The 134,007-nt window shown below is 40.4% G+C and overlaps 1 protein-coding gene and 1 long non-coding RNA gene across 2 annotated transcripts; both read right to left on the reverse strand.

Moving 5' to 3' along the window:
* Window positions 1–13,631: 13,631 nt before the first annotated feature.
* On the reverse strand, window positions 13,632–58,965 carry LOC143693731 (uncharacterized). Its single transcript, XR_013181673.1, has 3 exons — window positions 58,514–58,965; window positions 56,334–56,436; window positions 13,632–14,058 (listed from the first exon to the last, which is right to left on the reverse strand). It is a non-coding gene; the product is annotated as an uncharacterized LOC143693731 (long non-coding RNA).
* Window positions 58,966–65,345: 6,380 nt separating this feature from the next.
* On the reverse strand, window positions 65,346–100,623 carry KCNK5 (potassium two pore domain channel subfamily K member 5). Its single transcript, XM_054630584.2, has 5 exons — window positions 100,231–100,623; window positions 74,171–74,282; window positions 72,601–72,767; window positions 71,333–71,501; window positions 65,346–70,515 (listed from the first exon to the last, which is right to left on the reverse strand). Exons 1-5 carry the CDS (start codon window positions 100,414–100,416, stop codon window positions 69,701–69,703), a joined length of 1,449 nt encoding a protein of 482 aa, XP_054486559.1. The 5' UTR covers window positions 100,417–100,623; the 3' UTR covers window positions 65,346–69,700.
* Window positions 100,624–134,007: the final 33,384 nt, after the last annotated feature.

Consider the following 134,007-nt stretch of genomic DNA (forward strand, 5'->3'; position numbering starts at 1 on the left):
CTTCTCTGGGTTGAACAACCTTAGTGACTAATGTTGGCACCAAAAAGAAGAGGGGATGGAGAGAATAAAGCATGGAGTGACCAAAGCCTGGGAAGGAGGAACGAGGTGCTCACAGCTGACCAGTGCCATTTGCGTTGGGTTTTCGAGCAGAGGTTTTAGCAGAGCGCTGAGCAGCTGGGGCAGGGCAGCGAGGAGGAGGAGGAGAGCACCACACTGGGCTTTGCCCCTCACCATGTGGTGCCTGGAGCCAGGGCTCACCCTGTGCCCCTCTCTGATGGCCCTGGAGACAAGCTTGTGGTGGGCTCCCTCCAACATAGGCCCAGGGGCCTTGCCAGCATCCATCCTGCAGTCTCTTTAAGTCAAATAATAACATTGGGAAAACCAGCTCTATCACATCATGTTCCAGCTATCGGCACTGCCAAGAAATAAAAATTTATTTACAGAATCTGTCTCTTAGCCTCAGGAGTAAAATATCTATCACTCTCCAGCAGTAATAGTCAGCAATGAGCCATCATTTCATCCTGCAGTGCTGTTTCCAGTTACTTATAGCCTTCTCAGAAGTGACCTTTGGGGCTGAATGTCTCATGCATGTGTCAGCTCAGAAGTGAATATGAGAAGTCTAATAAAAATCAATTTGGGTGTTCTTAAGTTATCTTAATGTGGAAAAAATTGTGTTTTTCCCAGCTAAATAATTTTTCAAATGCCTATTTTATGCTTGGTTACAAAATTACTTTCTTTTAACCTTCCGACTTTGCAGAGAGTGCCGCAATGAATAAAATTTTTCTCTTTATTTGTGGAAATTTGATTTTGAAATAACAGTCAAAAATGTTTTAAGATACCCTGCACAGGACATTATTTTATTTTATTTTATTTTTATTTATTTTATTTTATTTTACTCCCCCTTTTTTTTTTCCTTCCTCTTCTTCATGGAAAGAGCTCCTTGTTTTATAGACCTCATTAGTCAAAGTAATAGTTTTATGTGAATAATATATAAAATATCAACTTTGCAAGCTGCATCCAGTGATTCCTATGTTGTCAGATTTTACTCAAGATTTACTGGGTTTAGTATGTATTTGCTAGTATGCATCCAAGTAGGTATTTTATGGCTATTTTATAGGGCTGCCTATACTGCCATGTGTTGTTAGGAAACATAGAAGAGTGCCATGAATTATGCCTTTGAAGCTCAAGAGCACTCCAGTAACTTAATCTCTAAATGAGCATTACACTGTGGATAAATACCTAAACAAATTTGTATCCATAAAGTCTTGAATTACTTCAATATATCCTGTTTGAAACAAACAGCTTAATTGTATAGACATTTCATTTTGTTTGTTTAACAAACCATATGAACAATTTGTTCCCTACTCCAGTGCCTACAGAAGATCTTGGCAGTTCACCAAGCTTAATCTTTGGATCCTCAGCCTGTGGTTAGGAGGGCAGAGGGGACATGGACAGGCTGAAGAACACTTCTGTGGGACTTGAATCACTTCATGCCTTCCCCTATTTATGAGAAAAACAGATTGAATATAGTGGGTTTGTAGGTGTGAGACTATGAGTCGAGTATTTCTTCGCTTGTGCCACAGAACAACGATGAATAATGAATCAAAAATGTTGGGTGCTATTGATAGATCTCTAAAGCTGCATTCTTTATGAAGGAAGTTCTGGAACTGCCCAACAACTTCTAGGAGGCAGCATTAAGATCACTTTAAAAACTTAATTTTTTTTAACTTGTTTCATACTAAATCATAATATAAAGCAGTTCACATGCGTATTTCTCTCTGCCAAGAAGAGAACCTTTTTTCTTTATAAATTTCCACTTCAGCGATTTTGAAACCTTTTCTTCTATCCCAGAAATCAACTTTTTGTTATATTTTAATATTTATGACAGAGAAGAATCATTGTATTCTGTTCTCAGCCAAGTATCATAAGCTTAAGGAGCTAAGGTTCCAAGCCATTAGGCACTTTGTCTATGGCACTCTATCAGCAAGTGAACTGAAGGAGGTGAAAAAATTGACAGAACAAGAAAGCTGGCAAAGCCATGCCCAAAATGCCGTTGATTTTATCCTTTTGAGGTGGTGACTGCAGAGTTTTTGCTAATTAATTTTCAAATATGTTCACTCTTTCATGCCCCTTAAGAAAGGAAGAGAAGTGAAAACTAGTTAGATTAGGTATTTTTACATGACAGACAGCATTAGAACGATTTGTGGGAAAATACCAAGCCAGCTGAGTTAACCAAAGCATTGATAGCAACATTTATGTCCTGTGGCACCCTTTGCATGTGCCACATCAGTCTTGGTGTCAGCCACCTCCTTGCTCAATAGTACAGGCTCGGGGCCTTGCCCAGTTGTGTGCAGTGTTGTTGCTTGCTTCCTACAGCTGCAGATACTTGTTTGTGTATGCCAGCTTCTTCAGGTATCAACAGTAATCAAGTCACATTAATTCTCTTGATGGATTAATCTAATTCATTGTCAGGAGCTCTCTCCTTTGTGAGATAAGTGTTCATACTCACACTGACTTGCTAAGTGTCATAAATGCAGACAGAAGGGCAACCCATTATTAATATAATGACCTAGCTTAATTAGTTCAATGGAGCTGAGGGAGCATTAGATCTAGTTTTGTTGAGGTCGTGCAGAACATGTGTAAAATAGATTGAAGCGCACAGATTCATATTTCTCTAATTCCATAGACAGCTTTCTGCATATCCATTTACTAATCAGTTCTAAAGTACAGAGAAGAAGTGCTTCCTTTGTAAAAAATGATAATTAATTTTCTTGCCCAAAATAGCAGCATCAGGGTACTTTGCCATTAGACATAAAGAATTTTTTATGTCTTTTTATTGAACTCCTTTAGCTTCTCAATTGCAAATTTTCATGTCTGTGTGGTTTTGAAACGTGTGCATTTGTATATTCAGCAGTGCATGCTAAAGAGTTCTCCGACACTAGCACTTATGTTCCTGCTTTATATGCTGAAGTGCTCTATATTCAAACATATTTAAAATTGGACAAAGCAGAGTTATTAATATTTCTGTCACAACTCTGAAATGTTCCTCATCATTTCACAAGAAACTTCAATTTGAGGGAAAACAGAGAAAAAAAATCCCTCACTAGTTCAATGTCAGCAGTGAATGTCAGATATTTAGTGAAATCATTGTAACAGAAAACAGACATGAGCTATTTTACTGCTTTTGGAAGATAACACCCAATGAGCACTCTTGGTAGGATTGCTTTGCCATGTTCAGAACTTTGATCTGATTCCAAAGTCAAAGTTTGGAAACTGTTTTAAAACTTCAAAAATTCAGAACACTGTCTTTTGATTTTTATCATATAGCTAGGGTGCGCAAAAAGGGCATTTGCCACTTGATATTCCTCATGACTTAAATGAAAAGAAACCTGTTTTGTCTCTCCTGTCTGCCAACATAATGCTGGGTTTAATCAGTCTCCTCTTCTCAAACCTTTAAAAAGAAAAAAATTGTAACTTAGTTATCAAAGTGCTTTTGTGAAGTTTGAAATACAGCTCTTTGGGCTTCGTATGAATATTTTTTATACTGGTTTTGTATAACACTTAAACATAACAGCACTTAAATGTACCTAGATGCTGTAATAGCATTTCCCCAGACAGGAAATATGAAGTGAAAAGAATGTCAGACAAGATCTTAAAACTAATTGTAGATCTGAATTCTGGTTCCATATCTATTTCCTTTAATCCACTGCAGTTTAAAATATAGAAAATTCTAGATGCTAGATAAATAAAGAGTGAGAAGACAGAAATGGGCTACATTACCTCATTACACACACACACACTCAGTCATCAGAAGCCTTTCATTGAGTGCACTGTAAACTTTAATGCTCACATTGGCTGTCAGTTTTACACACCCACATCTACCAGAAAACCACAAGAGGCAGAAGAACACTGCCTGGTTTCAGTTTTAGAGGAGCAGAATGACCAGAAAGGTGTTGCAGCAACCGTTGCTCATGCCTTCAAGCCTCTGCCCTGTATAGGACAAATCATCACGCAGAAGAGCTGCTCTATCATTGCAGTTGTCAGTGTGCATTCCAGCCAGCTGGTTGGAACCTCAGGCTCTTGCTGATAAATATAATTTCCCTATAAATGTTTCAAGTAGGGTTGAGACTTCAACTGTGCCCCTGCAATAGGTATACAGGGCTTATGTAAGGGCTTGGAGCTATTTCTGAATTAACGCAAATTATTCAGCAGACTACAAGATGAAGGAGGGAGATATCATGGCATTCCTCTTCCTCCTGGGCTCTAAATCAAAGAAATGAACTTATCTAGAATAAAATGGTTGATTATGTATATCTCCATAAAATCTACAGAACAGAAGTCCAAACTATTACTTCTGGCAAGCTGTTAGATTGTATAGAAATATTATCAGTTCGCTCTTTTTGGCAATTTCTCCTCTTCATTATCTCCTTTTTGTCTCAACACCTACACTGGATTTTGGAATATTTATGATGTTATTTAGGAGTGATAGGTGACAAGCTTTAGGGATAAAGCCTTCCCTAATGCTTTCAACAATAGGAATAAACTGGACAGTCCACCAGGAGAATGAGCTATTCAGCATGACTGGGAAAAATGCTTTTCCAGTATTGATACTTGAACATATGATATACCAAGTGCTTCTTTCCAAACAGATACAGAATAGTAAAAAAACCTGATTGTCATTTGTAACAGAGGTTTTGAGCTCCAAGCTCCCTTCAGTAATACACAAAGGTTGTGCTGGGGCTCACCCCTAAAAATTAGTGGATAACACACATAAATAAAAAGTGGGTACACTGCTAATGAACTTAATCCCTAAATTCATCTTCTGGTAATGGAAAGAATTTTTATGGGTTTGAGAATCCTGAGAGACAGGCAGGAGCAGTAAGCTTTATATCACACTCATGTTATAAGGCTGGGGCATCACCAGAATCACCTGTGAAAAACCTGGTGTTCATGGAGGAGGTGCACCTGTGGTGATGCATCACACAGTGTGGGCATCACCTCAAGTACAAAGTTCTCCAAGCACCCATTCATTTTCTAATGGAAGTGGTCATTATTTTTTAATGCTCTGTGCTAAATCCAGAGTTATCAGATATCTCAGCCATGTACCAGAACAATTTAGCACCCCTAGGGATGAGTGGTTTGAGAATCCCTAATGACTTTCATAGAAAATAGGACATGAGGATGCTCTGCTCAGTTAGTATGACAGCACTTCTGTAACACACAGAAGCACCCACAAACAAAGAGTGTCTAATCCCTAGAGCAAAGATTTTGTGTGTGCCTGTCTTGGATTGTAATCTTGCAATCTAAATTCTGTCCCAGTCCCTCACCCCTGTTTAGGTGGCTGCACCTGCTCTATTTATGTCGCATCTAATAGCTGTAATGTTGAATTGGGTCAGACTCCAGACTGCAACTGATCTGTGTCTAATTAAATTCCAGCTCTGCTCTAGGTGATTATATGTGCTATTTTGGATCTTATCCCCAAATGATGACTTTTAATTTATTAAGAAAATACCAACAAATTTATCTTCACGATTGTAAAGAAAACACAGGAATCCAAATGGATAACAACAGTGTAAAAAGTGCAATAGTAGTTCAGATCTCCATGCTAGTAGTTCAGATTTCCATGCTTTTTAAGTTAAATTTAATAGGCTGTAATTCACAAAGAGAGTATTTTTCAGGCCAGTATTTTTTCTAATAAATGGAATAAAGATCTGGAAGAAAAGCCTATGTAAAACAAAATGCAAAGAGAAGAAAGATGTAAGAAAGTCTTGAATCCACAAAGGACTTGCAGAAATACAGCCTTTGCTAACTGCTGAAAGCTATTAAATGGTAACTTGGCCTTTTGGAACAGATTAATAAATCTTTGATTTAAACACACTGCCAGCCCTGACTTGCAAAAAAATCACAAGTTCAATACTCCAAAATCCAATACATATTGCCTTCCTCTGACATCCTCAAAAAGTGGAAAATCCCTAGTCTTCCACTAGTTACCACTTTGTCTTGAACTTACTTTCCTGCCTTGGGTCTGGCTGTGAGACCTGAAAAAACATGTCAAGCACCACGTCAAGCAGAGTGTCAGCAACAGCCTCCTCTCCTTAGAGACCAAGATACAATATCAGGAGTGTGAAGCCCAGTGGGTGGGACTGGAGCAAAAGAGAACTCATGTGAGAATAGCAGAGATGAGGCTGGAGACAATCTGGTGTGTCCAAAAGAAACAGACCCTGAACCAGATCCTCAGTTTTCCTGAAATGATGTGACCCTGTAGGGTTAAAACCTGACCCCACTGAAGTCAGTGAGGACTTTGCCAGGATTATATTGGGGTTGGTATTACATTCGTGATGGATCAAACTGAGCTCATACCTTGCTATCTGCTTGATGAGACCTGTGGGCCTCATATAAAAGATCTTCATGTTATTTCTGACACAGCAACGAAAACTTTGCCACTTTTTTTTTTTTTTTAAACCATGACAAACCTAGCCAATTTATTCCATTTATTATGCTGCAAGCATGCCTCATAAATCTTGTACTTTATGCCTTCTAAAATAATATAAATTGCATGAGGAGGACAATTAATACTTAAGCAGGATAAGATTCTTATATATTAGATTGTAAAGACAACCTGGAATGGGGCTGTCTCTGAATTTATGGCAAGTAAAGCTCACAACTGGGTCTGGCTGTTCCAGCACAGTAAGAAATGTGGAGTGTTCATCCTGCCTCTGGTAGGTTTAGAAACCTTAAACTGTGTTTCAGCATTTTTGTGCTGACCCTGAGGGACACTCAGCATTGCAGCAAGTTCAGCATCAAACCTCCTGCCTGTTCTCTCTGCAGTCAAACTTGACCAGAGTTTCAGTATTTGTATTGACTGTGGCCTCAAAGGCCATGATTTGAGCAACCAAGCTATGAAAGGAAAGGGAAAAAACCAAGAAAAGCATGCTTTGTATGTAGTGGCTAAGTAGAAATTTCAGATGGCAGAAAAGACTGAGGAGCATTTCTAGATCATTTATTTATCTCGGGGGGCAGGAAAGGATGCAGTACATTCTTTTGTCAGCTCTTCCAAAGGATGACTAAGTGGCTTTCATAGGCAGGATATTGCAAACATTTAACAATACTATCCTATAATTTCTGTTTTAGCAGTCCAGTAATGACAACAATATGCAGCAGACAAGGCATGAATTTGTGAGAGAGAAATATTTAAAGATTAAAAGGTCTAAAATTTATGTTTCTAAATTAAATATAAGCAGACAGCAGCAAAAAATTTCCACAGTTTTCTACAATCAAAGTACTTGCAGGACAGCCTTCACATTTTAAAGTTGAATTCTGGCCTTAAATCTGTACCAGTGTATATTTTCTTCCTCTATTCATGGTCTTTAATTCCCTTCTAGAAAAATTCCACTGAATTTCAAAATTTACTAGGTTGTTTGTTTTTGTTTTTTTTTTTTTTGTTTTTTTTTTTTAAGATTCTTTAGAGTAGCAACTCGGAGGGGCAAGAAAGCTGCAGGTTCACTTGACAGCATGAACCGAAGCAGAAATGACAGCACCCTCTGCTGTCATTTTAGATTATTACCTTAAAGATTTTTCTCTTTTAATCTCCTTGGTTTTATCTTTCCTGGGAAAAAGCTGACAGCATCTTTGGTTCATAATTTTTATTTCATTTTAGGAGGACTGTGACTGCCTTGTGCTTTATTTCTATTTTTTTGCTTTGCAAATGTTATATTCTGCAATTCAGACTAATTTGTCCTTTAGGATCTAAAAGGAACTGAAATTTTAAATCTATGACTTCTGCTTATGTGAGATAAGATTCACCTTTCAAAATACACCCTGTCTTTCAATAAACATGGTTTTTATAACATCTACACAGAATTTCAATATATGTCTTCTAAAACCCACTCTCTGACTGATGAGCCAAAGAGCCCAACAGGTTTAATCTCCACTTCATACAGCTGGCACCGGGGAGCTGCACAATTAGGATTACATCTCCCTTTTCCCTGCTGCAGACACGGGTGGTTCTCACAATGAGCTCCCAAGGATGTAGCCATGGATTGACTACAGAGACCTGAAGGGATTTATTTCTATGATTAGGGACTGAAGTAAAATTTGAATTCTATGAAATGAATATATACTCCCTCTCTCTCTAATTCCCACTTCCCTTCTGTGATGGACATATGGTTTTGGTTCTGAGTTAAACAAATTCTAAAATAAATGTAAAATCTCAGGAACTTTATTTATTTATTTATGGGAGTTGACTTATTTGCTATAGACCTGATCTGATAGCTGTTTTTAATTCCTTCACGCGTGTGAGGAGAGTGAAATGTATTGTATTTATAATATTGTGATTTACACAAAAGCATGTGTGTTTCCAGACTATGGAATACTGAAAATGGAGCTCTGGATCAATTCCAAGAAAATCCTTTACTTTAAAACTTCATGTGAGGTATTAAAACAAAAAGGGATTAAGTCTTCCTTTATATGTAAGGTCTGTTTCATTAAATGGACTTCAGAATTCAGTTTCTGATTTTCCAGCTACTGCTTTTTCTTTACAGAGGAAATTTAGTAAGTATTCTGTCCTCTTTCTTTCCTTCTTCTTTTTTTTTAATGCTCAGTATCAATATTTTAAATTGAAGTGCTAGGAAAGATTCTTCTGTATTAATTAAAAGAAACTGTTCTGCTGGCTGTGGTTTTAAAACATTGGGTATTAGTATTCATTCATGTTCTTGAGTAAAAGTGATTTTCAGGAGAGAAATGCAATGTAAATATGGATAATGTACATGAAATGCTAGGATTTTGTTGGGGAGAACAAAGAGATAATTATCCCAGCATTACTTTTGCTTCATGTAATTTTGCAGATATTTTAGCATGCAGTAAACCAACAAAACCAATGGGGATTCAGCAGGACAGAACTGATCGGGTTCTCAGTAGGCATCAGCTGGTACATGAAAATCACTAGTGCTGCATATGCATACATTAGCAAGTACGTGGCCCAGGATTCCTCATGGAAGGTGCAGGCTCAATGCTGTCTCATATGGTTGGCTCAGTTCAGTGTCTATTTCTAGGAAAAATTCCCAGGAGATTGAACAGAGTGGCCTCTGCACTAAAGTTGTATTTACTGTGCATCACTACCTGTAGGATTTACAGCCAAATGAACCCATGCCCTGTCTCCAGACATATCACAATTTGGGTCTGTTTTTAGTTGTCATCTCAGCCTCACTTCACAAGTGAGTTGGTTCCTTTTCCTGTTGTCCTGTGTTTTCTTGTTATCCAGTCTTGGCTGATTGAAGAAAAATGAAATCCACATTCCCTGGCCACAGCCTTGGTCCTCCCGTGCCCTCCTCAGCATTTAGCAGGACCATAAGTCTTCCGAGGCCACCTACATCTGACAGTGCTTGGGTGCTCCATTATAACTTCATCATAACATTAGGTGCTCCATTGTAACTTCATTGTAACTGTGGCTCTTCATGCAGGGCCCTGGAGCTCGAAATCAGGGGGAATGTCTGTCTGTCCGTACGCAGCTCTCCGCGTTCTTTGCCTCTTGGTGCCATCCCGCTCTGTACGAGTCCGTGTTCTCGCAGCTCTCCGTGCCCACTAGGTGGTAGCAAAAAGGCGCTGTCGGGAGCGGCGGGGTTCGCAGGGCTCCTCCATCCTTCTCCCGGGAATCTGCAGGGCACAGCCGGAGTCAGAGCTGCTGCTGCTGCTGCTGCTGGGCAGGTGGGGAAAACCCTGAAGACCTTCGGTTGTATAAGGAGTAAATCCTTCTCGAATTCTAGAAGGTTTACACCTTTGTCGAAAGTTGCTTTGTAGTTGCTTTGTCGAAACCACAAAATGGGTAGTAGGAGTTCTTGGGGATTTTCTCCTCGAAAGCACTTCCAAAACCTGCAAAGGAATGTTCCTGTGCGTTGCTGTTCCCCACACTTGTTGTCAAATATGTGGAGGTTTCCATGTTCAGCTCATTCCCTCAGGATATGCTACATATAGCAAAGGCATCTCTAGGGAAAGTGCTAGAGGTCAAAGAGGGCAGCAAGGTAAAGGCAGTTCGTGTCCTGCTGGTGACATTATTCCTTTATTTAAAAATACCTACATTTAATAAATTAACAGAGCTGTCTGTTGGGATGAAAATTCAGGTAGAAGCTTGAAGACCCAAACATGGGTCTCCTTCTGGTCCACATCTGTAACATAAGTAGCACTAAAACTTAGTAAAAAAGTATGAAACTTCTGATTTCATAGTTTTCCTTTTCTATATGGGGACAAACTCAGTATTTTTTTGAATGGAAGATTATTTTTGGTGAAGGAAAAAAAAAGGAAAAATAAATGGCTTAAAATAATTGGAGCATTTACATGTGGAAGGAAAGAAAATCAACAAAGAAAAATCTCTCATTCAAATCGTAGCTCTGCTTGATTCAAGGCAAGCCTTGATTTCAAAGGGCAGCTTTACCAGAGACTGGGGTCTCTACATTAGTTCATGGGACACGGTGATGCAGTCTGTGCCTACCCAGCCTCTGCCTCTTTGCAGGTCTCTCTCAGCATGTTAATCAAAATTACCACACTACAGGAAACATCTTCTGCTGAAACATTGTTGCAATATATTTGGCTAACAAAAAAAAAGCATCTTTTATTTGGAAAATTGCTCCAGGAACTCCTGACCATCTTTGTTCAATGGAGCAGGAGGGCCATGATTTCAGAGTAAAACCAGCAAGCTCAGCAAACAGCCTGACCTCTTGTGCACATACAACTTCCCAGCTGCTGGAGCCTAATAAAAAGAGTGGCAGAATGACTGTGGAGTCATTTGGTACCAGCCAAGTACCACTGGGAAAGATGCAGTTTGCTTCTCTTCTCCAGCTCCTCAGTGTTTAAGCTGCAACAGTTCAGATTTCTTTGGAGAAATCCTCACCAGAGTGCAATTTAGTTGAGTTCTTATTGCATTGAGTTCTCATTGTTCTGTATGAGAAAAGCTGAGCAAGGAAAGAAAAACAAACAAACAAACAGAACAAAGCCGGTAACTATTAAAAGTGAAATGGTTCAAGAGCAAACATTCAGAAAATGTTCCCTATCAGACAGGATTATTTTTATTAACTTTTCATTCCTGCATTCCTGCAGGTTTGATTCAGAGGTAAAGTAATCAATATTTTGCATATTTTCATCATGTTAACAACATACCAGAGGAAACAATTTCACAGGGATAAACTGTTCAGCAATTTCTGTGGTATATTAACAACAAGGAAGCCTTTCTTGAATGTCAGACCTTTACTTCTGCTCTTGTTTTTGTTGGTTTTTTTTTTTTAAGCAATATTGAAAACAAAACAAAAGAAAACAAAAGCCCTGGTTTATTTGACCATTACTTAACTTCATATCCTTTTCACAAGACAAGTTTGCCCTGGAACCCAATCCCTGTAGCAGTTCCATTTCCTCATATAAATTGTTATTTGTCACAGTTCCTGCATTTAAGTTATAACCCTGTCTTGCTCCATTTTTAGATTTCACTGTAAAAAGAATGATTTAAATCAAGGTGAATACATTTCTGTTACTGTGGTGGACTTCACAAAGGCTTTTCCTGATGTCAGATCTTCTCTAGGCTCTTGACAAATACCATTGCTTTTGTAGATGATTTTTCCCACTAACAGGATATGTAGCCTTTCACCTCTAAGATGCTGTTTTGAATCCTGCCCTTCTCAATTGCCAAACAAGTGTCAAAGAGCAGCAATTTAGATTGCAAGACTTGAAGAATCTTGATGTCATTTCCAGGGAAAAGATGTTCAGAAAGCACAGAAGTCCCTTTCTTCTGAGACTGGCCTTGCTCATGAAGAGTTAATAATCCGAAACTAAAGTTAGACTAGCTCAGTTATGAAATAAAGTGGACATTCTCAGTAAGTCATGAAATTAAGTATCTTACAGATTTAGCAGACTTCAGGGTCAGAGAGAGGGTATCCAGTGAGCAGAAGCTCGTGCTGTACATGCCATGGTAATGGAAGCTTTAATGCCTTTGCTTTACCTGCACCATAAAGAAGGGTCTGGTGACAGCAGCATCCCCAGCACACCTAATGTCTGTTTGGTGCCTACCAGTGCTTTTCCCAAAACAGGGCTTGTGTACAAGCAGAAAAAATACAGGTTTCCTTTTTGCATGCCTGAACCATACCCATCCCATGGTTAAACAGAGTATTCTTTTATCATGTTCTTCACAGATGATGGTCCAGGAGAGGCAGTAGTAATGAACCCTCTTGCCCTGTGCAATTTCATTAACCTTTCTCATTTTGTGTTTATGAGCTTTGCAACCTCAAATGTCACCTTATTTTCTACCATAAGATGCATAAGTTAGTCATGCACAGTTTTATTTATGAATATAATATCACCTTGTTTATTTGAGCCCCAGAGATTTTGGGTAAACACAGAGCCTGAACAAATGGGGATACTGGGGCTGAGCATAAAGCTCAGCATTTTCTGAGCACTCTGTGCTGCCTTAGTAAGAGCAGGTAATCTTCCTAAACATAGGAGAGACCATAAGGAGAGCAAGCAGAAACAGAACTCAAATCTAAAGATTTTAGACACACACACACATACACACACACACACACACACACACACACAAAAAAAAAAAAAAATTAAAATTTCTTAAATTCACTTATATTAAAAATATACAAAACCAAAACTCCAGAACTCATGCACACTATGCATAGAGACAGGGAAGAAAGAGCTGGCCTGACCCATACTGTGCTGGGACAATAAAGATATTGCAGTTGGCTCTTGCCAGTCCTCCTCTTGTTGCTCCCCATCTTTGCCTTTTTGGGAGAGTAAATGAAGATTCCAGCTGCCCTGGCACTGCCCTGGTCAGCCATTATACTTTTCTGTCAGCTGCTCTGAGTAGACACAGTGTTCAGGAATTTTCCATTTTTTTGGGCTACAAAACAGTCCTTTTGCTTCTGGCAGGTCTCTTCCTTTTCTTCCTGGTGCATGCTGAGGTGAAGAAACTGCACTGTTTCCCAGCACTATCTAGGGCATCCATGACAACTTCCCCTTGGCTAAGGCAGTCTCTGACAGATCTTTTGTCCCTGACATAATTATAAATGTCCTACTTTGACTTCACAATCTTCAACCCTTTTTTTCTCACACCTTTTGTTGCCCTTCTGATGTTTCTGGTTTTGTTGACTTTTTTTTTCCAGTATTTTGCTATTTCTTTGGCTCTGGGATGTTGTGTTGATCCTATTGATTTATATTTTTACTGTGTCTTTATTTATTCCACACCCCAACCTTGAGATAGCTCATCATTTTTTGCTCATCAGGTACTTCTTGGTTACAAATTTGTTGAAGTCCCTCATAGTTACTGATCATTCCTAGTCCAAGCCTATGCAATTCTTTTCTATACTCAGTGAAGTCCATAGCCCTCCCTCAAAAGGTGATTGAAAGTCGTGTTTGTGCATAACAGGACAGAATTTGGCAGCAAAAGCTTCAGTTTTTTCATGTGTTACTTTGAAAAAAACCCCTTAAAAATAGAAATATGAAAAGAAGTGAAGGTTTTTCCCAATCCACATTTCTCACTAGAGCAGAGATATTTATTACCTTAGTGATGCAGGTTTTCTTGTTACTACTATCCCAAAAGATCCAGATAGGTGTTTCTCAGGAGCTTAGGAATATGATGTCATGAAGTGTTTTTTTAGGGCTCCCAGGACCCCTACTTTGAGCATTCACCTACCTGCAAACCTCTCCCACCTTCCCTCAGATCACCACATCTGATGTGCCTTTTTAGTTCTACCTGCTCTGCTTTGGTGATATTCCTATCTGCCACATTCCTTCCCTGTAGCTGGGTGGTCAGCCAAAGTCTTCTCTATTCTTGGCTGTCCTTGCAGGATGAAAGGAAAGAATCAGAGCTCCTCCTTCATCCAGGATTTCAAAAGTCGAGTCTGCACTTACCAGATGTCAACAAGAAAAAAGTGTTGTCAAAAGAAAATAGCAATATAGTAGAGGAATAGTATGTAGCCACATAGTATGGATGGCCACATTTGTCCATCAAAGTCTCTGCAGTCCAGATATCTGTCTCTAATTCATCATAGGAGAAGAGTGAAGAAGGGAATTTGCCTAGAAGAAGAAATAGGGCAGAAAATTTTGGCCAGGTCTGCATTCCCCTCTGCAAATCCCTGGAAAGGTAGAAGGGGGTCAGAGCAGTGTATCTCACATCTCCCTCAAGTCTGCCTTACACTTCTGTTCTCCAAGGCATCTGGAAAAACACAGACCAACTGTCCTGTGTGCCTCACATTTGAGTTCCATCTCTGAACAGAAGGAAATGGGGCCCTGGACCCCAAAACCATTGGAAACAGAATCAGGCAAGCCATTGGGGACCTAACTGAGCCAAAAGGGGAAATTTCTGGTTTGGATTTTGAAAAGTTTGCAACACAGGCCATAAAAATTTCCCCAGAGGTAAGTATGAACAACTGCACTGCAGTAGCCTAGTGCTTGTTGTAGGACATTGTAATGGCAACTGGAGAATTCCTGTATGTATATTGTTGCAAAATGGTACTGAGCAATATTTATGAGTATGCTTTTGAACATATTTTCACCCTGGAATTGACTAATCATGTGCAGATTTACCAAAAATTTATCAGAATGTCAGGCAGTGCCAAGGAGCAAAGCAGCCAGACCATTGCACGAACTGCAGTGAAGCTGTTAGCAAGGACACCTGGCACAGGAAAAAAAGATTTAAAAACCCAGTTTCTCTTCTGCTTGAGTAAAATTTCTTGACAATATAAAATTATTTTCTTAGAGAACAAAGGGGCCTTTTCAAGGAAGAAGGGTCATTTCTACTGATAATAGGCTTCCAAATTTTGAATAAGAAAAAAACCAGTCAAATATATTATAAATTATATATTACATATTTACATATATAAAATATATTTTGTATATTTAAATACATAAAGATATTTAAAATATATTGTAAAGAGCACTACACTATCAAACTTAAATGTTTCCAGCAAACTGGACATATTTGAACACTCCAGATTCTTTTCCACAGATGTCACTTGCACATACATTACCCTCCTCATTATTGTACATGAGATTTTTCAATTCTTCTGCTGGAACTACTGAAATATTCATTTTAAAACAACAAACGACATTTCCTCACATGCCAAGGAAAACGAGAATTTTAACATCTTAAAGCCTTCCCTAGAGATGGCAGGATTCCCTTGGTTTGTGTGTTACTCCACAGAACTGCATGTTATGCCAGGGGGAGGGAGGGGCGTCTGCTCTGGTTTTTTCCACTAACTTCACTCTGAGGAGCTCTTTTTCTCCAGATTCCTGACTTTGCTCATCATTCATTTTTGAATCCATCAAGTAGGACAGTTTTGTACAGGGTGGGGAAAAAAGTAATTCCATTTGCCCAGACTCCTGTGGCAAGCAGCAGATTTGGAAGGAGGAAGCATGACAGGTTAAGGCTGGTTGGGTGTCCTTGAATTTTGGTCCCTCTTCAGAAAACCCATTGCTTCCTGAGAGTCAAAAGTTTCTGATCCTCATCTGCTCACCTCTCCATTTAGTGCCTGGTTTCCCTCTGCCACCAAGATCTGTGTGTGGGCTGCCTCTCATGCTCAGCCTGCTGCCCTCTGCAATCAGGGCACTGCTCCTCTGCCTGACCGTGACTCAGAAACAGCTGGGGGCCTTCCACCCTCGGTGCTTGGCTCCTCTTGCCCCAGGTTCATCTCCTATCACACAGTGCCACACTGGGCTGCCAACTATTCCACTTAGGTAACACTTGGCATTTCCAGCCCCAGGGCCTCAGCACTGACGCAATTTCCAAAATTATTTTTCAAAAAGCCACAAATATTTTGAATTCCTAGCAACTGAAAAACCCCAAAAGCAAGAAAGCAGCATTCTTCTGCCAGGAAGGGAAGGGGAAAGGCTGCAGTGGGGAGCAGAATGGTGGATTGAACACTGCTTCATCCCTCCTCTTCTTTTAAAACTTCCTGGTAATTCAAGGTAATGGGAAAGGGAAGAAAGAAAGAGACAAAAACTGAGGTGGGGGAAATAAATTTTGAAATCCTTTCTCCAGGAGTAGAAGTGGAAAAGATCACATAAAGCAATGCTTGCCTCTTTCTGTCTCTCTTCTCAAGCTTCCCACCTCCTTAAAAGCCATGTATCAATACAGGTGAGAGACAGATGCTATTACTTTTTCCACTTCTTCCTTCATTAAAAATAAACAGAGGCATAGTTAATGGTTAATGCTGCTGAGTTCATGGAACAAACAGTTCTCTTTTCCCATCTCGCCTGTAGTTCAATTATGAACTTAGGCTGCCTTCAGGCTACAAAGGGCAAGAAAGCAGGAAATACATATATCCAGAAATGCAGCCAGTGTTTGATGTCTCTGAGCTGAAATTAAATAAAATTGAAGTGGCAAATAAAAGCAATATGCAAACCATGGAGCTTGGAGTCAAATGGAGAAAAAGCAAAAAAAAAACCAGGTCTGAGATAACTGAGCAACATGAAGGACTTCCAAATTCAGCAGTAGTGCTAGAAAGCTGTTTCTGCAAAGCTTGTTAGTAAATGATCTTCGAAGTAGTCCCAGATGAAAAAATAAATGAACAAACTTTGGCTTATATGAGTGTGCCTGCCCTCTGGGTTTGCCAGCACTGAACGAGCAAGGTAGGAGGAGAAAAACCAAGACCCCAGGGTCTGGAGCCAGAACAGTGACTGAGAAACTCAAAACCCCTGTAGGGATAGAGAGGAGCCAGAGAATGGGATTCATCCTCACACTCCTCCAAAACAAATGGGAAACTTCAGAATTGTCTTGGAGTATATGGTGCTCTGAAGATGGAAGGTCAGTAGGTTTCTGTTAGGGAGGTGAAAGCAGAGGTGAAGTATCATGTTGGATAAGGATGCTCATACAAATCTGACACTCAGCAGTGCCATAAACAGGCACTGGACAATGCCACAGACAAAGGCAGCAGGCTTCAACTCCTGATGCTGCAGGAAGGAGAAAGGAGTTTCTGCCTGGCTTATTCCATGGTGAAAGAGGACAGTGCATACAGAAGCCTGCCAGAAAGGGAAGAAGGATTTGGAGCTCTAGCACAAACCAAAACTAGCCCCCCAAATATTTCCTTTAAGCGTGATCCACATTTTTCTGCAGCTCAAAGTGAATCAGAGCTCCTACTCTCAGCATTGCAGTGAAACACATGAGATCAAGGAATCCATCCAAAGTTCACTAAGCATCAGAGAAATGAACCTTGCTTGCCTTTGGATAAAATGAAATACAGGTGCTGTATTAAAGAGATTAATAACTATACACAAACTGGCTGACTTCACTCAACATACAAGGTAACTACTATCTGAAGAAACCATGAAACATGATGAATGGCATAGGTATGCTCAAAATTGTTGTGGATGCAAAATTAATAATTATAAGTACCTGAAAACACATGCAAATCCAGCTTTTCAAAAGTCAGGTAGGCAGGTAGTTACACCAATTTCTAGGAGAAACTCCAGGGAATGTCTAAAAGCACACTGCATATTGAAAGAATAGTGCACCTCAACATCAGGCACATCAAGAGATGTGCAGGATGGAGATTCTGAAGAAACAGCACCTGCATCCTGCAGACTCTGAAAATATCTAGCTAAGGCAGAGTGAAAAGGTACTGCAATTTTAGCCACTGTGTAGATCCCAGAGTGCTGTCTTCCCAATTGGTGCCTTTCCCTGCATCATCTACTGAAATCTTGTCAATCAGCACATGAGTTTTCTAAAACAATTGAGGGCTGAGTGAACACTATAGGAAGGAAATCATTTTAAAAGGGGGAAAAACCCCAGGCAAAAAACCACCCCAAAAACCTAAAAGAAATGAAAATTCCAAATAGCTGCTTTACAGTTTTATGTCTTTAATATATAAAGATAACTTAATTTCGATATTGGCACCCAGATTACAGCTAGTAACATTTACATATGTATCCCAAAACCTAATTATCTTGACAAAAGGAGCCCTTAAGAAAGAACAAAAATAAGGAGCAGCTCTGGCAGAGCACCTCATCAACGTTGATATGTTGATATACACTTAAACGTAAGACTGAAGAAGAGAAAGAAAAAAGCCTTCAGTGATGTTGGAATATTATCCCTTGTTATTAGAATAACCATGGACTTTCAAAGCCAGAGTGGGTTATTCAAGCCCAAATGCACATTTAAGTTTTAGAAAAGAAGAACCCCCCCAGATACTATTGTGAAACAAGACAGAGAGAATACATATTCCTTTCTTTGGTTCTGATGTCACTTGCACAGGTGATCAAATTAGGAGTGGGATGAATTTAGTTTTGAAAAAAAGAAAAGCATAACAGGGTATTAAGACATTGTCCAAGGACAGCATGTCATTAACCTAATGATACACTTGTTATCTTACTAATTGAAATGTCCTATTCAACAAAAATCAATACTTACAGTCTTTTCCTTAGCTGAGTAGTGCGATTGTCACAAAAGCTGTTGTGATTTACATACATTTTTACTATTTTTTTCTTTGCTAGAATACCAAATCTCTTCTCAGTGAGAGATCTGACCACTAGTTGGCATTGTTACTTCACTCAAACAAATAGCCTTTAAACGAGGTGTTGAGCTACAAACCCCGACGTCTACATATTTGAGCTCTAAGTTTCATTTTGCAACATCTGGACATGGTGATGAGGTAAAAGGGAAGGAACAAGTAATATGTGATTGGGAAATTATTTCCCCTTCCCCACCCTGTGTATCTCGTTCAACAAAATTTTAGTTCTACCTTAAATTCTGAATGAGTGAAGCAATATAAAGTGTATCTGTGGAGGGAAAAATCCCCAAACCAAACCACAGCCATAGTCATGCACACTGAACTGGTACAGTCCAGGCTGTGAGTGCAGACCCAGTAGTATCCCTGGGTCAGGAAGCCTAAATAACAGAAACACCACTGTTGAAAGCAAGCATGAAATAAAAGATCTTTATACTCCATGAGCTGCTCTTTCTGCTACACCACAGCTTTTAGTGGTGCCTTGTGCTCTGAGCTGCTGCTAACAAAGCAAGTGCCAGCTTTTTCTGCATGGTGATTCTGTCAGTCATGGAATAAAACAAGGGTGTTTTTCTCATCTTTCCAGAAAAAGTGGGGTGATACCTTTGTGAGTTAGAGTGCAAAGAGGCCTTTAGGGCAGAATCTGCCTGTGCTGCTCAGCCCCTGGTCCATTCATTCTCTTTATCACACACAGGCTGGGATGTAGGATTCCTCCTGGCTGTGCTACCCATAGCTCTGGTAGCTCTGCTGTGTGAGACTGGGGAGCCCCTCCAAGGCTCAGCAGCACAAGCTGGTTCTGGAGGTCCCTGCAGACAGGGAAGTGGGAGAGAGAACAGGCTGTGTCTCTCTGTCCCATCAGTGGGAGAAGGAGAGTGTATTTTCACCTTTTGGAGTCTAACTTCTAGGATTGATATTGAAACAGTTAATGGTTTTTAGCTGCAAATCAAACTTCCTTTCCATTAAACTTAACATTTCTGTGACATAGAAGCAGGAATTTTAAAAATATCCACTTCTCAAAGGAAAATGAGCACAACCTGAAAGAGCTGCTTTAGAACAATAAGAAAGATGTAATCTCTGTAATACTGCAAATCCTGGCTCATACACAAACCCACAGACTGATGCTGCTTGCACATTAACTACAGTGAGTCACAGTAATGTTCTCAAATTAAATCCTCATCTACACTACTGACACACTTTAGGGCCTTAGGTATGTCTCATCAACACTCTTGAGCTCTAAAATACACATAACACTTACCCAGCATTACAGAGATTAATTCATTAGTGACTGCAAAGTGCTAGGTAAATGTTTACAACAATTAACCAGCAGGATGCTTTCATCACTAAAACAGAAAGAAATATAAAATGCAAGCAGCACCAGTGTGAATGGTGGAAAAACCTTCCTTCCATTCTAATGAATGTTTAAAGCCAAAATAACAAAGAGCAGTCAATCAACCAGGCAGTGGTTTTGAGTAACCTAAGTAACTTGACATCAAGTTTTTCAGAAAGCACAGTAGGCTGATATATAAGAAAATTTAAACAGATTTTGCAACTGCTTTGCCTAAAGGACTTTCTAAAATCTCATGATAGAAAGCAGCTGATTCCACAATATCCAAGATATCCTTTTCTGGTCTAGATTTAATTAAATTAAGCCACTCACAAAATTATGCTATGCCACAAGGCAATCCATGAAGGATCACAGAAGCTATAGCAAGCCATCACCAAATTTTCCACTACTGAATATCTTAGCAGCTGTTTTCTTTTGAAGGAGCTGTACATTAGAAATTCTCAATGGGTTGGAGTGAGCAGATGTAATGCTGCTTCAGACACCCATGTTTGTAGTCTAATCTCCCTCCTCTCAGGGAGAAGCAACTGAAGAATGTGTGATGGCTTCTAGTCTGTAACAGAGACTGGAGTCTGATGTCCAATTGTACTCCTTATCAAAATCTATATAAATGCCTTCCACTTTATTTAGCATTAAAAGCTTCTATCCTTTGAAGATAAACAGGTTAACAAGCTTTAAAATCATTATTGAAGTAAGGCTTGAGGAATATCTTTCTGAGCAGCATAAACATTGGCTCAGCTAACATCTCATGCCATCAATGAAGAAAGATCACTAGCAGACCCAGGCCAAGATGCTGTGGGAAATGAGTGGAAGGCAATAACAGCTGGAAATATTTGGCACATACAATAAAGTTTTGAAACCCTTTGGATACTGGGTTTCCAAGCTCTTTTTTCCTTTCTTTTTTTTTTTTTTTAACCACAAAGTATTTCATTAGCACTTGTGTGAGAAAGAAAGTCAGAAACACCCAGGTGTGGTATGAATGACATGGTTACTTGCCATGAAATGATACAAACATCCCTCTCCTTCCTCCCTCTCCCCCTCCAATTATCTATTTGCAGAATGCATGTAACAGCACATCTTCAGAGCTAATGTTCTAGGAGCTGGGTATGAATACATACCTGCCTATATGCATTACAATTGAAAATCCAGTCTTAGGCTACTTTGCTAATTAAATGGGTTTTATACAGTTGTGCTGTAGGTCTGACCAGCAGTTTTGGCCACATTTGACAGATGGGTCGGGGATTGAAATTCCTACTGAGCAAGATTTGCATGGTGATAGAAGACAGCAGGAAATTTCCCTGTGAAGGCAAAGGCTGTGACAGGGACTCAGGAGCTCCTTGCTGAGTTGGGTCTTGGAGGACACAGTGCTCAGAACTGGGCATCCCACACAATGCCTTTTGTCCATGCCCAAGTTTGCAGGAAGATGACAGTGTATGCTGGGCAAATAAAGGCAAGAAACAGCAAAAGGGGAGGAAAAAAAACTACTGGTGGAAGCCTCAGAAAAGATGCAAGTGTTAAATCTGGAGAGGTTTTTTAAAATTTATTTTATTTATTTATTTTTACTAGCAGAAAGTTGGGATGTAGGGTTCAAGATGTGAGTGAATTAGAACTCTTTCTTCAGTTCAGAAGAAATATTTTTTTTCTACAGCAATAGTTACCAAGTGTTTAGACATCTCACTCAATCAGATGGAACCTGTTTATCCACTGATCCACTGGTCAATTGGATGTGGGATGAGAAAGTACACAATAGTCATGTACTGTGGCACAGGAGTCCCAGTTGCTGCATGGACCTGGCTGTGCTCACTCCACAAATGTAAACAGAAAAGATTATTTCTGTCCTAAAAAAAGCCAAACCAAAAACAACAACAAAAAAAATCCGAAACACCCCCCCACCATAAATATATTTCCCGTCTGCCCTAAAATAGTGAAACCCAAAGTAAACATAAACCAACCACCCTCTTTAATGGTGATTATAGCCTTGCTAGATTCTGTGCACAATAACAATGGTTTGAATTTGTTAAAGGTCACAAGGAAAAGTACAGCAACAAGACCTTGTAGCTGGCAGCATGTTTTTATTTCTCAGCTTAAAGCACACACAGTAGCTGGCTACACAGTGAGTGCTTTCAAACAGCAATCTACAGGAAAAAAAAGGAATTAGCTATGCACTGTTGAGCAAGGTAAACTGATAGATAAACGTATGACTGCTACCCTCTGAAATTTCATTGCTATTTTACCTGTGCCAAAGCCATCAGGGAAAAAAGTAAATAGCACTTCTAGACAACCTAAGCAGGAGGATCTCTCCTGCTGTCATGTCTCTTGCATACAGAGCTCTGCCATAACACAGCGGCCAAGGAATATTCAAGGAATCCAGAAAGTGCATGTGTCTCCCATGACATTTTTTATGCACCAGAAAAGGAATAACAGGGAGAAAACAAACTTGGATTCAATCAGTACAGCATGACAAGTACTCAGTTGTACTCCAGGCCTTTGCTTGAGTAAACAGCAATGTGCCTGTGAAATGTTCAAAACAAAAAAATAAATAGCCTTTAAAGACACAAAGTGTCTGTATAAACAGAGGATGGGGGAACACTGCTCCAGTGCTAACACCTTTTGATAGACAAAGAAATCAGCAACTCTCTCCCTGGCAGGAGTGGAGAACTGGGATACAGATCCTGCAGCAAGGCTTCCTGCAGTCCCAGGAGATCACACAACAGATGCCCAGGTGCCCACTTTCCACACAATATCCACCCAATATTGATAACCAAATAAGGAGCTAAGAAACAGCTGTAGACAAAACAGCCTTAGACAGAAGGCAGCAAAAGAGAGACCAAAGGCACTGCTGCTGTCCTAGATCCCTTCAATAACAAGGAAAACTTTTTAACAAAGTTTGTTACATAGTTTAGGGGGACAAATCTCTGCTGATCCCTACAAGAAAGGGGCAGAAGTCTTAGCACAGGATTACCAAAAAATAAATACAGTGCAAGCACTGATCTGGTTTCCTTTTGAACATAGCAGTTACACACGGATTCTTATCATCAGGAATTCTCCAAATTAGTTACACAATCCCTTCCACTGGGCTTATCATGCTCAATCTCCCAACAATTTAAACTCCTCTTTCCTTCCAGTCCTGTTTAGAGCTTCGCTCTATGAGTGCTCAGGAACCTTCCAGTTTCTGGCCTAAATTAACGAGATAATAAACACTCAATCTGGAATTAATATTAGCCTTTTACATAATTTTTTTTTTACACCCTGGTATATAACCCTTCAATCCATTTACAATTCTTGTCCTATCCCCTTATAAGCATTTGCCAACCAGGCTATAGAAATCAAGATACTTTTATCTCTTAGTAAAGAATAACGGGGAAATGTTTAATCCATCCCATTCTTCTAAACAATCTACTAATCCTTGTTGCCACCTGTCTAAATTCAAATTAGGCTTTGTTAAAGCTAGGTGATCTCAGCTGTAAAATACTTTATCATGGTCACTTACAATGTCTTGGGTATCTCTACAAAACCACGTTGCTTAGCATGGCCAAAAAGTACATTATGCTTTTTACTTCTGCTTCACACTGGTTGCTCATAGACACCCACAAATTTGATTAACCATCATATTCTAGGTTTTTGGGGGTTTTTTTGGTTTGTTTTTTTTTTTTTTTTTTTTTTTTTTTTCTTCTATGCTTTTATTTGTTTCAAAGACCCAGCAGCAAGTACGAGGAAGACAGTTCACTTCAGAGATGGCTGCTGTGCTGCTTCTGCCCTGCCACAGGGTTTGTGGAATACATGTTGTATTCTGGGCCACTTTCTTAAATCAGTGGCAGGATTAGCACACAAGGCATACGGATTATTTTGCAAGATTTAGGTATTGCAGAAATATAGTTCTCCTCTGCAATAAGGAATTAACTTTCTCAATATTCCTACATCAACAGATACTTGTGGTTACATATAAACTGAGAAGGAAAAAAACATATAGTTTTTAATGCAGAATAGCCAACAGGGTGTAACTTTTCATACAGGTAAATGAGCCCCCACCTGGAGTTCTGAGTCCGGCTCCAGAGCTCTCGGCATGGCAGAGATGTGCTGGACTGAGTCCAGAGGGGGGCCACAAAGATGTTCAGAGCAATGGAGCACCTGAAAAGCAGGTGACCATAGACCATAACACCAAGTGTCACAGGAATTTACAGAAATGTGAAAGCAAAACTCTAGGAACATTTTCCAAAAAAGATGTTTTCAAGTGCCAAATGCAGCACAAGTGAATGAGCAAGAAAGAGCAAAGCACTCGTATTGCAAATTGGCCTCCCATCAGCACTGCCCTTTTGTGGCTGCTGAATGCCACCAGAAAGAATCTATGAATCTATCATTTCATAGCCATGATCAACACTATGGTTGTAAGAACAAGACCAATTGCACCATTTGTTTTTTAAGTTTCATATAAATGAGATTGAAATTACATGTTTCCTGTAAAACATTTTAATTAGTTAAATAGCTTCAAACACATGCACATGCTCACAGCGGTCTCAGGGAAAAGTACTAGTTTACAAACTTTATATCAACTACTGATTTCCTCTCTTTCTGACATTTGCATTTATTTACAGAATACATAAGCAAAGGGCTACTGAGCATTCAAGGAAGCACTTCCTTTGCTCATGATGCCAAGTCTCCTTCCAGCCAGTAGCTGAGCCCTGAGAGCTCCCTCTTGGCTTTATGCTTCAAGTAAATCTGTGTGATGTTTCTGCAAACTTTCCTTGGCTGCTGCTCTCCCAGACCCACATTTCCATAGGAAGACCATCATGATCTTTGGGTTTTGTTTGGCTGCTTGTAAATCCTGCCTACACAGCTCACAACATCATTGAGATTTCTGTAAGACTTGCACTTTAAACACCGAAGATTATTATTTTATCTGTGCCAGAAGAGAAACAAATAACTGTCGTACACTTGTTGTGAAAGTTTCACCAAACTCTTCTACCACTGCTTTTTGCACAGGCTGCGCATTCCCTGCCCCAGACACTGAGCATTTCTGATGCTCTTGAAGAAAAGGCAAGGACCATCCCTTTTACACCTTTGCTCAGTGCTATATCAATTTCTGCACAGGAGTCAAAGGAACAGTTGTGGTCTTGGGCCTGAATCTAGAGCCAAGACAAGCTCTGTGTTCCTTTTGAAAAGGGAACATCTTTAGAAAAGGGCCATGCACCAGGCACCAGAAATACTGAGAGCAATGGAATTAGGCAAAGCTGAATTAATCCTCTCCCAGGCCTCCCACCCCCTCGCTAAAAACCTTGGGAAAGCTCAAATCCAAGCTTGATCTTTAGGTACAATATGTGTCAAGGCCACAAAGTGCAAGCTTGCAACTAAAGGTGCTTTGAGTACACAACAGATTTCCCAGATGGGAATTTCCTCTATTATTATTTTTAATTTTCCATTTCCTAACATTCAAATACCAAAGAATACGTCCAAGCATACTCAGCTTTGAAGAAAGCATTTAAGCAAGGACTAAACTAGGAAAGAACACTTGGCCTTCTACAACACAGCCATTACATTAACTCCTCTGAGAGCTGGTCTTTTGAATCCAAACATAGTTTGTTTTTTTAAAGTCACTAGTGATTACCAGGGGAAGAAAATAATTGTTGGGAAAAGCTTGGTTAATTTAGTGACCAATATAACATTTAATTCCATCCCAAGCTTTCTGTGGAATAATACACTGTGAGATGATGGCATGCTGTACTCAGAGAGTCAGCCTCAGAAAAAAACCAGTCACCCAGAAGTTCAGATCAATTGGAAAGCATAGTTATTCTTTGGAATAGAATGATTGATGGACACACAGCATTAGGTTTGAACTCCAGCAATATAAAAAGACTAACTTTTATGTATAAACAATTTCTATGTAAAATTTTAAATAAGAAATATCTCTTCAGAATGTTCTGAGGGCTTCAGGACCAAAAGAAACCAACCCAGTTTTTTTAGAGAGAAACTTTTAAAATTAGATCTATTTAAGAAACCCTAAAATATGCAGCTAAAACCCTAGACTATCACAGCATCTTGTATTCTTACTTTCATTACCACTAAACACCACAAAAGATAAAATGCAAAAAGATAAAATCTTTCTTATGACCCTTCCAGACCAAGCTGTATGCATCAGCTTTGGACTCACAGATCTTCTTCTTTTTAGCCAAGGTTGCTCCAGCTGAAAGCTTTTTACAGTCTGCAGTTAGATGAGAAAGGTATAGCAAAGGGCAATGGCCAATATAAGGAGAGCCTAAATGTAATTTGAGGTTTTAATGGTCCAAGCTGGTATTTTCTGAAAGAACAAACACATCAGCATCACTCACTTCAGCTATAATCCTTCCTCACTCAAGATGAGGTATAAGTAATGAGACTGAGTGTAAACCTTGGCAGTACTGCCAAGTACCAGGAGAAGAGGCCAGGCTCTTCCAAACCCATAAATACCAAAAGAAGCCCCACAACCTTTGACAAACACAAAAATGTTACATGGAAATAAAAACTCAGCTGTTTGTCTGAACAAATCACCACACTAAAATGTGCTTACGAGCAGAAAACTTGATCTGCAGTCAGGAGATGTTATAATATTTTCAGTAACTGGACACTTCTGCAATTCCAATGCTACTTTTAATTGGATTTACTGACTGTGTTTTACAAAATGGTCATGGAGAGCCAAAAGGGGCTCTCATCCACCCTGCAGGCCTCTGCCAGCATAACAGCCATTGCTGCCTCATTAGGAATTACAAAACACCATGATTGGAAGAAGCCCTTTCACTCTACATGAAAGCCAGGAAGGAAAACACAGGTGAATTTACCCTGAAATAGTATTAGGGAGGAAAAAGCATTTCCTTCTCTTTTCAAAGTGTTTCTAGTTGTTGTGTTTTTCTTATAGTACATTTTGTTTTAAATAGCAGAAAATGTTATTCCCAGGGTGAAGAGAAACTGGAATACTGAAAAATTCTCTGATCTTGGCCCATCAGTGAAAGTAGTTTGAAATGTCTGCTTCTACTAAATGTTTTGTTTGGGTAACTTCCACTAGGGATTAATCTTTATTTCCATTAGAATGTCCTTTGAACAGGATTTTATAAAAGCTTAAATGAAATGAGAAAACACTTGGGTCAGAACTTGTTCATAGCAGTGTTTCTTCAGGACTTGATTTGCCTGGGATTGAATGAACTGCATTCTATCAGCTGACAATCAGTAAATAAAATTCTGGGCAATTATGTTTTTTTCAATTCAGCAACCCTTTCACAGCAACTCTAGCAAAAAGGAGCTTTGTAAGCAAGAATGTGAAGCCATTCACTGAGAGACATTCACTTTCTCAGAAAAGGACACATTTGCTTGCTGATACAGGCTTGCATACAGGGTACCTCAGAATACAGGCAGCTGAATATAAATGTAGCAGATTTTGCAGTTTATGGGCCAAGTTTTGTTCACATTTAGACAGGCCTGTATCTGGGTCATATCTATTGTTTCACTGAATTTAAATACAAAATTAAACCTCAAACTGGATCAACAAAAGCATTGTCTGGATCTCACAGCAGAGAATCTTTAAGAACACAGCAGAGAATCAAAAGGCATTTAAAAGTGTTGGAAAAGAAAATCCTCCTCCTTTAGGAATTCATTTTATGGATTAATAAATTTAAAAAAAACAAAAATAAAACTGACAGTACGCAAGTATGAGAGAACTTCACCTCTTATCCCACATACTTTAAATCATAATCCAATCTCTATCTTCTAGGGATTGGTATAAATCCTGCAGTATGAAGTGTATTACCTCTCCAAACTTTTGTTCATATTATTTATGATGTCTCTTCTGGTATCACTTTTTCTTTCCACAATGAGCTGTGGTCACAGCAGGCCTTAAAAAAACCCTTATACAGAACATTTTCCTGCAGGATGCTCCAGCTGGTTTTCAGCATATGAATGTGACAGAGAACCAAAGCTGTAATCCCTAAAAGAGGGAATAGTGTCAGGAGAAATACATTGCCAGAGTACAATGTGCTTTCTGACAGCAGTGAAAATTTTAATCATGACAGCACCAGAGCACATGACTCCATGGTTAGCCCTGGAAATTTGTTCTACAATAAAAACGTCTCTGTATTTCTTACATTTTTAGCAGGGGAAAAAAAAGCTACTCCCCTGATTTGCAGTAAATTACAGCTCCAGGCAAAAACTTCAACAGAAGAGAAACATTTCTGACCATCCCCTTTTATCTATACACAAGATACAATCAGTTTCTGTTGCAGAAACTCTCCAGCACATTCAGTTATAATTTCATCCAAGGTCAACTAACATCCCTCACCCCTCCTCACCCCAAACCAGGTCTTGCTCTGGAACATGCTGGTGATTTTCCACTCTCTGTGCTGCACAGTCTCCGATGTTTGGCAGGTGTCTTGGCTACATGGATCAGGATTTTCTAACCAGACAATCCATTTCTCCATGATGCACCATGCTTAAAACTCTGCCCTCCTCAGAGGAAGTCATGTCTGAAAAAAAACCCTACCTGTTTGTTTCATTTGTTTCAAGGAAGCCAGTTATTAATGAGTTATTAAAATAGCACCCTTTCCCCCACTAGTATTTTTTTCATATTCAGCTGAATTCTTCTCAAAAATCACTGCCTTTGATTGCATGTAGGGAACAAAAGAAAAATATTTTATAGAACATGGTGAAATAAGTGAGGGGCAATTGTTGTTAGGCAGAGGCTCTCACCATGCTGCCTTGTCCTCCCCATCCTTGCCTTTCTCTTCCCCCATCAGCCTTTAGCATGCTCTAGAAATGCAACTTGCTCTTAAGAAAGCAAACCAAACCCACCCCATTTCAGGTCTTTCTCCCATCCAATCCTTACATCACGATCTCTTTCCAGCCCCATTTTCCTCTCTCCTTCAGCACAGCTTTTCTGCTGGACCATGGAATGTTACTATCAGCTGCATGACCATAGGCACAGGTGGAAGAAACAAACTCAAAACAGGCCTAACTACTGTCCTCATAGCAAAGATTTGTGGGCATACAGATGACCTTGGGTATCATTGCCATCTACCTGTACTGTTTACATTAATTCCAAACACCTGCAAAGCAACAGCCAGTAGCTCCTGAGGGAGCACCAGTGCCACTGACTGAACCCTGTGCAGAGACACACCTGCCCAGGTTTCCTAGGAATCTCTCCACCTTCCAAAAAGAAACATGTGACATGGACATTGCAACACGTCCTCTGGACAAGGGCAAGAGCTGCACATAAAGATTATTTCAACCTCAAATCCACTCCATTTCCTGCTTTACTTCATTTATCTATATTGGGCGCAACCAGATTCAAAGGGAGACTTGTTGCTGCAACCCCTAGGCAGGGAAAGTGTTTGCCAAGAGCAGAACTCAGAAGTTCTGTTGGAATCTGTCTGGCAAGATTTTTCTCCTCATCCTTGCAGAAGCTTTGTATCCTCCAATACATTTTTCCCTCTGATGTCCCCAAATCTGCTTCGACTACTGCTAAACTTCAGTGTTTTGTTTGAACACCCAGATATGTCTTCTTTAACCATCTGATAAAGCCCAGAGGAGCTAATGAGGAAGATACCTGACCAGCATCCTCATGTTTTCTCAGATTTGACTGAGTGGCTCACAGAACCAGGATATGTACACAGTTAAGATAATTTTAACTGTTCTGACTTCAGAGCCACAATCTTAAGACAGAGTTCATTTGTTTATTAAACAGCGTAATGATGTCCTGGGAAACTTTTTAAGTTGCTTATATCCTATGAAGTGACATCACTAAAATGAAACAGCGGGTCACAGTGTCACAGCTGGAAAACCTTGAATCCATCATAACAAGACCTTCAAGTTTCCAATTCAAAAGCTCTGGAGAACTCAAGTATTTTTCCCCCTAAGGGTATTAGTTGAGGACTCTGCTTTCCATGGTTCATTGTGATTTGGTACTGAGCTATTGATAGGGTATCTCTGGAAACTCTGACTGTGAGAGCACTGTGTTGGAAAAGCACAGAGCCAGAAGCTGAGGTACAGTGCTTCCAGCCCTGAAGGCAGGCTTACATTGCTGTGAGGTGCCTATGAGCTTCAGAACTGTATGAAATACATGTAGCAGCCCAAGTTGGATGAGAGATACATCCAGGCCTAAGTAAGGGAATAGATGCAGGCATTACTTGTGCATGCACAGCAGAATAAGAGAAGACAATCTATGTGAAAAAGATATCCATCAAGGCAGAGGACACAGCCATACACACAAATGCATGGAAGAGGTCCCTTTTGAAGGAATATCCTATGTTCAGCTTTTTCCTGTTTGACCAATGGAATTCAATGTTCTTACATCTCTATGATGTTACAGACAACAGGAGTGGTAGAAGAATAATGCTGAAGTAATTTGGATAGACCTAAGGACTCAAATTTCAAGCCTTCAAATTTATCTGCCAATAATCTTGAACCACAATGCAGACAATTTCTGCAAATGCTGCTGTGTGAAGTCATCTGCAGGGAAGGAAGTTTCTACTGTCTAGCAAGTGTTGTTTAAATAGTCTTGTACCTACTTAGGCTGCTGGTGGGGACCATATTTCTATTAGTAGATTTACTACAAAACTAGCATCTAGCTCATGTGGAAACCCAACTCCAGCAGGATTTTTGGGACCACTCCTTGAAGGTGCAAATTTCCACATTTTTGCACCAAACACAGAATGGTTCCGTTTTTTCTCCCAAGCCCTTTTAGTGACTACATTTCATTTCTAAAATTAATATTTTCTTGAAATTCACTAAGATGCATTTGTAGAGGGGAAAAAATTAAGTTACTAACTTTAATAATCAATCAAACAAAACCATTTAGGAAAATCTTCCAAAGATAAACAGAATTTCCTGTATGGCTTAGAGGCCCAGCTAGGATTAATCAGCCCAATAAGAAAGATTATTAAGCCTTTTTAAATTACAAGAAAGGCCTGAGAAATTTCAACATGATCTGGCAGAAGAAAATTTAAGTAATGATCATTCTTGCCCTCCCATATAAAACACAAAGGATTATTTCTTAAAGATAAAACCCATGAGAATAACTAATTTAGTGTCAATTTTAGTTGCCTGGAGAACAAGACAACCTAACATAACCTTATACAATCTCAAGTAAGTCTGATAGAGTCAGCTATTCATTAGCTGTAGCCACTTGCTATTTTTTTAGCACTACAGGTCATGTCCCAGTTAAAAAAAAAAAGGGATATGGTGGAAATTGAAGGGGTCCTTCAAAGAAGGAAAAGAAGCATGAAACAGTGAGAATTCTTGAACAGAAGGGAAGAATAAAGTCAGATCATTACAGCACTAGCAACTGAGGCAGAAATAGTGATTTCTCCTCTCATCTGTCTGTATCTGAAATACCAGCACTCAGACTCGCTATGGACCAGCAGAAAATTTTGCCAATGGAAAACTCCAGAAAGAAAACCAGGTAAACACTCAATTTCTTACTACATAAGGGTAAAATTAATGGAGAAATATGAATATAATTCCTGAAAAATGGGGAAGATATCTCTGTCCAGTACAGTACTGCGTTGGAAAAAAAAAAAAAAAGAAAAATTCTGAAAGAAATGTTTTTAAAGAAATGCACAGCTTTCTGCACCTCTAAAAGCTATTGAGAGAATGCAAAATAAAATCTCTTCCCAGCATTTCATGCTCTTTCACATAACACATTTAAAGAGAAACAAATAAGTTGTATGGGACAGTGATGAGCCTCTGAACAATCCCTCTTTTCATCAGGATCCAAACTGGGTTTCAAAAGCTGCTTGAGACATGCCTAGCTATTTCTGTTCCACAGCAATACAGTCATGGAAAGTTTTCCCTGTACCACAGCAAGGCCACAGAGCAAACAGTTTATCACTGGAGTGTCTGAGCTTGCACGACAAAAAACAAACAGGGAGTAATATATGACAAAACCTTGAAAGTGGAATTTTGGACTCTAATTACCTGGTCAGAAGCTCTTTTGAATGGGCTGTATGAGATAATAAATTTCTTGTTAGAGAACAAGTCTACTTTGTCTGGACTCTAATCTTGGATTTGTAGCAGATTGTTATCAGTGCTTTCCCCCTGGAATTCAGTTTCTCTGTGCAGATTTAAAAGAATAGGTCTTTTTCTCTTCCTTCAAGGCAATAGCATGTAATATAGCTGCTCCTACTTTTTGCCCATATTTGGGGTGAACAGCAATTGGCTTAATTTTCACTTATGCTTTGGTTTCCTTTGGCTTTCCAGCAAGAAGAGTCTGCAGAACTCCTACAGAGGGCCTCCCACAAAGTATTTTTTCTTCTCTTGTTCTTCTCTGCAGATTTTAGTGGGGAGCCATTAGATGCATGCCCTGTATCTTTGGGAGCTGGTGGAAGGGAGCTCAGGGTAGTTCAGAGGCAGAAGATGATGGGGTTTCCTGGTGGGTCTTGAACAGCTGTGTTCAAGAGCAGATGGGCAAATTCAGGTCCAGTGGTTCTTGCTGAGCCAAACCTCACAGCTGAGGACCTGCAGAGCCTACAGCTCTACAGCCCTCTGGCACCCCTTGGCTGGTCAGGTGCCAGAGCACCGACGTGGGGACACCAACATTACTAAAGAGATGTGGCTTGGCTGCTCCAATGATAAAGTGATTTAAAAACATGGGGGGAAATGAGGATCAGAACACACTTTGTATTTTTATACAAATCCAGAAGAAATCACAGAAAGCAAGGATGACTTGCCCACCTTAGGGTGGGGCGAGTGAAGACAACTATAGAGTTTGACAGGACATTTGAAAGTCATCTTGTCCAGCCTCCCTGCAGTGACCAGGGACATCTTCAAGGCCTAACTTTGGATGTTTCCAGGGATGGGGCATCCACCACCTCTCTGGGCAACCTGTGCCAGTGTTTTACCACTCTCACTGTAAAAAACTTCTTTAAAAATACTTAATTTAACAATGGCCTTTGTCTTTATGTGTTCCATTAAAGTCTACCTACATCTTCCCCTTGTTTTGTTATCTAAACCAATCTCACTGAAATACTAAGGGAGGGTCCCCTTGACCCTTCTGTGATCATGTTATCACAAATGTAAGACTTCTCCAAAAGAGCAGATGTGCCAAACCAGCCCAAGGATGCTGAGCTGAATGGAAAGTACACACTGAGCAAATATTTGCTACTGCTGGTGGAGAGGGAGCCGAGAGGTGGCATTTCCGTGACATTTTGTTCTTGTAAAGCCAAGAACTGCTCTGTAACCTTTGAATGTGCCTTGAAATTGTTAATGTCACACCAGAAATAAATTGAGAGATTTGGAAAAGATGAAATTATTTATTCTCAATCCACAGTATCACACATAAATAACTCCTATTAGGAAATACCATTAATAAATAAGTCCTCATGATGACTGGGAGAAATAACTGATCATATCAAAAGAATTTACAGCTTAAGAGCAGAGTGACATAGCAACTCCATGCAAGGTTATCTTGCTCTGTCCTGTTGTAATAGGCACATGTGCTTAGCTGAAAGTTTATTTTAAAAACTCTACTCATATTCCAAAAGTCAGCTAAGAATAGTAGTCTACAAATATGAGGTGTTTCCATACCATCCATTAGCCAGAGCTCCAGGAATAGCACTGTATAAGAATCAGGGAATTAAAACATTTTTACCACTTCTACTCTGCATTGGGTCATTTCTCATTAAATGTGAGGTCTCATGAAAGTTACTAATACTGATGTGGCCTGGAGTAGAGTTTGCTTGGACTTGAATAGAAAGAAAGCAGGAACAAAAAATGCCATGCTCAAGAAGGAAACAGTGAAAAGACTCAAAATACAGCTGAAAAGTTCAGGACAAGAGACGGAAATAATTTCAGCTGCTGATTTTTCTGGCAGAACAGAAGTCCAATTTTCTCTTTTAAAAATGCATGCATACCCTTCTGAAGCAGCTGCCTTCATCCTCCTTTTTGCTACTTTGCAACCCTACTGGGATGCATTTGGTATGTATACACACCACTTTTATCAAGCTTCACAAAGTACCTCAATTCCATCTAGTTATTTTCTTTTGGAAAAGTGCAAGAGCACTACCTATCCTGAGTTTTGTCTAATATACTGTCTGATCTAGTTTGAGAATGTTCCAAGGGATTTAAAACAATAACAAGAGTTGTCATGAGGAGAAATCAGTGCATTTAGTAAACAGTCTTGTTTTTTCTGTTAGGGAAGGAGAGGTACTATGGAGGAGGGGGATAAAGACAAAAAAAAACCCAATTAGGAACAACAGCAAGAACAAGCAGCATCAAAGCCTCCCTGAAAAGCAGAGAAACCCCAGAGGACCATAAAAATAAAATTTAAAAATTAATTCACCACTGACCCAAAGATATTTCACCTGTAGCCTATGGGATCTCCAGGTTGCTTAAAATATGTTTAGGTTTGTGATATATGCAGAATTGTTACCGCACAGAAAAGGAAGTCAGGCTTCTTGGAGTGACTTTGTACAGCTGTCTCACTCCACACTCCTGTGCCTTCATATCTCTGCAGAGACACATAATTTATCACAGTGGGCAAAGCAATGCTAAAATTGCTGTTAAGGAAAGGCAAGTCTTACGTTGTAATTTCCCTGAATCAAAGTCCCTTACAAAATGGGGAATTACATAAAATTGCTTTCATTTTGCAGAATGGGGGAATGACAAGACAGCCACAAGAGAAACATTTTAGATCACAGCTTAATTGCAGATGCTGCATAATTCTCACAGCATCCTAGCCCACCTGCATCAGGTGAACATCAGAGTTTTTTGGAAGAGCTTGTAGCAGTCCATGCACCTCTCACTAGACCATCACAGAATTCCAATAAAAGTAAAAACAAATGAACAAATAACCTGTCATTGATAAATACATTGAAGTAATTCTTCTGTATTAACCCAACCTCATACCACAGAACATCCATTTTTCTTCAACATCTTCCAAACAAGTCTTTACATTCATCCAAGCTCATGCATACAATATTTAGTCATTTCCAATAACATTAGTTTTAAATGTGACCATTAACTTCTGGAGAGTTCTTTAAAATGCAGACTAGAAAATCCCTACTTCTGTCATTTTGTGGTTGCTATGTTTAAAAAATCTTCCCTCTGGGAATTTGTTGTGGTCAGAAAGCTTCATCACAAATGCACTGTACTACATTTGCTGGAAAAACAAGAAATGAATGCCTTCTCCATTTCCTTTTCAAGAACCATGGTTTATGATGGTCTAATTAATGTCTCTTAGCTTGAGAGTTCAAGAATTTAAAAAGTAATTTGAACATGCTTTATTACCACAACTTAAAGCTGTGGTCACTGGTGCAGAGGGCTATGTGCTCATTGCACATGAACCGAGGTGGGTTCATGTCTGTGTCATGTAGCAGCTTCTTTTTCTTCCTTACAATGGTCCCATAAGATGCAGATATTTAGAATTTTAAAATTGCATGAAAAGACCAGAGACTGCGCTACTCTGACCATACGACCCTGGAGGTCTAAGTAAAACAAAGGCCACTTGAGCTGTACCATGAATAAAAGACAGTTGTTCAAAACTAATGGATGAAGCCTATCACTTTTGTAGTCTCCCAAGAATCAGAAGTATTTGGCAGATGCTTGAAACAGGAGAGAAATAAGTTTTATTTAGGCCTCAAACATTATTTACAAAAAGTCAGCTCATAGTAGTCAACCATGAAAACCTTGTACTATCACATCTATAAATGTATATTTTAAGACACAGCTTTAGAGTTTTACAGTTGCCTGAACCATCTACATTCCTGTCTTTCATATATATATATATATATGTTTTTGTCTGTGTGTGTATATATGTATATATGTACAGGTGTGTGGTTAGGTATATGTGTATTTATAAAAATTTGCTTGCCTTTAAAATTTGTTCCCCATAAGTCAAAACACCCTCCTCATTGCACTAAATTGTTTGGTTTAAACACTGATCTTTAGGGCACTGATAAAGAGTATTTTTGTGGGTTTGGGAAAGCTGAAAATATTTTCACTTTAGAAATCCCATAGTGCAGAAAAGCAATGTTCCAGCAATCAAAAACATGGCATGTTCTCCCAGCATGATTCACTGTAGCTAAGCCCCCAAAGAAGCAGCGCTAGTGGATGATTGCCAGTGGTAGTAAGTTCTAGAAAGAGGAAAAACAACCTGTGAAATGTAAACCTGTGAAATGTAAAGGTGCTGTTTAAAACAAGCTGTGCATAGGTACCACTCACAGACAGGCAGCCAGCGTTACATCTTAGTCCAGATGCAGTTTAGGTTTCATCCTGGTGAACAGGAGCTTTCCCTTTAGATATTCCCAGTCTAAAAACCAAAAACCAAATCAGGGCCTGATATAAAAAGTTGTCTGTCCTTGGCTAAGTAAAATCTCTTTTTGGGGACCCCATCCTGAGAGCACCCTGCCCTGCTTACTGCCCCTTGGAGGGATGTGCTTCCAGCTGGGATGGTGTTTGCTGCCTTTGCCAGTCACTGGAAAGGGAGGGAATTTTGACAGCAGTTTTGCAGACCATATCAGGGTTGGCTAGTCAAATGCTTAGCATTTGAATGAATCCCAGCTCCTAGCTCCTTCTGGCCCAGTCTCAGGGCAGCTCGGTGCAGCCTCAGCAATAGCATTTGATATACAGCAGAGCAGGAGCACAGCACCTGAAGCTTCTTACTGTAAACCATATACCAAGAAACACACTACAGACATTCAGTAGCCATATAAGGAACAAGCCTGGCACTGATCTGCCATTCTCAGTTGTCTCCCTCACCTCACACTGCTGCAGCACAGCTTCTGCCTGTGCAGACTCCCACTGACTTTTGGCTTGCACAGCCTTGTGTCTGAAAGCAGGAATAGATGAACTCAGTAACTCAATGACCAATTCTACAGTCAATGACAACTAAAACAACAGCAAGCCCCCACCCATGTGCTTTGTTCTCACCTCTGATACATTTTTGCCACACATCCCCAAAGTCAGAGGGTTCATGGCAAGGGTTATTTTCTAACTGCTCTGCTCCCCAGTTCTCACCAGGGCATGCTTCCTACATCCCCACATCTCCCCATTTTAGCAGAATGGCTCCAGATTGAGACCAGCTCAGCTGAAGATGTCTTTATGCAACTCCTCCCATCCCAGCCTGTCCAAACCAGTCCTGAGGAGCTCGTTCCTCTGCTCAGCTTTTATATGAGAGCAGAGGTAGCTCTGCAAAACAGCCTCAACTAGGATGAATCCTACCTAGCCTGCACAGCATCTGCAGGAAAGCATGGGTCATAGATATGACTGGTACTTCCAAGGAAATATTGCTCCTTTTCATTCCTGAAGGTCCAGACAGGGACAGAGGGACTGTCCTGGCAAGGGGCAGCAGAAGTCCCTGTCATGTTTACAGGGTCTCTTACAAGCAAGTAGGTGCACAATGAGCAGGAGTCAAGGTACAAATCACAACTGAGCCCATGAAGCTTTCAAGCTTCAGGTACCAGATATCCAGCCTTAGGCCAGGCAGTAAAAGACCCTCTGAGCTCTACCATCTCATGATCAATCACTCCTGGAAATGACCAACCCAGCAATGCCAGCACATCTCTAAGAGGCAGCCCAGGAGAGGTTAATGCTGCTCTGAGAGGAAAAGAGCAGTACTCCTATCTTCATCCATTCAGGGTATTTGTGTTGGCACAGACATTGTGTAACTGCCAGGGGAAAGGAGATTGTCCTTCTCAGGAACACTTCACAGTAAGGAGAGCCTCTGTTCTATTCTCAGGGTGAGTGTTACTGAGAAGGACACAAATGAATGAAACCTGGCCATGAACTAAAGAATATAAAAGAATGTTTTTGCCTATTTCAGAGGAAAGGCATATTTGCAGCTTTACTTGCATTTTAAAACAAGCAGACAAAGGATTTTTATCTCCTTATTAGAGACAGACAGGGAAGAATTTGTTTATTTTAACTGCAAAATTTTATAGATGGTCTGAAGTTGGGGGAAGCATTTGAACCAGCTGAAGCTTGAGCTACTTTAGGGCTGGGAAAATACTTTATCTTCCATGTTTGATTTGGATGGCTTTACAAAAGGACAGAAAGGTCCAATTTTGCTTGTTAGTGTCACAGCAGCAGGAAACAATCCTACTTCCCTGAGCTGTCATTCCCATTAACCAGTCTCCACACTCATGTATTTATAAACCTAGTTGCCCATTTTCTCTCCAGAGTCAGATTTTTTCAAGCTATGGTAAAGCTCCTCTATGTTTTTGTGTGCCTCAAAAGATGCTAGTTCTGCTTCCAGATTGCCTTCCCTGGCCATATGCATGTTCTGTTCTGGCTCTAGCAGAGTCACAAGGTGCATGTGAGCTAACCTACATCTTATCTGTTGAGGTGTCTGCTTCTGAGATCTGATATCCTTCAGATGTTTGTGTTAATGAACTATTGCCAGAATTATAGCTGAGAGGTTGTGTTATTTCTTCCTTCCATCATGTTTGCATACTTTTCTTTCAAGTCTCCTTGTCTTCTCAAACTTGACAGCCTTACACACAGAGTGTAACATCATTAATAAAGTAAATCATCAAGTGAAAGCAAACCTCACCCATATTATTCAATTGCAGCAGAGAGCAAAGCAGCACATCTTTTCTTAAGTGTGGTCAATACCTGATAATGCTGGATATTTTAAGTAGTCAAGAGATGGGCACCATATCTTCCTTTGAATTTAACATCAAATACTAAAAACCAAAAGCTGCTCATCTGTACATAGGTGAAGGGATGTTTTTTTAAATTTCCATTCATGTTTTCTTCTTTGGCTCCTCTTGTTTTCTGAACCCTACAATCCAAAAAACCACTGTAGGGTTGGTGAGATAAATATGATTGGGGCATGTATTTAAAATAACTCAGATGTTGCTACCAGTTTATTAAATCAGCTGAAATTAAAGGTGGCTGCCAGGTATCAGTCTTCTATTTTGTTTTGTGTGTTAGTTGTGGCAGAGATATTTCATAAGCCACGTGAACTTGAGACTATATGGCTTTACTAGGTGAAAAGAAACCTGAAGGGGAAAAGCTCCTTACAGCTTTTTGTTGCAGATTCCTTTGTGCATTTGTGCTTCCTTCTAAAAGGTCAAAATCATGGCAATGAAAAAAAGAGAAGTCATTGTTGCCCTGATTTTTTAAGTTTTTCTAAGCCTTCTGATGTTTACATTCTTGTAATGAACTTTCTCACACACTTTATGTAAATAACGTATTGTTTTGCATTTTTTTATGGAGGAGGAGAAATTTGATGGACTGTTGGCTTATCCAGTGCCATTGGAGAGGTGGCACTGTCACCTCCAATCCACTGTCACTTTTGGAAATCTGTAAATGTTGGAGTCAGAAATTAAAAATTCTCTTTTTACCCTTGAGAGAGCTGCGTGTCCGTGTTGTGTTATTTCATGTCCTATAGTGACAAGGCATCTCTTGACAAAGCCTTCACCCTCTCACCTCCAGTTCCCATCTCTTTCAAAGTAGCTAATTCTGAGCTTACATAGGGATATTTTAAGAAGCATTAAAGTGCTGGGAAGGGCCTCCTTTGAAGGAATGTGGGGATAGCTGTGCATGGATTTGATGAAAATTAAAGAACACATGCAATTCTTAGAGCTACCAGAAAAGTTTGGGCCAGAGGATGTGGCTCTGAACTCACATAGGGGAATACAAAGGCAACAAAAATGTTTAGGATGCCAGTATACCAACCTATACATATTTTAGGTCTTTTATTCTTTTCATTATCTCTTCTTTTGACAGCACTTCTGGTCCCTGTTGCTCAGATATCAGCATGTGTGGGGTGAGGATGTTTAAGCTCTCTCCAAAGATGATGTTTATGGCTTTCAGACCAGCCACTCCATCTGCCCAGCCCACACAACTGACCAAAGAGATTGCAACATATCCTAAAACCTTACCCCAAATCCCACACCCACTTATCCAGGAAAAAACTGACACTTACTGGTTTTTAAAGTAGTGCTCCTCCTCTGTCCACACCATAAGGTAAAATTTATGATGCAATCTATATTTGAGTGTAATTAATTCATTAAGCCTCTTCACAACAACTTTTACAAAAATGCAGGGTTGATCAGACTCTAGGTGGGTTTGCTTGGACACAGAAGGCAAATGCAGAGGCAGCACAGTGCTATTGCTACTGTAGAGTTTCCTCTGGAGATAGAAGTAGGAAGCACTGGAAGTTCCAATGCTATTGGAAGTTTTGTACAGTTGATAATACGGAAAGTATTCACGCACTTTTTCTCCTCTTATCACCACATCTTTAAGGTTTTGTGGGAATGGATTGCTTCCTATCATGATTATTATTAAATAATTGGTAATATTTTCCCCAGCTCACTTATAGATCATAGAATACCCTGAGTTGGAAGGGACCCACAAGGATCATTGAAGTCCAACTCCTGGCCCTGCAAAGGACAGACCCACGAGTCACACCATGTGCCTGAGAGCATTGTCCAAATGCTTCTGGAACTCTGTCAGATGTGACCACTTCTCTGTGGATCCTCTTCCAGTGCCCAAACACCCTTTTTTTTGTCTGGTCTTGTTTTGAAAATCCAGCTCTTTTTCTAGCTCAGAACAATCAAATGCACACCATACTTTAGTAACTGTTACCCTTGCCATGATATACAAAGGAATTGGTCCCAAGGAATAGAACAAGTTTTCCCCCTACTTCTCCCACCTCTTACTCTCACTATACCCACACATTTCCAAAACACATAGTTTTGGAACTTTTTTAAATCATTGTTTACTATGGCTGGATGGTGCCATTTCTAAAACTGCAAAATGTCCTGACATATGACCAGCATTCCTAATGCTGCTGCTGCACTGGGGAAAAAAAGATTCCTCACAAACCACCTACACACACAAAAATTCCTGATGGAGAAGCACTGAGTTGGAGAAGGATAAAGGTCAGACCCACAGCACATAAGTGCTCAGAAAACCATTTGTGGTTTTGTGGTGTAAAAGTAACATGACTTTTTTATCAAACAATGGTACTCTGATGCTGTCATAGCTTTAGAGATTATTCCACTTCTTGACTCATAGCTCACAACTGGCCGGAAAAACAACTTCTAAAGGAATAAGCAAGTTCAATGATAACTTCCTTAGTAGTGGATGAAAACTACTTGAGCAATCTGAGACACACTGTGTCCCAACCACAAGACTGTCACCAAATGTTATTTCTTGTCACCCTGTGACTCACTTAAGAGGCAGCTATTAAAACCATGAAGCTCTCATTGCTCTTTTTCCCCATGAAGCTTGGACCCAAGTGCTGAGAACTTGGATGACATAGGAGCTAATGATGAGTGGTTTATAGCATCAGACTACTTAAGAAGTATAAACTAATGCTAACTTCCTCTGTTTAAAGTCTTTACGATAAAAGTTTTAATTTGAGTCTCAGTAAAACTAGAGTTGCTCCATAAGTAGAAGAGACTGAGCACACCAGCCCCACTTCAAGCTTGCTGTATGTGGAACAAGCAATATTAGTGTCCAGTTTCCAAAATATGCTGCATTTCATACCTTGTTCTTCTGCAGTGCAAAGAGGAACAGGTTGGTGATTTTGTTGTTTGGTTGTTTTTTTTTTCTGAAGTCAAGCTGACAGTATTTTAACAGACGAGAAAGCCCCTGCTGAAATGTGAGGATGTACACAATCTCAAGAAATAATATTCAGGCAATTGAATTCTTGAGGGTGGACAGACTGCTAGATGCTGAGCCAACTCATCCAGAGAAACACTGCTCTCACCAAAAGCAGGTATATGAAGAAGCAACTTGCATCACTCTGAGAGGACTTGTTCTTGGAGGTAACAAAATCAGATAAAACTCTTTTCAAAAAAAACCAGCTGTAAATGCTGTCTACGATGAGAACAGGGCAGGAAACTCACTGGACTGGGGGCTGTACTTGCTCTTTTTCAAGTCTGGTAAATTGCACAGAAATGTGCATGAGAAGAGCAGGTAAACACCAAACGAATAAAATGTTCTTTGTGTCTGGTCCAGACAAGAGCTGAGGCCAAAGTCAACAAGAAGAGGTAGCTTTAGTCATAAAACCCCTCAGTCGTCTTGATGGCCTGGGTTTTTTTCCTCCTTCCTTAGGAATGTCGTAATTATGTGCAACAAAGAAAGATTTAATACAGTTTGCTTAAATATTAACTACCTATGATTTGAGGATAAACCACAGACTTAGCATAAATATTCTGCTGTTATATGCCAGTGAATGACACATATCCCCTCTTCTGAAAGGGCATCATACTTACCCCTTCTGAGCAGTATGCAGAGAGTCATGATTACTTGGTTGATGGGAAGAATTGCTTTCCACAGATATCAAGGAGGGAATCAGAAAATTATGGTTGCATGATAGGCTAAATTATAATATAATGGACAAAATCAGTGAGAAAGAAAACACAATATCTGGAACAAGAGCATTTAAGTCTCTGTGGGGAAAAAATGGTTTCAGAAACCTCCATAAAAAGATGTATCTCACATAAACCTCTTTGGGAAAGAAAATCTAATAGATTTAAAATCTTTACTGAAAGTCAGGAGGAGACATTTGAAACAATATCTGTGCTACACAATTATCTCTGTGATTTTCAAACGCTGTAGAAGTTTATTCATTCCTGTTCTTGCCAAACATGAAAGTGTATCATTGAAATAGTCTGGGTTTTTTTATATGACCTGATTTAGAATTGCTTGAGTGCTCATTTAGAGTACCAGTTCAGAGTCCTTTACCCTCCATTCAAATCCAGCTCTGGTGTGTCAGAGGCTGTAATGAACACATAGAATTTGCTCAGCCAAGGACTGACTGGATCAGCTGCTGCCCACCCACACCTCATCATTTTGCTCTCTGACTCTGGGTACACAGGCGAGACCTGAGCATGGGCAGCATCTTCATTACCAACACACTGATGAGCCTCTTACAACCCTTCCAGAGTTACCATTGTTTACACAAGAATGACTGGGTGAGAGAGTCCACAGGGAGCCAAGGGAACAGGTATCACAATACGATTCTGTTCATCATTCCTTGGGCTGCATCTTTTGTGGAGCTTAAAGCTGCCTGAACGTGGAGTAAAGCAGCTTAAAATCTATCACATTATGGTGGCTAGTCATAACTATAGAAATGCCATTAATGAGTGCTATTTAACTGCTGCATTCATAATATAACCACATTATTGCATGCTTGGATTTTCACTTATGTCCTTGCTGTTTCAATACTGTGACTCAGTGGAGAATAATTCTTAGCTTATTTTCCAACTTCTTTGTGGTCTCTTCCATTGATGCATGCAGTACAAGACAGGAAAAAGACAGCAGAAAACAGTTCAGATCCTGCCACTGTATGTAGACCTGAAAGCCAAATCTTCAGGCATTGCTGCATCCAGCATTGCTCACTGATGGGAAGCATTGTGCTAAGTGTTTGGCCCTGGTCTTGCACATTGGAGCTGTGCTAGCAGCTTTGTGATCTATCAGGACTGAAGTGACCTAAACATTCCTCTCCCAGCCTTTGTACTGGTGCTGTAGTGTTTCCAGATGTAAGAGCAATATGAATGCAGGATATGGTGCACTCCTTGCACAGGATTTGACTCAGGCTCCCTTATCCAAACAGCACTCCAAGCAAGTATGACTTCTCCTGAGTAATTAGCCCCTCTCCTAGACCATGGTGCTCATCAGCCGGCATGGCTCCTTGCTCTGTTCTCACCAACTTTATGCAAGTGCTTGCAGTATTCAGAAGGCTGGGCTGGGAGCATGAGGGGCAGAGCACACACAGCTTGGCACAGACATGAGCTTTACCATCTATAGAAGACCTTTGGATGCTCCAGAGGCTGAGAACAGCAGATGTAAAACATTCCTGGATCTCCGATTTTTAATTAAAGATTCAATCCTGTCATTTGACATTTTCTATTCCAAGATTTCTCCAGTGGTGAGCTTCTTCAATTGGTTTAACAGACCTGGTAATCCCACATCTTCAGATCAGCTGTCAGCTGGATCACTGTCTCCTCCACAAACACATGTACTTTGAGATGATGATGCATGTGTGCATGAGATGTACATTCCTGGGAGTCATTGTTGACTGGGAAACAGACCTCAGCTCCTCAGAATTTTGAGAAGAGTTGCCTATTCTTTTAGGTGTGATTTGAAGTAACTTAAAAAACCAGGCAACTAAGGACAGAATGACCACTCCTACCTCCTGTCAGATTTCATCAGCCCTCTCATAGTGCTAGACAGGTACTTCACCTTCAGTAAATTTAACTCTTTTATCACACCCTCCCAATCTTTCAGGTTTTGAAGTCACTCAGACACAGTGCAATTTTGGGGACTGAAAAAGAATTTACTGCAACAATATTATCTGTGGGGCTTAAATCCTACTTGGTTTTAGATTATTACTTGGAGCACGTTTCATTTATGTTGCTTCTACCAGCTGTGATGACTAGACTAAATAAATAACTAATATATGTTAGTTGTACACTGAGAGAGAGGAACTACAGGTGGAGTCCAGAAACAAGAGCAGCTGCTGTGGCTGCTGTTGTTGAGGAGCCATCCCATGGTCTGCAGCCTTCAGCCTGGGGGACAGCAACCATAAATAACCTAAGAGATCTTCCTGATTATGGAAAAGCCTCAAAGAAATATTTTTTGTGCTTCCATCAAGCCAAGACAGCATGAAATAGCCTTTTTAAAATATTTGATTTCTTTTGGAAAAAATTAAAAGGTCAGAAAATGGTAAATGTTCAAAATTGAAACTTCAGAAGAATATTTTGGAATCAGAGAAGTTTAAATCTATCAGGAGCTCAAGATGTCACCTACAGCTTGTTTGGTCCAGATAGAAATATCTGAACTTAGATGTTCCCTGGCACAGGGATCTTTTAAAAACCTCCAAAATCAGAGTCTCCAAAATGGGCTATGTAGCTTATTTCTAGACTTAGAAAGTTCTTTTCAATCCTTCAGATGAGTGCTGATCACTTTTACATCCTGCCTGTACTGGACATGGAGAGCACTTGAGGACATTTTTTTGAAATCTATTATCAGACAAGCTGACGACTTTCATCTGGAATAAGTATTTTCCTTTAAATTTCTTTCACCTTCCACACAGTTCTTATCATACTTCTCGACTGACTGCAACTTGTGATATCAGTTGTGAATTGTGGTGCCTTTGTCAAAAGATTTGGAAGGTCTATGTCACCAGGGATACAATTTTACATTGTCTTACTTTTGGTAAATTTGAGATAGTGAAATTTTGGGATGTTCTGTGCATAGACCAGGAAAGCTCTTTCCCCTTTGAATATTTCAGTTTCACTATAACATTATAGTCACTTGCATTACTTCAAGTTTAAAATACTTTTCTTCCCAATAAGATAGGCAGCTATTTGTGCTGATAGGCTTAGATGAGTTTTCAGTCCAGCAACCTGTGAATTAATCGAACTTCCCTCCAATTCCATTTACTCAACACAATAAAAGTCAATGCAGATCTATCACAGAATAATGTTTCCAATATGTCTGAGCTGTACATCAGTGGACTGGGTGTTTATGTGACATTTATTTGTGGTTGTACTGAATTTCTCTCCACAGCAGGACTGATTCCTTGAATTTGTATACCACTATCTAACAATCACTAAAGCAGGATTAATACTACAGGCATATTTCAAATATTTGCAAATGATTATGATTATTTTTTTGGTCCTTGTTTCTACACAGCATCTGGGCATCTGTCAGTTGAAAATGTTGTGCAAGTGTTTTACAACACTGTTAGTGTCCTCTTCTGCAAAAGGAATACTGGAGTTCTCCGTTGTAGACTTTGTTTGTTTAACATAGTGATCAAAAGGCACATTGCATTGCCACCAAAGCTTGAGTCACCTTCCCCAAGGAACAATCACCCTTTCTTTCCATCTGGGTGGAGATTGTATATTTCTTAGTAAGGCAGTGGTGATCTCAGTCCAAAATTTCTTGATAATACTTACTAAGCAGAAGAGGGCTATTTCATACTGAGGTGGCAGAAGAATGGCTCATTGCATACATGCTCGTAAGCTTTTGTCATTGCAGTGCTGAGACCATGGCAGCAGCCTCATGTCTGGTTTCTTCTCAGCACAGTTAAAGAGGCAGAGGGAAAGAGCATCTGTATAGGTGGTGCTGTGAGCTTTGCAAAAACATCTGGCAGATCCTGGCTGTAGCAAAGGAACAGAAATGTCTCTCAATTTTTTTTTTTTCAGACACGCTGCCTGGTCCGCTTTCTCAGTTTCCAATGGAGACATTCTTCTGTGGAATCACTGGGTTTGGCTTTTTATGGTTAGCAAGATGCAGCAATGTCAGGACACATCAGGATACACCCTGATGGTGACTGTTTGCCTGCTGTGGGCACAGCAAATGGTAGCAGAGGGAAATGGTGGGAGGTGGAGGGTGATGGAGCTGCCTGTCATGTGCTCAAGGAAGGACTGGAGTGTGAGGAAGACTGGTTAATCCTGCCCTAGAGGAGGCAAAACAGAAGACTTTGCAGCCAAAAGCCACTTCCTTTTGCAACAAGATGAAAAGCAGGAGGGAGGGAGGAAGGAAGGGTAGGAAGGGCAGGGTTCAGAGCCAGACATATGAGCAAACCAACCCATCGGGGTCTCTCCATTTCTCTCCCATTACTACCATACCACTCCCAGCAGTGTGGTCGGGGCAGGAGGGAGTAGAACAGCAGATAAAGGGGAGTGCAGGGGATGTAGGGTGGCACATCAGAAAGTTGCTGGAATTGGACATTTGGGCTGGACCATGACGGGGCTCTAGAGAGTTACTCATAATACAAAGTTTCAAAATATGTACGACTCACGCTCAAAAAATGATTCTGTCTGAGGGCGGGGAATGTTTTCCCCAGCCCCTGCTTGTGAGACAAATAGAAAAATGGGAGGGGTGTGTGTGGAGGGGTGAAATTACTGCAGTGAAGTGTTTAAATAAAGACAGTTACACTGAAGTTTGCTCAGGTAATACTTCATCTTGCTGCCTGTTTTCTAGAGACTGTCCACAGCAGGTACCTGATAGCACAGCTGGGTCCTGGTGGGGCACAGAAGCAGCACAGGAGTGTGGCTGGGAGCCTGAGCCTGGGCTCAGCAAGGACTTTGGGGATTTTATGTAAGCTATTTTACGAATTAGGACAACTGATACTGAGCTCCTATGGCTTTTTTAAAGGCTGTCTGCAATCAGAAAGATTATTAATTTCTTTTAGCCTCAAAGAGACAGCAGCTGGTAGATGATAGTTGCCTTTAGCCTATTATTTTTTCTTATATGAATTTTTGCTCTTCTTTCCCAAATGGCTAAAAGTATGAGTCTCCTTATACACAGATACACTTCTGTACTGTCTAACTAAAAAAAAAAAATATTTAGAGCAATGGCAGGAAATTCTTCTAATTTTCACTATCAGATTGCTCTTAAAAATTATTGAATCTTATGGCTGTTCCAAATTTTGAACTGGGTACCAGTGCTACTGCTTTACCTGGGATGATCCTTTCAAAGGCACTTCTGAATAGATACATCTTGACTGCTTCAAATAATTCAGCTGTGACTATCTCTGACAGTGACCAGACACCTGGACTTCTCATAGTTTCAGAAGATGAAGTGACAGAACAATGTTTGAGCCTGATGGGAGGAAAGCTTCTTCCCAGCCTGACTTTAAAAAGATCTTAGCTTGCATCAGCCATGTATCAAGTCACTCTGACCTGCTACAGTCAGGTTTCCATAAATACAATCTACAAAAGGAAATACTTGCTCTAGCTAGTGCTGCAGGAAATTACAGGTCAATTCATTTATCATATGCATCAGTATAATATAGCAGTGGGTGCACACATTATTCCTTTGATTATCCAGAGCATTGCTCTAAATCACTTGGTGCTCAGGACATGTTCCTGCAGATGGCAAGAGCCAGCAAGTTCAGTCTAAATTGGGGAGCCATAATTTGCTGTCTCTGTCAGTTACACTGACAGCTACATGAAGTTTAGCTGTGTTACTGAGGGCTCTGGTGCTCTCTCAGCTTGAAATTAACCTTCAGGTGACGTCCAGGGTAGATGGACGTCAGGAGCCAGTGAAGACTCATCTCCTCTGGAGATGCAAACTGATGGGTGATTTTCCCTGCTTTGTCTCTAGCTCTCCCCCTTCCATTTCCATCTGTCTTTACCTAAAACTGCAGATAAGATATGTGGTACCTGCCTGCCTTTTCCACAGTTGTCACTCTGGGGAGGTGGGGACAAGAAGCAATCAGAAGTTAGCAATACATATGAGGAGTTTGCCAACATAGTAAAGAGATAACATTGATAACATTGCTCTTTGCTTTGAAGCTCTTTTGATCTAGTGGATTTTAAAGCACTTTACAACAGGGCAAAGTTCAAGTGCTCTACTGCTTTTTTTCAGCTGGGACCACTGAAGCACAGAGATGTACTAGAATGTGTTCTAAATTACCCAGTGAGCCAGGACTTGCTTCACCTGGCACTCCAAAGAGCCCTTGCTTTATCTTAATTAAAATAATGTATGGTGGGCAACTGAAGGCTGGTGAGAGATGCAAGGAAGCAAACACAGTCTTTGCAGGAGTCACACATGCCATAGGAAGGACTCAGTAAGAGCTGGTGTCTCCTTTCAATCTCTATTAGAGTCTCTCCCAATATTTCTTCTGTCTGTTGCATTCTCTTCCTGCAGATGTTTTGAAATATATATATTAAGAAATTCCTGATGAGTATCTTCATGATGGAGGCTCAGCAGTTATTACTAGACTCAAAGCCAGGTCCTCACTTCTAAAAGTCTTTTTGAGACCTGAAATTCTTTGTAGGAATAAGGATCTCTCACAATCAAAACCATCTATCCCCAGGAGACTAGAAGGATGATCTAGTGTGAGTTAACATCAACTCTCAGATTATCCTTGTGCTAGGTACAGAAGTAAAGGAAGCCTCTAAGTTTCACTTGGAGGTATTGGGGGCTGTTGGAAGAACAACAGATTCCCTTAAGGAGATCATTCCCTGATGCTGATGTTCCCTTCTTCCCAAAGCATTCCCTAGTATTTTCATTTGTCTTGAGTTTTAAGCATAAAGAAAAATGTTGGATAATAGCATAGCCAGACACATCTTTAAATACTTTTTTATGTTTGCAGGGGTTTACAGGGTGAACATTTTGGTGGAATGAAGTTTCTGGTGTTATCAATATTTTTCACTGTATAGCTTTAAGATTTCCTTACAGGACATTCACTGAGTGGGGTTAAAGAAAAAAGAAAGAAATAGCTTTCAACTTTTGCCAGTGAAATTCAATTTTTGTTTCTCACACCGAGGTCTCAGAGATTTGTTGTCCTTGTCAAATGAAGCACTTCATGACAGGAAAATTATGTTCCATTACCAAAAGTCATCATCAGAAAGATCCTGGCAGGGGAGGCATGCTTGCTGTTTACTTAAATCAGCTATTGTTTTAGCAAATTGGATCCACTTTTACAGCAAGGTGTTTAGATTTGGAAACATATCAAATTGAAAGGGAAAACACAGCTGCTGATCTATTTAAACGTGTATTTATTTACTGAACTAAGCATAAATTTTAGAAAGGTGGCAAAATAATATTTCTATGCAGAAGTGCAATTTGGTTTATCAATTCTCCATACTTTCAAAACTTCAGTGTGCTGCAAAACTAGGTTGAAAAAATATGACAGTATTGCAGACTTATCCAAAGGAGATAGAGCTGGAATGAGGACAGCTGTGAGGGAGGGACAGACAGTGTGGGATGATAAACAAGTTAATTGGTTCTTCTTCCTAAAATTCACTTCTATTTTATTGTCACCAATGAGGCACTAACACTCAGATACCTGCTAAAGTGAGCAGAGTAGCTTAGAGAGCCATTTTTCAGGTAGCAAATACCAGTGCATCAGTCTGTGTTCAGGTTTCCCTTGCAATCACAGTGGCTGGAAACTGACTTTTTGGTAAGTGAAGGCAGATCTGAAGGAATTTCACACCAAAATGAAATGCCATATTCCTGGCTCACAGAAGTCATGCAGCATGCACAGGGCTGACTTAAGAAAGAAGCTTGGCTGATTTGTCTCCAGGTGTTTTGGGGATTACAGCCTTCCCCAGTGTGGAAGCTGAGCTCAGGATGTGGGATGAGAGGAGGATCACAGCAACAGCCACTCAGCCACTGAGCGTGCATCTGTGCATCAGTGGCACCAGGCACTGCAGGTAACGCAGCTCCTCTCAGCCCTGCAGTGAAAGTATCCCTGGTTTTAGGGTGTCTTCAGGGCCTCTTAGAAAAGACATTTCAGATGTGCAGAGTCTCTCTTGGCCTGCCTTCAGTGGTCAGCCTGTGTCCCCAGCCCCAGCTGCAGTCCCCTGTTTTAGGGCTCTTCTCAGACATGGAATATTGTCAGCACCTCCCAGATGAGGCACAACGCTGCAGCTCTTTGGTAACACAGCCCCAGTCAGTCCCCATGCAGTGTAAAGCATACCAGGAGAAAATGCACTTCTTTGCTATTATTTTGCCTGCATCAAGGGTTTTGTAGCTGTAGTTGCTGTGGTTTTCCCTCCTGCATTCTTAATTGAGACACAAAACAATTTGCTTTTTAGATGAAATCGACTCTTGCTTTTAATCTCCATTCTGCTGCTTGTGGGGGTGTTTCCTGGAACATCTAGGGTTTGGTTTTGTTCCCCTAGAGAAGCTCAGGACATTTCAGCCAGATTTGAGTTAAGTCTGACCTGAAATGTGATGTCAGCTCTCATACACTGAAGTTTGTTAAAAATATGAAAACACAGTGTGAATCATAAAGAATGAAATTATTTTGATTCCAGGATTATGATTCTAGCTGGAAAAAATGAGAATCAGTAAACTGAAGACACAAGATGATGCTTTGCCTTTGATGCATTTCCCTTGAAAGGGGAGAAGAAATGACTAAATGCATCTGTTGATCAGAGCATGAAAAGCAGATACCATACAATTTATTGCTATTGATAAAATAGCAATAGTATTGATAACAATAGCACCTAGAGATTATTGCTGAAATAGAGTATTCCTTGTTGAATTTCCTGGTGTGAAAAAGGCATCTTTATTTGGTGAGCTTTAATCTGCAAAAATTCCTGACTACTGCTGTCCACACTGGAGTGGAGCAGAGGCAGGCAAATATGCTGGTTAAGGAGAAGATGAAGGACATCACTTTGTTTAGTCTAACAAAATAAGCACAAAATAGTGAAGTGGGGATACAATTACTGTAAGTAAATACACTGGGCCATAACACTTTGAAAGGAAGAGAATACTTAAGCTGAAGGATAAGGTTAGCTTACTAAAAATAGGTAAGAACACATAAAGAATATGTCTCTACTGGAAAACAGATTTCCAGACCCCAAAGGAATGAGAATTTGGAACAGTCTTCTTCTAGAGCTGAAATCCTTCATTAGTTTTAAAGGGAAGCTGGATGTATTTGTGAAAACAGTACCTGTGATGCCCATGGAATATGCCTGGTTGTGCAGAAGATGACGATACTCTCTGCTCTGGCATTTTTATTTTCAGCCCTTTCTTTTGGATGTAGCATGAGAAAAAATTCAGAAAGTTTTCAGTCCAGACACACACCTTCACTGTACAATTACAGGGCAGTCAGGGTGCACCTCTTGTGCATCTGCCAGTGGGAGTTGAAACATGGCCTTTCTCAAGTGCAGAGCTGTTATCAGTCAAACTAAGCAAAAACAAATTTTCAACAAGTGAAAAAAGTTACTTGTTTCTCCCCACACTGTATTTTAGGTATTTGTTTCTCTCCATGCTGTATTTTGTTCCCAAAAGAAAGAAACAAGGAATGTACTCCCTTGGTAGGAGGGATAAAAGGGAGAAATTTTATTGCTTTGGAAATGACCTTATTGAGTTGATCCAAGCAAATTGATGGTTTGACATCTATCAAGTGCAAAGATTAAATTATTAATACATGTTTACAGCACACATAAGCAAACCTCCCTACTATACCTAGACAGCAACAAGAGAGGGAACAAAATACATAATTTATGGGAGTTGGTGAATCTGAAGAGTCAGTGGGGAATCAGACCTGCCAAACTTTTGCTACATCAGGCTGCTGAGGTAAACTGCCTCTTGTGCTTTGCTGCTGCCAGAAGGATTCCTCAGGCATCAGCTCCAGTGAGATCATTAGCCTGAACAAGGTATCCTTCTCAGCAGAATTAAGTCACAGTCTCCAAACATTTCAGACATTATGACTTGGCCTCACAGAGGCACAAGTTTTATCTTTAAAAGGCCTTTGATTTGTTAAGTATGTGTTTGTCTAATCTGATAAAAATTTAAATGCTGTTTTACCAGTCTTTTGCATAAAAGATCAGGACAGATTAGGATATGCCTGATCCTCAGTGTGATTCTGACAATGCTGCAGGCAGTGGGAGTTCTGCTGCCGACTTCAATAGACCAGACGCCTTTTGCTTTCATCTTGGGAACCCTTGCCACTGGTGAATAAAAGCCTCCTTTGTGGATTACAGAGGAAAATCAGTTCTCTTGCTTTGTAATTGAAGAAATTAGTAACCAAAGGGTCAGTTTGAAAGATATTGTTACCTAATACAAAAACTGGGGGGAAAATGCAGTTTCTCAGCTGTTATTAAAATTAAACTACCTAAGATGTTACTTAGATCTATGAAAGCGGGGTACATTTGGAACCTATTACTGACAAGGAAACAAATAATCCAGGAGATGTTTATTTGATAGATAATATGATATTTTGACTCGTTTTTTATATGTCTTTTGAGCTATGTAATTCATTGGCCAATGGGCTCCCTCTCCCATGAAAGCTCTGGTAATTAATGCAAACTCACCAAAAGCCTCAGATCTTTTCTGTAGTGAACCTTTATGGTAATGTGAATATTCACATCCCAAAACAGTGTTTCTCTACTGCTTCTTCCATGCTGCAGACAAGACAGTAGCAAAGAAACATCTCTGTGCAGCACAGTCTTGAGAGAAACATCTTTAGCTGAAAAGGGTGGGAGACCAGAAGCTGGAGATAAGGATCAACATGAAGAAAATAGTTGAGCACCTGCATTCATTCCCCAGTGATAGTATGGGACATTTCTGAATGTCTTCAGAAGTATGAGGAAGGTCTGGCCTTTCAGGTAACTGGAGTATCTCAGATACTTACACTTGTCCTTTTAGTTCAGAGGAGCAAATGCTTCTACAGGACACAAGGGCACTGTGGTTTGATTTTGGTCATAAATCAGTTCCACGAATTCCTTATAATCCATATGAAAGGAAATGACAGAAAATAAACAGATTTTGAAAGTTATACCAAGGTCTTAATTTCTTTTTGAGGTACATGAGCATATACCAGAGCATCCCAGGACAATGCCACATGGGAATGATGTCTGGGATGAAAAGTTATCATGCTGCTCTGCCAAAACATGTTCCAAAGGACAGTATCTGTTACTGTAAGGACTTATGCAGTTCTAAAGGAGTATGTGGAATGCAAAATGATTTGCATTAGGTGCTGAGAGGATCTGGTGAAGTCCTGGTCACATCTGCTTTAGACATAAATTTGGGTGGCAAGATCATGGGAAGGGTTTGTTACTGTAAAGTTGGATGTTGATAGATCAAATAGTTTCAAGGTAAATGCTTGTATGGCAGTAAGTCATGAGCAGGACAGAGATGGCTTTCCAGGTGGAGCAGAGGAAAAATCAAGTTGATTTAGTGCTGAAGCAGGATCCAACAGCAACATTGAGGCTCCCTCTTTAAGAGTGATATACCACCACAATGGCAGCTTCTTCAGACAAAGACCAAAGCAGAAAGCTCCTCCTGAAGACCTTGCTAACTTTGAGGTGTTGAGAGAGGTTTAGTTGGTTTTGAACTTCTGGGGTTACAAAAAACAGAAGCAGATTCAAAGAGGTGGAGGGGTATTCAATCTTAAATGTGGAGGCTGGAAACTGATCAAAATGTCTTGCAGAAAAGCACATTAGAAGAGAGACTGGGAGTGGCCCAGGAGATTAGAACCCCAATGGCACTGCTGTATGGATTTGGGCAAGGCAAAATGTCTGATCTTGGCATATGGCATGCACATACATTCCCAGTCATGTGCACACTGACACTGTCTCAAAAAATAATCCAAGTTTTCCAATTGCTGTTCTGAGACAAGATCAAAATTTATAAAAATAAGTTATTTTGATAAATTTGATCTAAACATATAAAGTTAAAGAAAACAAATGGCATCACAAGTTTTGAATTGCAGTTGCCATTTGAACATTTCTTCTCCGACAAAAGAATTGTTGCTCTCTATTTGTGCCATTGCTGGAGGTGTACATTGTTATTATGGACAAGCAAACAAAGGGAAGAGAACAATTATTTTCTGAAAATTATTACTTCTATAGAGTTTCATATTTATTTTCAATACTTTGAATTTTAGAAAATTATAGTGACCAACAGTAGGTTATTTAACAAGTTAATGTAAAGCAGTTTGCAGTAGTTATATGGCTGTTGCTAGTTTGTGAGTCTTTGCATAGTGTATTTTACCAGGAGTTGAATCTATTGGATTTTACAGCTGCAGTTGATATGAAAGATCCATCCAAACCTTGCAAGACAGGACTGTGTTGTGAGTGCTTCGTCCCTGATAGTGTTCAAGGCCAGGTTGGATGGGGCATTGAGCAACCTGGTCTAGGGGTAGTTGTCCCTGCCCATGGCAGGGTGGGTTGGAACTAAATAAATCTTTAAGGACCCTTCCAACCCCAGCCATTCTGTGCTTCTGTGATCCTGTGAATAGGTCAGCCTGAACTGAAACTGTGGTCTACATTTCCAGTGGTGTTGGTGTGCTACTCCATTTATCCAGTAATCTCTTGCCAAGCTAACATGTCACACACATGTCCTTCAAGTGAATACAATTATTTTTCTGCTTTGTCCCAGATTTCTACATACTGTTGGTGCAGCCACTGCATCCGACCCCAACACTGGCTTTCCAGTAGGATTCAGTGCAACATTTCAAGCCTACAGTGAGTTCAAGCACTGTGTGACCCTTCAGAGTTGAAAGTGCCACCTAACATTACCAGCCTGCTGGCACACCCATGGTAGCCATTCAAGCAATTCTCTTCGACCCCTCTTGCTCATGTTCCCTGAGCTTGCAAACCAACTGGACTGTGCTTTCCTTGGAAATGAAGGAAAGAAACAGTGTGAACAGCTATTGGCAGAGCTGCTTCTTGTTCTCTATGAACTGGTTTATTCATAAATAACCTGAAATCAGATTCCACTTTAATAAGTGTCAGGTTTTCTCCTTGCAAACATCAGGACAGAGCGAGCAGAAGGGGTTGCCTGCCCTGTCTCACCAGGATGCTGCTGGTACGGGTGCTGTAGGAAGCTGCTCAGAGAGTGTTTGCACAGGTCTGCTCCCCACCCCATGAGGGATTGCAGGGAGTCACTGTATCCTCCCTCTCCTTCTGTCCAGGGATTTGGACTAGCTGAAGACATGGAGCTGTTGCCTGATGTGTTCCTGTGTTTCTACAGGGTGCCAGTAGAGGGCAAGGATGGCTTTAGGCTTGATGTGAGCAGTCACACAGAGCAGAGAAATTGCATGAGCTAAGGGAAAGGCAAAAATGTATGGGAGTCTGGGAAAAGGAGTGCCCCAGGAGCTCTCTCTTAGCTCCTTCTCCCGTCTTGTGAGACAGGCAAGTGCTGTAGACCATGGTGGTGAGCCCACGCTGAGACAGGAGCCTTGCGGGACTCGGGCACAGGAGTCTGTCTGTCCTCAGCGGGACAGACGTGGCCCTGCCTGCCTGAGGTGCTGTCGGTCCCTCCAAGCCTAGGAGAGGGACAGGCCTGGCTGCTGTATCTGTTGTGAACAGAAGCTGCTCTGTTACATTGGTCCAATCCCCACTTCTTCATCAGGTTTCCCTCTGCCTTTCTTGAACTGCTGCTTAACATGAGCTACGAGGAAGGGTCTTCCACTGAAAACACATGGAACCTAATTTCCATTTCTTTGCTAGAAAATTTTAAATACAAGGGTAAAGAAGTTTTTTGGCACTATTCTGGGGAAATGGAATAAGCTGCAGTATAAATAATCTTTAAAGATTTTGTAATCCAAATAACCTAATAAATTAAGAATAAGAAAGCCAGCTCTTACTTAGGTACTTTCTCTGAGTTGAATAAAACATCATTAATGTCAGTAAGTACTTCAGATAGTCTCTAATATACCTTAGTAAAGCATTGTTTTCTCTTTTCACTGCAATTTCAAGTCCTCTGTCCAGTTGATTTATAAGTTCATTATAATATGCTTCCCTTCTCTACAAGCACATTGTAGGTGTCTGAGAAGACTGTTAATTCCTCTGCTCCAGAAACAGAAATAGCATAACATTTTGTAAATTTGTCTGAGTCTCAGGAGCTGATGTAAAATCTTTCAAAGGGAAAAAAAACAAAACAAAGCCAAAAAGAAAACCAAACCAGTGATAAAAATGGAAGTGAATTTTAAACAAGCTTCTTGCTTTTTTTCCTGAAAGAACTTTTTTCATAAGACTTCCCAATAGTCAGAGGTTTTGCCAGTTCTCTCACCCACAAAGGGAGTGATGTTCCTCTGAGACACCAGTTGCTGCTTTTTAGCTATGACTGTGCAAAGCATCTGTGCTACTCCGGAAGGCAAAGCCTTTCACATAATTTCTTACCTCTTTTTCCATCCCTTCAATTAGGCAGTGAGGTAAATGAAGAGGGACTTGTTACACAGCAGTGAAAGGCCACCAAATGTAGAACTGTAGAACTTCTGGAGAACTGTAATCAAGAGATAACCTTTGTAACTTTACATGCATGACAATTGATGTACAGAACAACCACTTCATCCGAGTCACATAAATCCATACATGTGGCTGAAAAGCAATGGAAGATGACTAAGGAGTGGGAGGGAAAGGTAGGCAAGGAGAACATACTGTTCAAGGAGAAGCTGATGGAAAAGAAAAAGAATAATTTCCTTCTTTCAAGTGGAAAAGCAGATGGGATACACTGACGTAGACATAGCAATCTTTGCCTCAACACTATTATATCCAAACACTTGACAGTGGGAAGGAGAGCCAGACAATGAACTAGAAGATTCCACACAGCACCATATTGCAGTGGCCCTGACAACTAAGGAAGTGCAGGAAATAGAAAGGATATGAAGTCTCCTTGTCTTTTTATTATTTACCTTTTAATGTTAGTACATTCCAACCATGTTGGGGGCAGCCAGTCAAGTAAGTAGAAGAGTAATTTCTACAATGCATATGAAATATTGCATCTAATTTACAGCAGAGTCTCATTAGTCTGAGTAACCCTAATACATAAGAGCAATAATTTAGAGAGTGATAAAAACAGATCAGACCTCTTAGAATGGACACAAGCTACAGCTGAAAGGGACCTCAAGAGATAACCAAATATGCCCTTCTGTACTGGGTGTCCCTGCATATAGCAAGACTATCCCTGACAGTTCAGCTGTTTGCCTAAACCATTTGCAAATTCTCCAAGAATTTAAAGTCCATGTCTGCCGAGGAGTTTACTGCTCTTACAGTTGGAAATCACTTTGTTGTAGCACTAGGCTCTGTCATGTTTATTGCAATGTTGACAGATTTCTTTTATTATCTTGCCAAGGCCTACAAAGGAACAGTTTAGCCCCTGCTTAGCAGTCCTCAGCAGTCTTTTACCCATCAGAAAACTTATGTGTACTGGCTCTTTTGTTTTCTTTGTTAGTCTGAATAAACATATTTTCAGCCTTTTCTAATGACTTTCTCAAATGCCATCCTTTCTTAAAACATTTTCTTGTTGCTACAATACAGACTGTTCTCAGTTTACCTACACCTTCCTTAAAATCTGATGATCTGATTCCATGCAAAAGTCTATATTAACCCCACCATCCTAGGGAGTGGAAGAATACTTCTTTCTCCTCTCTCATGTTCTAATTTTGCTCATACATGTCAGGAATTACAGCTTTGGAAGCCATCTGATGTGTTTGGTAGGGGATCTTTGACACTTCCCAGATCCTTTCATACAGTAGTAATTCTGATGCTATTCTAGATATTTTATTTGATTTTAATTGTCTCTAAAGTGTTTGAAATTACTTTCTTGAGGTGGGAGGATGGGATTTTAAGAATTTCTTGATATGGGCTCTATACTCGTGCATGTTGATTTCTTTCTCATTAATTCTGTTTTTAGTTTCTTCCTGTTTTGCTGCCCAGAGGCCTCTGCACCCAGGACAGTGAAAAATTAAAATGAAGATGAGAACAGGAACCAATTATTTCTACTTGCTAATGGGAACATAAAATGATCACAAAATTAAACTTCGGAGAGTTGCACGTTATGCGTAAGAAAAATTACTACATTAGCTGAAAAAAGAACCTGCTGAGGGAGGTGGTGGAAACAGCACCAGTAGATCTTGCCAAAGATACAACCAGACTTGTTGTCAGCACAGTGTCATATGGGTTTGCTCACTGCAAAGAGTCACACATTTGTGAGGAAAGAAGTCTGCTCACACTCTGTGGCCTCCCAAGGCTTTAATACCATTAAAAATGGGCAAGAGCAAACGAACCTTGCATGAGGGATTCTGCAAAGGAGACCCACCTAGGTTCTGGTCTGATCCTGAGGGGAACAGCACCACTGTCTCCCTTGTGAGAAGATGGGTGAATGGAGCAGCAGCAAGACGTGAGACACCTCATGGTCTGTAACAACAGGGAACAAGGTTCTTGCTCCAAGAATTATCAGCTGCCCTCCTGGAGATCTTCTCAACAAGAGAGGGTTGTATGCTTCTCATGAAGCATATGGACATCATTCTTCGTTTAAAGGTCATATAATGGAGACCTTTAGTATGAAGATATTGGTTTACCTCTTTTTAACCCTGAGGATCACTGTGGTGAATCAGTGGGAGGGAGGAAACAACTCTTTCTGGTGAAGTGATGACAATTTTTGCTTCTTCCAAGTCCCTTCCCAGCAGGTGGCATATGGTGGCACATGCCCTGCCCTCCTTGCCTGTGGACTTCTATTAAGGGAACAAGTCCCATCCCAGAGTCCCGGTGCACAGAGATGCTTCAGGGCCTTCAGCTGCAACAAGAAATACAAAATACAGTGTTCTAAAGCTGTTGAATCTACCCAAACTCATGCTCTTATCCTTCCCACTCCAAATACTAGCCCAGCCTAAACATAAGCCCAAGTAAAGGTCGTGGGGATGTAGAAGAATCTTTCTCACCTATAGTTGACATGATTTCTTATTCCCCCTCATGCAGAGTACCTGCTGTACCCTACCTGGGGCGAGGGTTGTTCCATTTTCCTACTCCTTTTAGAAGTTCTAGAAGGTGACTGACAGTCTCCATCTAGTCCTGTTTCTCGTTCCTAGGGCTTCATTTTTGTGTACAAAGGCTTTGGTGCTGCTAGATATCCCTGATACTTGAAGAAAACTCCTCTACCTCAGTTCAAGACTAACCAGCCAAGAGCGATGCAAACTATAAAAATACCTCTGATAATTCTGCCTGGGACCACTGGCAGCTGCTATTCATAGTCTGCCCTTCTGTGCCTGTAATCAGCTGATTGCCCCTGTCTGAAATGGTCCCTTTACACTCCCTGGCACCACCCTAGAATTCATCCATGGCATCTGGGACCAGCAGCATCCATCCTATGAGCTCGTGCCCTCATGCATTATCAGCTTTCTATAGACTCCTTCATAACCCAAGTGGCAAATCTCGTGATGGGTGCTTCTGCACACAGGTGGTGTGAGACCCCATTCCCTCTCCTCCCATCTCCCTGGCATTCTGAGGCTGCTTGGAGTCAAGTGTTACACATAAATGGTTCCTGACATTGATCTATGGTATTTTAAAGTCATAGCTTTGGCCTTTATTTGGAATTACTGTAACTGGGTAAGTAGCACATATGGATTTCTCTACTGCTTAAAAAGATTCCACTGTGGGAGTTTTCTGTACCCTAAAGATTTGATATGTAGGCTGTCTAGATTATTTGGTTGCCATCTGGTTTTCAGTCCCACTCTTTGTTTTCAGTCTCCAGGCCATTATGCCTTTAGTAAATAATCAAACATATTTTGTTCTATTCAATTTCTTTTCTTCTGGTGAATTGTTGATTAGGAGCCAAAGGTTTATTTAAACAGGTGACAGCTTTGCTGCTTACTTGGGACATTGGTAACATGATTTTAGGTCACATCTACAAAGACAAACGTAGTCATGCCAAGAGATCTGAACACACAACAACAAACTAAAGTGTATCTAAGGTGTGGAAGCCTTCTGGAGAATTCCAGACTAGAAAGAGCTAATCTTTATCCTCCCAGTTCAGAGGCTGCAGCAGTAGGGACCACTGTGGTTATGAAGTGGGGTGGAGGAGTGGAGGAGTGGCAGTAAGTGGGAACTGGAGTGGGAAGAAGGGGAGGAGGAACATGCAGGTAGAGAAGGTGCAACTAAAATTCACAATAGGCACAGTCTCTTTCAAAACCTGTTTTGAACTGGAGCCTCACTAACAAATTCCTGTATTTCAATAGGCTTGCCCAGCCCGTTCAATGCCCCCTAGAGAAGTTCTACCCTTGCCTCTTACTGAACTACATCCATGCAAATCCTAATCCCCAGCAGATAAAAATAGCATGTCTGAAAGTGTGCAAAAGCTTGACCTTTTCACTGAAGGAAGCCATGAGCGCTCAGCTGGGTGCCTTGTTTGTTCAGTAGCTGCCTCCTGTAGCTGAAGCAGTTCCGACTGATGTTGTTTGAGGGGAGAAGCCAAGTCTGTCCTCTGGATATTAGCCTAAAGTGCCAAGAGGCTGCTGTGCCCTGCCTCAAATGCCAGGAGGCTGCTGTGCCCTGCCTGCAGGCAGCCGTGGTGCTCCTAGCGGGCATGGGACAGATGCAACACAGCTGAGGGAAGGGGAAATTAGGACACATAAGCAAGAAGACAAGCATTGGGAACCAGAAGATGGAGACCAAAGGGTTGGAAGTGGCATCCTTCCTTAAAAAATTGGTTGGGTCATTACTGCATAGGTCTGACTAGAATGTGTGTTTGAAACCACAGTTCTCCCCACCCCGAGTCTTGTTGATATTACTTTCAAGAATGGTCATTTTACAGTAAATAGACTCTGACAAGCCCAAAGTCTCTTCCTCCCTCTCTGTGCCAAGAGTTTATCCCATGTATTTCCAAAACCACACAGCACTTGAAGGCACAGTAATATCTGGAGGCAGAAGCTTTTAAATAAGAGCCAGTTAGAGCTACAATCCATCTCCCCTTTTTTTTTTCCTATTCTCCTTGAATTCTTTGAAAGAAGACTGTCTCAAACCTACACATTTTAAAAGGCTGCCAGCTCTTTCCTGCAGATTTTGCACCTTTCAGCTGTTAAGCCTCCATAAAATTATACTTTGCATCTACTAACATCATAAACTCCCCCAGAGACTTGGCCAGACAACATGTTCAGAAAACTGCTTGAAATTATTTGCCAGAAAACTAATTTCTTGGTGTTTTAGAGCAATTAACAGATTCCTCAGCTACTGTAGTTCTGATTTCTTCCTGTACTTGATACAAATTTTATATCTTGCCCTAAAAATGATAATTTCTTAATTCAACTCCCCATCCCTTTAACTTTGCCTGACTGACACGCTGGGATTACCAGAGCTGGGGCTAAATGTCAGGCTCTCTCAATTTCTGAAGGATAGAGAACTTACACCACAGAACTACAGATAACTTGAAGGTTAAATTTTAAAAGCAGATATTTTCTTTATCTACTTGCCTTCAGCTGATCTCTATCATATCTCAGAGTCTAGTCTCACAATTTACATCAGTGAATTTTACTTTCTGAAGATAAGTAGCACAGAAAAAACCCTTAAAATTTGAGTCTTCTTCATTGCATGAAAGAAAGCCATCCTTGCAAGCCTTTCTCATTTTAAGCTGCCAATTTTCTACCATTTATTAAAAACTAACAGCCACAAAAACAGCCAAAGAGTTCAGTGTCCCCCTCAGGTGTCCAAGGTGTGTTGCTTACTCCAGCTTTTGTATTAATTTCCCATTCTAATCAGCAATTAAAAAGCAGGCCAATTAGCTTACTATTTTTCCTTCCTTTCCAGCTGTGCCAGAGATGAGCTGGCAAAAGCCCCAGGATGAGAGGAATAGAGTATATCAATAGAGATTGTCTGCATCTGAAGTGTTAATTTGTTCATTTACTTTTTGCTATCTGCCAAAAACCCATAAGCCACAAATATGAAGGTTGCCAGAGAGGGACAACAGAGCTTTATGAATAAACACACTTCAGCTTCAGAAGCTTGTGACTTCTATTTCAATGTGAACACAGATTTATTTCACATTGGTGTGCACATATTTTGCAGTTCTGCCCAGCAACCAGGAGTGTGTAGGAACAAGTGCTCCTCTGCAGAGTTTATTTTGATCAGTATGGATAGCGCCCAGCCCACAAATCAGCACAGAAGAGGATTTTTGTCTCTGATCTTAGCAGCATTAGAAATTAGGATACTTCCTCATACACCCAAAAGCTCAGCTAGATAAACAGAAATGTGATCAACAAGTGTCCAAAGCCAAAAGTCCACAGAACACTGCAAAGCTGTTGACAGGCCTTAAAACAGGAATTTTTTGCTCTTGGTCATTCATACTGAGTGCATTAATTCTCCTTACAATTACAGGCATATTATGGTGCCACACTATACTATTACATCAAATAAGATAAGTGTGTCAAAGTATTTACATTTTACCTGAATTAATAATGCATAGAAGTAATTTGAAAACATGAGTGCTTTTGTTTAGCATATATAGGAGAGTGGCCAAAAGAATGTTATTAAAAGATAGCATGGGAAATTTCAAAGAATTTGAAAAATTCTATAGGAAAAAACCCTGATTGTACTTAAGATATTTTGTGGTTTAACCTCCTCACAGAGGAGAAATGCATAGTTTCAGAGATTTTCAATCTTTCAGAATTCATATTTTCAATTTCTTTTTTCCTCTTTCTTTGTCTTTCACAGCCCCACCCCAGTAAGGAGAAAAGAGGAGACAGGGTATATTTTCTACAGCTTTCTCCATGTAGGAAACAACATAACCACCAAAATATGAAGAGTGAGTTATCACTCTTCTGCTCTTTCCTACGAGCAGCACAGAGTGACAAGATGGAGAGAAATTTTGGCATCCCATAAAAAATATCCTGAAAACAGAAAACCAAAACTCTTTGACTTCACAGTTTTTTCAGTTTAACTTGTAAAATCAAAAATGATAATCAGAATATTTCTCATATGTTAATATATTTTTCATATATTTACTCATTTTTTTATTAACCAGAAGGAGTTCTGGCTTGGAATCTTGGCTTTCAGAGGAAGCCCTCCCAAGTACAACATGATACCTGGCTTTCAGGGAGCCTCTGTGCAGGATAAAGCTTCCAGCAATCCAGTCCACATTAACACTCCCTTTCCAGAGAAGCCATGCTGGTGTGAAAGAGCAAATTCCCTTGGTCAGTTAGATGAGTATTTGTGAGTGTTCTGTTTTGGACCTCTATGCTCCTGTCAGTCGTAGTACCACTCCCTGTGCTGGGCTGGCTGTGTAGTCCAAGATAACCACTGGCTGCTGCTTTGTTCACCCCAGGATGCACAACACCTGCTTACACACCTCTTGCCCACAAAACCCCAACCCCTTATGAGTCTGTTTCCTTGGGAGCTGGGAATAAAATCAAGGCAGTAAAGGGCAGTTTTGCACCCCTTTTTCCCTGAGTCTTTGCCCTCATGCCACGAGTCAGCAGAGTTGCATCAGCTGCATGCAAAAGCAGGTATTTGCCCAAAATAAAGTGAATATCCCTCACCAACCCCTTCAAGTACCCCAAGCTGCACAAGACCTGGTGCTGAACAAGTCTGAGTGGAGAGCTAAGGGCCTGCCAGGAGGAGGCAATGCCATGGCTTTGCTCTCAGTGAGATAGGTGACTCTGGTCAGGGCTGGGTTTACTCCCATTCACCCATCACTTCCCCCTTTTCCTCAGGGATGAAGCCACAGCCCAGAATCAGGCAGTAAAGCCAGGCAGGGTATGTGGAGGAGGCCCAGTCTGGGCAAGGGAATTCTCCAAGAAACAAAAAGAACTAAAAATCGAAGGAATGTTGTACTCAGCACAACCTTTTATTCTTATACTTTTATTCTTATATATCACAGTATTAGTTAACTTACCAAGGGCAGATTGAGGCTAAAAGTGTATTAAAAAAAAAAAAAAGTAAAAATCAACCAACCAAAAAAACGCCAAAAACCAGCCAACCCTTGCTGACAGACACAAGGTACAAGTCATGAATTTAAAAAGAAAACCCTTCCTCTTTAAACTATAGGTAACAGAGCTCCACCACCTCCTTGCATAAGAGTTGAGACAGCTACAGGAAATTGCCCTGAATGGAGTAATATTTCCCAGTTTAAAATGGTCCTGAACTTCAACTCATCCTGATTTCTTATTGTCTTCATCTCTCAGAAATAAAGGTTTGAGTTCTCTGTGCCCATGAGCTGCAGGTTGCTGGTTTCATATTGCACCAGGCACTGGTAAAGGCCTACCATACACATTCAGTGAAAACATTTCAGGCTTTTGAAGTGTCAGCTGCTCTGTGATTTTATCTATCTATTAAGCTATTGTGTTCAGAGAACCTGTAGCCAGGCATGGACCATTAGAACAGGCATGTAACAGATACAGGTTTGTCCTGTTTTCCTACTTCTTGCCACCCTCCCCTCAATAAATTAATGACACTACTAAAATTCCGAGGGCAGAAGGTGAACAATAGTCTCCAACCTGCTGGGAGCTGACAGAAATATTACTGGGTGCTTTCCAGACTCCATGCTATGTGCTGCCCTGGGCTCCATGAGAAGCTGCCACCTTCCTCTTTGGCTGTTTTTGTCATCAGTCACCAATCAGGCACTTCTTCCTTCACTGCTCCTGTTGTGTGGCTGGAGGAAAAGGAGAGATTGGCTACCCTCACTCAAATCCTATAGCATCCACCCTTCACTGCCATGCCCATGCATCTCCCAACTTTCCTAGCTTGTGCTTCAGCAATTCCACTTATTTGCCTAAAAGCCAAGGTTCAGTCTCTGCCCTCTCAGGCGGAGGTTGTCACAATTTCTTCAGGTGGCTCCATCTCTACCATAGGTATCACCAAGTCACACTTTGCTGCCCATTAAGGCAGGTAGTTAGCTATTTTCCAGCATGTTGCCAAGGAAACTGCTGGAGCTGAAGGACTGCAAATAGTTCTAGCCTGAAAAATGGTGAGCACTGCTACTAGAAAAATTGTGAAAATTCATAAACAGCTACTCAGATATTTTAATAGCTCTGGCATGAGATTCAGATACCAGTCATAAATGTCCATTTTATTTTATCACAGTACTGATTAATTCTAACATTTCCCATCTCTGTGCATCTTCTTTAAAAGCAGCCCACTGATAAAACACAGCCCTTAAAATAAACTCCAGTTTATTTTTCAACAGCTGTCCAAAATCCACATTGAATAATACTTTGCTATGCTGTATCTAATTGAAGACCAGATGCCGTTGAACTGAAGTCATCAATACCCTGTACAAGTTAAGGCATCTGCTTGCATAAAACAGCTTGCTTATTTGGCTCTTTACCTTCCAGCTCTTTGGGCCAGGACCAGTCTCATCTGTAAGGTGCATTACAAGTGTAGGTAGTTGTAAAAAGAAATATTGATTGCCATTCTTCTCATGACAGAGAGGATAAATTGTAAATTTTTTATTGCAAAATATTAAAATAAATTACATTTTACAAAGACTTAACAAATATTTACATACAGTGTGATTCCAGTGACAATCAGCAACAAAGAACAGACAGACAGGCATATTATGGAGTGATAAAGAGTCAGAACTGCACAAATGTCAAAAGCCGTATGAAAGACAAGCTAATTTTTAAAAGTTAAATCCATCACAAATGGAATGAATCCCATGAGGCACAAAAAATTACATGTCTACAAAGTTCTTTTGTTTAGTCAACAGACATATTGCTTTTTGCTCTCCTCATCTGTCTCTGCACACTCTCCCAGATCAACTGGAGGAAAAATAAAATCTTCACACATACAGCTGTGTCACCATGGATCTGTTATCAGTCTGGTTTTCATTCTGCGTGCTTTGTGATATCCATTGCCAGCAACAGATTCACGAATCATTAGTTCAGAAAAATTGAACACTCTGATTTTGTATTTCCTCAGTGACTTCGTACCAGTGTATCAGATGTGTCAGGCTGCCTGATGTGAGACAGGTATCTGAAAGTGATGCCCTTCTGGTAAAAACAGGCTTCAGGAACGCAGTACAAACCCAAGAAGCATCACAATGATGTCATGAAGAATGGGGTAACGTAGTCTTATAGGACTTAAAAGGCCTTTTGTAGGAACAGACTTCCATGGTCACATTTCAGGATTTAATTTTTGAAAAAAGAGTAAAAGTGAAAGTACTGGCTCATTTTGGCAAAATTAATAAGTGAATCTATCCATCACATGATGTGATTGGAAATAAAATCTACTTGTAGGCAACAGCTAGAAAGAAGAGTTTTCACTGCTATTCTATCCCTTCCTTATACATGCTTTTAAGCTTTTTTCCTTCCTTAAATATCCCCCTTTCCTCTCTTTCCAGGAAGAGATCTGTCTCACCTATAAAACCAACTCCACAGCTTTAAGAAAACTGCTAACATTATTAGTTAGCGAAATGAAATCAATAGGTATCCAAAGAAAATGTTTCCAGATTGATCAAACAATTGAAATAACTACAAGACATAACCAGGTAGCATTGGGGAATTCACTCAGAGACACTTTTGGAGCTGAATAGAACAAAATCCAGCCTGGACACCCCTCTAAGTAATTACATGTAAATCTGAAGGCAGAAAGATACTAGTTTAGATCCCTCAGGCAGCTTCTTTTCTCAAGATGTGGAAGACAGGCAGGCAAAAAGCTGTCCTGTTTAGCTCTTCGGCACTTCTGAGATGGCACCATAATTTTAAAAGCCCTGGGAATGGTTCAGCTTTTTGGAGAGAGCCATTATGAAAGCTATGCACAACTAAACCCCTCCAAAACTCTGAAACATGTAGGGCTTAACGAGACCAATTCTGTTGGCCCCTGTGTAAAGAGGAATTTTTACCCAGTGTTAAGATTACATTAAGGCACATGGTGGGATATCTTGAGAACAGTTTTGTGAGGTGTGATCATGTTTCCCCGAAAAACAGGGAATATTGTACTTTGTTTTAATAAATTTAAACTATTACTTTAAATCCCATGATACTTATTATGCAGACTTATAGTCTATGCTGACTACACTGGGAAAGGCCAGAGAGCCACATCTAGCTTGATAATATGAAACAGATCCCATCTATTCTCAGCTCTGGCATACAAGTGCACTTTGCTACGCAGAACAGAGTCTGGGTTCCAGTGTGCAACATCCCCTCCCAATCAAAGCAGCCCAGCCAAGTGTCTGGGTTGTATTATTTCAGTATTAAAGAGAATTTTTTCTTTTTTTTTTTCTTGTTTTTTAAATGAAAATTGGACTATGCTTCTCCATTTCACGCACTTGCTGAAAGTCTTTTCTCTACTCCTTGTCCTGTAGCTCTCTAACTGTTACTAAAACTTTGATCTTTGCATCAATAATGGAAGACAAGTTGGAGGACAACAAAAAATATACGGAGTGCTTTCTCATTTTATTTTAACTTAGTGTGGACTTTTTTAAACAAAAAATATTTAAAAAAAAAAGAGAAGGCTAGACTGACTACACAAGCATCCTGCGCATATGCACATAATCCTACCTAACATTTCTTACAGTTATTAAGTACAGCTGTCAACCACAGCCCTTCAGATTCAAAAACTTGAAGGGCCTGGACTAATTTTAGAAGAGTGGAGATTAAGGTATCTTACTAGAAGTAAATAAGAATCATCTTGATATGGCCTCTCCTTCTTTCCTGTAAGATATAAGTCAAAGTCATCCAGCCAGCCCTGCTCCAAATAGCATAAATATAATAAAATTTGATTACAAATGAGAATCTCTCTTCAACAATACTACCATAAATTGCAGATTAAATACAAATCAAATCATGTTGACTACACAGTTGTTTAGTATGACAGGTGGACACGAGTTGGCCACAATTTGGCCATTGTGTTCACATTCTATTTGAAAAAATGTCATATATGTGGAAAATTGTAGGAAAGAAACAGAATAGTAAAGACAGTCCCTTGTTTCACAGTAGATAACTTCAAAATTTCCCATCTAAAGGCTAGCTCCCCATGTATCCTCCTTCTTCTGTGGGACAGGCCAGCAACTGAAGCTGCAGCCTTGATATTTGTAGTTATCAGAAATAGCCAGTAATTTAAGATTAGCATTGCAAAGTTCCAAAAGGAACAGAGCTAGTGTTACAGAGCTAGTGAGTCTGCCAGCATTACACTGAAAATGAGACTGGGACAGCTTTTAACTGTTCACTGAACTTTAGAAACTTTCGGACATACCAGAATGGCTTAAATACTCTAAAACCAAACAGATCAGCAGAACCTGGCATGTTAAGGTTTAAAGGTCTTGGCTATCTTCTGTTCCATGTGTATTGGATAAAACTGAAGTCAATACCTCTTGCCAGCATATAATCAAGAGCCTCATGTGAAAGAGTTGTCAGGGTTAATGCACAGACATAGAAAAAGAAAAAGAAAACCATGGTAAAATTTCTTTGTAGCCAAAACAATTTGGGCATACATGCTATGAACAGACATGCTTCCTTCTAGTGAGTAGCCCATCTCCAAGTCAAAAGATAATACTTTCAGAAGCTTAGAGCCAAAGTTCCTTCTAAAAAAAAGTGCCTTATGGCCTGAAGTCATTTGATCACATCTCAGTTTGCGCAAGGTTTGATATTGCCCAAACTTCTATCGAGTGAGATAGAATAACCATTGTATATGCACATAGGTCAAACTCTAAAAACAAAACAAAACAATATATGAAGTGTAATCAACTGTTTCAAAAATCATCTCCCATTCAAGTCATGTCTGAAGTACCAAGGCAGGGAGGAACATCAAACAACAATACTGACTAACACACTGCCCAGATCCGCAGCAGTGCTACAGGTCCCTTCTGACAGGCATTAGGGCATTTGGAGAATATCTGTGCTTCCCAAGGTGATTTTTTCCTAAGAAGAACAGTGTCAATAAAACTTCACCTGTACACAGATATTGTATACGGTTCATTCAAGTATTTCCTTTAGGAAATGGACAGTGGAAGGACACTTTCAACACTAAAAATGTTCATTGCATCCTGCTTGTGCCCATACATGCTTTGATCAGTAAGTCTTCCAGTCACTTTACTCTTTGACAGTTCTGGGGCTGATATGCAGCTTAGCAGCCCAACTGGTGAGCTTCATCCCGGATTCTTCCTTGTTAGAGGGCTCCTTCTCGATCCATTCCTTTGGAACTCTTAATTTTAATATTTTATTTATGAAATTAGAATTCACTATAATTTGACAAGCACTGATGTATTCTACGGAGATGTTTCAGAGCTTCCTTCTCAGTCTAGCAGCACAGCTCAGCTCAGATCTGTGTGCCCTGGCATTCCGTCCAAAATTTCTCTTTAAGTACAGCGCCATATTTTTGGCAGTAACAACTTAACAATGAGCAACCCCCTTGATCTCATTTGTGATAAATGCCGGATTCAAATCCAGGTTTTCAGAGGTGAAAGGCTAATGGAGTAACCGAACGTATTTGATGCCCAAAACAGTCTTGCAACAGTATAGTTACAATCCCAAACTATTTCCTCAATGAAATGCATGAACTCAGAGCAGATCCAGTGTATTAACTAGTCTTTTCTATTTTGTTCAAGAACCATAAAATCTAAAGGAGTGGGACTCCAAATTCAACTGTTATTTTACAAGTCTTTCAGAAAAGCAAAGCTGACAGGCTCAGAAGCCAACTTAGGATGGGAAAAGGAGATTGGAGTTTCTTAGTCTGGGACTTGCTTCTGTTTTCAAGGAGACAGGAGAAGCTGCAAACATACTTTTCTCCTTGCTCTATGTTCAATATGCACTGATCCCTTTCAGAAAGCCATTGTCCAGCATGCTTCACGTGGCAGCCTTCACATTGCTTACTGTATTATATTCATTCATCAGTTGTTCATAAGGCACAGAAAGTTCTAGCTCATTATTGGTAAAGGTAGATTCATCAGAGGATGGGAATTTTACCAATTTTTTTGCAGTTTCAGATTCCTCTGCAAGATTATCATCCATAGAGGATTTTGACGTTTCCTCATCATCTGAGATATCTTCCTCTTCATCATCATCTTCATTTACAAATGTTATATTGGCATTCTCAAATATTAAGGGCCGATAGTCTCTGGAATCCCACACTTCACCTTCTTCTTCACTAATCCTGTCCAGCTGGTTCACAAACATGGTTCCTTCTAGAGGGCTGTCTCCAATATTTTTGTCATGGAGGGGTCTCAGTACGTGACCATTTTGAATGTCCAGGGAAGACTCATCATACTCAAATGACTCTGTTTTTGTGTAAGTAACCTGAACATCTATACTGGTGTTCATTTGTTTGGCATTTTCCACTATAATCATTTTGTCATTGCTTGTCTTCAGGGCCTTCTTCCCAATTTGCTTTATAAGGTCATTGTAGGTCTCTTCCTTCTTTGAAAGAAAGCTGAAAATGTTGACATCCTTTGAGGTACCCATTTGAAGGGGTTTTTTAGGCCGAGGGTGGTTCTCAAATGACTCTTTTCTTTTTTTCCTCCGTTTCTTGATTGCTTTGTGGACTTCCACAAACATACTGACCTTCCAGTTAACAAAGAGTGAGAGCCAAGCTAGTCCCAGATAGATCCATAACTCCACAAAATATCTGTAAAGCGCATGATAGTTTGCATCTGGATTTACACCTACAGGAAATTAAAAACAAAAACATTACTGTAAGAAGACTCACAGCTGATAAACCTTTGAAGTTGTGACCCTGAGGATTGCTCTCTTCCTCACTAAAAGAGCCTTGTTATTTGAACACCACTAAGAGAGGTAGCAAGTGGGGAAATGAAAGAAAAAGTTGATCTTCCACTTCTTGGCTACACGTATTCTGACCACTGGACAAACCAAACAAAAATGAAGCATATTTATCCTCTCCTTGTAAGATATAAAAGTGAACATTTTCCTGTTTAAAAATTACCAGTCTTCTTCCTGCCACTGAAGTATGCATATATAGGTACCTTCCTTGAGAAAAAGATTCAGAGTTCCAGGTATGAGGACCAAAGTGCTGAACAAAGCAGTGGCTTTTAGAGAAAGAAGAGGTTTAGGAGGAGAGAGGAATATGCTCAGCATTCCCCATTGACTAGTTCTAGGCAGGTGCAGAAAACATTGCCCAATGCCTACACATCCTGCTTAGTATGTTGAATCCCATTCAAAGGTGCACAACTAACATGGTGGGCAGGGTAGTTCCTTGCCTGAAATACAGACATGGGGTACAAGAAGGACTTATGGACTCTAGAACTTGGCTGCAAAATTAACCCAATAAAGGCCTTAGGTGTCTACACCAACACTGAAGTGCCAGATCCAGTCCACTGCATCAGTACCCAGCCTTAACAGAATATTCTATCCTGCAAAATGTGCTGTAAAAGCTTAGAAAGCAAATTTTCAAATTAAGAGTTTGGAAGTAGAATTGTGATGCTGTGCATGTAATAAAATAATACATAAAATGCAATTACTGACCAGCAACAAAATCTCCAAATCCTATGGTGGTGATAGTGATGAATGAGAAATAGAGGCCTTCAATGTAATTCCATCCTTCAGTCATCATGAAGACAAAGGGAGGAATAACCAGATGGACCAAGACACCCCAAACAATGAATATAGCCGTGCATGTAATTTGGGCTTTCCTCTGCAAAGAAAAAGCAAAAGTCAGGGAACAATCTCAGTTTTTTTTTTCCCCACCCCTGGCACCAAGAATCATCTGACAGTAACAGGTCTTTCTGTTTCGTGCTAACAATTTAGCCATCATAATTAAAGGTCCCTAAAAGTGACTGAAGTAAACACACTTTTTTCTTCCTTTAGGCAGAACTCCCTACTCTTGCAACTATTTGCTCAAAAAGGATTATTTGCTCATAGTTTTCTTTCATGCTCTTGGAAGAGTTTAAGGAGTCCCTAGTATTTTATAAATTGGAAGGGGATATGGACCTAGCACTCTAGTCGAAAAAGCCATCAGTACCTCTAACTTTCCTTTTACTTGTTTCAATACAGAAGATCAGAAGCATTTTAAGTTGTTTCTCTCCCATTTCTGTTTCCTTCCCTTTGCCACTCATGTCAACCTCTGTACAAACCTCCACATACACACATATTACCACCATTATTTTCTGTACTTTCTTCTCAGGTGCAAACCCAAGAAATTTCTTGCTCTGATTCTGAAACTAAAGCAGTCCCAGTGCCCTCCAGGCACTATGACCTTGCATTGCCTCCCATTTCTGTGCAGAGTTAGAACTGAGAATTCACTTGCAGTGGGGAAGGCAGGAGAAAGAATCCCAAACAAATCATCACAAAAAAACCAACAAAATGTCACAAACAAAAAAGCAAAAGCCAGTAACTCAGAACAAAATATTGTTTTGCAGTAGGTTCACTGCACAGCAGGAAATATTTGTGCTAGCATGCAGGCAGGAGGGAGCCAAGCAGGACAGCATATTTTCATTCCTGGCCTGAGGAGCTTGAATGAAATGTCTGTGAAATAGAGCCTCCTCACATTAGTTCTAAAGGCCTTTAACATAAGATGTAGTATCAAAGGTTTTTATAAGATCTCATTTTGCTAAACTTCTTGCATAACTAACACATCAAACCCCATCCCTCTTTTAGTTCTTTCAATGCAACAACATTTGGGAAAATTTGTGCAAGTGTTCATTTACTACAAGATAAGCAGGCAAGTTATGAAATGCAAGCTTAATTCATGCATCAAAACTACACAGTTCAAGGGTAAACAAGTAAGGGCTTACCAGGCTTACTCCTCTTTTCGTCAGAAACTGGCCCAGCCTCTTGGCACGTCCTCCAAAGAATTTCCCCAGAGCACTGATCCACGTCAAGCAGAGAGGGACTCCAAAAAGCCCATAAAATATGCAGAAGAGACGCCCAGCGTGTGTCTTTGGGGAAACATTTCCGTAACCTGGAAGAGATAAGCATGTCCTCAGTCTGTTCTGGCTGAAGAGAATTCAAGGCAATTCTAGCTGTGCACAAAACAACACTGTGTGGGCTCCTACTGTGTCGGGCACTCCTTACTTCACCATCTAAAAGGGATTTACTTTACTTCAGCTGCCCATCTTCTGAAACTGGATGCATTCCAAATCTACTCTACTCTAACAAACACATATTCCCCATTACTGCACTTTGTGTTCCCTAGATTTTGTGCATCTTTTTCTGGACAAGATGGGATAAATAGAAAATAAAGCTCATCTCAAAACTTCTAATGTGATATCCCAGTCTTAAGCAGCACTGTTAAAACTTGACTGGTTTAATTTTACAGTGTGAAACTCAAAATTCATCCTGAAGCTAGGTCCCAGGTGAAAGATACACTATACACATTTAACTTGTGACCTGGTACCTTTACAGGGTAAGAGCTTGTGAGTTAAGTGCAAGGCAAGTAAGTGCAAGATATTTCAAATAAATTTAGTTCTTTGCTGGTCATAGAACCCAAGAGGGCATTACAGATTCAGGCTCTAAAATCAGCAGCATATATTCTAAACTTCTGATAGAATCTTCTTATGTAGGTGTTTTATTGACTTAAACATTTTTCTTAAGTTATATTATAAGCTGGGTATTGTGAATTTTAAATAATAAAGAAAACCACAGTACTGCATATGGTGTAACATTAAGACTTCTACATTCGGTCTTCTCTGGTTATTTTGCATTCCCTTTTTTTTTTTTTTTGATTTGTGCAACAAGTGTGTAACAGCATCATGTAGCAAAGATTTTTCTGCAAAAGCAGAGGGCATATGATGTTGAGTTCTGAAAACTTGTATATCACAGGAGAAAGACGTCTTCCAGTGCAGAGGATCTTATAAGGACAAATCAGTAGTGATATTTAAAAAGCAACAGTTGCTCTACTTCATCTTTTTTTAAGAGGTGGATAAAAAATATAGTTAGTTCTGCAAGCCAGGAACACTGATAATTTAGTAGTAGCTCAAGAGAACGTGTGTGTAACAAGACAGCAATCCAAAAACCTCATATGCACTTGCTTTAGGTATTCATTTAATGGAATGCCTTGTTATGCTTTTATTTTGGAATTTTATGATTTGGAAATTTCAAGTGCATAAATCAATGGAACTGGAATGACACCAGCCAACCCCAACAGCACCTTTAGTCCATTACTTATTGGAAAGGCACACTTCTCTCTTCTGTACACACATGGAGAGGGTGCCAAAACCCTTGGTTTTTTCCTCCATGAATCTGCAGGTGAACACACACTTTAGGCAGCTCCAGCCAGGGGACTTTATTCGGTGGCTACCTTGACACAGAAATGGGAGCCTACAGAAAACTACAGATAGGAAGGCTGACATAGTAAATATTTACCGATTGTTGTGATCACAGTAGCAGCAAAGATCACAGCATTGGGCCAATTCCAGTTGTTAAAAGTATTGTTCCCAGTGATGGCAACCCCCTGTCCAGCAGCATCTGACACAATCTGTAAGGAAAAAGTAACAATCAATCTTGTAAAATCCTGGCAGCCTGAAAAAAGAAATGTGTCTGTCCCTCTCAGGTTTTCCCCCTTAGCTCGTACTTTCAAAATAATCTCTTGAGTTTTTTGTGAAGGCTGGCCCAGTAGATTCACTAAAAATAATTTTATGAAATACTAAAAACTTTCTTCACATAAGAAAATCTAATGCAGGTGCTGTGACATTTCAATTGGGAGTTTCAATTAGATAAACTTTTACTGGACTTGCAGGTTTAAACTAAATGGATGTCTTCCCGAGAGCAAACAACACTCCTGCAAACTGAACTAGCATTTAACCTCCAGTGCAGATCTTGAATTTGGTTTAATATTAGGGACATCTTCAGAACTACTATTCATTTCAAAACACTGTTACATGCCTCAGCTTGACTTGGGTATGGATGGCATAGAATCCTTGGCAAAGCTCATGTGATTCATGTTAATTCACCTGCTGTTTCTACCAAACTGAAATCATCTACAAGCAAATGGTAAAACTGTAATTTTCAAAGACAGAGAATTAACATTTTTTTCAAAGCATTTCATGCAGCAGGATTCCAATCATTGCCCCTGAATCAGGCCCTTTTGTTCTCCCACGCTGGAATCTGGTAGCTGTGACAAATGCAAAGCATTTATTCTTATTCAGTGCAAAAGTGCAAGTTTCAGATCAAAACCATGCATCTTGCTGATTCTGGAGTGCATTTCTACCTCCCCAAAGTAAAAGGAGAAAACCAAACAGATATACCATATTCCCTCTGGGAAATCTCAAGTTATTTAAATGTTTGCCCTGTAGCATCATGATGCAGTTAAAGCCTTACCACGTTACTCTGCTTTTTTCCCTTCAGTGTAAACACTGAACAAAACTCTGAGGCTACATCAGTAGACAGAAAAGGTGAAGATATTTCCAGATATTGATTTATAATGTTACCCACTGTCTGTATTTCTCTCTCAATAAGTGATGAACATAGAAACTACCTGCAGCTAAATATCTTAAAAACTGGAAGCAAAATACTTTAGAAATTTTTTTTAGAAATAAACATGACAGGTGATGTTTATCTTAAACTAGCAACAACTTTTAAAGTAACAACCAACTCTTCCTTCTCCCATCACCCTTTCCTTCCTTTCTATTTGATTAAGATCTGATCTTGGACCAAGCAGAGACTCAACACAAAGTTCAATGACTACTGAAAACATACACAAGTTAACACAGGTTTTAATTATTCTTGAGATTTATTACATATCACCACCCTCCTACTGTAATAAAAATGCCCTCAAATGAATGTATTGTACATATACAAGATGCACATAATTTAATTAAAAATGCACTTTCAACACACTGCTGTGTGTTGTTCCAGGCTGTTCCAGAAGATAAAAGGAAAAGCACTGAAAGCGAATGAAGGTAAAGAACTCTTTTTGTTTTTTTCCTCCTGGTAAACCCAAAGTGTGTGTACAACTGGATGCAGTATCTTCCCATAGCCTGCAGGCTCTGGATAGAAAAGGGACAGAGTTCTCACCAAGGCACTCATTTATCATGAGAAAGTGGTGTACAAATGAGAAGCAGCCCTAAAACAGGCAGGTTGAGGGCAGGCAAGTAAAACACACAATGTTTTGAGAGCAGGCAAGTAAAACACACAAACCCTCTTCCAGAAAAATAAATGGGTCACAAGAGCTCATCTGAGAAGAAAGCAATCAAAGTACAATCACTCATTTCTGCCATGGTCTGCAGAGGAACTTCCTGAAAGTCCCAAAGGACATCCACATCACCTGCGATTTGTGAAAAACACAATCTATTATCTATTATTCTTGAAAAGATGCCCTGACTTCTTCCATTGCCATTCCTTCTTCCATTGCCATTCCTTCTTCCATTGCCATGCCTTCTTCCAGTGTAAAATATTACACTAAGCGCCAGTTTTCCATTCATTCTCCATTCCATAATCAGACTTGGATATTTTTTAGTAGTTGTTTCCTCACAAAACAAGTGATCTCCAAGAGACCCAGTGAACTATCCACTCCCATTATCTCATTGCATTAATCCACCTTGGCCTGACCTCATGAGCTCAGTTTCCCAGTACATACAATTATGTCAAGACCTGCCAGGATTTGAGGTCTGGAGGTCTAAAGAGGTCCCAGATCTGAGTGGAAGAAGTTGCTGGACACAGCTGCTGGAAGAAGCTGTGGCACACAGCTGCCCTTTGCAGCCAGGCAGCTAACATTCTGGGGGAGATGGCCAGTTCTACAAGCTATATGAACCCTTGGTATGGTGAACCAGAGATAATTCTCCAGACACAGCTGACACCCTTTTCCTATCCCTATTTGCACACAGCTATTGGCTATTAGCACATAATTACCTAAGATCTACAGTCCAGTCTTCTAAGTTACTTTATGCCTGCAATAAGTCTGAATGTACTATATGAATCCCAGCTGCAGGAACAAAGACAGTCACAAAACATGCTTATATAGCTTTGGTGCTGTGGGAAATACGTAGCTGCTTTCCAAGCAGCTTAACTTTTGCCCATACTGAAATAATTAAAGATTCTGGCTAAAAAAAAAGAAAAAAAAAAGTGAGTGGACACTATACAACTGAACAGCAAACATGGTTGTGGTTTTTTGCTTGGCAAATCTGTTAGGCTAAAATGTCAGAGGTGACTTTGTTTATATGCAAGGATATAGAATGCCCCAGGTTGGCTGTGCTTGATTTCCTAAACTACAGAAAACTTCCACCAAAAAGTCTTTGGATTGTAAAAATCGAGGCAAGGAAGAAGAGGAAGAAGAGGGTAGATGGTGCAAGTGTTAGTATCTTGAAAGATGTAATTTTAATATACTTTTTCAAGTATGCCCAAATGCAAAAGCTGAAAATAACTAATTATAATTTATACATCGTCTTAGGTCTCACCTGAACAAAGTTCATACTGATAAAGGCAGGACTGTTTTAGGCACCTGCCACTTGAATTTCCCCCATATGAGTAAGAGTAGGGCTGGAAAGTTCTCAAAACAGATTTTAAAATAGCAAGAAGAGATCTTGGCCCATATAGGTCACACACCATTACTGATTTTACTCTAAGTCTTAAGAGACTCTAGTAAGGAACAGTTGGGTCTGATGACAATAAGCAATGGGAAGAAAAAAGGGATTCTGGGACTTGTGGCCAGATAGACAGATACACCAGACTGAAGACAGAAGACAATAAACCGACTATATATAAACTAGAGCAACAGATCCTGCCCCACAGGCACCCTATTACATAGAGGAACAGCCAGATATTGCTCAGAGTCAGGTCTCTTTTGAAGAGGCTAAAGCCTCCTGTGTTATTATTCAAAGCATTCCCTGGGGATCTCACTTACAGGTCTAATGGCAGCTTTAAGGTTCTCCCAGTGGTATGAACAATTGTCTTTTGAAATGCTATTTTTCCACAAGAAAGGAGATGTAATTGAACTATTAAGCCTGAAATTAGACCCAATGGCTTTCATTCTACTCCCAAGAATATTACAATGTAATGGACAATCACAGCTTCTGAAAGCTGAACCCATTAAAGCAAGAACTGATGCATCCTTTGAGGACTCCTAGGCTTTGTCCTCACTTCTGACTCCAAAACAACATAGGAGTAATTTTGCTTCTTTCTCAAGTTGTTTTATCAAGGATGTAAAGATTTAGTGCACTGAAAAACACTGAATTTAGAATCTACCAAGTAGAGACTTTCCTACAAGAAATAAAAAAGCTTTAACAGCAATCTTTTTTCACACTGACATCTAAATCTTTTATACAATTTGAAGAAACCAGAGAAGTGCGGTAGTTATCTAATCAGAGGCACGTATAATACTGACAATTAGCCAATCACAATAAAATTGTCCAGGGTAATATATTTTAAATTTAAACTATCAGATGAACAGTATACTGCTGTTCATCTTTAACCAGATTTCAGTTTTTAACCAAATCCAGCAGCAGCAGGGCTAAACAGATAGGTGAAGTGGTACAAGCAACTGTATGAACAAAAAGCCTAAAGGAATTCGTAGTGACTTTAAAACTACATAAACAGTTAAAATCCATGCCATGCAAATCGCACACCCTTTTACTTGTCCCACATGGGTTTTACAGTGATTTAGGTTTTCTGGCTCCAGCTATAAAGTTACAGTAGCAGTCAGCTGTTTATAATAATCTTATTTTTAGATGCAATAAAAACATATTTAATTGTTAATGGATATGTTTCAAATAATAAAAAACCTGAGTCATGTGTTAAGACTCCCAGGTCAGGTATACATTACAAAGTTCTGCTGACCTGGATAATATTGTCACAGGATTGACTACATGTATATAAAGAGAAAAGAAACCCTCTCAGCCAGTAACCCTTTTGAAGGAAAAAGGCCTGTGGGTGGTCACAGCTAAATTGACAGGACAGCATCCTCAAACTCATTATGCAGACAGGCAGCACAGCGGCCACAGGGGGAAGTTTCCTGTCCTGTTGGCATATTGCACTTTGATGTCTGCTTACACATTAAAAGCAGCAGAAGCTATTTCACAGGCACAGTCTGAATTTTGTAAGTACTTTATAGCTAGATCAACTTGTAAGATCACAGTCAAACTAGAATATACTAATCCTGGCTTACAGCTGTCATAGCTCAACTACTGAGTAAGTTTCTGTATTTAGTTGTTAAACAACAAATATATATCTAATGTAATACTAAACACCATAATTTATTGTTTTGAGTTACAGTCACTGGAGAAAGACAAAACAACAAACAAACAAGGTAGATATTGAAGGTGACTGGCTTTCACTCTGCACCCCCAGTGTGCCCCAACTGAACGGAAGATACTGTCCATCAGAGGAAATATTTTCCTCTCTGGAATACCTTGGCAGCTTGGGTTTTGGGTAAGGAAGGGAAAAGTGAAGCCAACTATGCAACTAATGATTTTACCAATGAATAAAAAACTCTTTCTCCCAATTACTTTTCATGTCTAGATATATGAGGTATACACAAGTAATGTTTTATTAGAAATTCCTGTTTGAGTTCTTCAAAGACTTCATATTAACCTATATATTCTTTCACCTCTCTTCCCAACCTCAAAGACAGATGCAGTACTGCTAAGAAAATCTTGCTGTGCCACGCTGCTTACTTTGGTGGCCAGAGACACAACGTGGCAGAGCTGCAGAAAGCCGAGAGAATTCACATACGGTGAAATGATTTCACTGAGGCAGCAGAAAGATCAGCTATTCCCATGTCATCTTTAGAACGGCTGCTATACACGTGTCAGTGCACAGAAATGGAAGCTCATCACTTCTTGGAAAGGAAAAAAAATTCTTTAAGGATTAGAATACAAAAACCTCACACAGCCTAGAATACAAAACAGCAGCACCCTCTCTGGATATGTTTCTGCCACTTGGCACCTGGCACATTTCATACGTGATCTGCTCAAGGCAAGAGTTCTCAGGAAAGCATGGTGGTAACCATCCTCCCGTTTTAAGCAGCTCAAAGCCACCAGAAAAGCACACAATTGTGGTTCCTGCCATCTTTTTTCACTGCCATCTCTAGTGTAATGACAGACTTACCCTAACTGCTCGCTTGGTCTCAAGCGTTCCCATCAGAATCACACTGGCAACATGACCAGGGCCAGCACACGGGGCCAAGTGGACAAGCCCTTGAGGCTGCCTTTGCCACTTGACAGTCTCTGCAGGATTACACAAACCAGCAGGACTTAGGACAGCTGACCTCTCATTTCCCTCTCAGCATTATCTGTGTTTGCAGCATGAATTTCATGTTTGTCAGGACAAGAACCATGCCAGATGTAAAAAGAAGTCTTTTAGCTGAGTCCTGGATTTCCTACTTCTCTTCTGTGGGGAATGGTTTGCGACCTTTTTTGAGAAAGAAAAATAAGACAAATGAACCACATTGTCTCGGTCTGACAGGCAACACCCTTGTGTCTTGCTAACCTGTGAAAGTTTTACTGTCCTTTACTGACCTATGCAGAGAGTTGAGCTGGAAGCAAGAGGTGCAGGATATGAGTCAGCAGCACCTGCAGTATAGGAGGATGGTGGGAATTAATAAGTTCCACATTAAGTGAAGAGGACATCGGTTGACTACACAAGTTTGGTTCCGGATCAGCTAAGCATAAAGGAGTGAATACCCAGCTGGCCTATGTTAAACTAGGTTCTGCAAGACTCTTGATAATCCTAGAACTTGTATAGGCTGCTTTAACAAACAAAATCCAAGGCAGAAATATCTTGTTTCTAACAGGACAATGGGATTGTGGACGGTAGCCGCCTACCACAAGGTCAAAGTTGAAACTGAAACAAAAAATAGGAAGTAATCATTGAGAGAATAATGTTAACTTTCACTTCTAGAAGAAAAGAAACTCTACAAGCTTCATGCTTGATGTTGACAGATGTAAATAACACACATAACCAAAAGAATACATGAAGATTATGCAAAAAACTAGAGATCACTAGGACTATATAGGATTCCTTCTCCTTTATGTATGAATTGAAATAGAAGAAAAAAAAATAAAAGCAAACCCTGGAAAGCAAGTATTGTTCCTCAGGTTTACATTCCATTGTAGATCAACTACAAATAGCAGGGGAAAAGTTTTCCCCTTGCTGTCATAACCAACCACTTTATAAATGCAGTGCAAGTGCTATAGCAAGTGCATACATATTTTGCATTTTTCAATCAACAGTTTAATCTTAAAATATAGTTCTCTTATCAAAAGACAAAGTTTTGAAAATTCCCAGTGGGGGAAAAATCCTGGAAAAACATGGATTAATATACTTCAAGGGAGGAGTTTTTTTCCAACAATAGCAAGATTTAATCCAGAATGAGATGATGTTTTCTCACTTCTATCAATACAGCAAATAGAATATTATCTTCTCACTTTTCCACAGTCTTGGGAAAAAGAAGAACTCAAAGAAGTTTTGCTGTTTTTTTAAAACTGTTTCAACATGTCAGTGGTTTTTGTTTATTTGTGTGCTTTTAATAAGGCAATTATAAAAGTTATTTAAATTTGCTACAAGTGACTTTAAATGATCCACCAGTATCTTACAGCATACAAAACAGAAAGGTATATAAAGAGTTCAAATGTATTGTATATAACACACTTTATCCAAAAGGTTATATAACAAGATTGAACTTGCTCTGTAGAAAGAGTTTGGCTAATCTTGTTGATTCTTCATTTACCCAGCCAACTTCTTAGTGTTTCATTCTGTTCATGCAACAGTGCTTCTCAATGCATAAATTAATTACAGAACCAAGACTCACTATATCCCTTCATTATGCTTTACTTAGGTCTGTCAGGAACTTGTGCCTTCACCTAAGCAGATTTTTTCTTACCTAACTGAGCCTCCAGCACATGCCACTTCACACAAAGCTGTCCCTACATCTAAGCCTGATAGTTAAAAAATGCATGTAAATACATGCCTGGTTTTCACTATGCATAGTTTTGTGATACAACAGACAGCAAATCAGGCATCATTTTTGGCTGTTAGTTTAGAACACAGAATACCCAGATTATTTCTTTACATATCTTGTTCTTGATTTCTTATTTAAGTCATTTTGTCACAATTCGTTATCGATTTAAGTGGGAAACCTCCTGTTCAGAGACTTACATGTGGCTGGCACTTTTTTTTTAAGCAGTCTTGCTAGTTTTATTGCAATATTTTATTATCTCCATTTAGGTGGAGAAAGCATAGAGTGGGATACCTTGTCCTTTACTGGACTTTGAAAGCAGATCCCAGTGAAAGTAATTAAGTACATGCTATGAAGAAAACTGTGGATTAGAGCTCAACATCTCTTTTAATTTACTGATTAACCAGCACAGAACAGGCTGTCCAGTAAGAACACCAAAGACAAGAAACTACCAAACAAGATACTATCAAACACAGAAAAACGGAAATGGTCTTTACCAGAGAGAAAATACTCTTGACTAAGTAACTGCATGTAAAGAAGCCCTGTGTATGTCCTTCAAAGGGTGTAACTGAGTCTTTACCAGAGAGAAAATACTCTTGACTAAGTAACTGCATGTAAAGAAGCCTTGTGTATGTCCTTCAAAGGGTGTAACTGAGTTTGAAGAGGGATTAGAAAACATTGACATCTTAATCCTACACAGATACCTTTACACTTGAGAATATTCATTATTTAGTGTAATTCTGAGGAAGCTTCTGTAAGGTTTATTTACATGCTCAGAACCAAGGAAGAACACTGACATTCCCCAAAGCAAACTGGAACTACTCAACATGAGCTCAAAAATTTCTCTGCAAGAGTTTGTTGGATATGCCAGTGAACTCCTATTTGCATCTGAAGTTCTATCACATTAGCTGTTCTTAAAATTCACACTACCCAATCCCAGAATCACCTGTAAATGCAAAGAGTATTTAAACAACAGCATCCTTGCTACAGGTTAGTGAATCCATTGTGTTTGTGTGGCCACGCTTTGGTAGCTTGGGGGGCTGCAGGGGTGGCTTCTGTGATAATCTGCTTGAAGCTTCCTCCATGTCCAGCAGAGCCAATGCCAGCCAGTTCCAAGATGGATGTGCCACTGGCCAAGGCTGGACCTATTAGAAATGATGGCAACACCTCTATAATAATGCATTTAAAAAGGAAAAAAAAATGTAACTGCAGCCAGAGCAGAGAGGAGTGAGAATGTGGGAGGAACAACTCTGCAGACACCCAGGGCAGTGCAGAGGGCGGGGCAGGAGATGCTCCAGGCTCTGGAGCTGAGATTCCCCTGCAGCCCCTGGTGCAGACCATGGTGGAGCAGCTGTGCCCCTGCAGCCCATGGAGGTCCCTGGGGATGCAGAGATCCACCTGCAGCCTGTGGAGGAGCCCCACAGCAGAGCAGGTGGATGCCTGAGAGGAGGCTGTGACCCATGGGAGGCCTGTGCTGGAGCAGGGTCCTGGCAGGAACGTGCAAACCCGTGGAGAGAGCTCACTCTGGAGCAGGGTCCTGGCAGGAATGTGCAAACCCATGGAGAGAGCTCACTCTGGAGCAGGGTCCTGGCAGGAACGTGCAAACCCATGGAGAGAGCTCACTCTGGAGCAGGGTCCTGGCAGGAACGTGCAAACCCATGGAGAGAGCTCACTCTGGAGCAGGGTCCTGGCAGGAATGTGCAAACCCATGGAGAGAGCTCACTCTGGAGCAGGGTCCTGGCAGGAATGTGCAAACCCATGGAGAGAGCTCACTCTGGAGCAGGGTCCTGGCAGGAACTTGCAAACCCATGGAGAGAGCTCACTCTGGAGCAGGTTTCCTGGTAGGACCTGTGGGGGACCCACGTTGGAGCAGGCTGTGCCTGAAGGACTGAGCCCCATGTGCCTGAAGGACTGGGAAGAGTGACCCACACTGCAGCAGTTCAGAGAGAGCTGCTGTCCATGGGACAGACTGGTGCTGGAGAAGTTCATGGAGAGCTGTCCTCTGTGGGAGGGACTCCATGGCAGAGCAGGGGAACAGCTCCTCTCCCTGAGCAGTGCCAGGAGTGTGATGAGCTGACCATAACACCCCCATTCCCTGTCTCCCTGAGCCACTGAGTGGGAGGAAGTACAGCCTGTGAAAGAGGGAGGAGTAAGGGGAAGGTGTTTTTAAGATTTATTTTACTTTTCATCATCCTGCTCTGATTTTGTTAGTAATAAATTCAATTAATATCCCCAAGTTGAAACTCTTTTGCCTGTGATGGTAATTGGTGAGTGATCTCTTCCTGTCCTTATCTCAACTCACAAACCTTTCCCTGTATTTTCTCTCTTGTCCACTTGCGATGGGGAGTGATAGAGAGACTTTGGTGAGTGCTTGGCATCCAGCCAGTGTCAACCCACCACATTTTACTATTGCATACAGTCTCCAGGACCTTCCAAAAATGTGTAGAGTGAAGTTTTTCAAAAGGATTTGTGTTTAGATACAATGCCATTATAAATAAAACATAAGAGATAATATTGTCACACCTGCCTACCTTTATTAAGGCTATAGTGGCTTAAGATTCTGTCCTGACTTTGCAGAACAGACCTGCATTCTAACTATTCTGCCAAGTGGAAAAGAGTTTTCCCACACCTTTTCCCAGGCACTGATGATAGATAGTATTTTTCCACCCTTTATCTTTAGCACCACTATTTTAACACAGCACCAGTTATACACATGTTAAAGAATGAAGAAAGTTCTTCAGTGGACTGTCTCAAAAGGAACAGAGTGACAAATTTCAATCTGGGCATTTCAGGATTTTTTTTCTTCTGGGTTTTTTGTTTTTGCAAGTGCAGAGTGTCTGTGGGAACAATGCTAAAATGATGAATTTGTAACCGACCAAGCACTTGGCTTAGTTAATCCGTAACTGCTGACAGTGACAACCCAGTGAAGAGAGGAAAAAATTGATTTAACATGCAAAGGGCAGTCTCATTAAAGACAGTAATACAGCACAAGCACCTCTCTTTGTCTCTGTGTCCTCTTACTCTATATGCTTCCTAGTTGGCAAAATGAATGAGGGTAGAGAGTGTACATTTGTCACAGGCAGAAACACTGCTTATTTCAGTCTTTTAAGTGCTCATCTGTTTTTCTTGTTTTTCAATTAAAATTTAATCAGACTAAGTGATCCTTTAGAAAGGCAATCTGTTAATTAACCCATATTAAGACAGCAGAAATCATGCTCTTCAAGTACAATCTCAATTTATTATCCAGAAATAGCTCTCATTAGTCAGAGACAAGAAGGGGGGGAAAGATTTTACATACAAATTTAGAAGATATATGCTCTGCTCTGGTTTTAGCTTGTTATCTGAAGGCCATGCAATAAATCATGAATTTGGAGGAGATGTAAAGAACCATCTCTTTACATGCCTGAACCTGAAAGACACATAAAACTCTAATTGTGGCTTAAATATAATATTTATGAGTCTGGAAACTTCAGGACACAGTCCAGTGGAAACAAGTTGTGAGTTTACGGATAAATTAATTCCACATCATTGTTTGGAAACAGAAAAGGTAAATAATCCTGCCAGCTATTCCGTGCTTGAATGGATGATCAAAGTTAGACAAAGCATGAGCAGCATCAAATAGGATACATACAATATACATTGACGATAAAATTTTTATGCCACTCTATAGTGCCAGTATTTGCTACATTGAATTTTTTTTTCCCCTACTTTCTCCTGCACCCACTCCACTCACCACGTCCTACCTCCCAATTAAAACCAGACATTCACGTGCTGCCCATTTTAGTAATTCATATAGGTGTAAATGCTGATCACTGCAATGAATTCCACTCTATCTACAAAAAGTCCATAGGGTTGCTTCTACTTGGAGAAACAGTCTTAGTATTGTGTAATGTTCTGCAAGATTAGCTGCTCAATCAGTGCTGGTAACTAGCACCACCACCTTTTCCTTCCCTCCAAGGTGGACACAAACATCACAAAGTGTATTGATATGCTTGAGTTTTGCAGGGAAAGTTACAGCTGAGTAATAAACCTAATCAAGAGAGCTTTCCTGAGGATATGATGCTTCCCAAGATGCAAGTGCACATATTTTTGGCGTCACTTGGCACGGAGAACAAAGAGAGAGTTTTAAAGTTAGTGGAAAATATCTTGGTAAACAATCCCCATTGAAATGATGAGAGAATTATCTCCTGTGGGACAAGCAAATGGGTGGAGATCAAACTTAACCCTCCTAGCTTCCCAACTTCTGCAATATCTGAAAATTAATAGAAAAACAGTAGTTCCAGGAAAGGCTCTTGATTTAATAACAGAAAGGGCATGCCTGTAGAAAAGAACCATGGAAAAACCATTTGACTTAGTTCGATTATAGGGACAACAGACTAGCAAAATACAGTTTGAAACTCATCTAGTTTCTTTAATTTCCTACTTCAGTCTAGGCTGTAAACTTAAATTCTCCTTGAATTAACCTGCAGTAAGAGGAGAGTTCCAAAACTTCCGTATCTTGAAACTGGACCTCATTGCCCTTGAGAACAACATAGGTTTTGTCATCAATTTTATTTAGAGAAGATAAGCAAGTTTTACTGCAAAAATAAAGGGTGAGAGGAGATAGCGCTGCTTTCTTTTTACTGTGTCAGAAACTATAATGCAAGACCACAAACAAAAAAACCATTTAAACAAAAATCCAGTTTGGTATAGGAATAAACAACAAAAAAATAAGTCTGAATGAAACTAAGCTGCAAATTAAAACAGGCTCTCAACCAGGCAATAGCTGTTAATCACAGCATTCAGCACGGTAGTGTATAAGAACCTCCCTGCCCAAACCAAGGTCCAGATTAACAGTGATTAGTTCAGCTAATGTAAATATTTCTGCACTGTGGTGTTAGGGGTAAGATTTTGGATCTGGAATCCTTATTACTACTATACTGCACTGTGGAGCATATTTTTGTCCTTAGTAAAATCCTCTTAGTAAGAGAGGAGGAATTCTCCAGAGAGATGCTGGGAGAGTTTTTACTCTTTTACCATTTTCTGTGGCTCCATTTAAAGGTATGCAGGAGCTCTTCCTCAAGGATGGACACAATGCCGAGTGCCCAAGAGATAAATGGTGAAGAGCAAAACAAATTACTTGGAAAGAAACAACTCTACTGATAAATAGAAGACTAATATTTTTGAAGCACGAGCTTGATTTATTTTTTCTCCTGAAAGACTTCTAACAAGAAGAACTTTAAGTAAGGTTTGAGCCATACAGAATACAGATAATTTCCTTTACTGAACATACTAGCAGTTCTACAAAGTGGATGCATTACCCTACTGACTTTGTGAAGCCTTATCTTAAGGCCACATGGAAAAGAAGTACAAGTCAAGATCACTGATTTTGTAATGATAATTTGCACTCCTTATTTGTACCAAGTGCTACTCTACTGAAGGTTTACAGATGGCTATTACATCTACAGCTACAGACATAACACAAGAGATGTCCTCTTCAGATTAAGCACATTTTGCATGGAAATATTCCATCTGACAATGGAAACAGAACACGAATCTCAGCAACATGGTCCAGCGAAAGTTACCCCTGCCCATGGCAAGGGGGTTGGAACTGGAGTATGATTAAGGCTCCTCCCAACACAAACCATTCTATAATTTTGTTCTTTTGTTTTGTAAGAAGCAATGCAAGAGTTACATTTGTCTTTGCAGCTTTCCATCATAAGCATCTATTTTACAAAACAGTGTTTTAAAAATAGGCAGTATAAGAGATTTTCAGTCAAAACACACACATGTGTTTTCTAAAAAGTCCTCACATGGTGGACAGAAGTGTTTGTGGAAACCTGTAGTAGTCTGCCCAGACATGATTTAGATAATACTTATTGATTTCATGGTTTGCAATGAGTTCTGTGTTTTGCCTTTCTCCATCCTCATGGAAACTTCCCATTGCTTTCCCACACTACCTTTACTGAAAGGAATGTCCTAAATCTGAGGCTTCATTTTTCATGCAGTAAAATTCAATAATAAAATCACAGAAGGATGTTCAGCCCAAAAAGGGCTAGACCTAAGCACAGATCCTCTCTAAGGCAAATTGAGGCCAAGCCAGCATTGCTCACGTGAATTGATAGAAAAACAGAGCAGTAAGGCCTTTGAAAATATTTGTTGCTCTTTCCGTACCATGAAATCAAGCATGCAAACAAGCCTTGAAAAGAAAGTGAATGTAACACCACTGATCAGAAACCAAGCAGTTTTAAGATGCTACATGGTGAATTTTGAGGGGTTTTGGCAAATTGAACCACTACAGTTGAATGAATGATCCCTCACTACCAACCTCTGCTGTCCTGCTGCTAAATTTGCTTTGACATAACAACTAGCTAACAACATGCTTGATTAGAGACCTCCTGGCCCAGATGAATAAAATAGACGACTAGGGGTAAATTACTATGATGAGAGAATTAATTAATTCTGCAATAACCCCCCAAGTTCTGGAATAGTTTCTATTTTAGAGTGAAACATGAAGTCATTGAGATTTAGGTGGTATGAGTCCATAAAAAAACAATTTCAACAACTGGAGTTCTATTTCTATTATGCAGTTCAAATAGGTGTTACTGTTTCCTTTGGAAAAAAAGGTCTAATGTGTAGGGAAATTAACCTCTTGGAGGTATGTCAATATTTTTACAGCATACACTGTTTAAGACTTGCTTGTGTATGATGTATAGCATGGACAGTTAATTTTCCCATAAGTCATAATTCATAGGACAAACAATGTGAGGGATATTAATGGAAAAAGATCAACAAGGTTATTTCCTTTTGTGACTTTCTACAGAGTTAAATAATAAGTGAAACTCTTAATTCAGCAAATAAGTTAACTGGAACTATTTTGTCATTGCAAAATTGAATACTGAAGCTTCCCTATTTGTGATACCTGCAGATCCTATGCTTCAGCAAACTAATGTTGCCTAATTTTATTTCCCCTTTTGATTTCCGTGCAATTAATGTAAATACCAACTGTTTTCAAGAGGCATCTGGGTTTTTTGACAGATCATGACTACAGAATTTAGTAGTTTATATTTTTCCCCTATTAATTTCAGGACTAGAGTCCAGTTTTATGAACTACTTAATAAACTATTTTGATGAAAAGCATATTCAGTGCTTTACCAGCATTCCCTTGCTCTTTTGATTAATGCAGTAATAGAAATGTTTCCTTTTCACTTTCCCAAGTTCCACATAGGCATGTTCTGAAGACAAATTAGCTAAAGGTTATTGCTGCATGAGAACTGCAGCTGTTCTGCAGATGCTGAGTGTCCCTACTTTTCATTGACTTACCAACATTCTCATTCAGAAATAAAACCTATCAGACTATGTCATAGCTTTCATTAGTATAGCTTAATTTGGTGGACTTCTGTTCTGAAATGATTATAACACACTTTGCCTTGGATGGAGAAAAGAAAAAAAAAAGTATTTTGACAACTTTTATGTTGCATCAGCTGAAATTAAGACACTGGAATAATCTGTAATACCAGATTAGGCTTCCTTCCTATCTGAATACATACATGGTGACTAATGTAGCCAACTCCCCTTTAGAAGGGCTTTGGAAAATGCTGTTGTCCCCATTTCAGAGATAAGAAAGTGGAAGCAGAAGAGTCAAGAGTTTAATCAAGCCCTCACACCAGCTGGTGACCTGTGTTAGGCAGGGCTAGAACCAGACAGTGTTTGCATGAGACTCTTGCAACAGAGCTGGTACCGATTGCATAAGCAGATGGTAACCCATGGAGCAGTCTGTTTCCAAAATAATACATTTCAGTTCAGTAGCAATTGATTTAAGTAGATTTAAATGAAACCAAAACAGTCCTATTGTCAATAAAAACACAGTTTATTGAGATGAATTTATTAGATGCAGAGGGGCTGGACAGAAAATGTTGATATTACACAGGAGAAGCAGAAGAGGAAACTGAGTTTAAAATGAAGCTTCCCACCACCCCCTCCCCCCAACCTCCCATGCCCTTAGTGCATAAGAACAGGTAGTTAGAACAAGTCAAAACACAAGTGATCTAAACTTGACAGCTTTGCTTACAGAGGCCCAATAAACTTCTCAGCTCAGTGAGTGAATTGAAGCATGAAGTAACACTGAATACTATATTTGTTCCCATTTATAGCCATGCATTAAAACATGCTTCAGGTTAAGAAATTTACAGAAAGCTACTTGTTAAGAACACTCTAAAAACTGTTCCGTTTCTTAGGCACCAGGAGGAAAATGCCATAGACTTTCGGTTTCACAAGCACTTTTGTATTGCATCCCCAAATTTCAACACAACTTTAAAGGTCTTGTTTCTCTGAGGACATGCTAGAGGCTGCTACTGAAGCATGCTAGTAGCATCACACCTCATTTCCTATTTAACAACCTATCCTAACAACTTCCTTGTCTGACAATCCAGTGAGCTTACACATGCTAGAATAAAAATCTTGCTTGTCCCAACAGCATCAAATAAAAAAACTGAAAGTGATCAGACTTGGGCGGAGCAGAGTACTACTTGCAACAACATTTTTAATCAGGTAGACTTTTGAACTACAGAAAAAGACACACTGTTGGCTATTAACGCTTTAGGGTAGTACCTTCATTTAAGCCACCTTGTTAAGCCAAACAAACAACCAGGTTTCCAGGGTCAACCAAAAACTTTTCATAACTTCAACCAGTCTATCTCCCTATATCATTCCTGTATCAGGCAGCAGGAGGAGGAGGCAAGGCAAGGCATGCTTCCTATGTCAACAGGGACAGGATGCTCTGTATGACTAGCAAGGTGATGGGTTTATCTTAAGGGGTCTAACAAGGGCAAAAAGCCTGCCACAGAAAGGCTCTTAGCTTTGAGACTTCTGTTATTATATATTTAGCTTTATCCAGGGCTTAAACCTAAAATAAAATATTTTTATTATAAATCCCTTCAACACTAGGTTAGCTGAAGACTGATCTTTGAGGAGGACTGGGGAAAGAGTGGAGGCTGCTCTGAACAAATGTTTTCAAATACAGAGATCTGCCAGCACAGTTATGGCAGGCTAGAAAAAAGTGTGACCAGTAACTGAGATAACAGACTAGGAAACAGTCTGACCTAGACACTCTCAGACCTGTAATAGCTTGGTTTGCCCAGTTTATTTCTTCTGCTGGGTGAGTGTATTATACTGGCAATACCATCAGTTTGCTGCTAAAAGCTAGCTGTGCATTAGAATATTTCTTAAACACAGTTGTGTCTGCATATATACAACCCCCCCTTTTTTTTTCAGTAATCCAATAACATTAAAAATAACATAAATAACATTAAAAACCATATACACAACATATGCACAGGAACACAATCTTCTGCTTTTTAATATATTTGGCACTACACTAATAAGTACACAGAAGGGGCTTTCTTACCAAGGGAGCTTCCAATCACTAACTGACAGAAAGCAGAACAGATACTGCTTCAATCAATCTCAAGTCATCTTTTCAGTCCTGTACCACATCTAGTTCCTGGTCAAACCCCACAGGTAAACTAGAACTTGCATATATCTTGTAGAAAGGATTTTAACTAAGTGAAAAAGTAAGCTTAGTCAACTGAAAAATCTTTCCACTTTAAAACTACCATGCACACTTTCAGATTCACAAAATTTCCCATTCATTTGCAGGTTTCCCCTGAACAGCTAACACAAGACAAATTGCAGGCAAAGAGCAATGTACAGCATTGATGTGTGGTAGGTAATTAACAGACTCTGTGCTCCATCACTTCTCAACTGTCCCATCCCTGGGAATGCATGAAAGCCAAACCACTTTGTCACCTTCTTGCTATTGTATTGAAGGCAAGAGGGATCAAGTGGCAGAAGTACCATAGTTGTTGCCTTCTGCTACTCTTTTCCTTCCTAGCCCAGATTTCCTGCAACTGACATCTGTGACTGTTCAGCAGCATCTAGAACCTTCTCCAAAGCTGAGACAGAGAAAGCACTCATACACTTCTAAGTAGAGAACACTCAAGCTTAAAAGCTGCTCACATAAAGATGCTAAGGAAGTCAACAAAACCACAGAAAAGCTGCAGTTGCCTCAAATAAGTGAGACAGTTTTTCCAATATGCACAGAATTCAGCTGAAAACACCTAGTCAGTATCTAGCATGAAACTACTTTATGACAGTGTTTCTCCAGCTGTGAGGACATCTGTCCAAATAACCAATTGTCTAATTGTAGCAGAGCTGAACAAGCATTATTAAAACATGCAAATAAAGCCAAGGCGCTCTCAAAGTTTGAACTATATTTTACTTCCCCTAAATATAAGATAAAGACATCTATTCTCATTTCATTAGTCAAGTTGACACCTTTAGGACCTTGCAGAGACCATGTAACAACTTCATGAAAAAGCACTGTTATCCTATAGTCACATCCAATTAAGACACTACCAGAAAATCTAGTATTACTGTAACAAATAATGTAAAGACACAATAAAGATGACTACTGGGTTTGCTGCTAAACAGAAGCAACTTCAAAATTTTTTGGTCTCTCTCCCTTTCCTTGCCTTCCACCTGAAAAGCCGTGAAAAAAGTTGGAAGCAGGCAAGTGGCATTTTAAAAGGGCAATTGATAGTGATACAGGTGAAAAATTTTCAGAGTGCACTGATAAAAATGAGGAGGGAAGCACAAACTCCAGTGCCCTTCAAAAACCCTTGTGCCAACAAGGCAAGCACTGATTGCCCTCTGCCATTCTGCAGTCACGTACACACCACTTAGACAGGCCTGAAGCCTTAACTGGTGGGTTATCATAGATCAACTATTTAACTTGATTTTAACAAATTTGCATTACAGTCTGTAGCTGGTTAACAGCAACTGTAAGAGCTGAGCATGTGGCAGGTTGAGCGTTCCAGCCAGATTAATGCAAGAGAGGCCAAGGGAGAAGTCGGTATCACAGTGAGCTTGATTAAACCCTTCTCTTTGTTCAGCTGCTTGGCTCCAAACACCTCCTCTGTTTCTTTGGTGCCTGGAGGAGACTCATCAACCTCACTTCCATTACAGGCCAGAACCTATCTACTCACAAACTGCAGTTTCTCTAGCGAGGGACCAAACATGATTCTTGAGCAACTGTCCTCCACATCTTTTTTACTCATTTGGAGTAGACTGGGAGTAGCAGAGAAGAGTAGCAATATGTGCATTTGGAGGTCACACAGAGAAGTCATCATGGATAATTTGATATTTTAGCCAGGCCATCAAAAATACTGTATCATATCTGGCTTTGCTTTCTACCTCGGGACCTTCACTAGCCTTTGCAGAATTATTTTCAAGTTCCATCAGCTATTACTCACTCGCTGCCATTATCTGACAATCTTGTGACTTACTTTGCAGTCCAAATGGATGTTAACTGTCACTGTTGTTAGGAAGTATCAGAATACAGAGACCTGTGATAGGTCCAACTGGGAACATTTTTGTACCTCTTGCAAGCTCAAAGAGACATACAGGTCTGAGTTTTGTTTCTCAGCAGTTGGAAACTGCTTACACAGTATTTCCAAGATGCCAACACAGAACAAAGTCAGTTTAGTATTTGCCAGTTTGCTCAATCACAATGTGTGTCTGCCTTTTCATTAAGGCAGAAATACAGTCCTACAGACAGGCTGATCTGCAGCAATCGATCCCACAACAGAGCTTAAAAAACATAAGTCCATCGTAAGAAACACTACAGATACACATATGGTTAGAAAAAGAAACACAACCTATTATTTGTTTCCTACTTCACTTTTATCACTCACATTTCTTTCTCTTAAGAAAATCTGTGTATGAGGTTTGATTTTAAAACATTTCAGAAGCTATTTTGCACCCAAGAGTGCATTTGATCCACTCGAGTTCACACAACACAATGCAAGGGAAAAAAAAAAAAAAAGAAAAATAATCACTTCCCTACTATTTTGACTGTAAATAGAGCTACTAGGGCAATACATGCCTAGGAATAATCTCTCCTGTCTACAATTCAAGAACCTGGTGTTCTAAAGAAAAGATCTACTAATGCAGTGATGGTGAGGGACCTGACAGAATCAAGACAGAAAATAAAGGAAGACAAAGCTCCTTCAAGCCCAAGGCATCCCCTCAGCAGACAGTGCTAGCAAAAATGCAGAGTACATATTACATGCTTATTTTGAAAGTTCAATTGGCCTCAAAGAGTGGCTCTCCTGAGGATGTCAGTAGCACCACAGGTGGTGCTTCAGGATTTTAATTTAACCGAAGAGTGCAACTCTTCCACTTGTCCTGTTACCACATTCTGTTACATACTACAGAGCAGATTCAGTTTGTGATGAGCTCAGTTTGGACTAAACAAAGCCCCAAGACATACTACTATTCCAACCTACTCCAGGAAGAAATTTAACTACATGTTCCTATGCATTCAATCCATAGAATCAAACAAGTGCCAGGACAAAATAAAACCTCTGCAAATCATAGGCACTGAGATCAGCAGATCCACAGCACCAAAGTGCACAAGCATTCTCCTCTGCTCCCCAGATGATCAGATTATTTACTCTCACTTGTAATCCAGCTTGTTTCTGGGTTGTGTATTATTATGTTGACATCTAATTGCACTACCAGCAAGGAAAACAACTGTTCTGAAAGTCAACAGCATTCAGAGAAAAGCAAAACAATTCATTGTGTTTAATTATTAATACATAGCAAAAACAACTATTTGTTTTTAAAAAGGAAATCTGTACAAACTCATCCTTACTCTGTATCTTCACCGGGTACAGAAGGTATCTTGCAAAAACCATATATACAGTATGAACCAAAGGATAGAACAAGCTGTTGGTAACTTGCAAAACTACCTGCATGCCATAGTCTCTGGAGCAGAGCTTGCCAAAAACACACCTAGTAGCAGAAGGTAACATGCAAGGTAACACAAACATTCAGTTCTAAGGTAACAGAAGGACAGCATACTAGGAATACTCAAAGATTAAGTGCATAACAGGAAAAAGGAAAAGCCCATAGCAAAAAAATTATGGCTTCTGATCGATTGCTATTGCTCCATCAGCAGAGTTGCAGTGTATGCACTATCAGCTTTGTTTAACTATGTTCCAAGAAAGTTCAAACAATTTAATGGTTAAACAGGGAAAAGGGAAAAAAAAAAGGAAACACAACAGAAAAGCATGCCTGCTTACATTTGGTTTCCTGTGTAGAAACACACAGAGAAAAGCTGTGGGGTAATGCAGCTGGACAGCAGCAGGAATTTCTTTGCAGAAAGGGCTGTTAAGCATTGGAATGGACTACCCAGGAAGGTGTGGAGTCGCCATCACTAGAGGCATTCAAGAAACAACTGGACATGGCACTCAGTGCCAGAGTCCACTTGACAAGTTGGTGTTTGTTCAAAGGCTGGACTCTATGATCTCAGAGGTTTTCTCCAACACTAATGATTCTGTGCTGCCTGTCCTCAATTCTTTAATGTTGCAGTGGCAGTACCCCTAAGTCACACTCTGAGGCATCTTAGTCGGCCGTGGTCGGCCGGTGGTTGGACAGTGGTCCTACATTTTCATCTCAGTTCATAGCTGCTGAATTTGGACTAGGCATAATGAAGATATAAATTTGAATAATCCAGGAAGACCTTTTTCACATGCATAAGCCTTAATTTACACTGTCGAGTTTTTATATGAAAGATATTAGAAGTAGTTAACAACTTTGTTTCATTGGCAGTCACTTGTCCTTTGAAAGATGCTCAGCTTTACTTTGCTCAGCCTATGAAAAAGGCTTCACCTTGAAAGAGACAAGTCAACTGTGATTCCAGATAATGAATTCAGTCCCCTATTTATCCACCCCACCTTCAATATCCCCAATGGAAGGGATCAGGATGGTAAAGAGCAAACAAACCCAAGTAAGTCTAGAATCTCATTTATCCATTTCCTGAAGAGCACAAAAAAGGGAAAATATTATGAAAAAGATGCTCCTATTAATTTAACACTGAAAAACAAGTCACTCTATAAAGCTTAAGCAAAAGCTTTATCTCTATTAAATGTTGAATAAAGCATTGAAAACCTAGTTCAAGTTTTTAAGAAAACTTTAGTTTTTCTAGTTTGCAGACTCTCTCAAAAGTGTTGCACATAGATTTAAACCCTGAGGTAGCAGCTTGAAATAAAAGCAATGTGGGAAACAATGTTTGGAATGAGAGAATATTCTTAAATTTTCACAATTTAAGATAAATTCCAAGAATATTCAAACAAGCTTCACCATCTTCAAACACAAAACAAAATCCTGGAAATGCACCTGCAGGTACTTTTGAAAAATGAAGACACTTTAAAAACCAGGGGAGAAACTAGTATTAATCCACTTAACTGTTATTTTCTTTAGCATAAACCACGTGCCATGTATATTCTAGCAGCCATCCTTAGAAGTCTTCTAAAATATTTGTTCACAGCACTGGGCTTTAAGTCTAAACATTTCAGTTTCTAAAGTTATATCTCAGGCCTGCTTAGAGTCTTATACGCTTCTCAAATAAAGACTCCAACTATTTGCTCTCATACTCAGTATGTTTGTCTACTTCCCCTAAACACAGGCAGCAGTTTCTCTTTTCATTTTATTGCTGTTTTGAAAGCAACCATTTTCACTCATCTGCAAATGATTCCCTTTCTTTTCACCAGCCTTGATGTTTATCAGTGGGACCCGTATCATTTTTCAATGACTCTGGTGGGCAAGTAGAAGATTTCCTGGTAAATAAGATGTGGCCCAGGGTAGGCAAACCTTTGCTCATGTGAATAGACAAAATTGAAGGTCAAGAGGGCACCTTCTTGCATGAATAGCTCCTTTATCATTAAAGCTGATGTTTCACAACCGGGATGGAGCAATAAAGAGTAAAAGTAAGGAACTGGAGGAGAGGGAAATGACTGAATCACCTTATATTTGGTTCAGTCTTCCAAACTCCTTCCTACAGCAGGGGAGATAAAAGTGTCATCACTGGATCCCTGCTTTGCTGCTCTTCCTGAAGAGTCCCAGAACTCATGGCCACTGAAACAAGTGGCAATGACAAGCCACAGAATTGTATCAAGAGACAAAGCTGTTACACTACTTTAAAGATCCTACAATGATGATAAATATGATTAGTGACATTAATACTAACAATGTTAATTTCTGCACACATTCCAAAGAGTTATGAGACATTTCTCTTCCAAAGTAATTGTACATAGAGATGAGAGATTACACAGCTCCCTGTGTCAATACACAGTTGCGGTTGAGGGTCTTTGGAGGCTTAAATAATGTGAATAATGTGGCATCTCAGCCACATTTATATCTGAGCAATCAGCTCTACCCAGAAGATCGTGGACAAGCAGAAACCAGCCTATACACAGCCTAGGGTGAGCTACCTTTAAAATCAGGGTCTACATAACGTTACTCTGAGAAGTGTTTAAGTACTTTACCTCTTACAGTTTGATAAATAGTATGGTACTCTCAACAATCAAAAGCAAATGGATTCTTCACACAAGAGACTCCTAAAAAGTTGCTTTTAAGCAAGTTTATTTTTAGGCATTTCTCAGGATGGAGGGAAAAGGCTTTCTTTTTAGCATATCCTACAATACTTAGCTTGTAAATTTTTGCAAGTGTGTTAAACACATTTCAAGAAACATTTATTGTGGTGTATTTCTACTGTAATACATTGTGAAATTTTTATTACAGAATATAAACTTTAGACAGTATTTGACCAAATACAGCCCACTTAATAATCAGTCAAACTGTTGGTACAGAGATGCTGGTCTGTACGTGAGCTGAGAATCTGTGCTGATAAACTATTTGTCTTTTTAAGTGCTCAAGATCAACGCTACAGATCTGGCTTTGCAGCCATTCCACACAGTTTCCATTCCACTTACAGCTAGCATTAGGCTCAAAGGAACACACGAGCTAACCTGGGTGGGGAACAAGGGCAGCAGAGAGACCGGTCTCTGAATAAGTCAGTCCTTGTCACCTTTCAGGCTGCTTCTGGAAACAAAATTGGTATTGTTAGTCCAACTTGAACATTTCTTGGCATCCTTTCATTTTACCAACACACATTTAAAATTCTACAGTTGGTGATATTTGCTGAAGAACTTTATCCAGTATGTTTTAAATGGGGGTCTTAAATAGAACATCAGAGAAGCAACAGCAAAGCTCAACATGGCTCTGTAGAGTCACAAGAGTATCAGTTGGGACCAACATCAGAGTGAAAGAAAAGGCTTCAAGATGAAATTACCTATTAAAAAAGAGACAACAGCAGACAAATTAGTTAAACCACACAAAATCCCAAGCACAAGTTTAGGGAGTCCTTGGAAGAAGCTAGAAGAGGAGGCTCAGAGGAACAAGATAGCAGTGGGGATGAGGATGAGTGGGGAGGTGTTAAAAGCCCATTTTTCAAATCAACACATTCTGGTTGTGAATAGAGAATAAATTTGGAGGTTTAATAATAGAAGAGGATGATCAGGTTTTGTGAAAGAGATGCAAGCAATGTTTTAAAGATTCTGCACAACCCAACAGAAGCAGCATTGAGTGGATGAGAAAGGACAACTACAAAGACTATTTCTGATATTCTTTACAGCTTATTTAGGACAGAATCCTGATGTCCTTACATGATTACCCCCCCCCCATCAGTTAGCTTCAGCTAGGTTAGATTTCACCCTACCATTGTCCTCTGTCAGATATGACACACTCCCCTCTTTCCCATCACTTCTTACATAGAAGTTGAATATGAACAGGCACAAAACTACAACTCTAAAAGAGAGCAGGCAGTAAAGTTTGCAGTTACCAATAACTGTGAAATAAAGGCATTTACATTTGAGCTAACCTGAACTTAGGATGACAACGGAATATCTATGTGGGATCATCAGACTAGCAAGACTGGACATGGATAGTAGGATAGGATTGGAAGAAGTGCAGAGGGAAACCTCAAACCACGTATGATAGTATCAGCAGGGGCTAATGCATTGGAGAGGAAAGGCCGTCCACATTTTTTTCATTATCATCTTGTATTTTAAGAAAAAAATAAACCCAAAACCAAAAAAAACCCCAACTTTCTGCCACTTCAGGATTCATTGTGATACTCATAATGGGAAAAAAACAACCAAACATAAAACGCTGTTAATGATTCCCTCATACCAACATAATTTTCATAATAAATTAAGGCAGAATGTAGATCCTGCATTATGTCTGCAGCAAGTTAAGCGTGCCAGGCACATCCCAATCCAAACAATGCTTTTTTCCTTGAGGACATTAAAACAGGTTTGGGATATAATCTAAAGTAAGATTTCATTAAGACTCCAGAACAGCAAAAACCTACTCCAAACACATAGCATGTCTTTCATTTTCCAACGTCTCTCAATAGCTTCAAGCCTCTATCCACCTGTTCCACTAAATACCACAGACACTTAGCAAGGCACTAAGACGGGAACAATAAGGACATTGCCACCAGAACGCTCTGCTATCTGAAGCAGACAGAAGGAAGCCACCAACCGAAGAAAGAGAACTTTAACCACAAACTTTTAGGATAAAGAATCTGTACTCTTCCAAGCTTGCACAGTATCTATTACACCAAGAAAACTAATGAGCCACTTTGCCATTCTTCTGTATTTGAGCATTTTAATCGACTTTTAGTGAATTTGAAAATAAAATAATTTTATAAAAATCCAAACGTAATGAACAGCAAATCTTACACGGTATAAACATTTCTGAAATTAAAAGTCCCAAATGGCTCACTCTCACCACTGGAGCCTCACACATCTGGGCAGTCTGTGTTTCATAGTTCACTACTGCTTACCACGACATTTTAACGGATTCCACATCCATAAGAAGGCACTAAGTTTATATAGCTCTCGGATTTAATACACGCTATCGATTAAGAATTAGGTTTGAAGAGCATTCTGCCGGATGAGCGAGACAGGACGATTATCAACTCCTTATGGCTTGGAAAAAAAGTCAGCCTCCTGGAGTATAACAGCGCAAGAGTTGCGAGCATCCCTCCGTGCGAGCCGTGCACCCTTTCCTCCCGTTACCCCGACTGACCTGCGGGACCCCTAGGCACCTCTCCAGCATTTAGTAAGGGAAGAAATTAAAAAAGAGAAAGGGAAGAAAATCAGACCAAACACAAGAGGATCGGGACACTTGGCTTCACCTTCCCTTCCTCTTAACACAACATCCATTGAGGCAGAAGGAGCACCGTGGGTGCTAAAACAAGAGCCGCATTCACGGCCGCCGGGTTGAGCAGCGGGCGGGAGCACACTCCGGGCGGCACCTCTGGGCCGGCCCGCTGAAAATCAACCCCCAGCTCCTTCAGGACTCAGAGGGAAAGAGAAGGCTCTGTCATTAAGTAGTTAGGAACGATTAAGAGGTTTCCCTACGCTCCCGCTTCAAGGACAGTTTTTCGGCACCGGGCTTTGTGAAGGCACAGACACGGTCGGGCTGTGCCGGGTCCCGGCCGGTTCCTCAGCCCGCTCGCCCACGGGCGCGGGGTTTTCCGCTCCCGGGCCCCCGGCAGCACCTGCTGCTGCTGCCGCCGCTGCTACCGCCGGCACCCCCCGGCCCCAGCCCCGGTTCCCGCCCCGGCGGCGCCCGCTGTACCTACCTGCAGGATCCTGTCCAGACCCTCTTGGCCCAGGCAAGGGAACTGCTTGAGCAGCTCCGTCTTCTGCCGCTTATAGTTGTCGGTAGCCGAGCGCCAGTGGGGCTCCTCCAGCACCTCGAAGATCGCCGCCCCAATGGACAGGTAGAAGATGATGGCTGAGGTCAACAAGGGGCCCCTGTCCACCATGGTGCTGGCGGCGGGCAAGGAGGGCGGGCGGGCGAAGTGCGGCGGGTGGGCGAGCCGGGGCGTGTGCCCCGCGCTGCGGCCGTGGGTGCCCAAAGCCGCCCTGTCCTTCCCTTGATACCTCTGCCTACGCCGGCCGTCTGCGGTGCCTCCTCTCCCGGCTTCTGCCGCGTTCCCTTAGAGTCTTCCACACTCCCCTTCCACACTCCCCTCCCACTCTCTCCTCCTCCCTCCACTCCCCCCGGGCTGTCTCCTTCTCCTAGTTTTCTCCTCCCTCCAGAACAGCGATTTGAATCTGGGGCTCTCCCGCTTCCTCTCTTCCCCCCCCCCGCCCGCGCATGCGGCGCTGCCGCCGCGGAGCGGCCGCCGGGGCGCGGCGGGACCCAGCCCGCGGCCCGGCCGGGGGCGGGCGGTCCCCGCGGCGTGGGAGGGAGGCGGTGGGGTCTGGCCATCGCCATCGCCAGCCCCCGAGGGGCCGCCTGGGGGAAGGGGAGCGGGGCCGCGACCTCCGTTCTTCCCGCCCTGCCTGCCGGGAGCCGGTGAGGGGCCGGGAGGGCAGCCCGGCCCCGGCCTCTTCCCCCCCTGAGCGCGGTTGGTCCCTGCGCCCATAGCCGTCCGTGCGTCCCTCTCTGTGTTTTCCCCAGAGTCAGGGTAAGAAGGGCTAACGTCGCTCAGTTTTATTTTACTTGTTCCCTCATGCCGGCAGGTTCAGTGGAATTTCTCGTTTTCGACGCCGGGAGGCTGCGAAATGAGATCTGTGGCTTTCCTGAATGCCTGGAAGCATGAGGGGAAGCTGAGCAGGAGCTTTGAGGAGAAAAGATGTCCGTCGGCAGATTTCACCCCTTCCTGAGACGTCCACACGTGGGCATTACAGTTCACTAGGAGCAGAAACTGCATCTCCATTTCTTTCATGCCTTTGGTACTGTCAATAAATATCGCTATGTCCCTATGTGTTTGGGAGGGAGGGGAAACACAGGGTAGTGATTTTCCATAAGATGCTCAAAACATCTTCCAAGCTGAAGCTCTCTTGAAGCTCATCCTGTTTGTGAAGCCTTCTCCAGGGACCGCTTACAGCCACGCACAAGCCCTTGCCCTTCTGTGTTCGAATTTAAATGGGTTAAGGAGAGATACAGTGATCTGTTATACACACTGGCAAAGTGCTTCTGGTGTGGACACAGTTCATCTTACAGACATCATTTTTGTGAGGGTAACTTGTTCTGTTTCTCTTTCAGCCCCCACAACAGGAAGTAAACACTCAAAAAGTAGAGTAGTTCATGTCAACTGCATCAACACTAAGAGATTTGGGGTATATAGGTACTCAGTTGGAGTACACAAACTAAAAGGCTGAGATAAGCCCGTGCAGACATAGTTGAAATGGGAAAAGGGGGAATGGACGAGAATGGGAAAGACAAAGGAGAGAGGTAGAAAATATGCAAGAGAGTATGACAAAACAAAAAGGAGAGTACGTATAAGGCAGAGGAACATGCATTGGTTAGAGATACCTATATAAAACAATCAGGCCTAATGTATACTCATGTGATATTGCCCCCAAGAAATCACATGGTCCTTCCACTAAGGTATATAGTGCCCCATAAAAATACATCCGCAAGAGGTTCCTAGCAGCCTAAAAGCAGGACTGGAGAAACTACGAAATCCACAAGCACATCAAGTGATCAGTCTTTGCATGGGATTTTCCAGTTATTTAAAGGAAGCATTAAAAAGGAAAAAGGATTTTCAAATGAAGTAGTTAAAAAAATTAATTTATATGTACTAGAGGGAATAGCAAGAAAAAAGCATCATAATAAACATTTTTTAAATGTCATAAACTAGGCTAATTTTTTTATTAAGGGAAAAATGGGGGATCCCTCATGAAGTTGAAAGGCTGTAATTTCCTTTTAATTAAAAGGAAAAGAAGAATTTAATGATGCACAATTACCACATGAAAATTATTCCCAGGTGTTATCACTTGGCCCAAGACCTTTGCAAAACTTGAAAAGCCATTGGCCACAAATGAATAATGTGAGCATCTGTCATTCTTTCACTCACTGATTTTAAAAAATTGTATATAAGTACTTATGGCAAGTGACTGAAAGAATTGAAGAGCTTTCAGTAGGAAAATTATGATAAAATTTTCCTTTTCGTGCTCTTGCACCTTCTTCTGAGTCACCTGCAAGTGGTTAGGTTACTCCGACAGCAGCAGCAGTAGCCTGACACATTACAGCAATGCTGCGCTTGTGTGTTCCTGACCCTGAACATCTGTGCTTCGTAACTGGAAGGTATTTGATTAAATTTTGAAACTGTACTCTTCTCCATCTGTCTTTAAGTCTCTAAAGGCCCATTTATACATTGAAACAGTATCTTAAAGGCACAAGGAATGACACGAATGACCCTGAACCCACTGCAGTTCCAGAGTGCAGACAAGAGCAAAAACACTTTCAGGCATTTTACAGAAAGTTTGTTTGTGATTTTGATTCAATATTTCTACTTTCCACTCTAAACTCCTAATCACTGATTGCATAATTAGTACTCTCAGTAACTGAGTCAGTCCATATTTAAAAACAAACAAGCCTGTAAATCACATACCATTTTTCCCTGTGTTGAAATGCTATTGCACTTGTTAGACTGTCTCCTTGTGTTTCCCTGGGTTTAAAAGAGGTGAGCCTGGTAAGGAGCAACATCCAGAAGAATAGTTTATTCCCCAGGGAATCATAACCAGCTACTCCTGCAAGCAGAGGTGATCCACTGCATACCAACAAACTTCAGGCACTTAGATATTTCACTTTGATTCCATTGTCTTTGCAGAACAAATTACAAGGTATACTTTCATGCTGCTGGCCAAGTAGTGTGGGAAGAAGGAATGTTTTGTGTAGCTGGCCTCTCTTTGCACCTCCTGATCTAAAATGCTTCTCCTGACCTCAGAAAAGATCCTATATCCTTTTATTCATGGCCCTTTTCTCCTCTTTGTTTCCCTTGGATTAAACAGTACCCCTATTGTCAACCCACAGCACCTGCCACATAGGCCCCACAGCTTTTCATGCTAGCTAAGTTAATCAAAAGGCTGGGGTTATTCACTCACAGGCTTTTAAATCTCATTAAAAATCAAGGGAGAAACAGCAGAAAGCACTGTGGTGAGCAATACCACACGTATCAATCATTTGTATTATTTGCATAGGACATTATTTCAGGCTGTCCAGTCCAAAAGGAAATCTCTTTCATCCAAGCTGTATGTCTAAGACACATTTGCTGTACAGATGTTTCCTAGGACAGCCTGGAATGAATGAATAAATGTCAGAAAATGTTTTAGATGGAGCAAGTAAAAGACATTATTTGGGTAAAAGAAACCTGTCATGTAGTGGCAAAGACTGCATGTTACACCGGGCCTCTCTTCATGCCTCTGCCGTTTTTCACTTAGAAGCCTATTTTTGGCTGGTTGATGACTGTTCTCAATGCCTGTCAACTCTGCATCTTTCATTTATTTTTAACTGTTGAAATTTAGACACCTCCAACGTTTCCTTTAAGTGTTATGCATCCAGCCATGGATGGTTTAACTAAGTTGAGGGTTGCCCTGTTGTGACTATCGTGAGCAGTTTTGCTTCTTTGATGCAGTCCAGTGCACACAGAGAGGGTAAGGGTGGTCTGCAGATGATGCAGAATTTTATATGAGGCATTTGTGGAAAGTTCAAAAATTCTCCATGGGATTGTTCATACCTTTTGGCTTAAGTATTTACAAAAGCACATTTTATCCTCTGAATGTACAGTAACACATAGTAAATCATAATAAAAACCTTTACCAAAACAACCTGCATACCACTGCAGCAGACTTCTTTACCCATGGGCAGATAATGAGTGAACAAACACCACATGACAGATGTTAGTCATGCTGCTTAATGAATAACTGGTGATGAGTACAATACCTGTGTGGAATGGCTGTAATATGTTCAAGGAAAAGTATGCATTTGGATCATCTGTTTTTCACTGAGGTACCTGCAGTGCTTGAGAGAAATGTCTTCATCAGGAAGAAGCCTCAGTATCAGGAAGAAGCCTAGGTATTTCAACTTTTTCTGCATCTGTTTCCTTGACTGCCTTGTTCCTCAGCCATCCATAGCAGTCACTGGATGATTAAACATTTTTCCTTCAAAATATTTTAAAAAGAAATACTCTGGCCTTCTCTTTCTGTTCCACCATGACCTCACTGGTAGTGCCAGAAGCTTTATGGCAGTCCTTCATGCTGACATTCATGTCAGTGATCTAAGCATTTCAGAATACAGCTCTACAAAAAAAGACTGACTTGTACAATGTCAGTCCTGGGCTGGCTTTTACCACCATGATACCCAGAGGACATTACTCTTCTAGATAATATGCTCAAGGATAGCTGAGCACCATGGTAACAGAGTCAGTGAATATGCAACAATCTGTTATTTTGTTAGATAAAACATCACTGTCAAGTCTTATTTTTGGGTCATTAAGAAGGAATTAAATTTTATTTGTGTATAGTAATATGGATGAATGTTTGCCCATCGTCCTGAGACTTGTTTCCCAAACCAGTTTAATTTAACTCTTATCAATCTGGTGTCATGCAGAGCATGCAGTGCATACCTTCCCCAGTGTTACTGTCAGATTGTGGCAGTGCTGGATTACAGGGGGGAATTCAAGGAGCTGTTAGCCTCCCCCGTCTCCCAGCTGGGTTGCACGGCTGTGTGTCTGTGTGCCAGGTTGTGCAATGAAGGGCCTTGTAGTGACTGAGCAGCTCCCAAATCCAAACTGGGCTCCCTTCCATGCACGGTGTGTAGCACTCACGTTTTGTTAGTCAACATGTCAGAAGAGCTGTTCCCACCTAACTCTTCCCTTTATAGAAAAAAAGTCTGTGCATTAATTTTGGCAGTGGGAAAGCAGACAGAAGGTTGAAGGCTTTTTTGTTTCTCCTTTTGGGTGAATAAAGCCTCGTGGACAACAAATGAAGATGGCTATACACAAAAAAAAAAACATTGAAAAGGATCATATTTTTATCATCTGTTCTCCAGTTCCAAACCCTGCAGCAACAGCTTGTGAGGTTAGATTGGGTCTTATCTAGAGAAAGAAAAGATTGAGTAAGTAAGTGAAAGAGTTGGCTGCATGCAGTTAAAGGAGTATGGATTTTTAAGATTTTTTTTTTTTTTCTATGGACACGAGTTGCTTTTATGCTTGGTGTCCTGGAATGAAAGAAGGATCATGGCCCATGTGGTCAAGAGTTCCTGGCATAGTCCATCTCCACAGCCCCTTACTGTCCCATGGCTCTTTGTGATCCCTCCTCCGTCACATGTGGTATTGGGAAAGAAAACAGCAAAGGCTGAGCACTAACTCCCACAGCTGTCCTGCAAGTGAAGGGCTTGCAAAGCTCTTAGTGGCTTTTAACTTAAGCTTTGTACCCTCCTAGACCATCATCAGGAGAGATTAACAGAGTTTGGAGGAACTTGGATTTTAGTGTTACTGCCTTCCAGTGGTGCCTCCCACATGCCAAAATTGAGTGTAAAAGTAGCAAGCAAATCTAGGTTACTTGCAGATATGACTCTTGGGAGGTAACTTGGTACAAAGGTGACTGGGTTAGAGCATCAGAAAAAAGTTTACCTGGTCTGGTGCTTCAGTCAACAGCAGGACTGTTGTCATTGCTCTAAGCATAGAAGCTGCCTGCAAGTCCTAACTTCCATGTTTCATGGTGAGCACCATGCTCTTGGCTTTCAGTGACTTTGTAGGGATGTGTTTGCATGGTCACAGTCAATTGCAAGATAACCCATGACTGAGGTGGAAAAGCAAGTTGGATGCTGGATATTTTCCTCCTGTTGTGTAGCACCTCAGCAGTGCTCTGTTCATCATTCTGTCTCACAACTGGAACACAGTCCAGGGAAACTGAAGAAGCAGTGAGTGAATGGAAGCAGACTCAAATTGCCCATGTTGCTGATCTCCTTTGGGAGCTCATGGGGAAGTCCTGATAACTCAGGTCAGACTCACAGTGGTGCCAACAATGAGGTTTGGGGGAGGCCTGGCAACAAGCAGAGTTGAGGGAGGGCACAGAGTGTAAGAATAGACAACTCATAACTATACCTGTGCATCTGCAAAAATCTCTGAAGCAGTTGGGAGAGAGAGAGAGAATATGAGGGAGGGAACACTGACCCCATCAAAGGGCTGTGGTGCTCTCTAAGGGCATCCAAACAGAGGTGAACATCCCAAACTTTTTTGTACATTTAAGAGGACCATCTGAGGCTGAACATCCCCAGGCAATACTGCATTGCCAACATAGGTTATAGAAACTAATGGTTAGCAGCCTGTTAGAGGTTTCACAACTCATTTCCTTTGAATATTAGTTATTTCTTTTGCCAAAGAGAGGCGAAAAAGGGGAGGAGGAGGAGGAGGAAGTAAAAACTAAATGGGCTAGTTCATTTATTTTATAAGATCAAGTCAATAAGCAGATGGGTGAACTCTGCAAATGGCATTGCTTCAGTCAAGACAGAAAATTCAGTGCTTTCCCCGCATGTGTTTTTTTGCAAGATTTCTTTGGAACAAGGAAGTGTATGCAAATAATGGAACCAATCTGCAAATGCTCATTCAGCTGAGCAGCCATGAACTCTCACTGACTGTGGGTACTTGTAACAATAAAGACTCCAGGCTGGGGAGCCTGCTTCATATTCTACCCTTGCTTCACTGCTCCCTACTCTCACCCCAAACTTTTGCAATTCAGTGGCAATCAGAGTTAATAAAGGTGTGTCTGTGATCCTATAAAGCAATTTGCATCATCATCTTTTGTGATGAAATTTTCACAGGGGAAGGAGGACAAGCAGGATTTTGTCCAAGTAAAGGTTGCCCTGGCAATATACCAAGAAGCCTGAAGCCCTTAATTTTCCTAAGAGAGATTTGATTACCGCAGCCCATATCTGAGTGCAGAAATGTGTCCTGCAGAAACTACACTCCCCCACCCCTTCACTCCCCCTTTTCCAAGATAAGTCTAAAAGTAGTCTGGATCTTACAATCTTGCATTGCTGCAGCTGTGTCACAAGCACATGGACAAGCTTGGGCTGCCTTGCTGAAATTATTGTACTAGGTCTACAACAGATCACAGATCTGCCTCTGCCTACCAAAACCATCATTTTCCATAGCTGGGTTGAAGAAACTGCTAGAGAGAAGTGGCCAGAACCTGCCAGTTGACATTAACTGTGTTGTATGTTTTTTCAGTGTGTGTCTGTTATAAACAAATCACAATGCAACTTCCATTTTGACTAAGGGAACTGATAATTGACACAGAGCTATAAAAGCATGACAAATAAGTAATGTCTAAGCCAGATAAATAAATGAGCTGTTGGAGAAGTCTTTCTTCTGCTGTGCTGCCCAGTGCAAATACAGCAGCCTTGCTTAATAAAGGAGGCCTCATTTAGTTCTGGGCTTGTCTCAACACTAGTCTTTTACAAGCACTTTGGACAAGATCATTAATCCTGCATGTATCAACTGAAGACATGCCTCCCAAATTTCCTTCTAATGCTGAGTAAAGCCGTAGTTACACAATTATACCTTAAATAAGAAATATTTATTCTCAGCAGCGGGAAGTGAGGTGTTTTGCAGCTATCAGAGTGTACAAATGCCTCGTATGAAATTTAGAGAGATTAAATTCCTTTGCCTCTGTTTATACCTGGAGTGCTTGTAGGGTAGGCTGCTTGGAAAACTTGGGAAGATTACAATTGGAATATCTATTATCATGAAAATGTTGTGGAAATCTGACAGCTGTTAGCAGAGCAGTGTGAGAAGGACATTGCTGGAGTTCATAGGTAAAGAAGAGAGGAGATTTTGATATCTGCCATTAATACAGAACAGTAGGAGAAGCTGCTGTGGTGCCTCACTGGCAAGATGCAGTGGGGAGGCTGCTATTGCCACTGGAAGAAAGGGTGAGATGGAGCCTACAGGAAGTGTTGTGCAGGCTGGCTGCCATGGGAGGCCTTTGCTGGCCTTATTGTGGGCAACAGGGCTACACTGATAGTCCAGCAACACATAATCCAGCTGTCATTTTTATTTTCCAGAAAAAAGTTGGCTTTCCTCTCTGGGGTGACTACAGTCTTTTTTTCTCCATTTAACCTGGGTGCAAACTCCTCTGTTTTTAACAGAGATCACAAGTTTTAAGATGCAATTCAAATATGAACCTTTCCTTATGGTCCCTACTGTGTGGAGAATTCCTCTGAGTCTGGCAGTTTTCCATGTTAGAAATCTAATACAGTTTACATTGATCGTGGTTTAGACATAAAGCTTGAATTTGGTCCTCTGTGGATAGAAGGATTGAATATCTTCAAACAGTGGTGCAGGGAGAGAAAAAAAGGAAAAAGTAAAAATGCCTTGAATAATATAAAATATGGGATCTAGCACTGCTAAGGAGGTAGATCAAATAATCTTGTGGTCTTTTCATATGTGACTTTTGCAGTTCAGCACAGGCTTTCCAGGACAATTGAGTACCCACTTCAGGACCAGGGAGCAGGGGTAGGGAAGAGCTCACAGGAGCACCTTGACAGCTTGCCAATGCACACACAAGCACTACGCACCTTTCAGTTAGTCCCTGCAGTGAATTATGCTTTCAGTTGTACCTTGCCGAGTGAATAGCAAATAACTTCAGACTGTAACACTGTCCAATCTGTTCCCCCATATGCACTCGTTTTCCAAAGAATACACTGTACTGTGCAGTAATGAGTGTGTTCAAATAACAATGGAAAGAATGACTCTGATATTCTCCTGAACTAATTTCAAGGCTACATATCCAGTTCTCTGCCTTTTTTGGTCAGTCTCTTTGCACCATTTATGCCTGCTTTTAAACAGACTGGGTAGAAGAAGAGATTCCAGCACACCTGATCCGACTTTTAAACTCAGCTCCACGGAAAGGCAGATATTACACAGCCATAGCTCCCAGTACATTTTTATTTCTTAAAACTATGCTAATTCCATGTTGGTAAGGTAGGTAAAACTGATTGTAGGAAGTTACACATGAACTGGAATGCACGGCACAAAAAGACGTTTCTTTCTATAACAGGAGTCTCGTCTCACACATGGGAGACAATGTATCAGAACTCACAAATCCTCTTTTAGGCACTTGCAAAAAACCACTGAGACCAACATGGGCCACCTGTGACATGCAAAGCCCTCAGCTGAAACAGTCACATTCACAAAGCTGAGTTATGAAGTCCTCTATAATAGAAAGTCCTCCAAACTCGAAAGATTTATTGTTCTTCTGGGGGCAGTTTGAGGCACATTACTTATTCCCATTGAGCTCTGGCAGTTTCTCATGCCCTGGTTCTTCTCATGGTATCTTCTTTATGGCTAGTCCTGCAGCCAGCTTGTTTTCCAGCTGGATAAGCTGCCTCTGCTGTGATGCCAACAGAGAAGACAGTGGAATCAGATATATAGATAAGATAACAATAGTAATACTGTTACTACAATAACAGTATAGAGTTACTAGAATTGGAATATTCTTTATTCCTTGTACCTTCTCCCTGAAGGACTGTGCACAATACTAAGTGAATTTCAACCCTGTGTACAGAGCCAGCACATGGTTTCTACACCTGACTTCTACTTAATGCTCAGGTTGGCTCTAAGTGGGAAATAACTTTTGTTACACTTCCACACATAGGCAAATTTTGATTAAAGACAATGAAAGATTACTTGGGAAGAGTGAGGGTATTTTTTTTTTTCTTCTTCTCATTCTGGAAGGACCACCAAAGCCCTTCTGCCTACTGAACTATAAAGAATAAAGGTTGCAAGTAATATGGGGGAAAGGGAAAGGTTTAACACCACCACTTTGTCCTGTTTGAGTGATCCATCTCCATACGTTGTTCATGCTTGGACAGTGCAGTTTCTACTCAGAAATATTCCTGTTTGAGTGTCTGCCTTGTGCAGTGCTAGTTAATAGAGCATTGTGTCATAGATGGTGCCTGGCACAGGGCATTGCTGTGCTGTGAAAGAGCTCAGCTGAGCACAGGGGCTGTGAGGACATGGGTGAAGACTCCCAAGTGCACTTGCTGAACCAAATATGTTGCTTAAAAGATAGTCTATTGGAATAAGACAAGTAAAAAGCAACAAGCCTCTGATTGGAAAAGAGACAGCCCAATTATTCTCTCAGACATTCCATTTATATAGGAGATGGACAGAAGCTCTCCATACCTCTAAAATCCTCCAACTCTTGCAGACAGACAGGTCTCCTTTTAACCATTGTCCCAGATGTATTTCAGCTGCAATACAAAACAAGTCTGGCTCAACCCTTTGCAGACCTCTGAACTGTCAAAAGCCTGGAACAGTGAGACTCTGGAGTGATTGCATCACGTGAGAGGGGAGGAGGCCAGAGGGAATCATTGCTTGAGAATGCATGCCCACATCTCTCTCCTAATCCTGCTCTGACACTGGGCATGTCGGATCATGCACGGAGGAGATGCACAGGGCATGCCCCTGCTGGCAGGTGCGTGCCGCCTAACAAAGGTGCTTTGAATGCTGGCCCCTGCAGGTTCTCCTCCACCTGCTCCAGCCCTGGGCTGAAGAGCTTCCTCTCCCCAGCTGCAGTGCTGGCAATGGCTCCTGCCTTGGGGATTAGCTACTGCAGGGATGGGCACAGAAGAATGGTGCTGCTGCAGGGATGGGCACAGGAGGAGGATGGTGCTACTGCAGGGATGGGTGCAGGAGGAGGATGGTGCTACTGCAGGGATGGGCACAGGAAGAGGGTGGTGCTGCTGCAGGGATGGGCACAGGAGGAGGATGGTGCTACTGCAGGGATGGGTGCAGGAGGATGGTGCTACTGCAGGGATGGGCAGAGGAGGATGGTGCTACTGCAGGGATGGGCACAGGAGGAGGATGGTGCTACTGCAGGGATGGGTGCAGGAGGGTGGTGCTACTGCAGGGATGGGCACAGGAGGAGGATGGTGCTACTGCAGGGATGGGCACAGGAGGAGGATGGTGCTACTGCAGGGATGGGTGTAGGAGGAGGATGGTGCTACTGCAGGGATGGGTGCAGAAGGGTGGTGCTACTGCAGGGATGGGCACAGGAGGAGGGTGGTGCTACTGCAGGGATGGGCACAGGAGGAGGATGGTGCTACTGCAGGGATGGGTGCAGGAGGAGGATGGTGCTACTGTAGGGATGGGCACAGGAGGAGGATGGTGCTGCTGCAGGGATGGGTGCAGGAGGGTGGTGCTACTGCAGGGATGGATGCAGGAGGAGGATGGTGCTGCTGCAGGGATGAGTGCAGGAGGAGGATGGTGCTACTGCAGGGATGGGTGCAGAAGGGTGGTGCTACTGCAGGGATGGGTGCAGGAGGATGGTGCTGCTGCAGGGATGAGTGCAGGAGGAGGATGGTGCTGCTGCAGGGATGGGCAGAGGAGGAGGATGGTGCTACTGCAGGGATGGGTGCAGGAGAATAGTGCTACTGCAGGGATGGGCACAGGAGGAGGATGGTGCTACTGCAGGGATGGGCACAGGAGGAGGATGGTGCTACTGCAGGGATGGGTGCAGGAGGAGGATGGTGCTGCTGCAGGGATGGGTGCAGGAGGATGCTACTGGAAGTGGGAGCGTTGCAGCAGAGGGAATCTCACTCAAACTGCCTTAGACTCAGCAGGACTTCTCTTGGCATTACCAAAGGACCATGCCATTGCCTTTCTAACTGCAGAAATACTGACCAAGGCTGACTTTTCCAATTAGAACAGAGAAATTCCATCCAGTGAACTATGTATTTCTTGGGTATTATTTGGCTTGCCAAATGGTTGTAACCTGTCAGCCTTCAGTTTCTTCCTACCAGATCAGGTCAAGGACTAAAAATGCTGTGTCTTGTATCTTATTGCTGGAAGATTGGTTTGTGCATGCTTTATTAGAGAGGTTAAAATAATCTGTTGCATAGAGCTCCTTGTAGCTTCCTCACAAAGCAAATGTGTCCCTTCCCCTAGAAAAACATTGAAGTCATCAAGGGATTGGCATATGTTAAGGAACTAAAAAAAAAAAAAAATTATAGAAAGAAGGTCAGAGAATATACAAGTTCTTTGGGTTCCTGTATTTTGCAGCCAAAGTTCTGAAAAGCACTTCTGTTTAAGGACAGAAACTGTGGCTCTCTGTACTCAGAGGGTGTCAGCAATTGCAGAAGTGGGGAAGAGGAGAGGAAGCCTCATGGCGCCAGCTGAAGGAAGGAGGAGCAGTGGCATGAAGAGTGCCCCTTCAACCAGCAAGGAAAAGAGGAACCACCAGCTCTGTCTCTAAAACACCAAATCTCTTTTCTATGCTAGCAGGATGGTGCTACTGCACTCCTCCCAGCCCCTGCTTCAATTTAAAATTGTCTGTCAGAGAAGTAAATGCAAATACACCAGGTGAGAACTAATTTGTGTCACCGAAAATGAATGGAACCCATGGAGTCATTAAAAAAACATTTTAAAATGGGCTGAGTTTCATTGCATTCACTTCTCTTTGAACTTGCTGAAGTTCAGATACATTCAGAACTGGAGTTTTGGAGCAGACCCATCTCTGTTGTCAACTCACTTATCCTCTGTTGTTGTGGTTGTTTATTACCAAATAGTGTGTGCAAGATATCACTCTAGGTGAAAATGTAGAAAAATTAGTTCAGCTCAAAAATGCACTCAAAGAAGCTCTTTGAATTAATGTAATAATAGAATATGGTGAATGTTTCTTTTACCTAATAGTCTCCAAATAATTTTAAAGTACTATTTAGCACTAGCTACAGCTCTCAGTTGTGGGAATGTGTCTTCACAGGCAGGTGTGATATGGTCATGTGATTTACCCTGATTCACAAAATTTAAAAACAGAGTAAACAAAAGGAGGCAGGGACAGGGCAGCAGGAAAAGGGCCATGGAATCAATCCAGAATGGAATGAAAGTTTTGCCTTCTATACCTGCTGGACAATATTCTCTGTCACAATTATTCTCACTAATTTTTCTGACCTGCAGGATGTCAAGTTACACACTGCCATGATTCTGTGCAGTGTTATTTTTGACATTTTTTATTTACTTCCTTTTTGACTACTTACCAGGTTTCCTCAGAGAGGGATGATAACTTCTACCCTCAGAGAAGCCCAAACTGTATTATTGTACTCCTGGGACAGTTTCTAAACCCAGCTGTTCCTCAAACATTAGACTGGACTGTATCTGTCAGGCCATCCCTTTTAATTTTCTCAAGCATTGGATATTTATGCAGTGCTTTACCTGCATGTAATTGCAATGCCACAATTGAAATAGACCTAAAAAGATATCTTTATAATATGACTCTGCGTTGTTACTCAAACGAGGTTGCTTCAGTTTCTGGCTTGTCACAAGAACCGGCCATGTAGAAAATGTATGGGCCTTTTCACATGAGAGAAAATTAATACTGGGAACTTTGTAACTAAGAAGATGTTGGGAGATGTGCACCCATTAAAGTCTCTGACTAACAAACCAGGGAATGATGGCAGACCACTGGTTACTGTGAGAAAGATGCCCTTGCAGTTTCCCCACCCAGTAAAGGCTGGGTCTAAATGTTTGTTGTCAGTTGCTAGAGAGCCTGTAACTTGACATAACCGCGTGCTGATGTCAGGGCTTCAGGACTAATACTGAGCTAAGATCTTGTCAGCATTTATAGTTAACCTTTTTATTACAGATAGATGGCACAAAGCAAACTTAAGTCAATGTTTACCTCTACTGTTAAAAGCAAGGAGAAAGGAAGAGAACAGTTAGTGGCTTCAGGAGGGCTTGATAGCTAAAGACTAGTGTCCTTGTAAATCTGATAAATAACAGACAGTCCAAATTTTTGTAAGAGCTCCAAGGTTTCCTGTAGGATTCCTTTAGATAAGAATTTGAAGAGTGCTGGTTACTTCCAGTGGTACGTTCCTCTCTCAAGGTCCAGCATATGGGGAGAAACAAGTTTAAAACTTAAAGGAACATATGGGGAGAAGCAGCTTTAGAAACACCCTGAAAACCCAATAAACCAACTAGTACTTCTTTGCATAGAGATGGACTGTCTACACTCTCTTAGAAGAAGCCCGCAGCCAGTGGATGTGAAAAGCAAGAGGAACAATTAGATAAGACAGTGGTGAGCAGAAACACAAAATGCAATGAAACTGAAAACCCAACAAGCCCTGCCATATGTAACCTCCTGAATCAGGGTCATGCCCTAAATACACAATACTGTCTGAAATTAGTGCATGTTGTATTTAAGTACCTAAATACAGTCTTAGTGCATACCTGTAAAATATTTTCCAGATCCAGCATCATATCTTTTTATGTACAATATGTTCCTTTAATAAGGAAGAGATGGCAATCCTCAACCTGCAATCAGAGGTACTTTTCTTAAAGAAGGTTCCTGGAACTATCTCGGCCCAGGTTCAAAGGCTGCTTAAATGTTTAAGCTCAAACTAATCAAATTAAGTGTGTTCTTGACAGATTATGTTCCCTCTTTCGTAGGTCTCCCCTGAGGGATATTAGTCATAAACTCAGCAGAACGCCTACACTGCATCCACACAATTTGAGGTAGATGTTAAAATAATCCCCCACCTGAGCACACAAGTCTGGTAACTGTTCAACCAGTTATGCAATTTGCATGTGTAAATCAATTTAGCATTCACAGATGGATTCCCATGTGTACTATGGACAGTTAAGACTGGAATCTGAAACTTTTCTATAGTATTTATTTCTCCTAATGGAATTTTATCACATCAAATTGTAAATCTATATGTTGAGATATATTTATATATAAAGATGCACAGAGCTTATTGCCTGTGTTCTCTTCTGTAACAGTGCTTAACCAATTGAGAATGTGATAGCAGAGCTCCATACAAAGCTTTCTTTGCTTGTCACATTTTGGAGAAGTGAGCAGGACAGCAAGACTTGCAATTTTTTTCAAACTGTAGTGGCCTCTGAGAAGATGATTTCATGTGCTCTGGGTGTTTGGATTTCAGTTTGTAGATCATTTCAACTCTTGCTCTACTTTTTGGAATGAAATCTTCAGGTTATGCAATGTGCTATTCACATTCTTTATTGTCAGTGCTCAGAAAGGAAGTGTGTCACCAGTCCCACTGGCTACTTACTGGCACCAAGTTGTTAGCAAAGTGTTGTATGAGTGCTCAGTTTCTGGCACTGACCTTTTTTAATATCTTTTTTTTCTTTATAGAACAGACAAACACAGTTCTGACCTACGCAAATGAATGTAGAAAAATAAGGTGGCTTAAGGTTTAAGACTGCCAGCTCTGTCAGTAATATCATCTTCTGTAGTGTAATACAAAATAAAAGCATTTTTGCATGATCAGTCCAGGGAAGAATTGATGGGTTGAAAGGATCAATACTTTACCTAACCTTAGCAAATTCAATTTTCATCAATTTCCAACGAAAACAGAAACATCTTCCAGATATTCATATGTTAAAAATATGACATCTCTCACTCACGTTCACAAAACTGTTTCCCAATATGATTTTTAGTTTCTAAATGGGTGAGAATTCCAAGATAGGTAATTTTAAAAGTTATCCTACACTTCATGTTTAGGGATTAGATTAAAGTTTGGGTAGCAGTAATGGCACATTTAGACTTTTCAAATTCCTCATAGGAACCACAGAGCTACTACTAAGAGCCATGAATGTGACTTTCTTATACGCCTGTAGGCATAGATTTATGTTATAGTATTATAGGTTTATATATTTTAATATTCCTTGTCAGGTAAAAGAACACTAATCTGTTAGGAATTGATAAATCTCTTGACTAATCCTCTGGGGACATCTCCCTCATACTGATCTGCTTTTGGATTAAATGAAATATGTTTACCTTAAATTCCATAACACCTTTAAAGTCTTAATTTCAAAGATTCCCAAGAAATTTTGGGAAGCCAAGGAAAAAGAAAAAAAGCAAACAAACAAACCAAAACCTGCAATATTCTTCTTAAGTCATAACACAAAAAATATTTCAGCACTTCTTCTTCTTCTTGGAAAAAAGAGAGTAAAAGGATACCTCTTAATACCTGGATTCTCGACCTTGTTGGTTTATTTTTTAGGAATAAAATACTAATAGAAATTTAAGAATGATAAAAATTTTAGAAAAAGTATCATACCAGTAAGCAGACACTGGTATAGGATGTTAACAAATTAGGAAAATGAAGCTGATCCTCTGAAGTGATGGAGACTCTTTTCTGCCTACTTAAAACTCAGTTTCTACTATGCAAATTTACAATTCTAATGCCCCATAAAGACTTACTAGGTGAAAAAATTCTTTGCTAAAGACTTCATGTTTCCTTCTTTCCTATTCTCTCGTATTATTTAATCTGCCACTGATTAGAGTAATCAAATTGAAATAAAAAGCTTACTATAAAACATCCAGAGTCCTTTAAGTAAACCAGTGTTAATAATATAGCACTGAGAATTCCTCTCAGTTCCTGAGCCTCATGAGAATTAGAAAAATTATTATTTTCTCTTTGTAAATCACTTTAACATCAGGGTATGTTATTTGAAAATTCCAACCCTAAAAAAGAAATTCTCAAAAATAATATTAATCCAGTCCACTAACTTTTGCAGCAGACGTGCTCTTAGAGGCATTCTCTGTGTTTTGCTGGGTTTTAGCTGATGCCCTCGTTTTTACCTGCTGCAGGAATACAGCTTTATCATATGAGGCTGCTGTGTTACAGAGCTGCTTCCTAGCAGCGTATTCCTGTCCCATTTCTTTAATTACTGTCTGCTGTTCATGCCATTTGCAATATGTGAATGAAAACAGAAACCAAGGCATGAAAGAAATTGACAATATAGATTAAGTTATAAATCTGTAACCTCTTTTAATGTCCTACTTCAGACTTTACTATCCTCATATGTATTTTATCTTGTTACAGTGATATGCTGGATTTGTCTTTATCCCCCCAGAAACGCCTAATCGATTGAGATCCCTTTGGTTAACTAAGTAGTAGGATCACTTTTCAGGCACAGCAAGTATTTTTCCATCCAGCTCTATCTTCACAAACTCATGATGTCTTTGACAGATAATGTTATTAATTTCTTTGCCATTTTCAGTGAGGACTTTTTAGCATTTTGGTCTGAGATATGACTTTTGTCAGTATAACTATATAGCTAAAACCTGTAGGGAAAATGCAGCTGAAAAGAGCAGATACAGTGTTCTGCTTCTCTTAAGGTAATGATCTGCTCTCCTATAAACACTTCACTGTCAATATATCTTCATCCTCAATTAAGAACATAGTTGAAACAGTACAATTTCTAGATGGAGACGTGGCCCAAAGGACTTTCATGGTTCTTTTTTAACCCAGTTGACTGTCCTGATTAATGTGGAATTACAATTCAGCTTGAGAATGGGTACATTTAGTTTAAGTGTTTTCTTGAAAAAAAAAAAGAATTTAAACATTAAGTTAATCTAAGATTAAATGCTTCACTGCACAGGAATTTAGGTAAGTGCTGAATCAGAACCCAGTGAGTAAATGAATAGCTAGATGGTTTTTAGAAGTCCTCTATTTAGATTACACATTTTCAAGATCAAGAACAACTGATATTTCAGTACAATGATTATTATACTATATTTTTTACCAGAAAATATGTTAAATGTTACCACACAAATATAAAATAGAAAATATTTTAAAATGTTTATTATATTAATAATATATTATGCTATTATTACAGTGTCTTCCCCCATATGCTAGATGAACAGAATTCATAAAAAGTGTATGCTTGTTTTGGAAAAGCAATTGTCTAAAGACAGAAAGAAAACAAGAAATATGAGGAGAGAAATAGTATATTTTAATAATAAGATCACTATGAGGTGATGTGATGTTGAAGGCAAGAGTGTCATTAACATACATAATTTTATCTACTCAGGCCTCAAAAGAAGAATATTTGTGAAGGTTACTTCTAATTTTTTCTCGTCATTTTTCCTTGCAAATGAATTTTTAGACAGTCTCCAAACACTGTCAGAGTCAAATGAATCAAATATGTTGGGACAAACTATGTGAATACGACAGAAGGTGATTGTGAAAATTGAACAGTTGAGAGTAGCGAGAAACTTGCAATGTAAAAGGGTTTTATCAAAAAATAAATACTCATAAACCCCAGAATGTTCCACCACAATGTTTTCAGTGCACTTCTGATAAAATGCAGGCTGGATCCACTGGGGATGTGCAGCTTGTTCTAAGCCCAGCCATTAGGTCTGGAAAATAACCAAGAGCTTAAGCTTCCAAGTCCATAGTTCTGTGTCAGTGCCACACAGCTGACTTGGTGTCTCACATTTATCCTCCAAGGCACCCAGATCCTCTGCTGTCAGCCCTGCCTTGCCATATGGGTTGTTTCAAAACCAGTGGTCCAAATGCTTCCTTGTGAGTGCCATTGCTGGGAACGTGGGAGTCTGCGTGTGATGAGGACTTTCTGCTGGGAACAACATCAGGATACCCAGAAGAGATGGGAGATTATCTTGTACCACATCAGTATTCTCATCTAAATGCATGACACCAAAACATTATTTAATTTAGGGTGCAGTATGGCATTATAGCAATGATGTCACTGAAAGACATGTTCATGTTTCTCAGGGCAGTTACTTGTGTAAAGTTGCAATCACACAGCTATAAAGGTATTAGGAAAGTAAGCCTTATATTTGTATAGAAACTGATGTTAACCTGATATAATCTGAGTAGACATAGCATTTTCTATGTTGATTTAGCTTTAGTTAACTGCCTACTGACTTAAGCTAAATCCTTAAATCTACTCATAACTTCCTATATATCAGGGTGCATTCTGTCTAATCATTATAGTTTTCTTTTCTGTAAAGTGACTTATAAGTTCAAGACTCCTTTTAGAAATCACTTTCATGTTCAGGAACCTCAGACTTTTTTTAAGACACTAAAGCTTATCTTGAAAAATATATCAGTGGTCTTAAAATGGCAAGAGTCTCCACCTGCATCGTGCAGCATAAAGCCCTAGATTAGAAAACAAGTCCAAAGCAAATATTTAATTGAGGATAAACAATTAACTGTTCAGAGAGATCAAAGAGAGAACTCACACTTCTGACCAGGACTGTTTAAACTTGCCCAGCTGCAGGTTAGGAGCAGTGATCACTTTGAGGTCACCTTCACACTCAGAAATGACAGGAACTTCAGCATTTAAGCCATCTCAGGTCTCCAGGCATAAATTCTCTGGAGAACCCTGAACTCTAAGCTAGTTACACTTTTTCCATGCCTAAGGATTTCACATGTCTCATTTAATAATGATCTCCAATCATGAAAGCCAGTGGTGATCACAAGCTCTTGAACTGTCAGTTATCTGGTATTTGCATCTCTAACTGAGGGGAAGGAGCAGGGCGTGGAAGGGAGAAAGAGAGCATGCAAAGTGAAGCTGAAGTCAGAGAGAGAGCTGCAAACACGCAGGCTGAAAAACCCAGCTGTTAAACTATCCTATGATATGTAGACTCATAAAAACTTAGGAATGAGGATGTAGCTTCTGGCAGTGTCAATACACCAAGTAAAGCAAAACGTTAGCATGGCTTCAGACAGCTTCAGGATCTTAATTTTCCTTCCCCGCCTCTTTCATCAATCCGATAATTTAATATAACCAAGGAGATTAAATACTTTAATCTTCTACCTTCGTTGAACATGGTGGCACCATTTCCAATTCTGAGACAGGATGGTGTATCATTATCATCATTATATATTCTTGGCTAAATTTGCAGACTTCGCCTTGTAATGTGAGTAACAAAAGGTTTAGCACTAATCTTAGCTTTCAAAAGGCAAGTATTTTCCACAAGGAGGGAAGATTATTTGAAGAGAAAAACATCTAAATATCTACATAAAAAACTCATAGAATAGCCTCTTTCTGTGTCTTGCTAGGGGAATGTATCCAAATGTTTCAGGGCTTGCAGATGGACTTAGCTGCCTGACCACACCAGCCCTATATATCTGCCTGTGAAGTTTTGGGATTCTGTTCCAGGTTCTGGGACAGCTGGTTAATGCTTCTCCAGTCAATATTCCTCTCCAGTGCACCACCTTGAAAATATTAACAACAACAAGCTACTTCCCTGTCAATAAAAAAGTGCTATCATGCAATAAAATGATCAAGGTGAAGGTACAGAAGGACCTTAATGTAGTTGAAAACAAAGACTAACCTGTGTGTGAAACAGTGTGAAAAGTAGAGAACTGAATTTTTTAATAGATCAAAATGGAACAATCAGGCCTCCAAATTCATTATTTAAAATAAATATATAAATTTTAAAAAATCAGTGTTTCTGGTACACATTGCACAGTCTTATCCGCAAACTCACCTGTCCAGCAGGTCTGCCAGCAGGAATGAAATGACAGGGTAGACAACTCCTAGGTGTACCTAAGATTATGGTCCTACTGTACTAAGGTTCTAACCCACAGCCAGCATCTCTCTCCTGTCCCACTTCAACTGTTCTTGTGGCCGCAGGTATTCTTTACCTTTCCTTTTATCTTCAGCAAGTTGATGTACATCAGCTACCTCAAGGTTAAAAAAAAAAAGAAAAAGCAGAGTTTAGTACTGAAGACAAGCCCTAAAGAGATAATGACAAGCAATATGTCTTGAGGAGGTAATTTCCAGATGGATCTGGTGCAGAAACCACATTCCTGAAACTAATAGATGAAAGTGTGGCAGCTGATACAGCTTAAATTTGTGACTCAGGCAAATCTGGGTTTCCCCAGATAGGATTAATGCTGATACCAGCCAGGAGTGCAGTCCCTTAGTGCCAGCAATAAGGGTTTGGGGATTGTCCATCTAAAATAACTACTTGCTCTACTGACTGCCATGAATACGCCATTGATTTCTTCATGTATTTGAAAAATGGTAAAACAAACATTCCCAATACAATCTGGGCTTTCATTTGCAGGAGGGCTAAGCTGATTCAGGCAGGTTATAGTAATTTGGCTGTTGACATTCTTCTGAAGGACAAAATGCCTATTATAAATAGGTTTGCTGCTTCTCCTGCTCTGGTGGCCTCTCGCCAGAAGTATGGTCTAATCCTGGCTATAAGAGGTGGCTCTGCAGATACAGTCCTCCCATATGCAGTACAGCTCCAAACACTAAGAGAAAATTAATTAGATGCAGCACTAACAGAATTTTAGAAGGTTAAATCTTCCCACAGGTGAGTGAAAGAGATGAGAGGCACGTGTCTGTCTGTGGCTGGTGAATTCGAAGTCTATGAAGCTTTTACATTCCATTTATCAGGGGGAAAGGGTATAAATGGTCCACAGGCTTGCAAGTGGCCTTGGCAATTAAAAAAACCAAAACCTTCAGAAAGTCATCCTTTATAAACCATCTTGAAGGAAGCCTATAAGACAGATGGGAACAAACAGGGCCTGTCGTAATCTGAAAAGGGGTCTTGGTTTTAAACTGAAGGAGGGTCAATTTAGATTAGATATGTGGAAGAAGTTATTTACAATGATGGTGGTGAAACATTGGAACAGGTTGCCTGGAAATGTGGTAGATGCCCCATTCCTGGAAACATTTAAGAGCTGGAGTTCTGAGCAACCTGATCTCACTGAAGATGTCCCTGCCCATTGCAGGGGGTTTGGACTAGATGCCCTTTAAAGGACCCTGCCAAGCCAAACCATTCTGTGATCTCACAAATCAGATCATATTGCGGACATATAAATATTAGATTTAGCACATGGAAGAAGGAAGGACTATGAGGCTGGGAAGGAGAAAAAGGAGACGTTAAGATTAAGACTGCCCAAATCAGCTCAAGGTGCCTAGAACCCTACCTAGAATTTCAGCAGATGCCTTTCAAGACATGTATATGCTTTGAGACCAATGCAAAATGAACTGAAATTGTACATGCTTGTTGAGCTGATTTGTCTGCAATTCTAGTGACTGTATCAGCCAAACCTCATTCATTTCCCTGGGTCCCAGCACCCTTCAATGCCCACTTTACTCAAATTAGTGATCCATCACTAATGCACACTTTACTCAAAAACACATTCCATATTTAATTACAAACAGTTCTCAGGTTGAAAGCTTGCAGCAGCAAGATAACACACGGTGACAAAAAGGGGCTGAGAAATTCTATGCCTCTTCCTGACCCCTCTGCTTACCAGTGGGAATCAAGAATGGAGATTTCCATTTTTGATGGGCAGATGGATTTCCATCTGTCTGGCCACAGTCTCAGGTGGGCTTGGACTAGCCGGATGTTCAGTCCGATTTCTCATGGAAACTCCTGTATTCCTCTATTTGAACAAGGTTCTTAATTCAAGGTACAAGTCTGATTGCTGCAGTGCTATTTAAACACAGGTTTAAATACTTCACTAAATCACAGTTTATGTTGGTACCTTTTTTGGGCACTGCAGGAGTTGCACCACTCAGCGGAACCGACTTCTGATGCTCTGAATGCAGGCACATGACTGTTGGCTCTGCTGGGGTGATAAGCACATGTTAACCACTTGGGTGGATGTTTACTTGAAACCATCTGCTCAGCTAATCTGTGTAACTATCTGAAACAATTCCCGAGGTCAGTCTTTTAAACAAGGACATTGGACAGATGGTCAGCTTTACAATGTGGGTGGAGCACCATAGGTTTGAGGAAGCAGATATCATTCCAATAGAAGCTTGAATTACCCACTTTTCTTGCAGTTGTTGGATTGATAAAGCTGTTGCATCAGTTCCCAGCCAGTGCTCCTGGTAACGTGACCATATTCATTCCTGCTGCTCATACAGTGTTGAATCTGAGACCTAGCATTAGGGTACATGCATTTGCACAATAGTTTCACTGCTCAGCTTCCAACTACCACCCCACAAACAGCAGCTGCTGCCCATTCAGCTGGATAAGCACAACTATTTGAGTGTGAACATACAGACTTTTCTCCTTAGTTTGCAGTTCTGTGACCATGACTGTGATCAGTTACTGTACCTTATCTGCTAACTCCTTCAATTCACTAAAGATAAGAGAACCTCTGACTCTTCTGGGTGCTTTGCCAGGGTAAAGTCAAGCCAACAATCAGCCTACTTGTGTCTCATTTTCTGTACTTAGAAAAGAAAGGGATAGCACATATGTTGCTCCTCAGTGTGCAACATAATGAGAAAATACACACATTTTTAGAAAACATCCATAAAAACATGGATTGTTCTCCTCACAGGTCTTTCAAGGGTGCTGCATATTGAACATGGAAATCCTCACAGAAAAGAACAAGATGTGTTTGGATGTTTTGGTTGTCCTTGAAAACCTTATAGAAATGGGGGAGCCAAAGGGAAGGCGAATGGTTAAAATATTTGCTTAGCAATGAGGTTATAATAAATACAGAAAATTATGTTTACATAAACACAGAAAATTTTCAGTGAAATTTGTTCTGAGCAATTTCATCAGACACATCTACCAGATGGCTGTCAAATAATTGATTTTGTACCTTGGAAGCCAAATAAAAAGTGGAAATTCAGAATCTGAATCTTCTTAGAAATTTATTTAATTTGACATGTCATGTTCTGGCTAATATAAAATATTTAGTTTCAAGTATTTCCACAGAACATAAATATAAACAAGTAGAGCAGCAGTAGTTCTCAGGACTGCTCTGCAGGAGACAGTTGTCCCTTCATTCAGTATCTCAAGAGCTCTGGCCCTTGCGAAGGACATGAATTATCCAGATTCAACCCTATTCTCTGTCTCCATTGCTCACCTTTCAGAAAATTGACATAATCAGCACGTGTGGTCAAAGAGCCACTCTCCAGTTATCTGCTGATGCACTTTCACTTTGGACAAACATTTGTAGCCCCAGCCTTCCAGGGAGTTTCTCACACAACAGGTAGAGGCTCATTCCTGGACACTTTTCTGTGGTCTTTCTTTTGTAATACTGTGGAGTTGTGGTGCTAACCCAGGCTTTCCCACAGGCCAAGCACCTGACTCCCAGGCTGTCCCATAAATCCAGTATCTGTCACATCTTCCTTTATCTTTGTGGTAAAAGAAGAGAAAGACCAGGATCTAGACAAAGGTATCTACTGAATTCAAACTGGATTTATAAATAACACTGGGACAAATAAACCAAACACACTTTGCTCAAAATTTGTCCAGCTCCAATAATTTCTTTGCAAACTCTTGAGAAAGGAGTGCCTGTTTTATACTTTGTGTGGCACTGGAAAACTCAGAGGATCCAAGAAGATGGATTATGGTCCAAAGGTTTAATCGTAATTGCACTGAATGTGTGCAGTATGCAATAGTCTGCATGAATATATGAGTTACATTAATGAGATATAAAATATGTTCCTGGGCTGGGCAAGATAGATTGAATGTACACTGTGTATTAAACTGACTGCCATTAAACATTTTTACACTTTAGATATACAGGGTTATACCTCCTGAAAAAAATATCCATACAAATTCATTGGAAAGACAGTGATCCTAGTCTCTAAAAACATGATGTCTGTACTCTTTGTCAGATTGGTTGTCTGTTAGCTACATTCAAATTTTTTAAAAAATGCGTAGAGAAGACAAATAAGGAAAGCTTTTTAGAGGTCCCTTGAAAAAGATGTAAGAAGGCATGCTGTCTCATGTGTTGATGCTGATGCACAAAAAGAATGCCTGGAAAAAGCCAAGACAGTGCCAAGAATGCTGGCATAAGTAGATGAATGACCAGTGCCTTTGGGGCACTGATGTTTCATTATGTAAACAAAAATAGACAAGACCATCACATGCACTCACATGTAGCAGGAACGAGGAAAAAATTCTAATACTTTCTCAAGGTCAAGGATCTAAGCCACGAGACTTTTTGAAATATGTTGGCAGATCACAAGATGAGTGGAAAAAAGGAGGGCACACAACAGCTTTTATCTTCTTCACTCCTCTTGGAAAAAGTGAATCAACTAATGAAAACAAGTCATATTTTAGACCATACCAGAAATCACTGCAGTCTTCTGTCACCAGTGTTAGGCAGGGGTTGAAATACAAACTCGGATCAAAAGTGATATCAAGACCCTTCTACTTGGATGCAATAGTTTATAAAATGGCATCACTTAGTGCTGTATATTCACCACTGTTGACTAGTGGTGGCAGGGAGGAAAACTCCAACCACACCAGCTTCTGCTTTGTGTAGAACTCCAGGCTACTAACATTATACTTATGACAAAATGCCAGCAGCCAAATTTCCAGTAAATGGGAACAACTCAGTTCACTGGCCAGCCAAAATACCTGCTCATCTATGAGCAGGGAAGCCAAGGGACTTGGCTGATTCTGGAAGAAGCTCAGCCAGATTCTGAGTCCATCAGGCAGTCACACCTTTAGCCAGGCAGCCAACTTGACAGACTTCTGCCAAGAGCTTTCAAAGTACCAGTGTGTCTCCAGAGGGAAAATAATAATAATAATAAAAAAAAGTAGTTATGGAGTTGCCAGTGAAAAAGTGTTATTTTCTGGAAAATGTATTTTGGTGGAAAAAGTTGTAACCAAGTTAAGAAGCAATTCTGTTTGTGCTACTTAAATAGTCTCCATTGCCTGAGGTCTGGAATCAGTACAAAATATTGCTGATGCCAAAAGGGAGGTATGCACTGGAAATACGGTGTGTGATGATGAGTGGTGAGGTTAGCAGTAGAAGGCCTCAAAAGGCTGGCCAAGACCATGCTCAGAACCCCAACCCTGCCCCTGCTGACAGCACTCAACTGAATAAGGAACTACTGTTCTTCATATTCTCATTACTAGTTATTTGACCCATGGGACCAGACCATTTGAGAAATTTTGCATTCTGGCAGTTAAGAACAGCATTTGCTAATATTTACAAACCCATACAGCATATGTTTACTAGGTTAGTTTAGTACACCAAGAATCACGTATGTCTGAGGTATAGCTGACTCCAGCCACTGTCCAGAAGTTGGATGTTCTATTTCTGTAAAACAGACCCTTTATTATTAGTTACATTTGGCTTGTGCACTTCTGTGTCCTACATTGACCCTCATTTGAGGTGAATTTCGAATAGAAATTTTCTCTTCTCATTTGTTTGCTTCACTCAGTCTCTTCCTAAATGTTCCCTTTACGTTGCTTCCATAACACGTCATAAAGACATAATGGCTGTCACTAGAATCCTATGGGACTTGATAGTAAGGAAAAAAAGAATAAAAAGATAGTGTGATGGACCACTTACATGTCCTTGAGTACGTGGATGTACTCATAGTGACAGAAGCCAACAGGAATACAGAGCAGAGATGAAGCACATTCTTTGCAACACAAATCGCACAACCATGACAAGCTGGACAGTAAAACTCTGTGTTACTAAGAAACAGAAACTTTACCTTTAAAGAAAATCTTCACTAGTGCTAAATATTACTCCTGCCCTCATCAGAATTCACATATCCTGCCACATATCCAAAGACTAGACAGTTTCAGCTCTCAGAGGGACTACAGCTGGTATTGGAACCTTTGATTTAGCCAAGGCAAACCTTGACAGTATCCCCATTTTCATCTTTATATTATAGACATATTTTGCATTCCTCTAGCACCTTTTATCAGAGGGTTGATCTCCTTTACAGAAAGCAATGAATTAATGCTGCCAATGCAAGCAATGCCAATGTAAACTGGGATTTGTTTTCCTGGTTCTGTAGATAGGAAAGAATGAAGCTCAAAAATGATGCAACTAATTATAAGAAGGCTTGGCAGACCCAGGCACAGAATCCAGATATCCAGATAACCTGCTACCTGAGGCAGGGCCTTCACATCACTATCATTGCCTTTTCACCTGCTCGCTGTGCAATAGACATTCAAAGTGGACACAAATACAAAGGAAACCTTCACCTGCTTTTTAAAATGGATGCCTAAACTCACACGTTCACAGCTAGGCACCAAGTGTGATAAATGTCCAGGACATCTTCAGGCATGAGATTTCACTAGTTTCAGAAACTTAGTAACTAAATAAGAATTAAGAGCCCTAGTTGTATCAGGGTATTAAAAAAAAAATCCCTTTTCTTAATAGGCACTTCTTAGTAGCTGAGTGTGAAAATATCACAGAAAAGAAAAAGATATTGTGAAAAGAAAAATAAACTGCTTTTGCTTCACTGGTGTCTTTATGCTTATTTGACATATCATTGTAAGGAAGGCTGGTTTTATTACTAAATATTTGTCAAAGTTTCCAGAAAATATGTGCATGGATTAGACCTGACATTATGTGGGTCTGAACATAGTAGCCCAATATCAACAGATTCAACAGAATATCAACAGAGCATCCTGTAGCACTCACCTTTTTCACCCAGTCCAGTGCCACTATCTTATTTCCAATTTACACCACCTGATACTCATATATAATGTCTATGCCAGTCACACCAATCACCTCTGTTTGAAAAGAGGTAGGAACATAACTGATCTAGTGTAACACTCAAATTCTACATGCACCAAAGACTTTGCTTGTTACAGTGATCTTATCCTTCATGCAAATCACACATGCAAGCCAGCATTTAAGTGGAGATAAACAAAAGTGGGTGTAACATATCTCCCTACCTGCCCCTTCAGTAATTCTGTGGTTCCGAGCACTGTCCTTTCTTTCAGAACACATTTGAGAGTGTTAATGTTGGGGTCTGCCTTGTCTTGCTCCTCCTTGCACGCAGGGAGACATTACCTATATGAATCCACTGACTTGAGTATAATTTCAGATCTAGCCCATAATGTGTAGCTCCTTTGGGCAGAATGGTGTTGCTTTTCAGCTCCTGTTATTTCTTAAAATCACACCTAAAGAAGAGTTCTCAAAACTCCTACTGGCTTTCTCTAGAGCTACAGCTGCATCTGGTTTAAAAAAAAAAAAACAAACAAGGATTTAAAACTTCCCAGCTTAAACCAAGATACTGTGAATAAAAGACCATCTTACTACACATGGAGCATTCTTTTGCTCTTGTAGACATCACTGCAGAGGTTGTCCTGGGAAAGCCCATGACAATACTAGCAAAACTGCCTGATTGTCACTATTTAGATGCTTGTTTTTTTTTTCTTTTTTATTTAACTGTTTTTCCTTCCTATTTGCCATAGCTAATAATCTGTTCTGCCATAACTTCAAACCATGTGGACACTAACTGCAGAATGAGTCCACCCTTGTCAACTGTAGCTCTTTACTGAGATCTGAGGGAGAGAAAAAGCCCTATCAGTATTAAAATACACTATGAAGGCAATTCACTCCTGCTTGAAGGTCTTACTCTATAGAAACTGCTTTTTAATATTAACAGTTTCCTTACTTTCCTATCTGAATGGGCTTTTTGACATTAAAATTACACTGTACTTCTGGTAAAAATCCATCTGTTTTGCTGATGTCATCCCTGATGGAAAAATTGTCCATAGACACCCCAACTGATTACCATTCCTAACATAACTCTGTTGTGAGATTCAGGTGTTGGGGTTGGTGGGTGCACTGCTGTGTCATACATGTGTACCTGCACACAGAGTCCACCCTGAGAGCCCTTCCAGCCAAATTCACTAATTCAAAGCTTCTAGGACAAAGAAAGCAAATTGTCTGCAGTTAGGTGCTTGACTTCCTTCCACAAATACTCGATCTCTACTTGTACTACTGTTTATTAGTTGTACTGGGTAAGAGTGAAATTGTATATGGCCACTGATTCCTTGTCCTTTTGCTTTTTGGAAATCACTCTGAGCGTAACATTTTCTCTGATTGTGACTCTTCCTGCCTTGTTCTTCTTGTTTTCATTAATAAGAACAGCATTGCACCATATGTTTTCACAGCAAGTGACCACCACCATCACTCTATTCTTTAGTCTGTTTCCAAGTCAGATTTCTGCTTTAGGCCACCCTAGACCCCTCAGTTCATTCTGCAGGTTTTCTAACTATAACCATTGCTCTGGCCAGAGACATTCCCCATTGCTCTCAGTTTTGTCCTCAGTTCTTTTCCACAGCTATTGGACACTTGTTTCCCCATTCCTCTCTTCTCTAGCTCATAAAAGCAGTCATTTAACCTTTGCCACAACCAGCCCCAAAGCACCCCCAGGGACCAGGCAGGGTGAAAGCCTCCCAGCACAGCTCTCCCAAGGGAGGCAATAACCAGCAGTCAGTTTTTCTACGGAGCCAGACTCAGGCTGGCTACCACATTACACTGGATGAAGTGTTGTTAACTGGGATTTAGACTACAGGTCTCAAAGCCTGTCCTTCAGTCTTTTAAATAAATTAATTAGGAAATTAATTAATTTAATTAATTTCCTAAACTGCCACTGATCCCTATTTTTCTACTATTTACAATGCCACAAGCTCTCGAGCAAACCTAAAGCAAGACAAAACCTGGAGTCAAAGCAAGTCTAAATCAGTGTCTAATTTACTCAAGGCCAAGGATGCCCCAGTTACCCTTTGCCAGGGGGAGCTTTCTGAAAGGCAATTCTCCCTCAGCAGTGTCTCTCAACAGACAGCACCTGTGTATGTAACAGACCTCAGGCACCTAAAATAGCCCATCTTTGGAACAGTGAGGTGAGGAAGGCAGGTCAGCATCAGTTTATCAGGCACAGAGCCATCTCTTTCTGCCTTGCAGAGAACCATTCACACTAATGACACAGTTCCTGGGCAGAAGAAAGCAACAGGGAAAAATAAGAACATATTTTTCTCCTGATGCTTCACCTTATGAAGTACTTTATGATTTTTCCACCTTTCCTTATCTCTGTTCTTTCCTTCAGGTATCACTGTTTATCTTTGAGGAAAATATTTCCTAAATAGTAACTGTCTGGCTTATTCTTATTAATGAGTACATCAGGTGGTTTTGATTTTAAATTGTGAAATATCTCCCCTAAAAAGTATGTTTGAAGTTCATAGTCATAACATGGAAATATTTCCAGACACTGACAAAGACAATATATATGCCTGATTTCAACCCTGTTATAAGCACAGTCTTTCTGTGCTATCAGTCTGAAATGGGCTTAAAAGCCCAGAAAAGTATAAATGCACTTTGGAAGATGAACTCCAGGATAGGATACTCAGTGTAGCTGGCAATGAGGCTGTGTAATAAGTTAATGCTACTCCAGCCTCACCATTGTTAATGTCCAAAGGGGCAAGTAGCAGTTGGTTAACTGTGTTAGTTAATCATGACCCTGGGTCATGCCTATGGCAAAGGTATTTTGTTACCTCATAGGGAGGGCTTGAGGCTTGATGTTTGAGTTCTTTTTGTGGAAGGCCACTGAAGCACTAATTCAATGTGTTGGCTGAGGGTCCCTAGCTGTGCAATGGGTGGTGGGGACAAGATTGTTTCTATCTTGCAAGGCAAGGTTGCAGGGCTTTTCATGGACTTAAGCAGTATAGACAGTACTGGTCAGGACCCTGCCATTTCTAACACACAATCAGAAGCTCAAACTGTAAACAATCTTTACACAAATCTGGAACTGTGCAGAATAGCTCCAGATTTTCTACTCCCTGTTTTTTTTTTCATTTTTCAGTGCTTTGCACTTCATAAAGATTGGATTCCTTCTAGCCAAAAGTAGGGCAAAGACATTCTTGGATAGATACGTATAAATATGTTTGTCTCCTCAGAATGGCTGTTTGGGCTTTTGGTTCTGCAACACATATTTGAATTTCACTTATCCTAGGGCATGTGTACAGTAAATAATGGAGCAGTACAGAGATTCCTCATTTAGCATCTTTAGATGACTCTGTGTGGAGGTGAAATGTTCAAGACACTTGCTGAGGTCCACAAGCAATATAGGTGAATAACATTCAGATTGGTAAATCCTGCCACTTTGCAAGTCTAATTGCAACCATTTGGAATTTAATCTCCTGGTCTAGAGTGCATCTGAGGTGCCTTGTGAACAATTACATGTTTGCAAATAACATCCCTGGGACCTGGGCCCAGACCTGGATGAAGCAAGAGGCCACAAGTCAGCTATCCCACACTGCTAGGCACTGTGCAGAGCAAGGAAGCCATTCCCAGCATCTCAATGCAGGTGCAGGAGCAAGGCAGGACAGAGCCAGGCTGGCAGGCCAGGGGTCTGGGCCGGGGGGTCAAGGTGGGAATGTGGAGGAGATGGAGCCTGACTGTAGAAGTGGAGAAACCATGAGCATATCAGAGATGTGGGGTGGGTGACATGGTGGAGGAGATTGCTGAGGGCTCAGAGTGAATCCTGGGGAAAACACAGTCTGAGCAGGAATAATTCCCTCTGTGTCTGCATGTGTCCAGATGAGTCTTGGCTGAATGCCCTCCAGCAACAGCCCCAAGCAACAACAGCTCCCACAGCTCCCTGCCCTGTGACACAAACACCAGCCCAGGGTAACTGCACTGAAAACAGTGGTCTTAAATGCAGACACCTGGGGCAAAGTTTAATCCCTACTGTTCTATTACTAGTACATGTTTTTTTATTTGTCTGCAGCCCTTCTTCACTCAGGCATGTCCTGGGTACAGGCTGCTTACCTGCAAGGAATCTGAAGCATTTAGTGGCGTGCCAGCACTGGGGCAGTTACTGCTGTGCTGGAGCTGTCCTTGGCTCTGGGCTCTGATGTGATATCCTGTCTCAACAGTTGCCAGTGCTCTGGTCTTCCCATCCTCTTGAGCCATCTGAATTTGCAATATCCTTTGAGGGTGAGCTGAGGCCACATCAATTTGTGTCAGTTTGAAAAGACCTGGGTGAATCATATGCACTATGAGATTCCCCAAGCTTAATCCACTAAATAGTATTGGGTTTTATGTGACAGCACAATTATAGCCTGAAAAACTCATTTTCATTTAACTTGAGAAGTGAATTGACATATTTATGTCAATGTGATTCAACTGATGTGGCCATTGCAGCTTTGACAGATGAGCACCACCAAAAATCACTGCTGTAGGTCAAGACTACAGCTCCAATTATTCCCTTTGTTCTTGACTGACTTGTCCAATAAGAAGAAAGCTGTGATGGGGATTTACTTAATCCCCCTCCTTCCCCATGTGAAGAGGATCATAATCACCATTCAGACACTCCATGTATAGTTTTTTCTCTCCAGTTAACTTTGTGTGACTTGAATAATTCAACACTGTAAACTGAAGAGACAATTTTCTACTATAAAAAAAATGTAACATGGGCAGTATATATTCTAGTTTTCTAGTTTAGGGAGGGCTCCCTTTCTTTTTTGTATAAGTTCTCTATCAGAAGTACATTTGTGCCATGAAGTACATGAACATCCAATACAGTGAGGCTCACAGGACAAACTGCACAAACACTGTAACTTTGATCTGCACAAAACTGCTGGAAGTTTCTTTGGGCTTTCTTGTCAGACAGTCCAGGCAGGGCTGTACTACTGTAATGATTGGGCTACTGGGCACCTGGAAGGAGAGAACACATCTGGGAAGACATGGAAGTGTGGAATTCCTAAAAGGAGGTATCCAAGTTAAGTGTGTATACTGTGTTAGCAAGTCTCCAGAGAAGAACTGAGTGTGCCAATATTCCTTCCCTGCATCAATTGCATAATTGCCAACCTCTGTGTTTCCTCTGGACATCTGCATGAGGAAATGGCACCTATTTTTTCATTAGCTAATTACATTATGATAATGAGAAAAATATGTACCGTGCAGGCAAACACTTAGGCAAATCTTTATCTACACTTAAATTAGCCACTAATATTCTGAAATAGGAGTATCTACATGACCTCTTACATTGTTTAAAATGTCCTCAAGTTAAGTTATTAGCTTTCCCTTGCAGAGAAACCATGAGTTCCCTGTTACAGTGTAGATTAGTTGCTTTGCAAAGTCCTTCATTGTCACTGGTTTGATATTTTTCCTTTTTCCAGATCCTGAAAATGGCTTTTCCCCCCTCAATTTAGATTTTAAGCTCTTTGGGGCAGAAATCATGTTTGTGTGTATTTGTACAGCAGACTTGGGTCTTGCTGTGTTTGTAAACATTACCACAATATAAATAGTACATTAATTATTAATTATAATGTTGATACATTACTATGTCTTAAATGGTGTCACTGGCTATGAGTCTGTCTCATCACAGAGGTTAGATTAAGACATTTCCATAATCAAAACATTTGTGTGAAGTAATGGTTGCCCCACATCCTCCTGGAACAGATTCAGAAACAGAGATTGAGATAGTATTGTAAACTTCTTGCCTAAGGTAGCATCCATATCAAATATTGACATATTTTGTGAAGCTTCAGAAGGTTAAAAATTATTAACTAAAGTAAGGGCATTAAGTATATGCACCTACACACAATTTGATGCACATAAGAGTCTCAGACTGCTTTGCAAACCTTATTTCAGTACCTATGATGTACAGAAATATCATAATCTCAGTTTAACTCCAGGATAAACCAGCCTGTTTGGTCAGCATGTTCACAAAATACAAGAAAATAAGTAAACTTGTGTGATTGATGTATATAAGGAATGGATAAATACTGGACTCCACAAATTAGGTGCAGATACATGCCAATTTCTTGTATTAGCTAATGCCTAAACCACTGAGTTCACTGTTACTTGACCTGAATTGATTTGATTGCCAAGGTCATGCTGGAAATCTGTGACAAAACAAGAAATAGAAACCAGATCTCCTAACTCTCACTAAATTAATTTCTTAATTACAGCAACTGACAGCACAATCCATAACAGCATTTAACCACATGAAGGGCAATTTAAGACAATTTCCCAACTACTTGAGGCAAATAACTCAAATATCATCTAAACTGCCTAAGGACACATAGCTTGGACTGAGAAGTTGAGTTTCACCCTTGTATCCATAGAATAGATCAGCAAC

The sequence above is a fragment of the Agelaius phoeniceus genome, chromosome 3 (assembly GCF_051311805.1).
Source record: "Agelaius phoeniceus isolate bAgePho1 chromosome 3, bAgePho1.hap1, whole genome shotgun sequence".
In the NCBI taxonomy this organism is placed as follows: domain Eukaryota; kingdom Metazoa; phylum Chordata; class Aves; order Passeriformes; family Icteridae; genus Agelaius; species Agelaius phoeniceus.

Bases quoted from the DNA above. Each gene is read 5' to 3' on its own strand.
- KCNK5 (XM_054630584.2), bottom strand. From the start codon at position 100,416: ATGGTGGACAGGGGCCCCTTGTTGACCTCAGCCATCATCTTCTACCTG. The intron at 74,283-100,230 runs GTAGGTACAGCG...TTTTCCTTACAG, and splicing joins GTCTGGACAGGATCCTGCAG to ATTGTGTCAGATGCTGCTGG. The intron at 71,502-72,600 runs GTAAGCCCTTAC...TTTTCTTTGCAG, and splicing joins CGAAAAGAGGAGTAAGCCTG to AGGAAAGCCCAAATTACATG.